Raw genomic sequence first — 133,764 nt, 5'->3', positions numbered from 1 at the left:
GTTTGTAAGGTGCCGATAATTGCTGTGATCTTTTCAGGGGGGTTTGTTCCAAGTTGGTATACCAACTTTCTAATGTAAGCCGTTATCTATAGTCAGAACTGTAAGTAATGCATTTTGCCGAGTCCAAGTCAATGTTGTGCTTTGTGATTTGGTGATGTTCGGCAATGAGATTAGTTTTGTCTTGTTTCTTAGTAGCTCGTTTGTGTTCAGTAAGTCTTATGTTTTAATTCCTGCCAGTTTTCCTGATATAGGAGGCGTGGCAGTCGGAGTAGTTTATTTTGTAAACTGCACCTTGTCGTTCGTTGGGTTGTTCTTTGTCCTTTATGTTCGTTAGTACTTGTCGTAACGTTGTGATTGGTTTCTGTGCGACACGTATGTTGTATGGTCGTAAGATACGCGAGATAGTCTCAAACGTACCTTTCATTTAAGGTATCTTTGCTGTTGTCACTGAGTCGTACGTTTCGTTGGGTTCGTTTGGTTTGTAAGTGTTGCGTTTGATAAAGTCAGAGTTATAGTTGTTTCTGTCAAAAACATGTTTGAGATAGTTGTTTTCGTTGTGTAAAACGTCCGGTGAATCACAAATGATTTGTGCAGGTCTTGTTAATGTTCTGATTGTGGTGGCTTTGTGTGATGTAGGGTTGTAAGATGATTGGTCTAGTAGTCGGTCAGTATTTGTTGGCTTGCGATAAACTGTTGTTCGTAGTTTTTGATAGTCATGTTTTACCAAACAGTCGAGAAAAGGAAGAGTTCCGTTTGCTTTGATATCTTCGTCAAAAGACACAAGTATATAGTTGTCCAATATTTGTATAGTGCTCAGTTTTATAATGAAAGTTTCAGTGGATTGTAGCTTGTGTTTTGATTTGTTTGTAAGTGGTTGCAGTATGTCAGTCAAGTATTTTAAGAGTTCGCAAGTAGGCGAACCACAGAAAGATACAATTGGTCGCATGGGTATTTGTGGTTTGTGAAGTTTTGGTAGTCCGAATAGTCTGGGTGGTCGTGGTACTACAAATCTGAGTCAATAGTAATACGTTCATATATAATGTTAGATTTTCTCATAGAGAAGATCTTACTGTTAAGTTTGCGTACTAGTGATGGTGTTGGGTTGTTCGTACGTTTGTGAGTCGTTAACAAGGGTGACAAGCTACAATCTACCAGACAACTATCTTGGCTTCTGTGCCATAACTACCTTTTGGCTTCTGTGCCTTTAATCTATTGGAAAACTATTGTGAGTCATTGTTGGACTCACGAACGCTCAAGAATAAAGACTCGCGGTTGTACTCAGACAGAGGAGATATGTTTTACTCATACTTATTGATATTATTATTAAGACACTTATCTACTTTAATATTTACGCATTAATTAATAAATTGTTGAGAAATATAACTGGTTCACACTATCTTTGTTGCATGTGGAAATAGAACCAAAATTAATAGTTATTCTTTCGGGACCACGCACGTAACAATCATAAGAAATTTCCTAATACAAAATGTGATTCTAAGTGTTTCTGGTTATTGGATGATTTTCGTTGGAGGAGAAATATTGTTCATTGGTTACAAAATCGGAAAGAAATAACTCAACGCAATCAACTGTTATTATGCAAAGTTCTGGTTATATGATGTCAAAAAACTGTTAAATACATCAAGAAACAATTTATATGCAAGAAATTATAGCAATTCACTCTACATGGTTAACTATTCTAAAGCTCATATTAGGAAATTTCGTGGAGCAAAATGTGATTGTATAGATGTTTGGTTGTATGATGATTTTTGTTGGAGGGGAGACATTGTTAATTGGTTGCAAAACTGGTAAAAAATAACTCAACGCAATCAACTGTTATTACGCAAAATGGATTATTTTCCTATTAGTATTCATTGAGGTGGTAATAAATTTCATAAGGGTAAACTCAATTTTCTTCCTTCTTATTATAGCATATTTTAGAAGTGAACTTTGGACATTAGCAATGAAGTATTGTGTATTATATACTAAATATACCCTTTTCCTCAAATATATTCGTTTTATATATATATCTTATTTTTTATTACATTTGTTTTTAAATAAATATATGTATATCATCACAGGCTCAGCCTCTTTTTTTATGTTTATAACCAATGACTGCCTTAAAAACGATCCCCTCGGTATTTTTATTATAGATTGTATTATGACTATTTTTAGATATAATACAATTTATAATAAAAAAAATGAGCCTACGATGATATATATATATATATAGATATATATAAACCGTACGTCCTGTGTCCCAAGTGCAGGAGTCACCATTTTACTATGGTGAGATCACATTGTAATACACTTTGTGTGTATATATATATATATAATTGAGAATAAAATAAACCACAAATTACTTCATCGAAATTTATTCCCTACAGAACTGTTTCGTATGGCAGTTGTTTAACTTGCCACACTCGTGAGGAGAATAAATATAGCACTATAGCACAACGGAACTTATACACAAAGATGAATAATTAATTGTTTAGGTGATATAGTATTACATAAATGACGTTAGTATGTGTTTATTACGATGGCAGCATGCGGAAATGAGTTCGTTTCGCTTATTGAGCGAGCTGAGTTCTGGGTGGAAGATGATGAAGAATTTCTCCGAGAGGCATAAATTACAGCGTTTGGTTTTGTTTGAGTAAGGTTGTGATTTCTTAACAATTTTCCAGTTGATGGTGTATGGCGTGTTAGAGTCTTTTAGTTTCCATATGTGTTTGCTGAGTTCTGTGGTTCAAGTAGCGTGTTTTAAAAGTGTTCTCCGTTAGACCAATGTAGGTTTCTTTGTGTTTGGCTAGTGTGTTGGTGACTGTGGTTTGGTAGACAACCCCTTTGGTTTGGCATTCTCCTTTTAGTGGGCATTCCTCTTTCTTCCGGCAGTTGCATTTTCTGTCTGTGGTGGCGTTTTTCATCGTTCCTTCTTTGGTTAAAACGGTCTTATTGTGTGTAGAAATTATTGTATCGATGTTTGGCATGCAACTGTAACTTATCTTAAGTGTGTTTCTGTTGAAGATTTTGCTGAGTGGATGGTTTTTGGAAAGGACCTGTTGATTATACTAAGGAACTTGTGTCCGATGTCTGTGTGGAAATTGGAGTTGTATGGTGGGTTGTACCAGGTGATGTTTCTATTTCTGTTTTGTGACTTTCGTGTGGCTTGTGGGTTGTATTGTAATTTGTAGTTAAAGCCGCTTTTTGTTAGTGCTTCTTAGTATTGGTGTATGCTTGAGTCGAATGATTGTTTGTTGGATGAGATTCTTGAGAGCCGCTGCTTGATGGTTTCAAGGATTCTGCGTAGGATAGATGGGGGGTGGTTGCTGTGAATGTTTATGTATTGAGGAATGTTTCCAGATTTGTTGTATGGAGTCGGATCGTAAATCAAAGGTGATATCAAGGAAGTTCATGGATTTCTTATTTGCTTCAATGGTTAATTTCAGGTGGTTTTCGTTGAATATTCGGCACAGTACTTTCTTGATTTTTTCAATCGTCTTGGGGGGAGCATTGAATGTACCGAGACCATCGTCGCGATACAAACCAATGTTGTTTCTGTAGTCGGTGGGAAGTTGTGAGAGTAGAAATGAGCCTACCAACTGGCATGTTTCTGCTCCGTCAAAGCTACCCATTGTTACGTCGAAATTTGAGCTCCTGCCTTTCTTGCGCCATGCTTCAGATCTGTTGAATAATAGGGAAGTCTTAGCTTGTATGATTATGCGCTTGTCTTTCTCTGTGATTTCTACAAATTCGGAAGAAAATTCCAGGGCTTTGTGTAGAAGGTCGTGTGATATTGAGGGGTAGAAATCAACGACGTCAAAGCTAATGAATGATTGCGGGCGCTTGTGGGTGATGCTTTTGAACCATTCAATCACTGAGTCGCTGCTTTGCCATTGTTTTACGCCGGTGTGTGCTATTAATTTGTTATTGATCCTTTCGAGAATCTTTTTACTGATGATGCCAATCTCGGATTTTGTTGGATTGATGAGTCGCGATGTCGGGTTCTTGTTGAAGTTTGGTTTGTGGTCTTTTAGTGTGATAAAGCAATCTTTCTCGGCTAGAGCGTCGATACTGCTTTCGAGCTTGAGGTCTTTCGCTATTGATCTCTTTTCCTTAATGATTTCGGTTTTTGCGTCTAGTGGAGCTTTCTTGTAGTTTTTGGAAAAGTTAAACTTTATCAACAAAGTATTAAACAAAATACACAACAAACCACAAACTGAAAAAACTAACGAAGATACAGACGAACCAGTAAAAATAGTGACATTACCATATATAAACGGAACATCAGAAATAACATCAAGACTACTCCGACCATTCAAAATAAGCATCGCACATAAACCAACACACAAACTCAAATCATACTTCACTAAACATAAAGACCGAACAACGACATTTGACACAACCAACGCGATCTACATGATACCATGTAAAGATTGCCCCAAACAGTACATAGGGACAAACATCCAAGAAAATTGAAACAAGACTTACTGAACACAAGAATGCCATCAAACGATGCGACCCGAAATCACTACCAGCAGAACATACGTAATTAAATGAAGATATGATCTTCGCACTTTGCTGGACAATTTAAGCAATCGTCTCAGGAACCTGAAAAAATCAGGTGACTCAACGGGATATGAACCCATGTCCTCTGCGGTGCCGGTGCAGTGCTCTGACCAACTGAGCTATGAAGTCACACAGTGGTGAGCTGTTCAATATTGTTGGGCTCATGTTTTCTTGTGAAAGGAATGTCGTATGAATGCTTTAAGCAGTGCGGTGTTTGAAATTAAATGAAGATATGATCTTCGCACTTTGTTGAACAATTTCAGCAATCGTCTCAGGAAACTGAAAAAATCAGGTGACCCAACGTGATTCGAACCCATGACCTCTGCGGTGCCGGTGCTGAGACGATCGCTTAAATTGTCCAGCAAAGTGCGAAGATCATATCTTCATTTAATTTCAAACACCGCACTGCATAAAACATTTATACGACATTCCTTTCACGAGAAAACATGAGCCCAACAATATTGACCTGCTCACCACTGTGTGACTTCATAGCTCAGTTGTTCAGAATACAAGACTTATATTTCCACTTAGACCGGTTCTTGCGAATATTTTTGTTGGCTATCATGAATGCAAAATGCTTGCATCTTCAGATTGTCCGGATGTGCTGTGGTATAAGCGTTATGTGGATGACACCTTTTCTTTGTTTCATAACGATAAAAATCGTGAACTTTTTCTTAATAAACTTTGCTCTCTTCACCCTGCACTAAATTACACCTCTAAACTAGAGTCAAACAATCAATTAGCCTTTTTAGATGTTCTTGTACACAAACGCAATGGTCAGTTCTTAACAAGCATTCATCGCAAAGCAACTTTCCCTGGTTTGTACACACGCTTTGACTCTTTCTCTTCGCATAGAGAAAAGATTTCTTTAGTGAAGTGTTTGATAAAGCGAACGTATAGATTGTCCTCAAAAGAGTTTATTGATAGTGATCTTATCTCACTGAAGAATATTTTTGTGTTAAATGGATATCCGGAGAAGTTGCTAGACAAACTTTTCTTATCCACTAACAATGAACGGAATGAACTTTTCGGGCCGGCCAAGTGCCCTGTTTTCCTTAAACTTCCCTGGATTGGTAAGGCCTCTAATGACATCGAGAGGGAAACTAAAAATCTCACCGAAAGTTTGTTTTTTGCATGCAATGTGGTCTTTATATTCTCAAAAAGAACTATTCTTCCACCCACTCCCAAAGAGTCTCTCCCTGCTCAAATATCAAGCAATGTAGTCTGCGAGTTTAAATGTGAGTGTGATGCTCGCTATGTAGGTAGGACTTCTCAAAGGTTTAGTGAAAGAATAAAACAGCATGTACCAGCTTCTGTCAGGAATAAAACTGTTCCTTTACGACAACTACCAAAACGTGTGTGTAAAAGTGAAAATCCGATTCTATGTGATTCAGCGATTGGAAAACATGTTTTGAGCAACACTCACTGTGCCAATGCTTATTCTGATGAAAACTTTAGAATTATTAAAAAATGTCGCTCGTTATTCCAGCTACGCGTCATGGAGTCGGTATTAATTAAATTGACTAATCCTGTCCTTTGCCGACAAAAGGATTACGTGTTTAATCTGTCTCTGTTTTAAGTGTCATCTCTAAAAATAGGGATGACATTGACCTTTTCTAACGTTATAAATATAGCATGGTTTGGAGGTTCTCATTTAGCAGACGTTGACACCTGATGAGTAATCTGCCGAAATGCATAGTGTCTCTTTCTAACTGTAAATAACGGTTTCTTTGAATTGTTTGGTTAGTATTTTGGTTAAAACAGTTCTTTTAAGAACTATTACATTTTTATTATCACCATTCACCATGGCATTTGCTATTTTGAAATCTATCTTTAAGTTTGTCACCACGACAAAGTCTCTGTTTCAGAATCCTTATTATTATCATATATGTATATATGAGTTTGAGCACTGTCGGATTGTGTAGAGAGTCTCACATGGAGACGTTCACCGTGTTCGCGATATGCAAAGCTCATCTTTATAGGTTTGAGCACTGTGGTGACTCTACAATACAATCCATACAATATGTAACCGTACGTCCTTTGTCCCAAGTGCAGGAGTCACTTACATTCTGACGAAGGCTCGAAGCACCGAGTTGAAAGCTTAATAAAAATTTGCAAAATAAAAATCCAGAGAATCCTTAATATTATCATATATATAAGTTTGAAAATTTGTAGTCCAGGCTTTTAATATATCATTCTGATGAAGGCTCGAAGCAACGAGTCGAAAACTCAATAAAAATCACTTAAAATCCGGAGAAACTTTTATCTTTTATATATCATATATATATATATATATAGTTTATAATTTATGATTTTCCGTATAAAGCAGTGCTCGATGCCCGAGAGCAGAGAGTAAATATTGATAAGAAGAAGAAAATACACAAAAACTACAATTTCATCCCGACAAGCCTGTTTCGTGATTGCTCACTCTTCAGGGGATTAATATCAATATATATATATATATATATATACAAAGTGTATAACAATGTGCCCTCCCAGCTACCACCATAGTAAAATGGTGATTAACTAATATATATATATTTATTAGTTAACTACTTATATGTCTGGCTCGAAGCATGCTGGATTACTTTTCGTTTCGAGATTTTTTCAACGGACCTTTTTTTTAGTAAAGTCCAGGCTATCCTGTTCCACGCACTTTATTTACCAAATTCTTAGCTTCAGTGTTTAGAGCGTGTAGCGTGGATTCATGCAAATACAAAGGGCATGGTTTTTCATCAGAGCAGCTACGTTTGCAGCAAAGAGGGGTTTTTCTGATGCCCAAATACGTGCAATGGGTCGTTGGCGATCGGATGCATTTCAAAAATACATTAGAGCTCCATGTTTAAATCTTTATTATTTGTAATGGCTGGGACTTACGGTGGTTGCATTCTTGTTTGGAAAGACGAATGGCTATAGTTCTAATTGCTATAGTTGTAGTTGTGGTTGGCGAAGTGTTCTTACTCGTTGTCATTTACTTGATGAAGGGCTAGGCTAGCGGCTGTATGATTTCTTTAGCATCGTGTTCATTCTGTGTTCGGATGCAGGGGCTACGTTTACAGTTGACTGCAAAGCATGCGGAATTGATATATCTGCATCTCACTCATATATTAACAGTTGTGGTACGTTCATGCTTATTAGGTCTCATCTTTTCTTAACTTTTTGTCTTGCTCTTTTTAATATCAGTTTAGTAATCTTATATGTTATTCTGCAGGCGTTTCTGCGGCTGATGGGGATGGGGCGGCCTCCTTAATTCAGGAGGCTAATGGCGTTTTTATTACCCCACCTTTTCTGTGCTATACGGAAAAACTTTATTCGTAAAGATTTTAGTTTAAATTGTGTAAAATAATTACTTTAAATTATTTTTTAATTTGTTATTTCTATTTTATTAAAGTGCCATGAGCTTTGACACATTACCCAATTTCTATCCAAAAGAGAGTACGTATTCATATTCTTTAATGTCGTGCGCACAGAAAACAGAGGTCATCTGACTCAGAGTCTCCTTTAGAACTTGATTTTCTATGATTAAGCGGAAGTGTTTAAAGAATATCAGCCACCCAATTAGCGCTGTTCCGGCGTTCCAGAGAACTACTGTACCAAAGTGTTTCATGCCATTTTAATACCTTGCAGGTCATCTAAACTGAAAATCTGATAATCCTTAATCCATGTTTCCCCCATTCCTTAAACTCACAATGTATGTATCTTTTTTTATAGTTTAAGTACACTTTATTTAATAAAGTAAAGTTTTAGTACATGTTTATTTCTGCTTTCATTTTTTTCTACGTTTTTTTCTACAATTGTGAATTATGTTATTCAGCTTCTATAGTTTGGATAAAAGTATGCCACAAATGTTTGTACCTGAAACAGAACTGCATGTTTGATACTTTTGATCTCCTTATTGTTTTTTACCTAAGTGAATGTTGAATAAAGGGGTCATGACTTGTAAATTTAAATTTCCTTTTTCAGTGTTGATAAACATGCAATCTTCAAAATGTTCTGCACTATTTTAAAATTACTTTGAAGATAGCCTTCAAGTTTTTTAGTCATATCGCGGCGCCTGCAATTACTTACCCACTCTTTTTATCGCTTCTGCTTAATCATAACAAATCGAAAATCAAGGAGGTTCTTGGGCTGATGAGCTCTGTTTTCAGTGCGCATGACATTAAAGAGTACTCTCTTTTGGGTAAAAATTGGCAATGTGTGAAAGCACATGCCGATTTATTAAAATAGAAATAACAAGTATAACGTAATATAAATTAATTATTTTACACAATTTAAACAAAAATCTTTACGAATAAAGTTTTTCTGTATAGCACAGAAAAGGTGGGGTGATAAAAACGCCACCTCGGAAACAAGTCTAAATAGTACCTGCAAAATCAACAGAGAGAAAGGGAGGAAGGGAAGGGTGGATTTTTCGATAAATTTCACCTTGCAACGGCCACCTGCTGAATGATATGTGATTTGTTTGTGCATTACCTATAAGACCTATAATACCTGTGCACGTGAATCACACTACGTGCATGTGAACAAAATGCAAATAACTGTAGCCATCATCCTGTTTGCTCTTGTAGCGTCCGCAATGAACCTTGGACTCCATGATCTTAGCACGCGGACTGCTTTGAGTAAATGGTAACAAACTTTCCCAGTACTTTTTTATATGTTAAGAGTGTGTCCCACCCTCTCTTTGTTTCCCCCTGATTAACATAACTCTTATTTACAATTTAAACTACAAAATAACCCGGGGAAGCAATAAAATTATTATTCGCTTATGCAAATAACTCCTTTATGTAAAAATAAGTTAAATGTTTTGATTGTAATTGGGTACTGACAGTAACTTGCTTTGTATTATCAGCAAAAACATTGTTGATGGGTCAAGTTCATTAAGTACTCATGTAATGATGTTGTTACAACACATTACTATTCCTGAAATAGTATACTTGATGTTACCTTTGCGAACCTGTTGGAAAACGAAAGAAACTCAAATGTGGTAGCGATTTTTTGCTGCCACTGCACTTGATTGCTGATAAATTGGACAATATCTGGTATAAAATTCACCAACTATAGAAGTGAACTAAACAAAAAGTGTGGATCTCAACAAGTACATACTTATATGTTTGTACGAACGTTCATTGTGCAATAGAAAAGCAGTTTGCAAAAAAAAGCATACCAAAAATAAAGGTTTCTTTTGTCAGTCAACCAGATTTTTACCCTATTTTAACATATTTCTAAGAGTGTAATAAGGAAATAGACTGCGTGCGATTACACTGCGCGTTCACTGGGTGTGATTACACATCTTGATTTAGTCGAAAAGGCACATTTCGTCCATTTAAACTTCTTGAAGGAGATAAAATTGCGCTCGAGGCCTTTGTGTCGTTGAGAACAAACACGTAAATACTAAAAGAAACTATTGTATCATTAAGAACGTTTGTTTGTGCAATGTATGGAAAGAAGAAACAATCCTCTGTCTGTGACATTGCATGCCTAATTATATTTATATGCTGTAATGACGTAGGTAATTCCTTATTTATTAAGCATGAGTAATGTATATAAGAGTTTGGAGAATTAAATACAAGACTTATTACATGGTGGTAGCGATTAGGAAAGGTTGGCTCTTATCGAATGGCAGAAGGATTTTCTAGGCCAACACGACTCTCGTTTGAAGGCAACGTTGCTGAGAATTGGCGTCGCCTCAAACAGAACTATGAAATATACATTGTTGCTGCAGGACATAGTCGGAAATCAAAGAAAGAAAAGTCATGCATCCTCTTAAATCTAGCTGGCGAAGATGCGGTTGAAAGATATAATTCTTTTACCTACAACAAAGAGGAAGACAAAGACGATCCAGAAGTTCTAGTGAAGAAATTTGAAGAAGTTTGTATGCCGATTAAGAATTTAATATTCGAAAGACATTTCATACAAGGAAGCAAAGTCCGTCAGAGTCGATTAGCTCCTTTGTTACAGATTTGAAAAACATTGCTCGAAAGTGCGAGTTTGGTGACCTCGAGAGCGAACTTATTAAAGATCGTATTGTGTGTGGGATTAACAGTGATGCAGTAAGAAAGATTCTCCTTCGGGAAACAAGTTTAACTTTAGACAAGGCTCTAAACATATGCAGTGCAAACGAATTGTCGGAACAACAAGTAAAAGATCTTACTAATTATCAAGATGTCGATGAACTGAAGGCTAGGAAGAATTTGAAACCCTCAAGAGGAAGTTACACAAACTTAAGTCAAACAAAAGAAGATAAACATCGAGGACAAAGATTCGTATTAAAGAAAAATTGCAGAAACTGTGGAGGAAAACATCTTCCAAAGCCATGCCCAACTTTTGGAAAAATTTGCCACAAATGTCATAAGAAAAACCACTTTGCTCGGGTGTGTCTAACGTCTACACAAAAGTCACAAAGAACAGTTCATGAAGTTAGTGATGAAGAATTGTTTATTGGTGCTGTTAATGCAATCACACCTACGCAACAACGCACAAGCTCGAAAGTCGAGAATCGAATGAATATTGAAGCTGTTGAAAAAAGCAATGACGAGTGGTATTCTGAACTCAAATTTGGCAGACATTTGGTGAACGTGAAGGTGGATACAGGCGCAAAATGTAATGTTCTTTCTAAAAAAATGTTCGACAAAGTCACAGAAGCTGAGCAACAAGTTACCAAAACAAATACAAAGCTAATGTCGTATAGTGGAGATTCAGTTCAAACCTTAGGACAAGCAGTTATGAGGTGTTCTTACAAAGACAAACGATACAATCTTCTTTTCTATATAGCGACACACGATGTAAAGCCTATTCTTGGTTTACCTGATTGCGAGCGTTTGGGTATGGTGAAAAGAATCATAGATGTCAAACCTATTTTCACTAGCGACGATATTCTCAATGAATATGCAGATCTCTTCGATGGCAAACTAGGATGTTTACCCATTAAACATCATATCAGTGTCAATCCAAATGTAAAACCTACAATTCATCCTCATCAACGCGTTCCAGTAGCTATGAGAACGAAAATTAAAGAAGAGTTAGAACGAATGCAACAGATGGGTGACATCGATCCTGTAGAAAAACCAACGGTATGGGTTTCGTCAATGGTAACAGTGGAAAAACCAAACAAGTTACGAATATGTATTGATCCTAGACATCTTAATGAAGCCATTCAGCGAGAACATTACCCTCTCTTAACAATAGAAGAAGTCGTATCAAGACTACCTGGAGCTAAAATTTTCTCCGTATTCGATGCAGCCTCTGGATTTTGGCAGATACCTCTAGATGAAGATTCCAGTTATCTTACAACATTCAATACGCCTTTTGGCAGATGCAAATTCAATCGTCTCCCATTTGGTATATCCTCAGCACCTGAAGTGTTCCAAAAAGCTATGCACCAGCTGTTTGACAGAATAGACGGTTGTGAAATTATAATGGATGATATCTTAGTATGGGGAACAACACAGAAAGAGCTTGATGAAAGAATTATCAATGTGCTGAATAGAGCTCGTGAAATCAATCTCAAATTAAAGAAAGAAAAAACAAAAGTTAAAGTAACAAATGTAGATTACATGGGACACAAAATAACGTCAGATGGTCTTCAATCCGATCCTGAAAACATTAAAGCAATATTAAACATGCCAATTCCTAAAGATAAGAAAGATCTTCAAAGATTTCTTGGAATGGTTCAATATTTGACCAAGTTTATTCCTTATCTTTCAGAAATGGCAAGTCCCCTTAGAGATATGTTAAAGAAGGAAAATGATTGGTGCTGGTTAGATCAACATCAAATAGTGTATGACAGAATCAAGAAATCCTGTGGAGAGCATCCTGTATTGCAATTCTACGATGTATCAAAAGATGTGACATTGTCCGTAGATGCAAGTATGTCAGGCTTATGAGCAGTTTGTCTTCAAAATGGCAAACCAGTTGCTTATGCATCGAGAGCTTTAACTGAATTTCAAAAGAAATATGCACAAATTGAAAAAGAGTTACTTGCAATTGTATTTGGATGTGAAAAATTTCATGATAACATCTATGGCAGAGATGTCAATGTTGAAACAGATCATAAGCCCTTACAGCAGATTTTCAAGAAGCCCCTTCATCAATCTCCATTGAGACTCCAGAAAATGTTGCTGAAACTTCAGAAGTACAGTTTGAAAGTCTCGTTTAAGAAAGGAGCAGAACTTTATCTCGCGGACCAATTAAGTCAAGCGTATATCCAAGAAGAATCAGATGATCACTTAGAAGATTTTGAGATAAATGTTGTCTTGCCAGTAAGTGAAGAAAAAATGAACCAGTTGAAGGAAGAGACAAAGAAAGATAAAGTAATGAAAATGCTACGACAGTACGTAGAAAATGGATGGCCAGATCTACGCAGTAAAGTCGATTTGGATGTTTTGAATTACTGGGACTTTAGAGAGAATTTTTCAGTACAAGATGACCTACTGTTTAAAGGAGATCGAGTAATAATTCCTGAGTCATTAAGAACTGATATGTTGAAAGCTATACATCAAGGACATTTTGGATCTGAATCATGCAAACGTAGGGCTCGAGAGTGTTTATATTGGCCAAAGATGAGCTTAGAAATAGAAGCAGAAGTTAGAAAGTGTGAAGTCTGCAATGCCCATAAGAGTCATCAACAAAAGGAGCCTCTACAATCACATACTGTACCACATCGACCGTGGAGTAAAGTTGGAGCAGACCTGTTTGAATTAAATAGTAGAAGCTATCTTCTTATGGTAGATTACTACAGTGAATTCTTTGAAATTGTTTACTTGTTAAATACAACATCAAAAACAGTTATCACAAAGATGCAATCTCAAATTGCGAGATACGGAATTTTCGAAGATCTTATAACAGATAATGCTCCACAATTCAGGAGTAAAGAATTTCGTGCATTCTCGTTACAGTATGGATTTAAACATACAACAAGTTCACCTGGATATCCAAAAAGTAAAAGCATGTCAGAACGTGCTGTGCAGACAGCAAAAGCAATCATAAGGAAAGCAAAATATGATAACACCGATTCTTATTCAGGACTCCTTAATTATAGAAATACACCTAGACACACAGTGAACAACTCACTCCATGCAATAGAGACTTGGTTGACTTTGTTTCCCCTATTTTTACAATACCAAAGATGGAAAATTAGGCTGATTATAAATCATAAAAAATTGAATGAATCTGTACAATATTACCATTTCAAAAAGGACAATATAAATACTGCTCTAAAGTTCATCTCAAAATACTGTTGGATGGCATCATTAGACTTAAATGATTCTTATTATAGCGTCCTGATCCATTCTAATTTCCAAAAATTTCTAAAATTTTCTTATAAAGGTAATCTATACAAATTTACTGCTTTCCCCAATGGACTCATTTCTTGCCCTAGAATGTTCACTAAACTGTTCAAACCCGTAGTAACTTCGCTACGGATGAATGGACACATTGTTTAAGTTTATATTGATTACTTATTTCTAATGGGTCGCACGTATGACCGCTGTATTGATAATGTAGTTGAAACATTAATATTATTAGAGAAACTTGGTTTTGTCATTCAACCTAGTAAGTCGGAATTTATTCCAACCCAAGAAATAGTTTTTCTTGGCTTTCTAATCAATTCACTAAAAATGATAGTACGACTTACAACTGAGAAAAAAGGCAAACTTATGTTCCTTATTACAACATTGCTGGCCTCTGAGGCAATTGACATAAGATCTGTTGCCCAAGTGATAGGCCATATGGTATCGAGTTTTCCTGCTGTAGAATATGGACCACTTTACTATCGCAAACTTGAAAAAGATAAAACCATAGCATTATCGAAATATAAGGGGAACTACTAAGCCTCCATGATTATTTCTAAGGAAGCTAAGACTGAATTCCGTTGGTGGCTTAAAATTTACAGGGTTGTTTTGAAAATATTTTGATACCCTCAGTTGACTTGGTACTATACTCTGACGCCTCTATGACTGGCTGGGGGGCAGCTCTTGAACACCAATCAACTAGAGGAAACTGGTGCAAACAGGAGACAATCGATCATAATAACATCCTTGAGATGAAAGCCGCCTTGTTGGCACTTAAATGTTTTATTTCAACTATAGCAGAGAAACATGTCAAAATAATGATTGACAACAGCACAACGATGTTTTTCATAAACAATATGGGTACTAGCCACAATGACAAGTTACATGCTTTGGTGGTAGATATTTTGGAATTTTGAATGTTAAATAAGATTAAACTTACAGCTGCCCATTTACTAGGGTCAACCAATATTGTCGCAGATAAAGAATCCAGAAAAATATACCGTGAAGGTGAATGGATGTTAAACCCATGCCATATTCAAAAAGCTCTGCAAATTCTTAATATAAATATCAAAGCCCAGCAAAGTGCTTTTAAAAGAGCCATTTAATACAAAAATAGCATAAAAAAAGAAATATTTATTTAGAAGCCTAACGTTTCGTCTTGACTCTCAAGACATCATCAGATAGTGTTGAATTACAAGTATAGAGGGATATATATATGTAATAGCTATTTACATAATAATAAATTACATGGTGGGATGAAAACGTGAGAGTAAATATGGGATAAGAGGGTATGACGTGGGATAGGTAGAAACACGAAAGAAAAAAAAAACTCACAAACAATCGTAAAGTATACAGACATGAGGACGGACGAAATCAGATTATAGCAATTGAAGAACAATAGAGCTTCCTTGGACGTTAAGAGATAATTTCATTTTGTTGATTAAGAGGCTTTCGTGAATAAGAAGAATAAGAAACGTAGCATCACTAATCTCTCTAATATTGCATTATTTTTCATGATGTATGGATTGACAAAAGAGATGGATGCGAATGCATTTCATTATAAATCAAATTCTTAGTAAATATTTTGTTCCTTATTCTGCACAGAAAATGGCATAGTATGCCAAAACGTGTATGCATTTCAAAAATTAAAAAACATAGTCGTTTAAACTAAATCTATTATCATAATTGTGCTGCTCCGAAATTATGAAAATATTATTATCTTCTAGTTCATTTAAATTGTAACAAGGCACGATCCAAGCCTGCACACGGGTTGCTCAAGAGCAGTATTTGGTTGCATTTGCTATGTATAAAAACGCGTATCAAATAACGAAATTAACGGTAAAGCAATCTCCATGTTGTAATATATTATGTAAGTAAATCATGTTTCTTAACACGTGTCACTAGTTATAATGCACCTAACCCTGACTCCAACTCTTACCCTAACCCTAACAGGTTTAACCATCAAAGAAAGATATTGATTGGTTGATAGGTTTCATGTTAGTCACGCGTTATTCATGCAATCTCGCAACAAAACAGAAAAAATACGATCTATAAGCACGAAAATTCAGTCACTCGAAAGTTGCATAAAAAAGTTTTGTAGTCAAGGAAAAATTACAGCACATATAGGATGGGTTCAATATTCGAATAATCAGCTTTTACCTGCTGTTTATTTTAAAAATAAAATCTTTTCTAAAACAAAGCAGTCCTCTAATTAGCATACTAGTCTCTCTCCTGAACCTTTGTTACATGATTGCATTATTAATAAACTTGAGCTAGCAACGTTTTTGTCAACACGAGCGTCATGAGAATGAGGATCCAAGACGACGGTTCTGATGTAAAGATATTTATTAGGCTGACTTAATGTTAACTTTGTTCACTTTGAAAATAAAAATAGAAATATTCAATAACATCTACATGAAAACTCGCAAAAATAATGTAAACATTTAAGGTATGATTTGCTTTTAACTCCACCTTTTAGCATAAACCATAATTATAAGGTTTTTACCTAGCTAACATGTTTTACCATTGAACTCCTTGAGTACTTTCAGATGCCATCACTGTCTGTAGCTAAACTTTCCTTTGCCTTATATTGAATTCGGTTTTTAATAATATGTGAATATAACACATTTTTATAAAAATAAATTACGTTTACCTGTCAAGTTTCTGTTAAAAAACAAAAACGCCAAGACAACTAAGTTGTCACCTTTAAATTAGCTAATGAATAGATATCGTAACAGAATGTCCACTCGTATCGTAAGCTTTCATGTTCGTGTCCCCCCTTTTCTGAAACAAATTCTAAAGCAGACACGCCTTCCAGCAAGATACTTCCCCTAGATTGCAATAGAAAATATAGAAGTTTTTACAAATATAACTTTTTGCACTAAAAAAGCTTGGAACCTTTTCGTCTTTGCACAATGATAACCCTTCTCGAAATAGCATTCTCGTGCAATACTATTCAATATTGATTTTGTGAGGGTATCTTGCTATAAAGTCACGCATGCGTAGTGAAAAACTGCGCCACGATTTAAGGCGAGTAGGCCTTCTGTTCAAGGGGAATGGCAACCAATTTTTTTATTACCAACAAGTATTCAAGATATTTAATAGAAAATGAATTTTACATGACATCGTAATTCTCTATAGATCTCTCCTTAAAGGACTTTAAATATAAATAAATTGAAGAAAGGAGCCATCTTTAATTTAAAAGAAAGCTATTATGGAAGTATGCATGACGTCACAACAGGGATTTAATTGTTTTACGAACCTAGAAAAAGTGAATTTTTTTCTCAGGATTTTTATCAGTACTGCTATTAAAGCAATAAACAATTCATGCCTATATGTTACCATATTAACACAAAACTTTTAATTGCCGAAGAACGCTTACCTTGTGGTGACGTCAGTTTGCAAAAACATGAAGATATTAGCATAATAAAAATCTTTACAAAATGGCGACGAACACGCAACGATTTAAATCAATAAAGAGAGGATTATTTCAATCAATAAATCTTTCTACACAAAAGACAGCGATGGCAAATTTTTGGTGTTTTTTTTTTCAAATTTATGGGTAATTTACTGTAATAATTATAAAAAAAATATATTGCCATTTCCCTTTAATTATCTATTCTGTGACTTCGCCTCAAAGATAGCTACGTCATCAAAATCGTCGAATTTACTTCCGCTTAACACTTTATATTTTAAAACAACGCCAGCTTAAGCTCTGTATTATAAGTAAACGCACATGCTTTCAGTAATATTAAGGGTAAAATGTCCGGCACACGAGGATGGTTTAGTCAAAAACCGAGAGCGCAGCCTAAGGTAGTTTTACTAAACCTCTTGAGGCTTAAAGGAGCATTTAAACACTCATATCTCTTAAAGCACGGATTTACTTTGTAATAAACATGGTTGCGGAGGGAATAATCAGTGCATTGGACAGTAACTATTAAATTTTGAGCTCACTTACTTTAATATTGACAACCATTTATGTTGCTTGAAGCGGACATTGTTCATCGTCAGTGATGGACTAGAAAAATTCATCTAGCTATTTAATGGTGAATTCTGTTTTTAAATTGGTTCATGGAACCTGTGAATGAATTGCTTGGCAAATATATATTGTAGTTTAATTATTGCTGAAATTATTGATGGTTCATTACTGGTTTTCCCAAGTAAGTGACAGGAAAGTTTGTGACGTGAGGGAAAGACGATTTCTGTTACCACTCAACAACATAAATTGTGAGGCACTAAGGAAAATACGTCAGTAAACGTCCCGGTGATAACAAAAGATCGCGAGGCAACCATGTTATTAGCTACTGAAATAAAAGAGGTGGAGACACCTTCACTCTAGTTGTGTTGCTAATTGAAACAAATTAATGATTGCAAACATATATCAATTACGTCGACTTAGCAAACTATCATACATGGATTAAAATTTACCCATGCTGACTACCATGCATCGTAAGAAAATTACTTATACTTGTGCTAAGCGTCCACTTCTAAGCAAATGTAGCCAATGTTAACTCTCCATGGAATCCATTGACAAGAAAATTATAAAGAATCGTTGAAACAGCAAAAATTGCCAGATTAAACAAAAAAAACAGTAAAAAAATTCCTTAAGAATACGTCAGAACTTTGGTGGCACTCAAAAGTTGTAAAACGCTATTGAAGAACTTAAATGAAGTGTCGCGGACTTTTGTAATGGATGATCTGGAAGCACCATCTAGCACCATGTGATACAAGTCTGCATGAAGCTATATAAAAAGAAATTACACAAAATATGCTCAAACTTCAAGCTTTCTTGCACAAAGTCATGAAAGTGCAAAAGTACTTAAATTTTATTTACTACATTTAAAGCAATAGAGAGGTCAGCCCAATACTTCAGTACTGCGTTGACCTCTTACACTATATACATCAGTCATTGGGCTGACCCTTTAAAGGCTTGACTAACACCTTCTTACTTTCTTCAAATATGAAATCTAGATGTTAATCGTGTGAACAATATTTCGGTAGCATTACACAATTAAAACTTTACAAAATATAAAACAAAAATATATTTTTTAGTTTAATAGAACACCACATGATATTGCAGTATTGCTTTACACCAGACTTCCCCGTCATCGAATGGTGCTTAGTACAAGCTAAATGATTTTACATAGGAAGATATATTTTTTTCCCTTTATGAACAGTAAGGGAACTCGATAAAGAATACTAAAACAGAAATCTTATGCATACAAAACGAGTCATATTGAATAAATCAAGTGAAAGTTTTTGTTTTAATCCTATTTTAACACTTCATAGAATTACATCGGTGGTAACTGATAATTTGACGACAAATATTTTAAGAGCAGTAGAGATTAGTGGCCAAAGTAGTGCAAGTTGCTCATATTAATTTACTTTTATTATGACTTATTGAAAATGGTAGTAAAGGTTTCAAATACCCTATACGAATTGGTCAATTAAGTTGTCCTGGGCAGACTTCGACATTTCCTATTTCTTACCAAATATTAATTAATTAGCTATTTCAACCTTTCAATGAAACTTGGTTATAATTTTATTCGGTCGAAATAACAATTTAAAATGCTTGCAACTGTTTCTTTTGGCCATTTTAAAGTGTGATGTTCATGTTGATAATAATACCTAGTTCACACGAGCAACTTTTATTTGACAATTTTTATGTGAAAATTATTAATCGGTCGGGTATATGAGCAAAATTGGGCAATTTTTATGGCAATGGAGATTGTCCAAAAGCTAGCGTGTTAGCAACAAATTTTACATATTGAAAATTGTAGGTATACATGAAACGTGAATAAATGGGACAAAAATTTGCAAAATTGCGAATTTGAACTCCAGCAGTGAGACATGAAATGATAGAGTTAGTTTGCTTGATAGCGTTGCTTCGTTGCTGCTAGAAACAGTCTATGAAAAGTCTTTGGAACACTAAAGAGCGATGAATACAAAAACAGAAACATAAAAAAATCGCAATATGCAGAAGTGCTAAAGGAGGTAAAAGACGAAATGCCAAATCTTCATCTAGCTAGCATAAAAGGTACGCTGCATTGTCGCTTTGTGAACGTAAATTAATTTAATGTTATTATTAGCCAAAATACAGAGTATAAGAACGTTTTAGTGGAAGGAATTAAGAATATAAAACTAATGGCTTCTATCTAAAAAGTATATTTGCCAAATCAAAAAGGCATTGTCATTTTACATTGATTCACAGTCTTTAAAGTTGTGCTATTGGATTATAAAAACTTTCACTTTATTGAACTAACTAAAAATAATCTATATAGACAATGCAACAGGTTATTTTTTGATTATAAACATTATACAAAATATATACAAAATATTAGTGTGATAAAATGAAGTTCCTGTTTGTTTTGTTCCATGTATTTCTAAGGGATATGAGATAACACTGTTCCGAAAAGTTAAACTCAAAAGTTTTGAATATATATTACAAAATTTAGGGGTCTTCGTAATTTGTGCAAAATTCTAGTTGCTCATTGCACACTGAAAATCAACAGCACCTTCTTCAGAAAAAAGTTTTTTAAATCATCCCTCACATCTTTTGCTTGTAACGTATACCAATGTGTCCTAGGACATAGCTGTAGGACAGAAACCTCATCATTGTTGGTACTTTCATTCTTCCATAATCCAGGAATAAAATTACCAAACTCTCATTCTGTATCCATTGAGCCAAGTGGTAAGTAGCACTTGTCAATCTTCACAATGAAAAAAATGTGTCATGCAATGCAAGCTCTGACTACTTCCACGGCATTGTCAACATTGAGTTCAAGGGTTCCAAGAAGCAATTGAAACTTGGTACATAGCAAACCAAAAGCGTTCTCCACAATGGGTCGAGCCGTTAAAAGGGGATAGTTAAATATTTACTCATCCCCTATCTCTGAATTATGAGGAAATGGTTTTATCAAATTAATTTGCACAGCAAAGGCTTCGTCATCAAAAAGTTAGAAAGGAAAAGGACTTGTTCTCCCTTCGAGGTTCGCTGGTTAAGGAAAGTCACTGGATTTACACAATTTCTTTAAGCCACTCTCTTTAAAAAATTCCACCATCTGACTGGCTTTCAGGAGAGCAAAGGTCAAATGCAAGAAAGTTTGCATTTGCATCAGCAATGACTGACAAGTCAATGCCGACTTGCTTCTTGTAGTTAAAATACTCTGACCCAGAGTGTGGAGGAGCACACATGTTAATTGTTTCCCATCTATGGCGCAAACAACATGTGGAAATCGCCATCTTGATCGAAACTCGTGTGCAATTTTTTCCAATTGTTGAGCAGAGCTTGGTGGGTGTAAATACTTATCTTTAAAGAAGACTTCACAGACTTTAGGTATGATAGTCGAAATGGAAGAAACTGACACTTGGAAGCTATACATGATATCTATGTACGAACAACTAGATGCTAAGAATCGTATTGTGATGTATAAACGGTCATGGACAGATACGTCGTCGCTCATGTTTGTATTTTTCTTCTGAATTATATGCTGTAATTTCACACAAATTTCATCAAACTGACGGGAATCCATACTAGAATAATTTGAAATTATGAAATTAAGCTAAATGAAAACTTAAATAACAGACATTGACAATTTTAGTTCTTTTAAAAATTACATACCAAAAAAGTTCTAAAATTTGTAGTCACCGTCAACACGTATTGAGCAGGTATTATAAATTACTTGACAGTTAAGTGATAATAGATAAAAATTGAAAGGTAGGAAGAGAGTTAATGATGAAATGGGATTAAAGAGATAAAGAGGGGTTGGAGGAGTTAAGGCCGTAGTTGATAAAGGCTAACTGCCCAGAACGCTAAGTGTGTGATTGACCTTGGAGGAAGATAACAGAATTTTTAAGTCAGTAGCAGGATCACTGGCGGTTTTTAAATAAAGAATACAATGGATTGATTGGGCTTAAAGATAGCTTTTCTATAAAAGGAAAGATCCAAATATTACAAATACTCCGGTGTGCGAATGACAGACACTTTTTAAACACCAATCTCAGAAACTTTGGTTTTAATAAGAATAAAAAACGGAGTGCATGTTAATGATCGAAGGAAAAATGAAATGTTAAAATGAAATTCTCGTGACAGTATTAAGATATTGTAATATTTCCACATTTTTTAAGAAGCAGCAGCATCATATTATCTCCAGTTTGTTTCAAAGCAATGATGGTCGACCATGTACCATCTCAATTTTCTGGCATTATAAAGCCAAGAAGACAAACTTGTTAAGATGAAATATCGTTGCCAGTCGTCCTGCCCCTTTGATAAACTTTCCATCGAATCAAAGGTATGTAAAACGAATAAAAACGCAAAATGTGAGATTTTGTAATACAAAAGTATAGTAAAACGGGACCAATACCCCCTACGAAGGTCGTAAGCAAATGAACCAACGTTCGTACTATATTTTATACATGGATGCGTTATCCAGTGTAATATACATATCACTGGCGAAGAAGACGCAAAATTGAAAATCGACGTCCAAGCAAGAACGAAAGTATTGTGGCAAAATTTTGCCATTATCTATTACTTTTGTGATTGTGTTTACTTTGATAGGCATATGTTTTGTTGTTATTACTGCAGAAAGCTTGGGAGAAAAAGCAACTGCAGCAAAAGAAAAAACGATATCTACAAAGTCATTAGTAAAAATTATATTCTATAAAACTACATTTTATGATGGAATGTTAATGTCGAATTTTAATGCATTTACCATAATGTGGAATAATATATGTGTTGTGGTATTATGTATCATGCAGTAGCCTTTACTCATGCCTTCTGCTACCTATTTATAGCATACAATCTAACTGTAAAGACCCCAGTTTGGGAGGCTTAGTTCTGAATAGATCACCTCATTCCAAATTTCTCAAAGAATAATTACTTCTTCCTTTATATCAAGTTGCAATACTGTATGATATTTTTCTAGTAGAATGTCTTGGACACCTTCAAAAGATATCATACTTTGCCATGAAATACTCACTGAAAACTCATAAAGTGAAAAGAAAAAATCAACTCAGAGAAGTGCCATTTGAGAAAAAATCGCAGAAAAATTGAATGAATGTGACGAGTATGACTTTAATGTCGACAAAAGCCGTTTTAATAAAACGTAGAAAAAGGAAAATAAGAGCAGAAGAAAAAGCTTCTTTTATCAACCCAGATCCATCAGAGCTAGAACTAGCTCTTGATGAGATCATGTCACTAGAAGAGAAAGCCGGTGAAGAGTTGGCGGAAGTCAGTCAAAGGAAGAGGGAACAAAGAAACAAGGAAAAATTTATAGCGACAGACATAAGAAAAAAAGCTAAGAAAAAGCTAGATGAAAGCAGAAACGCCAAAGGGACGTAACAACAAAAAAGACGCGACGAAGTGGTAAGGATGCATTGGATATTTTTTATAAAAAGATGACAAAGATACACAACAGAAAAAGGAAGAGCTCAAGCTTAAGAAATCTCGGCAAGATCTGGAAAAACAAAAAGTCGATCCTTGCCCGCTGTGCAAAAACAAATCACAACAACAAGAATCTCAAATAGCGCAGCATGAATAGCAAAGGCAATTCATGAAAATGCAAATAAATTGTCATAATTTAAAGGTGTTCATGGAAAAGCTGTTTCAGAAGTAGGTATTTCAGGACTTGGAACAAGCTTTTACAAGTTAAAATTATTATTGTTACTATTATAGTTTCTGTTTTGTAAATTTGTTAAAATCAATGATACGATAAGGTACTTGTGTTAAAGAAAAGTTTTGTAATTTTTACGCGATGAATATACTAATCATTCTAAGTATTCATCGAGTTTTCGTGGCTGTAAATCAAAAAAATTTCGAGGTGGTATTTCTATGTATACACGTTAAGAAATTTCTTATGATGAACCATGCAACATACATCTTTCCTATTAACTAGAAGCAATTTCTAAATAATTTTTTAATGTCAGAAAACTGAAAATAGTTTTTGACATCTCCAAATAACCACTCAACTGGTGTCGTGAAATGTTCTCATTCAGGGGCGGATCTAGGATTTTTCAAACATCAGTCATAAAACGTCCGAGGCGCTCCGCACCTGGGGGGGTCTGAGGCATTCTCCCCTGAGAAATTTTGAATTTCAGAGCCTTGAAAATGCCATTTTCAGCGTTTTAGAGCAATACAAAATGTATTTTGTGGGCATCGTTTTTGCGTAAAAACAACACATTTTGCTTACGTGTTTTTCAAAAAAAAATGGAGTGAACAATACTTGAATGTTTTGCCAAATATTTAGGCTCATTATCATGCCAAATATATGGCTCATTAGCATGTCTAGGAACGTAAAATTTATTTTACAATAATGCTATTCAAAAAACAGATACAGTCTTTAAAAATTTCTACCAAGTTGTCAGGCATAGACCCCCCTAGAGACCCCCGTTGAAACCTCTATGATATGAGTTAAGTTGGAAATTTGGTACAACAAGTGACAGTTAATAGATATAGAAAAGCTCAGACTTCAAGCCATGCAAGTTTATTGTAACCCGTTACCCATCTCCACATCAGTGCCAGTTTGATATCATGCATAGCTCAGCCACAGGTTTTCTAACCATGGGGATCATGTCAGAATACCGACATGGGTAGGAAAATCTTTTTGAAAATATGCACATGCCATTCATTCAGTCGCAAGAAGTCTCCTGCGTATACGTAAATACTGGGGGCATGCTTAGTGCCTGACGCAGCATTGGTAAATCGTCTTTCTCCACACGAAAATCAGCAACACAGTCATATTTATCTTTGGTTTCGAATGAAAACTTATAATAAGCTTTGTCGGAGAAGGCAAATTGTTGAATGTGTAAGCATCGTACATTATGATACCATTACCATAGCCAAGCATTAATGCACCTCGTATATTTTTGAAAGAAGCCATTATCAAAACAGCAATATTGAACACGCACGTAATGTAAACAGTGAACTCCATTTCCTTAACACTTAATAGCACGCCAACGCAAACGGTTTTCCGGATGCGTAACGTCCACATTGTACATTCTTAACACATTATTAGTTCCCATATAATGTCAATAAATATGATCTTAAGTATCCATAATGCATTGCTTCGTCTAAAAGGTCTAATGATACAACAATTTTGAAAAAAATGTCTCGATCTAGTCTACTGTGAACTTTGCACCAAAATGAGCTACACATTCAACACCACCATATATTATTGAAAATGATAACTTAAAAAGTCGTCTTTTATTCGCATTTTTTTTTACAAACAAATAAAAGAAAAACAATCTTAACTGTGACAGGACGGCAATTTTATGCAGACATTTACCCGCACAGTGTGCGCCATGTTTGGTTTATAAAACGTTTAGTTAATAAAACATTACAAAGCAATCAAAAACGCAGTAAAAGGTTTAAGAAGTATGCGAGTTACCTTAGTATTTTCAGCCACATCATCGGTGAACATTTCATCATACTCATTTAATTTTAGTTTACAGCAGTTTTCAGTTTTTGCCATGTAGATAGACCAGTCATCCTAAAGACAAACCACACAACATGGTGGAATACGACTGCAAACTGTATTCTCACTTTATGGACGCAAGAACAACGCAAAGTTTGTAATGTTTTTCAACATGCCAAATAAAAAGCGCTTCAAGAATGATTTATATCCAGCGATTACTTTGTCAAGCTGATTGGTTTTCGGAGGTGTTGTAATTGGATTTATAACATAAACCAATGCCTACTAAATCGTAGTTAACAAAGTTACCAAACCGTCCATAACCTTACCAGGAATAAGGCATGCATTTGTTTCGGTAAAGCTCATCAATGTTTTCACATGAAAGAACAAAATACTAGCTATATTGCTTGTTTCACAGACGTTAGTTCTCTACTAAAGAATCTGTCCATTTCTAGGAAGAAAAGTAGCTTCCGTTAAATGAGCATTTATTTCATAAGCGCACTTTCAAAGGGTTGTCACATAAAATCGACGTTTCACACTGTCATACAATCGAAAGTCACAGTGAAAAAAAAAGATTCCGTGTTCTAAAATAAAGCAAAACTGATTCCTAACCATAACAATAACTTAAACTCTTAATTTTTGAGTGCTAGGTTGTGGCCAATGAATTGCATCAAAATTATTTGTGGATATTGCCTCGTAGAATATGAAAACATAACCTCTGAAGCTACTTTTCATTAATAAAATAATCTGCTTGCTTACGTCCAAGGGCTGCTTGTTTGTTTCTTGTTCTACGGCTTGTACAATAATCCTTTCTGTACCACTAACTGTGTTCCAGCGACTCCAACAATAAGAAAATGCGGAGGCTGTCAGGGACATTTGCTCGTACAAGTTTTTTTCTAACACCAAATTCTTTAAAGTAAAAAAATCAAATAGAAACAAATTAAGAAAAATTTGGAGAGATTTGGAGAGTGATTGTTGCTCTGTCGGATAAAGAATCAGCTATTAAGGGATGCTGAAGGAGTATATATTATAAAAAAAAATCTTTCGCTTGTAGGCATTCGCTTGTTGACATGTTGTAGTTAATGGGAAATACCTCTTAAACAATTGAAATGAGTTTTGAATCTGCCTCAATAGGTCATCAATCTTAATTCTCATATGGAGCCACAAGATTTATTTACCTTGACATTTACACTAACGTACTTTTCCGCATCTACAGCTGGAAATACGTTTACTCCTGCACACTTCAAATTCTGAAGAAATAGAAAGACGTACATGAGACTAAATTTAGAAAAAAAAAACAAACAACAGAAGTGGAAAAAGCGTAAAAGTGTATGAAAAGAAATAGCATCTTTTCCGTCGACTGTGCAAGGTCGGTTGATCTCGGTAAGACTTTGTAAAATTCTTTGTTTTACATCGTCTTATATCAATATAACGATGTGATAATTTGGCATGTCAACCGAAAATATTCCTGCTTATTTCCTAGCAAAACAATAAAAATAGCAAATGATTTGAACATCCATTTTATATTACGACTGTTTTAAATGATTCATTTGTTGTTGTAAAGAAAACTATTCGAATTTAATATGCAAGTAATTAAGCAGGTATTATAAATTACTTGACAGTTAAGTGATAATAGATAAAAATTGAAAGGTAGGAAGAGAGTTAATGATGAAATGGGATTAAAGAGATAAAGAGGGGTTGGAGGAGTTAAGGCCGTAGTTGATAAAGGCTAACTGCCCAGAACGCTAAGTGTGTGATTGACCTTGGAGGAAGATAACAGAATTTTTAAGTCAGTAGCAGGATCACTGGCGGTTTTTAAATAAAGAATACAATGGATTGATTGGGCTTAAAGATAGCTTTTCTATAAAAGGAAAGATCCAAATATTACAAATACTCCGGTGTGCGAATGACAGACACTTTTTAAACACCAATCTCAGAAACTTTGGTTTTAATAAGAATAAAAAACGGAGTGCATGTTAATGATCGAAGGAAAAATGAAATGTTAAAGTAATGATGGAGGGAGGGGTGGATGCTCTTTTTTTGTCTAAAAATAAATGAAAAACAACATCAAATGTTTGGAAGAGAAAGCTTTGACGAATAAAGTATAAATAATGAGAAAATTTGTATGTTAGTAGTGTACAGATATGAGAAGAAAAAATCGTCGATTTCCAGTCTAGACAAGCTCAAAATGCACCAATTAGAGCTATTATTAATAAAAAATAATTTAGCGTTAATAAAATATATTTTATCATCATTCTCGATTACAGAATTGAAACAAAAGTTCAAGCATTATTGTTTAAATTTCGAGAGAAAACACGAGATTTAAAAATGAGAAACTGATATCAGCAGAAAATTTAACAAAAAACATGCAGTGCTTATTTCTAAAGAAATTAATAACAATATTAATAAAACAATTAATAATAAAAGTGTGACACTTAAAAGATTACTGAGAATAGTTCTCTCACTACATTACTTCTAAAGAAGAAAGCAAGATTCATTAAATTAGTAAAAATATATAAGATATTTGAATAAAATATTTGAATTATATTAAATGCGCATTAGTGATAGTGCTTCTACGAAATTATGATAAAACTTGATGAAAGTTATTTGAAAATTTTCCACAATAAACGTCGTCATTAACAGATTAAACCTTTTTACCACATATATAGTAACTCAAAATCGATTAAACGTTTTAAAGTAATGAAGTTCTCAAATACAATACAAGAAGACACGTTTTTCTGCTTAAGGATAAGGAAAGAGAAAAGTGAAGCCTTTGTCCTCAGCTTGTTTCCTTTAGTAAGTACAATGCATAGCTCCATGTCGTTTTATAATCGATTTGTAATCTATCAATGGAAATTGTTTTAAGCTGAGCTAACACTCTGTTGCAATATGTATAGCAGTTGCAGTTTCTACCTAATTAGTTCTATTACTCGAGGTTTCGTAATCAAGAAAAGACTCATGAGTGTAAGAATATGAATAGTGGTCATAATTTCTTTTCTAATAATTTATGTAATTACTGTACTGTAGTATATTGCACAGAGCAGAATAATGCCTTTTATAGCTACAGTGTGGCTTATGCAGTAACCTTGTGCTTTTTTTGCTAAAGAATCTTACAAAGAAATTGAAATCGGACTTTTTATGAAATACACTTATAGCACATGGTGAAATCTATAGCTATTTGGTTATGAGGCCTATTTCACATACTTCTTTGATATTTTTACAAATATTTCCTCAAAGTTTCAATTAAAATGCCCAGTTCATATATAAACAGCTGTTGTAAAAAATGGAAGAAACAATATCCTTAATTTGTAAGGATTGGCTGGGGTTTTTTTGTGAAAGGTTTTCTGTTTTTTTTGACGCATAATTGAGAATAAAAAATTGGCATTCGAAAGTATTATAGTGAATGTCAAAATGAATGTTCTTGTGAGAAAGGATAACGCATGTGCAAAAGTGCAAAAGGTATATAAAAGTACAAAAAAAGCAATCTAACAACTCAACGCTTACGAAGAAAATAATAAACTGTTTACAAAAATGTAAAAGATGACATGTGCACGTAAAACAAGTGGTGTCTCCTTTCATTTTTATTGATGATTTATTTCTCAAGCACTATGACAAGAAAATAACTCACCTTTATCAGCTCTTTAGGAGTCAACCAAATTCCTTGAAGATGTCGTAAGCGCTGGATGTTATCTTTAGCTTGTGCTACACAGCAAACTCCTTCCTACAAAGCCGTGAGGTATTTTTATTAACAACAAACATAAACAATACATTAATAGAAGAAAGGCACCGATAGTGTACACATTGAATTGGCATTTATCACCAATGTATTAACTCCTTTCACGGGAAAACATTAGCCCAACAATTTGACCTGCTCTCCACTGTGTGACTTCAAAGCTCAGTTGGTTAGAGCACTGCACCGGCACCGCAGAGGTCATGGGTTCGAATCCCGTTGAGTTACCTGAATTTTTCAGGTTCATGAGACAATTGCTTAAATTGTCCAGCAGAGTGTGAAGATCATATCTACATTTAATTTCAAACACCGCACTGCATATAACAATCTTTCATATGACATTCCTTTCACGGGAAAACATTAGCCAAACAAATTGACCTGCTCTCCACTGTGTGACTTCATAGCTCAGTTGGTCAGAGAACTGCACCGGCACCGCAGAAGTCATGGGTTCGTATCACGTTGAGTCACCTGAATTTTTCAGGTTGATGAGACAATTGCTTAAATTGCGAAGATCATATCTACATTGCTTAAAGCAACTTTGATCATAAATTTTGGACGGCAGTATACACCAAAATTTTTAAAATTTTGTGTCAAAAATCTATTAGACTAAAAAGGTCTCTTCCTTTTACGAGATCAGACTATTGCTATAAGAAATATAAATTGGTATACAAACCTTTACTTCAATTTCAAGATCAATAGCAGCTGCAACAATCGTGAAGATACAGCTGTTAAGACCATGTGGGCGGATTTCCCACGATTGAAATGGCATGTTCACGTATACATCCTAAAAAAAGCCAGGTGTGAAATCTCAGTTGAATTTTTTTTAGAAATGTTGCGGCAAGTTTTGTCTTCAACGCAAACTGCGAAAAAGATTGCAAGTTAGAATGGAAAGTACAAACAGGGGTGACCATCCGAAAAAGTGGGAGGTATTCCACTTACTAAAAAAACCTTTGCAGTGTATGTAATTGATTAAAAAGCTATTAATTCGGGCCTAAATTAACACATAAAAGAAAGAAATATTTAACTGTTCTTTCTATCACTTGTAAAATGAACTCTTCTCTAAAAAAATTACTTATTGCTGTGAAATTGACATTGTCAAATTGTAACAAGTGCACTTGCTATCTCCCCCACCCCACTCTGAAATACACCCAGTAAATTTAAGACTTTACTAGTAACAGTTGAAACAAAAGCATTTTCTTTACTTTCAGTGTGTTCATTATTTTGTTACTAGAGGTTTTACCTACGGTAATTTGGTTAAAACTCGATTGACACAGAGAGATGCTTGATAACCAAGTGAAAGCACAATTTACATCTTCTTAGTCAAAAACAAATCAAGTTTCAAAAAAAAAATAACACGCTCTTTCATCTATTTGATTCTCTCTCTTTCTCTGAGACTTCGAAGTCTACTATTCTAATAATACGTAATGTATTTCCAAGCCTTATCTTTTTTTTTTAATGATAAAAATGGTACAACTTTTATAACTACAGCATACAAATATAAAAATGTTAACTAAAATCAATGTTTAAAATATCCATGATAGTTTTCAAATTACTAGCTTGAAAAAGAAAAAGAAAGAAAAAAAAAGAAAAGAAAAGGGAAAGTCAGGTGTAAAGACAACTTTCCCAATAACCTAGGTCAAGCCTTATCTACCTATACAATTTTTTTATTATAATGAAGTTTATCTCATGGGGTGGCGGAAAAGAGAACGAAACATCATAGACTAATGTGGTAGGCAAATCTCGTCCAGCCAAACGTGGTTAATCATACCAACAGTTGCAGTAGTTTTAGGTCACATAGCAGCTAATTCGATAGCTAATGTCTAAAAAGTGCCACATCTGAAAATTAATGTTGACCTACAGTGCTGGCAGGTAGACAAACTGCGTTGTGGTGGATGTACGAATAGATATTGCAAATAATTTGCTTCAAACTTAGTGACTGAGATCAAAGAATATGAAGACATCAAATAGCATCTTGTTTTTACTTCAGAGAATCCCTGAAACAGACTTGAACATAAGTGGAGGAAACGCTAGAGATGGTGGTGTAGACCTTACATAGCAGAAGACACAGATCAGAGGCTACCAAAAATATTTCTTCTATCTGGCGCTCGCATTAAGCCGATTTTCCACTTGCGAATTTATTCGCGCGAAGCGATAATTTTGGAATTTAAGCATACGCAAATGTTAAACGATGTCACATATATATGGCGATAAAATTCGCAAACCGTTCGCCGCGACGAAATTTTGAGTTCGAATGATTTCGACTTTTTCGCTGCAAAAAATTTCGCTAGCCAATCAGATTTCAGTGTTTATGATTTGTTGCACGTTTCACGTTTATCAATCGTTTGTTAAAGAAATTCCTATCATTTATCGATTATACACATTGAGTTCTACAATAGCTGGAGCGGCTAATCATCTGAAAAATTATGAAGTGAGCATAAAAATTTCTTGGCTGTTTTGCCAAATGTAACGGTTCAATAGCAAGCCTAGGAACACATTTTTAACTTACAGAAAATATTCTTCCTACATGAACAGCTCTTAAGAATATTTAGCAAGCAATCTTGTTTAAGCCGCGCATCAACACATCTCTACATGAAGTAATCAATTAAAAAAAAGGGGACAACGAGCAACATTTCATGGATGTGAAGTAGCTCAGATTTGACACTAACCCAGTCAAATTGTTAAAATTAAAAGCTTCAAATATCAGACAGATTTAGAACCACTGGTTATAATACGCAACTTCCCAATTTTAAACGAATGTATTGAGTAAGGTTATCACAAACGATTGAATGATAATTATCCAAAAGCTCCAAACATTTGTTTAAATAAGCTATATAATAGCATGGTGCCAGATGGCCACAGATTATTTGCCCCTTAATAAACATTTAAAAGAATGTAGGATTTTGCTGCTACATTACCGCTCAGATTTCCCAATCAATACAATTTTAGAAGCTTCAATCAGCTTTCCATACGCAATATTAAATAAATCGTATCACATACTCGCATAAATTGACTTTAATATTTTACAGCCGTGAATACAGTTCAGTTGTCCTTTTTACGATTTTGAATGTAAATTACTGCTGACAAATCTCTACATAACAATGAATTGCTTTTTAACGTCAATGACTAATCAGCGTCATCGTCTTTTTACTATCGTCTTTGCCCTTCGCACAATTCCTACATAGAGTTCTCACTCTCTTGAAAAAATTGCAGTCTGGACGGTAGCATACATGTCATTATTTGAATTTAAAAAAGATTTTCCAAAATTCATTGGTCGCACTGATTGTAGTTTTCAAAAGACTTTTGTAAATCACTATGAACGAACAAACATTCATTTAAGACAGTGAGCTTGACTATTGTAGCTCAGTTGGTTGTTAGTCGAAACCCGTCAAACCAATCACAACAAGACAAAAATTTAAACAAAACAATAACCCGACAGAAATCGGACTTTATTATCAGTCCGATCGCCCCACTCTCTACCAGATCAGTGAAAACCATCTACTGATCTTGCTATTGACAAATGAACTGACTCATATGAGCTTTCATGGACTCCCTTATCAGCCAAAGAAGTCAAGTCATTGCGTTTGTCAGCCATTCAGTTAAAATCATTACAGATGAGATAAAAATCTACCGATCTGTTTACAAAAAAATATTAACAATAATATTCCGTTGAAAACAGAATTGTGACAATGGATTTCGAGTGATAGTATAATCAAGAATTTCATGACCACAAAAAAATTACGATCAATAAATCTGATAAGTAATTTTAGGACTATAAACGTCAGTCACGTGGATCCGCCCTTCGATAAACGAACTGCGTCCAGTAAATTGGATTTATAAAGTGTATGCTGGAAGAATGTACCTGAAATATTGCAATTGGCGCAAATCGATCCACTCTAAAGGACAACATATTTGTTTCTGGAAAAAATATGCAAAATCAATAAACTAGAAGGATTTTTATATTACATAAAATTAACAAAATACTTCAACATAGACAAAAGTGAAATATTTGCAATTTAATACGACAATTGCTAACATTGCTAAGAGTAGTGCGACATTCTCGATATATCAAAATAGCTCTTGACAAAATAACCTGTCTGATGCAACTTACGTTCATCATAATGTATATCACTAAGACCATCCAATCTCCAGTGATTCTTAGACGCCTCCCATCTTGCTACTTGCGGTTGCTCAAAGTACGATACATCTGCTGGTAATCTTAAAAAAATTTAAAGTGTACAGAAATGGACTAAAAAACAAATGTATTTCCTACACAATTTAAGGATTCAAAACTGCATGAGATACATGTGGCGCCGTGTACTATAATTTGAAAACCGAACATTTGCACATACAATAGCCAAATTTCTCAAAAGTTAAACAGCCGGAACAACATGTGCCGCACCCTGTTAAGTGAACAACCAATTACGATAAGTTGGAAAGACAAAATTCTGATAACATAGCAGTCGCAGGTTGGGGAAGATTGTGGTGAAATCCTAGTTGAATTTGGTTGTTTTAAGTCCTTAGCGTCTCAACTAAACTCCTTTTATCTCTCTTCTGCGGTTTATCCGAAGCCAAACGATGCAACTGCTGGACTTGACCATCGATCTCGAAATAAGACTGGATCAAGCATCTAGCACGAAAGTTGAAGACAAAAAATAAAGAGCGCCGCCATTACTAAGGGACCAACTTTCGAAAATAAGGAACAAGTATATTGTGGATTTATACGAGAATAATGAAGAATTTTCAACATGCAACTACATGAAAACTAAGAGATAAATCAGTTTATAGAAGAGCTAAAAATACGATGAAAAATGATGAAATATGATCAAAATGCAGCGATTTTTGTCATCGGTAACTCTATTGTAGTATTGAAAAACTACGGAAAACAGCCCACAGCTGCATGAAAATACCCAGAGTTGTTGGAATCGTAGTTGAGAAGTACAAACTGATTACATAATCATAATTACGATCACAAACTGACGTAACAGGTCGTAATCAGCGGATTGCTTTCCTATGCCATGATCGTGAGTGATAAGAAAAAATAAAACTGGACTAGTGCATTTATTCGTTTCTTTTGTTGATATATATTTATATTATAGTATATCCAAGGATAAGCACTGTTATTGTTAATCATAAGAGAACAGTGGTTAAATGTCACAAGATTAAAACGTATGTCGAACGATCATATCATCATAGTTATTATTGTATTTTTTTACCACCAAGTTATATTGTCACTTATTTACAATGAACTTTCTTTCTTCGATAAACGCAACCAATCCATTAAAAGTTAACAGGTTATGGGGCCCAGAATATTGAAGATGAACAGTCAAACAATTAAATGGCTTAGTTTCAGTGGAAATGCTGAAGAATATCCAGCATGGAGCACAAAATTTACAGCGTTTATGCAAACGAAAGGGTTTTTCAAATCGCTACTAGGCAAGGAATTTATACCACAAGAAATCACTCCTTTAAGTGCCGAAGCAACAGCTGAGCAAATTAACGAATGGCACGCGAAAGAAGAAGAACGAAAGAAAGAAATTGAAGCAATTAACGAGTGAAATAACAGCGTTTGGTGTCATATCACGTTGGCGCTAGACAAAACAAGTTGATGCATATTCGACATGATTGTTTATCACCTAACGGAACTAGAGATGGCGTGAAAGCATGGCGTTTATTACAGCAACGGCACTCAATTGTTGAAAAGCCAACCGCGGTAAGTCTAGTAAGACAATTGTTTGAGCAAAACAGCAAATTGTTGTCATAAATGTGCGCCAGTATTTCGCCAGCGCTAAAGTTCATGCGCAGCTACAAGGTATAATAAAATTGGCAATTTTACAAGGGCGCGCAGCGCCCGCCGTTAAGTTGAGATTATATGAAAACACAGAAGTTTCGATATAACAATGCTTTATTTCTCATTACTCGCAAAACACAGCTGATGAAGACTAAGTTCTAAAATAAAACGTCATAGTCTAATCACCTAGCGACTTTAAATCAGTTCGTAATCAGCGACCAAATTACTATAAAGTTAATGAGAATAAACATGATAAAAGTAATATATAGCTAAACTAAAAAAAGACTACAATAGATGGGCCAAAATAATGATCTGTAAAAAAGGAGCATCAAACAAATGTTCTTCCAGACCACCATATGTTCACGACAGAGACTGCTGTGAGTAGAACCACAACTGAAAAATAACTATTGCTGAAGTTGTCTAAACATCAGCCAAAATAAACATCAATTGTCCTTCTCTGGAATCTACTCATCTGAACGATTTAAATCTACAAACATATAACGATACTCGCAGGTTCAACCATTTACTTAAAAAGAAAACATAACGTAACGTAATGGGAGGGTGGGAGGGATTGTTATATCTCACTTCTGTGTTTTCATATTATCTCAACTTTACTGCGAGGGCTGCGCGCCCTTGCAAAATTTCCAATTATATATCAAACACAGAAGTTTCGATTTAACAATGCTTGTTCAAAGCAATCTGCTCAAACTAGATGCGATGATTACAATGCTCGGGACAACACTGCTCTAGCCTTTGAACGGTCAAAGTTTGGTCGATAGTAGAAACGAGTGAATGTAGAGGTACCCGACCAGTTCACCATTTTCCTGATCTCTTCCAGTGACACACCAACTACTCTAACCTTGGAGGTGGACGCCGACCTCTTTGAATGACCTTTAAATATAGCCATCTATGCCAGCGCATTTCAAAACCGATTTAATCCATCTGGCAATCAGCTAGGGCTGATTATCCAGTAGGCTAAGTAGTCTTAAGCCCACAGGACTGGGCTTTCAAGAGGCCCGTTGCATCGAGTGAAAATTGGGATTTGGACGTTTTTGCTATTTCTTGCTAGCTAAATGTGTTTAACTTAGATCATTTATGCTGTTAAAAATCTAACAATCAATTGAATGCAGAGAAAAATGGCTTTCGTACTATCAATACGGTTCAAATGCACGAGGAAATGCAAAAGCAAAGAAAAACTAACGTTAGTGGGAGAAATAGAGCCCGCAACTTTGCCTTAGCCTACACGCCCCGTAATTAGTAATCCGTTACTGCTGGCAATCGAACATGACCGGACAGGACGGTGAGGTATGTGATGGCTAATCAAAAGTTTATTAGGAATGTCATCGTTGTGGCCTGTTCTAAAAGAGCTTTCTCGCACAATACAGTACAGGTAACATTGAAGCACCTAAAGTTTCTGACACTCTGCAAGTTCCACCTGGAAGTTAAAATTCTGATCCTTAGGCAGGGAGCCCTGAAAAACGAAGGCGAAGATGTTTCATCTCCGAAGAACGCTTTGGTACTGTGGTAGCCAGTAAAACAGATAACTCATAAGTCAGTAATCAAAGACACAGACAAGAGCAACCAGCGCAGTATCATAGTTCCGAGATTGCCATTAGCAACGCAGAGTTGGGTGCAAATTTAAGACGCCTTTAATTAACAAACGACTAACGAAGGGATGTTTACCAACTAGAAAAACCATAAAGTGGTGATGTGGAGGCATGCCATAGACAACAAAGAACAATAAGTATTAAATGATCTACACATACAACTTTCATCAAACGAGCCTGCAAGGAAGCTGATTAGATATGCGCCCAAGTGGGGCGAAATGAATCAACCTTCCTTGTGAAACACCAACCATGCCAATTTTCCGGACGGAAGTGTTCACTGCAGCTGTATTGGATGCCAAAACTACCAAGGTGAGTTTAGATTACTTGTGACTGCAAGGATCGTTAAATATGTGCAATAGACTAGTCCCGTGACCCCCAATAGGAGGTTGTTGCTCCTGGTAAAAGAGCTGGATACGAAAATCAACTATTTTCCAAATCGAATCCCGTATTTTCGCTTAATTTTGCATACCTAGGCAAAAAGGAGAAAAGGCATAGTTTTTCCCAATAGATCAGTTCTACCACGCAGCAGCCACCGCTAGAGGTAAAGGATCTAGTGTCCAAATGCAAAAAAGACGCAACTGAGAATGAGCATTGGATTTAAAGCCCAATGTCATATGGCTAATCCTAGTTCAGGAAAACAAGCGGTCTATACAAGCCCTCACTGAAGTTTTGTCCATGATGTCGATGTGATCAATCCAATGGATCAATCATACAGAGGAACTGCAAGTACGACCTGAATGGACGCGGTCAACTTCCAAATCAGCTGAGATAATTTCCTTACTGACACTTACTGTTTTGGGCTGACATACAGAAGCATTTGGTTTTTGGACATACAGAAGCATTTGGTTTTTGGTTTTTGACATACAGAAGCATTTGGACTCCACCTGGAGTCATGGTCAGATTGTCCCATAAATCCGACGAATTCCAGTTGCTGAGCTGGACTGAGGCATGACTTCTCGAGATAAATGACAAAGCTGGAACTTTCCTACAGATACATGCAGTTAATTCCATGTCATTCAGCAGACCTTAGCTGAATGATTCATACAAATTAATTAGTAAATAATCAACTAAATTCCGCGGTTTGACGAAGAGGAGCCACAACAGTTTTTATTGACATTGGTACTCCGGAAGGGAGGCAAGCAAATTCTAAAAGCTTGTCCTTCCAGTGAAAGCGAAAGAACTTCTGGTGATTCCTTGAACTAAAGAAACGTAATCGGGGCTGGAGTAAATCAAAAGTATATCCCTTCTAATTTGAAATGCTGGTACTGAATGGGGTCAATAACCAGTTGCAATTTCCCGTGGCGTTTTGGGAGCAAAAAAAATTGCTCACAAACTTGTCTAAAACCGGACTGACCACGTTTAGGTTCACCGTTTTAATCAGCGATGAAGTAGAGTTTTTGCGTTTTATTTGTGTTTGTTTTGTTCATGTTTTATTTTGAGCGTGAAAGTTCAACGTTATGGAAGGCTTGTTTGAGCTGAAAGATGAATGAAATTTAGCTTTTAACCCTCGATAATTTCCAGGTTAATAGAATCTGCCGTAATTAGGCATGCAGGGTTTGTTACAAGCATGAAATCGACTTTGAAATGACTCAAAATTGAAAACTACAGTAATGGGCATGATATACTTTGTTTAAAACCATTTGCTTCATTGTTAGCGTTTTTGATAAAACATCTCATACCTAATAATTTCGTTTGACTTGAAATGGAGAAGACCGATAACTAACTCGTGCTACATTGAAAGAAACTGCCCCGAAACTGATTTCGTAATGAGATTGACAGATACCAGGCCAATGCCTTTGTTCCCATGACCGGGAAAAGCAGCCTGAACCATTTGCCGGTTGTTTACGCAAAGGCAGTAATTATTTGTTTAAAAAGTTGCCATAGCAACTGGCGCCAACAACACTGTCAATTTCTTTGAAAAATTTTTTTGTCATATGAAAGAATTGTTATATGCGATGCCGCACTGCACCGCAATGCAATTGCAATCACCGCACTGCAATTTTTATTTTGGCCCAAACACCGCACTGCAATTTTTATTTTGCTTCAAAAACAGACTTGTTGAAATTTATTTATTTATATATATATATATATATATTTGCTTTAATTCGGAATACCAGGAACAAACAACTTCGTTTAGACGAGGACGAAGCATTCCGCAAAACATTCGATAAAACCTTTACGGCAATCTACTATAGGCACAATTTGCGATGCATTGCCGACTAAAACAGCAGCTGGATGCAAGCCAGTTACTAAGCTATTAAAGCCAAATGCCATAGTTTGAGTTAAAAAGCAAGAAAGTCAAACTCACGGCCAGGAACTTTAAGCTGGCGACGGTTAAGAGCTGCTTTAAGCTTGCGGCATTGCACCTCAAGAATTTTTTGTAAAACGAGTCATTTTTTTGCACTCATACTCGCATGAAGCGCTACAGCTACCTCTTTAGTCACAGCTTTTCTTTCGGTTTTAAAGAAACTCTGAAAAGCAGTCCTACCCGCTAAATTGACCATGCCCACGGACACCTTATCTGCATTTTTAGATGGCTCAGGGCATTCGACTGAGCGACGAGCCAAGGAGGTCTCACTAGCTTGCCCGACCGAAAAACTTCGAGTCGTCACTCGAAATAGAGATCAATATAATACGAGAACTCGAGGAAAATCTGAAAGGTTTCGAGCAGCAGAGCTCTCGCCTTTTAGCTTGCTTATTACATAGTTCAACAAATGTTCTCTATTTTGTTTGCTGAACTGCCGAGCAGTTGTCAGGTAGTTATTTCCTCAGTCGCTTTTTCATCGGAGTATTTCCTTGTAAACAAACTATTTGCGGCGCAAGATTAAGGGCTAGCGTTTCCCCCTTTTTAGGATGACCTAGTTCCGAAGTCATTAAATCAATAGAAAAAACTTAGCAAAAGCCGGCAATCAGAAAAATAACATAACCGTGTAAGGCGAGTTGATAAAGGACTGATGTTAAGTTGCTAGGTGATTAGAGTATGACGTTGTATTTTAGAACTTAGTCTTCATTAGCTGTGATTGCGAGTTATGAGGAATAAAGCATTGTTATATCGAAACTTCTGTGTTTGATATATAACGTCTTTTTAATCAGCAAGAAATCTATTGATGCTTTTTATTAACTTTGTAAACTTTATAAGAGTTACATTTTGTCCACCCGTAGTTTAGGGGTTTTTGTTGGTTAAGCTTAGTAAATATCAAAATAAAGATAACGGTTGCAAGTAACCACCATACACAACTATATTAAATTATACCTCAGTCTCACGCCAATTGTTTCAATTTCTGTAGTATTCTTGTGAGTTTGTGCCTCTGATTCATTAGCATTGAGGAGTTCATTCTCAATTGCTTTAGTAACTTCAGCTTTATTTGACTTGTAACAAAATGGGACGGCAACCAATTCAGAAGGAACAACTAAATTACGAAGTTATAGAGTCTCAAAACAAAAGAAATAGATATATTGTTTATATAGAAATAGATATGTGTTGCAGCTAGTGCACTAAGCATCATCATTTTCTTATTTACGAAACGTTTTGTTTTCACAAATTTGTGACCACAGAAAAATCTAAATAGAAGAACTAATGAAAGAGCTGGGCAGCTAACTGCCTTATTAGAAATATATTCTCGTAAGTGCGTAATGCTGCGCAAGTATCTGGAAACAATTCTGTTTCTATTTTTAAAAATAATATAACGCAATAGTTGATCAACTGAGAACTAATATATTAGGCGACTTTTCGGCTGCTAAACCATGGTATTCAACAACTACAAGTCAATGAGAAAAGCAAACATTTATAAACTAAAATTAAAGTATTGGAACCTCAATTACCGTCGATGAGGTGAATGAGGTAATATTCAGGTTCAGAGTGTTGTTTAGTCATTGTTTAAAATTGAGTGTATCGCAACGGCGAGGTTCATCGGTCGAGAGTAAATAACGAGAGTCAAGAGTAGAAGTCGAGAATTATGAGTAGAAGTCGATGGTCTAACTTACAAAATTGACTGACGAAATTTAAAAGTCGAGAATAGAGATTAAAGGTCGAGGGTAAAAAATCGTAAAATTAGATTTTAACACAAAACAAAATCGTTCAGCAATATCTTTTGCTAGAAAATATATAAACATGTTTCTGAAAGTCTACTTGGCTTAAACTTGGTGGAATACAATAAAATATCAAAAAGTGGTGTGCATATATCTATTGCATGGCACAAGAGGACGTTACATTAAATAAAAAACGAAACCTGTAATCGGTTGAAAATATTTGTCTGAAATGAACAGGCTCACGCAAAATAATATAGTGTGAATTGTGCATATTAAGTTGCTTGACAATGATTTCTTGCTTTGTTTTTATTGTGTCAAAAATTGCGTTGTATACCTAGAAAGTCAAATACGCTCAAAAAAAGAGTATTAATTGAAGCAACATTTCAAATTGACATTGGACACGCAAAAAGGTTGACTTGCAAAACAGAAGCAAAAATGCAATTTAATTCTGGACCTGTAAATTGACATTCATTATGTCAAGCTCTTGATGTCAAAAGCACAAACTGGAAATAGAAGCTCATGTCTTGTTTTCTTTGTTTGATAGGGGCAAAGTTTGGATGCAAACAGCACAATAGCTTAGCGGACTTTTAAGTTACCGTAAATTCTAAGCAATGGGAAGGATACAACAGTATTTCGTAAACAAATGGAATGATTGACTGAGTCAAGTAATTAGTTATTTAGTTTATGAAAAAGTATCACAAAGGCGTTTTGCCTTCAATTTTTTATTTTGCAGTTTAACACTTTATTCGGCATATATTATACTTTGTACCTCAGTACCTTTAAATTTTGACTCTCGACTTTTTACTTCTATTCTCGACTCTTGATATTTACTCTCGATTTTCACCCTTGACTCTTAAACTTAACTTTCCACTTTAGACCCTTGCCAAATAAAAATCAATTTTAGACTGTTACAAAAACAATAAATCAAAATTGCAAGAAAATGCTGTACCAGCTAACAACCACTTGACTTCATCAGCAGTCAATTAAACTCCGATATAAAAATGTGATTTAGTACTACCTTAATTTTGTTATTTACATGAGTTTGGTATACTGTATAGAAGAACATACATTCAAGTGGTTGTAGCAATAAAATATTGTCTGGTTGCTGAAAAACTGCACGAATTGAACTAAAAGCATTAAGTTAATCAAAAAAAAATAATAAATGTAAAATCTTAATTTAAAATCAAGCAATATATCCTGAAAAAAAAATTTTAAAAATACGTGTACGGCTTTTCATTCAATCTAGAATAACCAGTAAAAAATATCTACGATAATAAAAAAACAAAACATATTCTTCTTACTTTTAGATAAAATTGTTTATAAATGCTTAATTGTTAATGACACGTATATTGTTAAAACTTTCCTTAGTTTGGAAATGCAACATTCAAGAAAGCCACCTATTTTATCTTTAAGGTAATAGTGGCTAATACAGTTTAATTTTTATGACCGCAAACTGTCTGTTGCGGACAAATTATTAAATACAGGCAGAGCATTGGTATGACTTTCATTGTAATACGTTATAGGTGTTCTAGTATATCTTAGTTTCTAATTATTGAAATGATTGTAGTTCATCTCAAAAACTGTAAAATGCAGAAGCTGAAAATTGCTGGAGTATTTGCTTAGCTAAAGAGCCACTTGGCTATTCACGAACATTGGAGAAAGACCATTAGCTTTCCCAACGTTTTTTTCAAAACTTAATGCATTAATTCTTCTTTAGAAATTGTACATCGATTTATCACTTCATTTAATCTCCTTGTTGATTCTGCACCCATATTCTATGCGGGTTAGGATAAAATTCGGATACGGATGGCGGATGAGCCTGCAGATACGGATGGCGGATAGGGAGGGGATAAAATGCGGAGAAAGGGATAAAATGCGGAGAAAGGGATAAAATGCGGAGAAAGGGATAAAATGCGGAGAAAGGGATAAAATGCGGAGAAAGGGATAAAATGCGGAGAAAGGGATAAAACGCGGATTAGGGGATAAAACGCGTTCGAGGGGATAAAACGCGGTTAAGGCGATAAAAAGCGGATGAGGAGATAAAACGCCGATGAGGGGATAAAATGTGGAGGAGAAGATAAAAAGTTAATGAGGGGATAAAATGCGGTGTGTTGAGTGTGGTTGGAGTGTCGAACACAGCCTGTCAACCTTGAGTAAAACAAATATTATAAGTTTATGAAATTATTTATTCTACGTTCATCATCATTATAATACAAATAAACTTCATATGCTTGACTGTTTTCTTTCTCGACGATCGTTGAATAATTGGCAAATACAATTAATATATCCATATATTCAACTATATTGTACTGCGTATATATATACACACAGACCTTCGCTGTATTCGGCAGGTGAAGCCAATTGAAAGAAAACAAACAATAGGTGAAATCAGAGCATTTGATGGTCATGAGAAAACAATCGTCCCTTACACAAACTTATTTAATTAGACTCACAATTTTGAAACAAAATTTTCGGTATGTGCTAAAACCTAGACTGGACAATGGACTATAGACTGTGGACAAAAATTTAATTGCGTGTAAAAAAGTTTCACGATAAACCGTGGGAGTAGATCCTTGTTTAAAGCTTGACCTTTTAGTGGCTTCCATTCAGACGAATGAATCAGACGACATTTTTGATCGGACAAATTTTACCACGACAGTCTTTGACGGATGCAAACTTATTAATCCTAAGCATGTCAAGTAAAAGTAATGTTAAGATATGCTCTCACATTTTCCCGTCATAAGTAAATAAATAACTCAAGTGTAAGCAGTTAAATAGTATTTTTGAGAGGTACTTATGTGTAATCATGACAATACTACTACTACTTCTTCCTAGTAGTTTTCCGTCATTGTAAATCAACCATATTTCGTAAAGAAACAAATATAACCTATTAACCTGATGTATAATACTTAGATGTAAATATAGAAGTAGTTAAACCATTGTAAAATAGACGTTGAACATTAAATGTGATCGTATAGTTATCTAGCTGTGATATCTCTATTTGCTGGTGTACGTCAAATTATACTAAGGGATGCAGATGGCTACATAACAAAACCTAACAGGTAACACAAAAGAAAAATGCCTGTGCAATGCCATACAGTTTGCACAGCACTTTGCGATCGAAATTGTAATAACTTTTACTCCAATATGGCTATCTGTAAAACAAGAAATGGGGAAACGGGGAATGGAATGGAGGAATGGGAAAATCTGGAATGAGAAAAGCCGGTATCTGTAAAACCCGAAATAAGAAAAGCCGAGATCTGTAAAACCCGGAATGAGAAAAGCCGAAATCTGTAAAACCAGGAATGAGAAAAGCCGGAATCTATAAAACCCGGAATGAGAGAAACTTTATGTCATTTATGATAACTGAAGTATATATACAACAACGATAACTCCAAATTATGTTAGCCTTTTGATTCTACGTTTTGACATAGAATAAAGCGATACATTATTTGGAGTCACCGTATACAAATTTATTATGGCTAAGACTAACAGACCACTTCAAAAAACAAAAAATAAAACAAATTAGAGTCCCAAGTAATGGCTTCTAATTGAGTTTTTTCATTTTGTTCATTGGATATTGTAATTAGAGAATTGACATTTATTTGTAAACTTACATGTTACCAAGATTACTCGTGGCATTTTCTCTCATTCCGGGTTTTACAGATTCCGGCTTTTCTCATTCCAGGTTTTACTGATTGAACTATCAGGGTTGACTCGTAATAAGCATGGTGGTGTTGACTAGACTGTGGATTATGGACTGTTGACTGTAGACTATTTACTTTTAACTATTGACTATTGACATTAGTTAAAAATGACAAGACTGAAATAACATGAACTATCAGGGTTGTCCACTAGGTAATTCAAGATTAAAAAGTAATCTTGAATGTCCTTTTTCCCTTTAGCTCTGCTAAAAGCAGTGGGCAGGCTCCTAATTTGTTTAGCAACACTCATGCCAAAATGATCGTACTCATCAGGAGGTTTGGCAGCCATCTTCGAAGTGCTATTCTTGAATGTCTCCAAACAACCTATCAATTTTTTTTAGTAAAAAGAAAGGTCTTTTCCTGCCTTTCGTTTTCTTGTAGCAGTGTTTGACCATGTTGGGTCTGCAAGGCTGGGTGAAGGGCTCCCATAGCTTCCATATTCACTGAAAGTTTCAAGTGGAGGGTTTTCAGCAGTTAGTCCATCTGGGTCATCTTCAACATGGTGAGAAGTGGAGGTACCTCGTTGAATTTCAAGGCACCTAATAGAAACATTGCTAACAGTTCGAACCACTAAACAACGTAAAATTAAGATTTAAAGGAGTTGTTTGAAACTATAACCTAAACTACACTGATAAAACTCACTGTTGTCTTCGCGCAAAGTCATCTAACCAAGTCATAATGCTCCAGAACTCCCAATTCGGTGTTGTAGTTACTGGGGCACCAGACTTAATACCTGCATCTTTTTTCTTTTTGAAGCGCCTGTATGTATCTCTCAGGTTTTTCCTTTTTGCTTTCAACTCACTAACTAAAGAACAAAACAGCTCACATTCTTTACGAAGAAAATTGAAAATTCAATATGTAGTCAGTCAATTTACCTGTGTAGTCAATCTTTTCCCACACATTGGATTTCAACTCTTTATTCTTGTAATCTTTTAAAGACATATCACAGAGTACTGGGTAATTCGAAAAATATTAATTAATGATTCTTCGAAAGACGCCATGTTTAAAATTTTCGACAGCGACGCAGCAATTTCATGTGCTCAAGCGAATTCGCTGGCAAGGCTAAAACGACTTAGCGACATGTCTTTGTAACCTAGCTAACAGGTCGCTACAAGGTAGCAAGAAAGCGACAGCGATAATGTGTCTCGGCCATTAATAATAATTGTTTTGGATGAAAATACATTTACAAAACTGATAATTTTCTAGTGTTTTATGCGCGTTTTTATGCTACTTTGAAAAAAACACACATCTCTAGAGAAATCTTTTCTCTGTGCGAGGGGAAAGAGTCAAAGCGTGTGTACAAACCAAAGAAAGTTGTTTTCCAATGAATGCTTGTTAAGAATTGGGCATTGCGTTAGTACCCTTTCTGGCAGCTAACATCAGCCCTCTTAGCTGCCACAAAGGGTGTGGAGTTTAGATTTAGTGACACCATGTATGAACAAACAGTGGGGTGGCTATGGGTTAACAACTTGGACCGGTTCTTATATTTTCTAAGGCTATTATGAATGTACAATGCTTGCCTCTTTAAAAACTCCAGATGTGCTTTGGTATAAACGTTACGTGGATGATACTTTTTCTTTCTTTCGTAACAATAAATATCGCAAATTATTTCTACAAAAACGTGGCTCTTTTCACCCTGCATTAAATTACACCTCTGAACGAAAGTTAAACAAGCAATTAGCTTTTTCAGATGTTCTTTTTTAGAATTTTTGGGTCAGTGTTCTGATTTTACTCGATTCTTTTAAGAACTATTATGTTACTATTTTGACCATTCATCATGGTATTTGCTCTTTTTAAATTGATTTCTCTGTTTATCACCACGACAAAATCTTCATTTTACTGTTTCATGTTTTAATCTGACAGAAATGACTGAAGTCAAATGTTATGCTTGGCAAGAATATTTGTTATTTGGATGAAATCCAATCCTGTTTTCTATCATGCCCTCTGAAAGCTAGTTGTTGTCTTGCTAGATGTGCTTGCAACACCTAAAAGGATTTAACGGCTTCTTGGTTAGCAAATTGCTTTCTTCTTCTTGTATTCAGACAACTCGTAACTTTTTTTCCAACATCACATCAACGCATTTCAACTTGCAGGCTAAATAATCCAGATCATTTAAAGCAATTTTGTGGGATTCAAAAGTAATATGGTTCCATTTTTCCTTTCTTATATCTTCACTCACACATCTTATCCTATCCCATGAACGAAACCTAGTTACCCAGGCATCCGACGCTTTCTTTTTTCCAGGTCTACTCAAGAAATGGCACAAACTAAACAGGATGCATACCTTTCTTTATAATGTACTCTAAGCGACGATATTCTTTGTTCCAAAGTGATGGAAACATACTTTAATTGCTTTGTGAAATGTTACTGTGTTACTGTTTTAGGGACATAATTTAGTATTGGTTGGTATAAACCGTTCACAAGTATTGCTTTCTTTTGAAGATGAGTTAACAGCTTCGCACAGTTGGCAAGATCAAGCAGCTGCACAAGTTTATTTTCTTCTTCCACAGTGCCAATTAGAGATTTTTAACGCAAATAGCTTCGAGAGCGTCTTCACAATTACTTTTTAAACGTCTGGCCATGTTGTTGATCTTCTTTACGTATTACAGTTTCAACTCTTCCTGATAGGTTTGAACACTATTAATAACTCCACAAAACAGTTAAAACCACGTGTAACCTCACATCCCGTGTCCAAAATGCAGGAGTCATCATTTGCACTATGGTGATAGCCTTAGCCGCGAGGGCACATGGTTACATACGTTACATAAGCTTGAATATATATAATCCAGGCATATTTTCTGCTAATAAGAGTTTCTGCGGGTTTTTATAAATGATTTATTGAGTTTTCGACTCAGTGCTTCGAGCCTTCTTCAGAATATGGGAAGTTATTAGCTATTTATAATTGCTTTGGCTTTGTGAACGTTTAGAGTATCTAATTGGATTAATGGATTGATTAAGATGATTGGGTGATGTGGAATGCAATGGTATAGGTCCGTGTGTATTGTGAATAGGTTGGTGTTAGTATTATTGGAGTGTGCTTTTATAGTCTTGGTCTCGTTAATAGTTTTTTTATCCTTTTTCTTTAGTTGTGAAATAATGATCAATAGGTTAATACATGTCTGTTCATTAGGTTGATGCATTTACTGCATGAACAGCGGGTGAATTTTTGTTTGTGCGCATCCGAGTCCTGTAGTTTTTGTCAATTCGAATGTGGGGTTATTTACGTAAGTATGTTCTGCTGGTAGTGAGTTTGGGTATCGTCGTTCAATTTCGTTTGTATGTTCTGTAAGTCTTGTTTCGATTTTTTGATGTTGGTACAGTGTATTGTTTTGAGAAATCCTAACATGGTATTAGAGTGATATAGCAAACACGACGTTTTGTCTAAGATGTCGTGAAATTTTTGCGAGAGATCTGGGTCTAGGACGCCACCACGTTGTAAAGTATTTGTGATTTTGCAGACCTATTGTAGGAATAGTATGAAACAAGTTTCATATTCATTTCGACATTTTTCTGCTGGATCGTTTTTCTATCATTTTAAACAAATTTTTTAGTAGAAAAATTTCCAGCAGCAAATTTGTTTCAAAAATAAATATATATATATATACATGCAAAATTTAAAAATTAAACGGAGCTTACCTCTTAGCCTCCTTAGTTCCCGACCAATGGTTTCGTAGAATCCACATCAAACTTCAACTTAAGATAAGTTTCGTTCAGAATTGTTCACTGGTATCTGAACAATTCTGCCAAAAAATTCACTCCACTCTCTACAGCTACTGAAATTCGATGAAATTGCTTTTTACCACAGTATAGGAGCCATCGTTTGATATACGAGTCGTATTGCTTTTGTGTACTTTCTCTCCAAGACTGCAGGACCAATTTGGCTGCCAGGCCTGAAAGTTCACGGTCATGGGGAATTCCCCTAGAGAATTAACATAGAAGTAGAACCAGCTTTGGATATAGTAGATGAACACAGCTTGGTTGGCTAGGTTGAGTCAACAAACGCTTTGCCACTGGCTGCTGAATTGGCTCTTGGAGTAACATTCTCATCACTTTGGGCTCCCAAGACTGAGTCCGCCATTTTGGAATCACTAGTAGTCCTGCCGTCTTGTCTGTTTGGATTTTTTGCAAAACATTTGGAAGGATACTAATTACTAACAGGTGGAAATGCATAAAATGAATACTATGACCACGATATACTGAATACATTAATGTCACAAGTTTCCGAATCTGGATTAAAAGCCACAAAAAGCTTGAATTTATAGTTGAGCCTTGAGGTAAATTGCTCAATATCAGGTGTAAACTGAGCACAATGTATTGCCTGTGACAGGATAGCAGAGTTGAGGGCCCACCCACTGGAGCCTGGAGCCTTACGCGACTCTTTATCAGCCAGGGTATTTGCTAACCCGGGAATATGCGAAACGGAAAGCCATACCTTATTATTTACACACCAATCCATACTGATCTACAAGCGATATTGCATTCTCTAGAGTGGCTTGTACCCATATGATTCAAGGAAGCTACAGCTCTCGTATTCTCAATAAGCACATGAACAAAATTACTATTCACCTCAATGCAAATTGCTTTTAGTGTCATAAGCACTGCTATTATTTCAGGATAGTTTATGTGGAAGAAAGTTTCTGTAGGAGTCCACTGCCCCCTGTGCTTGTGTCTTCCAACAACCCACCCCAACCAGTGGTTGAGGTATCGGTTTATATAACCGTATTATACTTGCTGTGGGATACTACATTATATGTACTGGAGATAGAAGCCACTCACCATTGTAGATCATCAATACTAGATTGGGATAAGGTCATAAAATACGAGTCATCTATGTACCCTGATGACTCATGACCTTGTTGTCTCAAAGAAGCGTAGACCGGTTTAAGCAATTTAGTAAACATACGAAAGCAACATACAAGCCCATTTGGAAAGTAAACAAAAGTGTATCAACGTCCTTGCCAACGAAACTTGAGGTACTTTTGGTGATCTGGGGAGATAAGTACCGAGCAATAGGCATCTTTTAAAACAACTGAAGCCATATAACAATGCGGTTTCATCATGCTAATGGCAGGTTGCAAAGTATGCATTTTGAAATGGTGGTAAGTGACATGCTCATTACACAACTTTAGGTTTAGAATCATACGATACGATCCATCTTTCTTAGAAGTAAGGAAGATGAGTGAAATAAACTCCCCAGACTCAGAAATAGAAGGGACAATAACACGTTTAGCAAGTAGATTGTTGATTTCAGAATTGATGAGAATTTTATCATTGCAACTAAATAGATTCTCTCCAGGCAATTTTGTTTGCACAGGGGGTCAAGAGAATTCTATATGTGCTCCTGACACCAAGTGACTGGTCCCTGTGTTGAGCATAGAAATGAGAATTCCTTGTTTAAAAAGGTTTTATAGCTTGTCTCCAATGCATAGACAATTGATGGGTAGCATGACCAAGCAATGCCAGAGCATCAGTATTTATAACTAGCAGATTACCTGTATTCAAATCACTTGTACCTGAATTAGGTTTGAGCAATAACTCAGCTGAATTTGCGAGGGCTGTGCTTGCTTTAACAAGAGCCTTTTGTATGCTAACTATCTGAAGGTCTTGCCTAGAGGCCGTTCGATATTTTAGGATTGACCTTTGGCACTGCGAGCTTAGCACAATTTTCTTGGCGCGGATAGATCCAAAGCTTTTCTTTTAGTTTTTTTACGATTTCAGTTAGCATATCATTAATGGCGGTTGAGGTATCCTCTGGGTTACTGAAATCAGCAACGATTTCACTGGGCAAGTCTGAGTGTGGATTCCCAGTTGTCTTTTTAGACTTCGCTGCTGGCGCCATAACTTCACGAAGGACTGCCAATTCACTTAAAAATATCACTTTCTTCGCTACAAAATCCATTGCGACAAGCTGTCGAAACTTATGGGAAAAACAATGCGATTATAAAGTTTTTACGAAAAAAGTAAAAACTGCTTTGCAAAACCCCACATTTTGTGTGCAATTTGTAGTTGTTGTCATACATTAAAATTTTGTAGCAAGAAGCGGGTGCGCATATTACTACAGCTATTCTTATTGTACTATTTTCTAACATCTGACGTGTTTTTTAAGTCTTTAACTCTAAAATATGAATAATTTTTTCGTAAAATTTTACCACACGGACGGATCTGCTTTAAGAAGAGCACCATTCAATTTCATCTAAAAATCGTACAAATTGTAACTGCAAAATATTCATTGACACTTACTTCGTTGTATATGCCAGTTTTTGACAAGTCTGGGTTGTGGCGGTAGCTCATACAAATCCAAATAAATGACTTTATCTGACGTACTAAACGCTCTCAAGTCCACAACATCGTCGTCATCATCTTCATCAAACTCGACGTCACACTTAATTTCTTTAACCGAATCATCTTTTCTATTTGGATCAGTAACGCTGACACCGTTTCGCTCCTCTAAAATAAGCAACACACCTTAAATTAAACACAAAAGCTGAAGAAAAGACAACGCATGGAACCCTGAAGTAGGATTACATGTTTGCTGATGTAAATCGATGAAGTTAGTGGAGTCCACGTCAGTCAATATAAGCTAAACAAGATTCCACTATATCTACATAAATAAACATTGAAGATGAAATTATTAGCCAGTCTGTAGGTTCTGAAAAAACATGCTCGATGGACATTTATAATAGAAGCACGAAACAGAGCTTATAATACCGACCTGTGATCCTTTGTACGAATATGATATGTAATTTTTAAATATAATTTTAAAACATGTTAAGGAAGCTTTGATTGTGGCATTTCGTTTCTTCAACTTGATAACGCGACTGAGTTAAAAAACGTTTTATAGCCTGGAAAAACATTTTCGGGCTGTGTAAATGCAATTATAGCTATTCAAAGTATGAAAGTATTTATATCTGCGAAATAAGAAATACAGATTTTTCACTTTGTTTGGAAGATTGATCACGTGGCTAGTACATAAAATTGCTCGATACTTCCTTTATTTTGCCAATTTTCACGTTCTGAAAGGAATTCTTAAATTAAAATAATGCTCTATTACTCAAAAAAAGTTCAAATTTACAAGAATAAATGTGTACGTATTTAGACTTTTTTTGTAATGGAGCTAAATTGCAAATGCAAAATAAAATGAATTTGCAACAGAGGCATCTGTCTGTCGTCGTAAAGGAGTTATTTGCATAAGCGAATAATAATTTTATTGTATCCGCGAGTTATTTTGTAGTTTTAAATGTAAATAGGAAATATGTTAATCATGGAGGAACAGAAAGAGGGTAGAACAACTCTGTTAACATATAGAAAAGTACTGGGGAAGTTCGTTACTATTCAGCTTATTTACTCAAAACAGTCGGCGTGCTAAGTTCATTTAGTTCAAGGTTAATTGCATTGTATTCTGTTCACATGCACATAATGTGATTCACGTGCACAGGGGATAGCATAATAGTTACTGCACAAACAAATCATTTAGCAGGTGGCCATCGCAAGACGAAGTTTCAGAACAAATTCAGATATTATATTATAAGATATTACGTACATTTTATTATTCTGCAATCATAATTCTTAATAAAGTAAATGGTTTGAACCCGAGAGTATCGTTACATGTTTGTAAATGATGATCGTCCAGGTTAATAAAGTCCTGAGAAGGACTGTTTTTGTTGTTGTTGACTGACGTTTCGACAACCTTAGCGGTAGTCGTTTTCAGAGTCAAATGACTCACCATTTTCAGAGAACAATGGAATTCTCGCCATGTTGGGTGAAATTTGCACTGTAAATAAGGAAAATCTTTTGTTAAAATCATCCAACATAGCGACTATGACGTAACTTGCAACCCAAGAATACAGAAAAACTTTAATCGTAAAGAAATTAATTTAAATTGTGTAAAATAATTCTTGTAAATTATTTTGTAATTTGTTATTTTTTTACGAAGCCGGGATATGCTTTAACATATTGCCAATTCTTATCTTAAAAACATTAATGCATTTTTGTTCTGCCCATCGTTTTATTGGTAGCAAGTCGAGGTGAGGCAAAGCTCCGGAAGCTCAATAATATCTTCTGTCACAAGTGCGGATGCGTCCGTGGTGATTATAATTAGAGTTTTTATTCATTACAAATGCATTACTTACAGCACTGAATACAGACAACGGACAGTTTACGTTAGACATTTCGTAGACATCTAAGTTTCTTTACGAAGGCATTTTCAGCTACACAATAGCTGTAAGAATATATGTGCAGTTTACAACGACAGACAGCTGCCACTGTTGCAAATCAATTTTGTTTTGCATAGAAGCAACTTAGTTCCGTTACTAAAAAAGTCTAAATACGAACTTGTTAATTCTTCTACATTTGAACTTTTTGTGAGTAATATAACATTATTTCAAACTAGCAGTTGCTTTTAGAACTGAAAATTGGCAAAGTAAAGCAAGTATCGAGCAATTTTTTTTAATAGTCATGTGATCATCTTCAAATAAAACTATGTACATACTTTCATACTCTGAGTAGTTATTAATGCATTTACACAGCCCGAAAACTTTCTTTCCAGACTTTTAAAACGTTCTTCTAAATCAGCCTCGTTATCACGTTAAACAAATGACAAGCCAGAATCAAAGCCTTCTTAACACGTTTAGAGATTACGTTTGAAGCTGAAAATAATGATATTCTTAAAAGGATCACACGACGGTAAGTTTAAGCTCTGTCGCCTGCTTCTACTATAAATGCCCAACGAACGTGCAAAACTCAAGATTATAAATAAAGCCTTTGTAGTACCTACTCCATATTTGTATACATATAGACTGAAAAACGTACGTTTGTTATGAAAAACATACGTGTCCATGCAATGTTGAAAACAAAAGTATTTCCATGTAGGTAGGAAACGCGAAGAAGCTTTTCTTGTTTTTATTTATCTATTACACTACCACTTGCGTGTGAAACATAAAATGGCTAGTTTGATTCACAAAAAAAAACACAGCAAATTGAATAATTTCACACAAACACGATTCACGAAGGCCTTACTGTTCTTTATAAACAGGCATGACCACACGATAGCATAATATTAAAGCCATCAAGTTTATGCAAACCTATCATTGGCGTAAATCTAATACGCGCTAAACTTAATCGATTATCTGATGGTCCTAACTATTTTGCGTATTGTGACGTTAAGATAAAGCCAGCTTATTAATTAGCTTTATAATGCTCACTCATTGTCATTATATAGTTACTATCTAATTTTAGAAACATTACGTCATTTATTGTAAATAGCATTATGCCATAATTATAAAAAGGACATTACGTCATACTTTATAATTAGCTTCCAGACAATATATAAGCAGTTGACAGCTAGAGCGAAGAGGATTATTGAAGAGCATCGTGTAATACGAACGCAAACGAACACTCGTAATATTCGGCTATTTGTTGTTGGACGTATCGTCGTAAGTTATGCGGACGGAGAGGAGTTAAAGATATTGTTTAAGAAGCAAAGCTATTTATTGTTGTCGTAGACAGATAAGTTTATACTATCCTGTTATTTCTTTCTAATAGCTTTCTTAAACTTAATAATAATATAAAAATAGTTGAAGTCTTCTGTTCTTTAATCTTTCTTGATATGGTGAACGTAACAGTATACATAGGATTTAGGAAATTTTATAGTTAAGATTTTATGTAATAACAGTGCTCAATGCATGTAAGCAGAGCATAAATATAGAGGTAGCGGAAAAATTCACAGAGCACAATTTTATAATGTTGTCAAATGTTCTCAATATGTGTTTGTTATTATTTTTGATTATTTGTTTGCGATGTTGTTCATAAAGCTCAACCTGAGTTTGCTTGTGTTATGGTTAAATACTTTTTTAAGTTTGTGGTCTGTGGGAAATGCTTGTCGATTAATGAAAGGAACTTGTAACCAATGTTTGTGTAGGCGTTGTTGTTGACATGGTTGTACCAAAGTATATCGTGTTGAAGCCTCTTTTCCCGTTTGATATAGTAGCAATTTTACTAATTATTTACATACCAAAATCAGAGTTTAAAGTTTTCTCCATCTTTACAGATTCCAAGACAGCTTCAATGGGGACAGGTATTTTCCCAGAACTACTATTAATATTTTTGCTCCTAGTTGTAAAGATTGCACCAGAGAGTTGAGACGCGCTACGTGCCTTGAAGCTCTAAATTTATACACAAAAAAAATTAGGTTTTACCAACGACTTTACCAATTTTGCTAGATTTTTAAGAAATATTTAACCGTGTTGGGTTTTTGAATTTCGGTGTGAAAACTTTAGAGCTACGTGCATGAAAAAGACATTTGTTTGATTGTTTCTCAATATGTGAAGAAAATAGAGAAAACTTTTCTTCACAACAAGATTTTTCACGAAAGGAAAATATTTGTAACATAAAACAATTGTAGTACAAAATAAAACAAATTCTGAAAAGGGACATCTCGTTTTCTTGATATTCAAGATAGTACAAGAGTTTGAAACAAAAGATGGTGTAATATTTCGTCTTTATTCAAAAGACATCATCAGACATAAAAGTTTGTACTTTTGTACTTATAAGTCTGATGATGTCTTTGGAATCAGATCATAAGTCGGATGATGTCTTTGGAATAAAGACGAAATATTACACCATCTTTTGTTTCAAACTCTTGTACTATCAAGAATATCAAGAAAACGAGATGTCCCTCTTTCTGAATTTGTTTTATTTTGAATTACTTGAAACAACTGTAGCAACATGCAAAAAATGAGACACACAAAACGTACTACAAATGGCAACGCAAAAAAGTGACGCACCGTGCATCATTCAACGGCAATTAAGTAGTTTTAAAATAACCAAAAACTGCTAAAAAGGTGTAGCTCTATCTCTTAGTGAAGTAGTAAACAAGGTACCGATATCTCCATAGCGTTGACTGTTTAAATACACATTTCACTCTTTCACAATAAGACGGTGTTCTCAATATTAAATAAGTTTTAGATTACACAAAAGTCAAACAGCCGGTAACAAACCCTAAAATACATGTACTACTTGTTTTAGACACAGCATTTACGGTAAAAACAGTGTGGGATTTTTTTGACAAAGAATACTAAAACATCAGCGTTCTCTTTTAGTACCCTTGATGGAGTTCCATCACAGACGCGCGCGTTTCTTGAGTTAAGCGTTAACAGGTTTGTAAAAGCAACTACAATAACATACATTTTAAATAAATGAGAAAATTTTCCTGTTTTATAATTTTATTTGTGTAAAACTGAAAACTACTGTCGTTTCTTTAAATATATAATAAGCATCGTGCTAATAAGGTCATATAGTGACTTCAGAATGACCAAAACAGAAGGATATTTAGATAAACCACGTAACACGTAACAACAGGTCTTACTCGAAAGTACTTCAAGATAAGAGGAGTGAACTCCGACATTGAAAAGAGACAAGAATCATTCATCTCTCTTGCAAAATCTACTTTCATTGTTTGTGTAAGATGTTTTTCAATCCTTACAGTTTTATGAAAGTCTTCGCTTTTCTGCTGATAGATTTACCTCCAATAAGCTTCCTAACCTCCTTCCGCCATGAGTATGATTTAATAATTTGTGCCTTGTGATTGAAGGTTTGTGCCATTTTAAATTATATTTTGCAAGGTCAAAGACATCGTATTTAAGCGCTTGATGCATGTCAGACTTTGTGCAATGAATGTGATGAAGTACATGCAAGGCGTGAATTGTTCTTCCGCACACAAAGGTCAAAGTTATTTGCATTTTTCACGGAACATCGGTTCGGTTAGAGTGGTGGAAGCAAGGGGTCTGGGAGTTGCTGTCAACAAAAAGAATGCATTGACATATTCTGGCGGTCAAAAATTCTACTTTGAAAATTATATTTAATCTTCATTACCTCTTGATTTCTATAAAAGGTTTAAAAAAACACAAACAAGAAAAAGAGCCACGTTAATTGATTAAGATATAAAGTTTTCGATTGAAAGAAAATCTATCGCGACTTATCAAATACATATTTCTTAATAACTATAAAGAAAATCATAAATCTTTACTCAAGTGTAAAGAAATTTTTCTTATATTTGAAAATTGATTTGAATGGATTTACTAAATTATACCAATCTAATTAAAAAACATTTTCCTTGACGCAGAAAAGACCATGCTCTTTTTATTCAGTGTATCTACGTTAGTATAAAGAAACGACTGTATAAAGAAACCGTAAGGTTTTGTTTTAAAAAACATATTTGAGGTATTTACCAATTAGACCACAGAATGGGCATTAGCCATTTTCTTTATTTCCTGCTTTTTTAAAAAAATAGAAAACTTTTCAAAGGGTTGCTACAATTTTTTGCTTCTTATCTCTTTTCATGAAATGAATTAGATACCGGTTGTGCAATTTAATAACTTTATAATTTCTGAAAAGCTGTTAAGTTAGCTTTAGAATGAAAGAGCACAAAATGTTCTAGACTCATTTGGTTTTATTGCCAAATTTCTAAGAGGCAAGCATATGGCAATGGTTGAAATCACCGAGAGCAACAGCTCGGAAGCGGAGATTGAGCTGAGGACATTTAATGAATACACACAGGAGCCTGTGGTGAACAATGCCTCCAATGAATTTCCAAACTCAAGTGAACATTTTTCTCCATCTATTCATTCCATCGCACTTCCATGTTGGTCTGTTAAGCAACAAAATTACTTTAATTTTGCATACCCATGGATTATATTTTCCAGTGGAAAACTTGGTTGTCGTTTTGTAGAAACGTTACCAATCTTGGATTGCATTTTTCCATTCAAAACGATACATTAGTTCATACAATACGTTGCTTCGAAAATGGAAATACCTTGTTTTTGAGGACATTAACATTTGTCAAAGTAATCGCTTGAATAAAATAAGAATTACACTACAAGTTTTAAATTTTAAGTTCAATTCAGTAATAAATTCCAATGCCTAAGGCTCAAAAATCTTCGCGGCTGTCTTGGTTTTTCAAAAAAATTTTTCATCAATTTTTTCATCTTATAAAGTAAACTAGGTTATGTTCCCCGTTTTAGACTTGGCTTTTGAAAATGAAAGGGGTATCTTTCGAGCCAGTGGTACATTCTTCTGAGGCAAAATGCCTGCTGAACACATAACAATAATTCAAAGGTTCAAAGCTGTCCATACGAATTCGTATCTTCCACGCTTCGGCCTGCACATTGTGTGACAGGAATCCGTGAAAAGACCGGTCTCAAAAAAAAGAAAGGTAGGGTTTTTGTCGGACTTGTTATAACAACAAAAATATTACAAAACCGTGCCATAACTCAACTTCTGAAATTTTTATGCAAGAAAACTATAGAGAAAACTATCAGATAAAACGATACACAATTTTGTAATACTGCATTTTCCAACATGAGATAGATTCTTATGAGCATTTTTGCATTTATTTTTTGTGCTGTGGCGACGTTGTTTATGAACTGGCGTTGGTAAATTTGGTAAATTATTGAGGGCAAAGACAAAGGTAAACGCTTGATGACAAACGGAAATATGTCGTTCTTTGCATCTAAAATGCAGCATGTGTTTTGAATTTATGGCAGAAAATAAATAACGCAGTATTGTAATCCACACATATTATGGCAAAACTTACTGGCTTATTCACTCAAAAGTTTGCTTCATTTATTTTCAAAATGACGTTCAATTTTATTTTTAAGGTATGCTACATTGCTGACACAGTTATCCATCGCTAGAGGGATGAAAATAAAAAGTAAAGGAAAGGCAAAAGGATATTGCGTGAGACCTGGGAGAACATCTCTGTGGTAGAAAAAATTCTTATCCGGTCCTGTAGTAGGTCATGAATGGAGAGAAGACTTCAAGATGTCACAATACAATTTCATGCAACTGTGCAACAAAATCAGAATCCCACTTCAAAAGAAAGTCACAAATATGCGTGTTCCTACATCTGTTGAGAAGCAAGTTGCTATGACTTTATACTATCTTGCTGATGAAGGAAGATTACGAAAAGTTGCAAATGCATTTGGCGTTTCCAGATCAACTGTATTGTTGGCTATTACAAGAGTATGTTTTGTAATTTCCACTGTATTAGGTCATGAGTACATCAGATTACCTTAAACAGAACATGATGTATTTAAAGCTGTCTCAAATTTTTATGAAAAACACGGCTTTCCACAATGTATTGGTGCTGTAGATGGCACTCATACCTTCATTAAACAACCAGCCAACAATGCAACTGATTTTATCAATAGGAAGGATAGATATTCTCTGAATGTGCAAGCTATTGCAGACTACAAGTATTGTTTTCTAGATGTTGTGGTCAAATGGCCAGGGAGTGTGCATGATTCAAGGACACTTTGTAACTCAAAAGTAAATGAGATGTTAAAAGAAGGTGCAATTCCCAGTTTGCAAAGAGCCTTGTTGCCAGGCACTGAACCTGTTGGAATTTGCATTCTTGGAGATCCAGCATATCCTATATTCCCTTATTTGATGAAGGAATTCCCTGGTGGGGGCAAGACTGCATAGGAATAATTTCTTGGGTGGCGACTTTGTTCAGCCAGAATGATTATTGAATGTGCCTTTGGACGCCTGAAGAGTAGATTTGGGTGTCTGAAGCGCGAAATGGACATAAACCCTGCTGATTTGCCAAATGTTATTTAAAGCTGTTTTGTCTTGCACAGTTATTGTGAAATGAATGTTGAGATAATAGCTAATGAAAGAGTGGACAATGCAATAGCTTATGACAGAGAACTTCAACCTGCAGCTTCAAGTGTACGGAACCAAGGATGTGAGGCTTCAGCAAAGGCAGTAAGAAACATTTTTGTGCATGCAGTATTTCGATTAGAGATTGTATCTAGAAACATTTTATACATTGAACAGACGTTAATGATACTAATATACTTGTACAAAGATGATTTAATTGTTTTCGTACATACAATAATCCCTTACTTTGGAATAAAACGACAAAAAAAAGGCAATTTAAAACTGTTTAAAATTATATAAGTACTTTGTATAAAAAGTATATTTATAACAATAGTTTTTGTGCAATATTTAAGCAATTACATTAGATTAAACAATGGCAACCCAAAACTAACAGATGTATGTTGAACTATACCTTTTAAAAGAATAGAAATCCTGGTTCTATGACTTTGAAAACGGTATAAAATTATCATTGGCATTACCATGGCTAGACTCGCCATTGTTATTAGTTGACATAGCAGCTTGTTGGTATCTCCATTGTTGAAAGTTTGGAAAGTTAAATTGATTTGGTTGCTGTTGAAGGGCTGCAAGCAATGCAAACCCATGACTTAGTGTATCATTAGGTGATGGAACTCCTTTGGCAAAAGCAGTCATGCTTTCTTGGTGCTTCTGTTCAGCTTTTTCCATTTGTTCCACAATCCTGTTCTTAAGACTTAAATCTTCCCTTGCCATGGCTATCATCTGTTTCTCAGCAGGTATTTTCTTATATAACTTTGAATTTTTCTTCTGTTGTACTTTCGAGATGAGATTCCTTCTAGCTTCACTTACTCTCCTTATTGCATCAGCATTTAAAATCTCTTGTTGAGCAGGATTGTCGAGTGTTTCACTGCTTACATCAGAAAACTGAAAATACAATGTATTTGATACTCCAGAAAGGGAGTCTTCGGAATCACGGACAGTTTCGGATGTGCTTGGTACGCTTTCTCGAGCATTCGAAATCGTTTTACTGCTGGGCTCCCACACCAAATACTAGCACATTCATCGTATAAAAAAGCTACAACTCTACCGCCTCCGCTGCGTCCTCCAGAATCAATTGCTTTTCGAAAACAAAGTTTAAATCTTTTGATTTTAGCTATTATTCGACTTTTGGTAAGAACGCTTGAAATCGTATCATTAACATGTGGAAATTCTCCTGAATTTTCTATGGGATAACGCTCAAAGAATCTCTCGCAAATTTCATCGTATTTCGATTTAACAGACTCCCAGTCTACACCTTCATTTTCTTTATTCACATTATACGCAGCAATCACATCAAGAAGAAGAGACATCTCCTCGTCCGACCAAGTAAAATTCTTTTCTTCTGAATCGGACGATTTTTTCCTTTTAGCAACGGTAGCCATTTTACTTTCATGCTATAAATGCACATGCGCGGTACTCGAAACTTTTATTTCTCTCATAAATGTACCAGTTCTGCGTACACAGAACGGATCCTTCACAAATTTAATCCGGAATAAAACTTATCCGGTACCTTGTAAACGCAGCCTAAGATCAAAGTTTCGGGTTGCTGTAATTTTAAATGTCGTGACAAGAATAGCATTGGCGTTCTAGAATTTTACCAAGTGAATATATTTGCACTTTACTCACTAAGTTTGAAAGTTGGTAGAGACTTTTCTTTTAGCTGGTGGACTAAAAACTTTGAGTTAAACTTATCAGTTAATTGCTCGAACTTAAAAATTTGATTATGGGAGAAGATTGTGTCAAAGGAGAAATTGCATTTAAACTAAAGCTGAATGTAGAGCCTGTTGTACACATGCAGCAAGGAAAACTCCAGTAAGCACAGAAGAAAAAAGTTAATACTGAAATAATTGCAATATATTAATCCTTTTATTATATATATATAATTGCAATGTATACGATTGACCATATTCTAGAGTATGGAAACTAGTTAATATTAGTACAAATATAAGGCCTTCAGAAAACTTCAGAGTACTTTGATAAGAAAGGCTATTATGAAATATATTTTATTTTTCAATCTATAGGAATCAAAATTTTGTTCAAGAAGTAATGAGATGTAACTCTACTAAATGGGTATGTGAGCACATGCCTAGATTGGCGACAAATATTAATAATACTCATAGAAGAGTTCAATTAGAAAAAACAATCAAAAATACGTGGAAAAAAACGACTTAAACAGCATCAAAACGTGTGACTGTTTGCGAGATCCTGAAGCACTTAGGTTAACATGAAAACGATGGTTCTCTGGCTTTGAATTGTAAGCTGACAGAAAAGGGTTGATCATTGCTGGAGATAAAACAGAGAAGACGAGCGTTATTACTACATTTGGCAAGAACAGGTGTACACGACAAATTTTTACGATTAGGCGAAGTCCAAAGAAATGCAGGTCGAAAGATCACTTTGAAAGAAATGTAAGGCTAGAAAAAAGGAAGTAGCCAAGAAACAACTGAAGATATCAACAAGTATAAAGAGCTGTGAACGCGGTCAATCCGCAAGAAGATTATCCAGTTTATGCATTTTTGTTGGAACAACCAAACCAGAAGAAATAAATATTACGAATGATGGATGTCAATTAAATATTATCAACGTCATCTCAGTTAAGGAAAACACTTTACGCGTATGTCTCACAAACACCACTGGAAATAATTAGAACACTTGAACGTCATATTTCTACCGGGCATCAGACAACTGAAGCCGAAGCTTGTGTTGATTCTGAGAAAGGAGAATCATTTCTTAGTCCACTGCAAAGATACAGCTATAAAGCTGTGATTTCTCAAAATGGGTATTGACGTTGCTTTAGTCAAGCTGGAATCGAAGGATGTAGGTGAAAGGATGCAGTTGAAACATCCAAAGGTCTTCAAAGGTGTTGGTAAGTTGAAAGATTATACAATACAACTTCATATTGACTCGGGGGTAAAACCAGTGGCTCAGCCAAACAGAAGAATACCATTTAGTCTGAGATCGAAAGTGGAAGAGAAAATTAAACAGCATACGGACTTAGATATTATTGCACCAGTGAAAGGTCCAACTTCGTGGGTTAACCCTATAATAATAGTTCCTAAATCGTGAAGGCAAATAAAACTGCGTGTTAATTGATATGCGCAGAGGAAATAAAGCTATTTGCGGGAAAGACAACCGATTCCCACCATTGATAAAATTATACAGAGTATGAGTGATAGTAGTGTATTTAGTAAGCTTATTTGAAATGGGGTTATCTCAGTTGGAGCTAAATACTGAATCAAGAGAAACTACGCCATTTTTCACCGACTGCGGCTTACACAGGTATATAAAGTACTATTTTTTGGTGTTAATTATGCATCACAACAATATCAACATATAATAGAGCGAGTGCTAGCGGGATTAGAACGTCAGGAAAAAAATATCTGATCATATTATAATACACGGGCGAAACAAAGAACATAATACGCGATTAGAAAATGGCGTAATAAGATAAAGAGATGGTAGTCTAACCCTTAACATCGAAAAATGTTAATACAGCACGAGTCGTTTGATCTTTGTGGGTATCATTTTATCTGGGAAAGGGTGTCAGCTTCTAAGTCGTCCAGACTGTGCAGAACCTATTAGAACAACTAGCCTCCCTAGAGGCACATGGAGAGATCTAGCCATTGACTTGCTAGGACCGTTACCCACAAGGGAATCTTTACTCGTCGAGGTTAGTTATTATAGTTGTTACTAGAAATTTACTGTTGTAAATTCAGCTATCACTAAGAATGTACTCTAAGCATGGTCTATCAGAAAGTCTTACATTGGATAATGGACCACAATTTATATCAACAGAACTTAAAGCTTACATAGAGTTTCAAAAAATTCGATATCAAAGAGCTACAGCAAAATGGTCCTAAGCAAACGGCGAAGTAGAGCAACAGAACCAAACACTGTCGAAGAGAATCCAGATAGCACAAGAAAAAAAAAACGAAAGAAGGAGCTGAATGTATATAAGGCATCTTATCGCAGTCTATCACATCCAACCACAGATATGAGCCCTGCAGAGTTATTGTTCAAATAAAAATGCTAACTCGTTTGCCAGGACTTTGGGAAATACATCATAGACAGGAGGTATAGTGATTACGAGTAAAAAAATAAAGGTAAAATTTACGCTGATAAAAGATGAAAGGCGAGTCATTCAGACATTTGTTTATGAGATAAAGTTTTTAGTACAGCAAGAAAAACGCAATAAATTTGCGACTAGATTTAATCCCATTCCTTTCACCGTTGTGAAGAAACATGGGAATAATTCAGTTTTTCAATCAGATGAAGGAGGACATTACACACATAATACATCACATAGTAAGAAATTCATAGAGAGCATACGCAATAGCGATGAACAAGAAACAGAGATTGAAAAAGAATAAATGGAAATACCTATTAGGACTAAAGCCATCGATATTCACTCAGCACATAAGACAAGATTCATAGAGAGTGATATCCCAGAACAAGAAGAAAAGGTAAGTAAAGAAATGTCGTCGGGAGGTGGGAAGAAAGTTCGTGGTGAGGGGAAACGTATGGTAGAACTGGCGAGTGACAGTCCTGATGAAAATGTGCCATTAAGACGTTCACAAGAATTAAAAGACAACCAGACCGTCTGAACTATGCATAATCATAGTAACAATAATTTCACAATAATTTTAAATTTCAATGGTAATATTTTTGTTCAAAGAATAATTAATCCATTAGAAGTTTATTAGATACTATTTACGCTTATTTTGTTAGAAAACATAGTTATAGCTAAGGATTATTTATTTGAAAAAGGAAGGGATGTAATGTATATGATCGACTACATTCTGGAGTATGGTAATTCGTTTATATTAGTATAAACATGCACAGTAAAATTCAAGGGGCAAAAATCACCCCAAATTGTGGTAATTTTTACTCTGTCAATAGGGTAAAGGAATGTGGGATAATAATTACCCCTATTTCTAGAGTAATTCAAAATCAAGGTATAACAATTCACCCCATACGGTATTAAAAAAGGCTAAAATAATTGCCCGGTTTTTGGTGTTCTGGGGTAATAATTACACCAAAAAATGGGAGAATTTCTTTACCTTGAAGATGGAGTAAACAGAATATGAGGTAAATCAAATTAGGGGGTAAAAATTACTACCAACCTCTGTGGCAATTTTTACCCCAGACGTCTTGGGTAAAACTACAATTGATAAAAAAAAATATGGCGGATTTTCAAGGAGTGAGCGTAGCGATGCATTCTTATAAATGAGTTAAAATTATCATTTTCAAGGTGCAGGTGTATAATATGCTACGATGAACTTTATAAGATAAAAACTAATTTTATGGAGAAGAAGAGGAACATATGTTCATGTCAAGTGGGAATAATACGCAGGCTTTCAGGTGAGCTTACACCGGAATTTTCATTAACTTGTATTAATACAACAATGACATAAAAAATTATGCACCGTTACACTAACAATGCACTTTGTACATGCTACATGCGTTATATATCTGTAGATGTCCACCGTTAAATATCTGTAGATATCCACGTTGACATTCATCATTAAAACTCAGGTATTCTGAACGGGAAACAGAAACAATACTCTCACGTAAATTGCTAACCGTTGATGGTTCAAGGAAAAGTTGTCACAGAAACTAAATACAAAGGCTAATTATTAAGTGCCGGCAATGAGATGATAACTATATGCAAATGTATTTTACTACAGAAATGTTCCTCCTCATTATGATCAACCTACAACACACAACCAGTTTTACATAAATTCCATGGTAGATATCCATTTTGATCTAAGAATTAGAGTTTCACATAAAATGTTATTCAGCTAGTTTACTTCATTGTACGTATATTTTTTTACTTTTTGCATATGAATATGTTGATTGAGTCATTACGTCCTTGGTAATTAATGCCGTTGGATGCACTTTTTTTGTTTTCATAATAGATCATGATGCACAAACTCAACAGCATTACATTTTGAACATAGCGTCTTGTCACAACAATAGTAATTTATGTATCAAGTTCATCAAAGTACATGGATTGTTTTTTGTTACATGTTTCAATTGTATACCATTTGTACTTATATAACTTATAATTTGGTATTTCAATTTGATATTTTTCGTATAAACTAAAAGCACACTTAGAATTAAAGGACACAAAAATGTTTCTAAACTCTGTTTATATAATAATTCTAATGGCTACGTTATTTAGGATGTGATGGTTGCTAATCTCCTCAGGCCCTGTTCACACGATACCGGATTCGTCTTGTACCGGATTCGCAGAGCAATCCGATACGAAAAATGCACTCTGTTCACACGATGCCGGATTCGTAAGACGATACATAAGTTTTTATATCGCCCCAGTACTTGTACGTGCAAGCGATAACGACGATGGTTACTAATTCAAATATTTCGTAAGAAAATGAGAATTTTTTTTGACAGATAGCTAAGTAGAGTTTTTTCTTAGGCGTATTAAGGTTTTTTACGAATGGGCGCAAGGACTGGAAGAATGTAAAGTCCATATACGACCGAATATATGTTGCCATTACAATAATACTAGAAAGAAGCTTTTCACACTGCGATAATATATTGTTAAAAGCTTAAACATGCCATGTTGAAGATATATTATATTTGCTGGCGGATTGTTGATTTAAAACATAGTTTGTATCGCAATGTTTGCTTTCATTTTTGAAAAATCGCACGGACTTCTTAGTTGCCAAAGTGGAACGTATCGGATTCGAGCGTTCACACGACAACGGAACGTATCGGATTGGTTTTCATACCACTTCCACAGCGGAGTCAAATCGCTCCGGAAAACGATACAAAGCGTATCGGATAGCAGCGGAGCCGTGTGAACGCAAGGCCTATCCGGTACGAAAAGTAATCCGGTATCAAACGAATCCGGTATCGTGTGAACAGGGCCTCAATGTTATTGTTGTCATATGGAACATAAATTCACTTCTTGGACCTTGGGATGATAAAACATCAACTGCTATTTCTTAACATTTTACTAACAAAATCCCGTGTCAGCTGTACAACATCTACATATCACAAACCAACATACACAGGACTTCTGATGAACTATTTTAGTTTCACATCACTTTCATACAAAACCGGACTTATACGCACACTAATCGACAGAGCATACAAACCTAAAGGGAACTCCACCCTGTATTGAAAGGGTTTTCTTATTATTCATCTTCAGATTAAAAAATACGATGAATTTACATTGATTTTCTATATATTTATCATACTATACTAAGAATTACATGTTAACTTTATTATATATACATTAACAAGATTTAGCAATAAAAGATTGTTTATGACGTTTGGTCCGGGATAAAATACTATAAGTTTTGCTTTACGAAACTCGTGCGAATTTTCTTTGGGACAAAGTACTAAAAATTTGCATGGATTATCAGGTTCCTCTATAATCCTTTTGATCTCTTGGGTACTTGCTAATTCACGCCTGCTTTTCAAAGAGGGCAAGTAGTTTTTATCTAGTTGTAAAATTTTTAAACTTCTTCTTTGTACACGTTTAATTTCTTGCTGTAAAAATGTGGAATTCATGCCCAGACTGCCGATGCATACTCTAATACTTGTCTTATTTTTGATTTATATGTTAATAATCCAACATCTGAAGGTAATTGAGACTTTCTACAAAGTCGAAGATGATATAGTCTTTTATTTGCCTTGCATGTAATTTGGTGTACATGCTCATTACATTTAAGATAATTTTGACATGTTACGCCGAGAAGTTTGAAATTATTAACTCTTTCTATTTCTTCTTCACCAATAAATATGAGTGGTGGTTCTTGTATTGAGTCCGTAAAGCATATCCACATATCCTTTGTTTTTTCAGATGCAGAGCCATTCTGTTATTATCAGCCCATTTTCGTAATTCGTCGATTACTTTTTGCATGGAACTGCATTCACCTCTTTCGAAAATGTGATCCTGAGTGCAATCATCCGCATATTTACATGTATTAGCATCTATTTCTTTAACACCCTCACATAATGTTGGTGTTAAATGTTCTATTTTTATGCAAAGGTTACTATATTTTGAAATTTTGACATCAGCTATTTTATTTTTGACAAAATCGCGTCTTTAAGTGCGCTATTTGAACTGTTTTGAGGTTTAGGAGCGTGGGCACAGAATGCGACAGCGGAAATTATTTTGACGTCATTACGTCAAACCCATTGAGTTCTATAATTACTCGAGCGGCTAAGTGGACTGGTACCTGACGCCAAAAAATGGCGGTCAACGGACCTATTTCCGCTGAAATGATCGCATTGCAGAAAAATTAGATTCTTGACCTCCCCCTGATGTCTATAGCTAATTATACAGCTTTTTTCAACAACAAAACGATATCTTTTTTTGGCATTTCTTTTAAAAAGCCAACACTTCAATCATTCAACTGTTGGATATCGTAGTGTCCACAAAATGGAACATGTCGCTTTCACAGGTGAGATATTTGTTTCGTTTGTTCATCAAAAATTGATAAGCAATTGAGCTTGAAGCTTGAGCGATAAAATCCGACTGATGTTTTTGCTGTTTTTGTTTTTAAATATCAACATACTTTTCCACTTATTTGTTAATGTGTGAAACCGTAAATCTGTTTGAAAAATAGTTTCTGCGCGAAAAAAAGATTCTGCTCTTTTTACTCAGTGGGCAGATACTATGACGAAACGATCACCCCCAAATAGAACCCATGAAGTAGAGCAGAGTTTGTTGTGATTAATTTGCTGACAACATGAGGAGATGATCGGAAAGCAAAATGCTTCTGGAATGTGCTGCAGTATCACTATTTCTTAGATCACTATATTAAGACAATTGGAAGATGCTATTGACCAGACAGAGTCTAACTGCAAAATGCTACGGCTGAATACAAACAAAGGTAAATGATTTATAGACTTCCCTGTCCAACAGTTATATGAACTTAGACTAATTCTATGGATGGAGATAATGGATTTAATAAAGATGCCTTGAATGCTTTGAAAGTAAAGATCAAGTACCAAATAAAGATAACAAAGTTATGTGTGTCTTGATGCTTAATACAATGTCATGAAAAAAGGTCATAAGTGTGCTGGTGTAAATATTGATACTGAGATTGATGATGACTTACTGCAACTGTACAATCCATGCAGTGTGTTTTGTATAACTAAATTGTAAAATCATGTCACATCTTTATCAAATTATTTTAGCAAAATGTTGTTTGAAAGTATTTTGAGCTCATTTACCTATAAAGTACAGAACGGACATTTGCTATTTGCTTTATTTTCTCCTTGATAATCCAGGGAAATGTTTTGACTTTTCAAACTTTTTCTTCAATTTTTTAATTCTTAGTTCATTTCATAAAATGAATGAAATACAGGCAGTGCAGTGTAATAACTCTATAATTTCTGAAAAGCTGTTAAGTTTCTAGCATTAAAGAACACAAAATGTGTTTAATTCATTTCGTTTTATTGCCTTATTTTTACATGTGTACATGCACTTCATCATTCTTGTATAAACAACACCAGATGTTGCATACTTAGAGGGAAAAATCCCATAGCAACTGGTATTAAATATGGGTGTAAAATTTATTATTGAGGTGAAAGCTGTCAATCAAATTCTGAACTCACATGGCTAATAGGAAACACATAAAAAAGAGAAAAAGAAGAGATTGAATACACAATTGTGTATTCATGTAATCAAATATTATGAACACTATTGTAATTTAAGTGTTTTAATTATTTGCATTTTGCCATTTCACAATCATTACAACGAAATCAAACATGGTACAACTTGACAAGTATTTGATGCAGTTCTTGTTCAGAAGACCACAAAAATCTCGAAGGCTTTCATGATTTTTATACAATATTTTTTTTATTATTCATTTTCAAAACGCGAGATGCATGTACAAAAACAAATCCTACAATTGTTGGGAAAAAGGTCATCACATGAAAGAAAGCAAAAAACTAATGAGAATAAATGAGCTAACCTATCTGTCGTGATATGCTGAGATAAAATATGATATATTTTCAATGATTTGCTCGATATCAAAGCGTGTACACTTTGATATCGAGCAAATCATTGAACGGCAGTTACGACACGCACATCTGCAGTCATATGTGGCCAACAAAGAGCTCGTTCGTCAATAGTTAAAAAAAGGCATCCGTCGTAGAAGCCGACAACTGGCAACCACAGTAGACTGGCTTTTATATAATTTATGTTTTTACAGTAATTTTTATCATAAAATGCTTGCAAAATATGCGAAAAACAAAGACACTTTTTCCTCACTCTTTCTCAAGAGGGGAGAGAGAAATTGTGAGATTTTCGAAAAAGCAGTCCATTTCTGTAAATCTCAGCGGTAATGGAACAAATGCTCCATTCTTTGGCGTCAGTCGTTAATTAAATCCGTGTTAGAGATAGCCCCTCCAGTTATTATAGAACTCAATGGTCAAACCGATTTGGAGTTGAGATTACAACAAAGTAAAATAATAACGCACAGCTTAGTACAAAAAACAAAACAATCGCTTATAATGGCTTTTTTGGAAGAACTTCGACCTAATTCACCAATCGATAGTGAAATGGAAGACAATCCAACAAACAATATTCAGCGATATCAGTTTGAGCCCGAATGGCCGGCTGATGAACACGAAGAAGCTCACCAGTTAGAAGACAACGAAGAACTAGAATTTGTGTATATTGAGGAGAAAACTCGACGCGACAATCTTGAAGGTGAGTAATAATTCATTCTAGACCATTGTTTCGATCTCGAATGAACGTTTTAAGGTTTCTGAAGTGACCACGTCCACACCAACATAATATTTCAGATTATAAAGTTTTTATTGTAAGATACAATCTTTATTGAAATTTAGGCATTTACTTTTTAAGATCTTTCCTTTTAACATATTCAGGTGTCAATGTGGTAACTGCCAAATAATTGAAAATAACGAGCAATGTTTATGCTGCAAAGAGATTTTCAATATTTGTGACGAAAATGTAAAGGCAGTAGAAACGAATGAGACCACCGAAGTCCCTTTGTGCATTACACAACATCCTGGTTTTGAGCCTGTTTGTCTTAACAGGTGGGTTTTACAAACAGTTTAGTACCAGTACAAGCAGCAATATGAGGTAGCATATGACGGGTCCGAAGACAAACTGTACCGCCATATTGCATATAGACAGTTGGCAAGATGGTGCTGGGGTATCTTGGGTAGAGAAGTAACAGTCGTCTTGCCCTCATGTGCAGTTACTCGCATCAGAGAAACATTTTTTCCACCTAGCCCTGCAGAGGAATTTCAATTTGAAGGCTTCCACTATGCTGATAAATGAAGTATTTTATTATGATATAGGTATATCTATTACAATTACTTTGTATGTCAATATTAAAGTAGCATAGCCAACCCATTTATAGGTCATGCTATGCACTTTATTAATATTAATTTATTACAAAAAAAAACAGATTTACAAAGAAACGAATAATTATGTTTTAAAATATATATGTGGCTTGGCTATTACACTTGTTATAATATAACTATAATTAATTGATGAACAGTTTGTGTAATGCAGTGGTGAAACTAGCTATAGAAAAAGTTTTTTGCTATGTTAATATTTAAGAATGAACATTTTTTAAGTAGTACAAAATTTGTCTTCACTGATTCAACTTCATATTATATGGCATGGCAAAACCTACTGCCATAGCTAACTTCACCACTGACATTTTATGCAAATCTTGAATGATGTTTCTTTACAAGTACGTCTTTCCAGGGTGGACATGATTTAGAAATGTTCTTTGGAAGATTCTCGCCATGATGTACAAGTTCAATCTCCTCAGTTTTGCATGCATTCACAACCTCGGCAAGGAGTTTATCAACGTACTGGTACTCTTTCTTTTCTTTTATTGCTTTTACAACCCATTGCTTCTTTGTTTTAGCAAAAATCATTTTGTAACTGTCTTGCCCTTTTTTTGTCCCTGACTTAATGACTGCTTTATCACGGTCAATATTATTGTTTCGATCTAATGCTGCTGAGTGCGGTCTACCATTCCAGGAAATGAAAAATGCTCTCGATTTGGGCAGTATTTCAGTAAAAGGGACTGGTAAACCTCCAACTCTCTTGTGTGACAAAAGTCAGATAGCTTCCGAAGGTCTTTTAGAAGCTTCTTGTCACATATCACCTTCTCTGCAGCAATGTATGCTTGTGATGTAGGAAATAACCACTTCTTCTGCTTTGTTTCTCTTTCTGTTAATTGTTGGTAGTCAACATTGATGGAAATATGTGTTCCTCCTCCAGAAATGCTAGTTGGAAATGTTTCCACCAATTCGTCTGTACTCTTGTTACAACTTGCAGAGCACCACCAAAGATGATTAGAAATTGACTTAATCCAATGGGTCAAGTCATCATTTTCTTTAATGATAGCCTTCTTAATTAGTTTTCTTGTGACAGATTTAGAAAAATGCCACACATCGTATTGGTGATCAATATGAGGGTGTTTGTTTTTCATAGCACTGGCAATCGAAATATGTCTATCTGTTGTTATTCGCTTAACAGGAACTATCTTTTCAACTTCAGACAGACATCTTTCGAATGCTTCTTTCTCCATAGCATTAGAAGAATTGACTTCAGTACTTTGCACAACATTAAAAGTTACTATCTTACCAGAGTCAGCCATCATTGTATAAGTACCATACTTGGCATTATGTCCTGGGCTATCGCATCGACCATCAACATTCACATTAAGACTACCAGACTTCTTAGATTCAGCAATAACAGCTGATTTCTCCTCTTTCCAAGCCTTGTCAACAACAGGAAAAGGATGCTGTTGAGACTGCTTTTGAAAGCTGCAAAAACTGGTTTTTCCAATAAATTCGAGATTCATGAAAGATGCAAATTGGCTGATCCTTTCATAAGTGTTTTCACTAAATAAAGTGGATGCAGCCAAAAGCAAATTTCCAACTGGGACATTCCTTATAAGTGGTTGAGATCTCCATGTTTTGTGATGACCATTTATATAAAAAAGATTAAATGATAGCAAACTACCTACAGTGTTTTCTTCACATTCAATTACTGTCTCTCCACAAGAAAGACACTTTGAAAGAAGACTAATAAGACAGGACTTGAAAACAAGAGGAAGAGTTTGCCACAGTGTGTACAAACGAAGCTGTCGTAAAAACAGCTATCGTCGTGTACACACATGGCATTGGACCTATGCCTGAGAGTGAAGAAAACGAGTGAGAGTCTGATCCATTGTAGCTATTGCTCATCGTCGACGTGCTTTCTGTATCAGACCATACAGTGCTATCCTTAAAATGTTCAATTTCACATGACGTCGTCTGTGTGCTATGATTTTTTGTTGAAATGAACTCAACCTTTAAACAAAGTTATCGTATTGCTAGATTTTTCACAAAAATCAAAACGACCGAAATGGAAAGTCCATACCTCTACTTATCATATTTGACACTTTTGTTTGAGTGATTCTTGACCTTACGTGTTTTTGCGGACGGATTATTATGGCTGCTTGGAATTTCACATTGCGCTTCTAAGGTACGTTAAGAAATTTTCTACAAAGAAAAGATCAAACGACATTAGTCTGAATTAGTTACCACTGTATATGTTTGTGTTTCGCTGTTTACATACGTTTTGAAATCTTTATCTTAGAAAAAATTTCCTTTGAGGTAAAACGCACAAACATTTCGAGCCGATGTCGACACATCGTGGTCGTCGCCTACAAGAAAGTCGTCATGTTCTGCAAGAACGTCGTCAATAATCTAAAATTATAAAATTGTCTTCAATTTGGAAATGCTATATAGCTTAGTTTTTGGTAAATGTAAACAAATATTGCTAACTATAGCTATAATATTCACCTCTTGCCTTCGTCTCTTCTCAAATGCAGTTCTAACATTTGTTGGCTGCTTCCTTTTAGATGCTACACTTGTGGGTTCCACAGAGTATTCAAAAATCGTGGGAACAGCATCCTTCTTAAGGCGAAGCCGTCTTGCTGTTCATCCTACTGATTGCATCGCCTCAAAATTTTGCACGAAGCACGAACTCTCGAAATGTTGCGAGCACAATTTTGAGCTCTTTGTTGGCTTCAAATTTTTGCGTCGGATTTTTTCAATCCAAATATCTCGCATGCGCTTGTTTTCGGGAAACGAAAAAAAGAAACCTTTTGCTGCGTTTGGTGGTTTTTGAAGAACCGTTTTTACAATTAAATGCGGCACAATAAACCATATTTTCAATGCTAAATTTTCGTGTTGTTAAAAAGTTACCAATATATTTTGAACGAAGCGCGCAATTGACCGCGTTTAGTTGATGTCAACTATTACGTCACAACGACCTTTTTCCAATCGGTAGCCGTCGTTAGCTCGTCGGGCATTTTCAATACGTTATCAGTAAAGCATCAACTTCAAACCTCCATATCTTCAAAAATATTTATCCTTTGAGTCTCAAACTTTGGTGAACTATTAGTTAGAGCTACACCTTTAAGTAAAGTACAAAAATAACAATCCGAATTTTATGTCGCATGTGTCCTTTAATAATGTTTTACACGATGTATTGTATTAAGATTACCAAAAAATGAAAAGCCAAAAAGTGCATGATTACACTAAATTAATCATTCTAATATAAAATATCAGTATCGATATTCTATTGACTCTGATGTAGGACATTGCATTAATCTTCTTTAAAAAATTGTGTAGCACATTTTTAGTAATCTGTAGAAATGTCATTAAATATGCCATAGGATATTCTATAATATGCTATAGAAGACTCCCCAATTTTTTTTAATTAAATAGAGGGTAAAAATTGCCGAGTTTGGTGGGTACCAGGGTGGCCTATTAGTTTCAAAATAATAAAATATACAGTATGTACATAGCAGACATAAAATGATCAAATTTAATTTGTACACACTTAAAATTTACAATTTGTATATGAAAAACGTAGGAACAAAACTTGTAAATAATGCACAAAACAGACTGGCGGTATATTTTGGAAGTCGTTAACTAACAACTAACTCTTGTATAAACTACAAATGTTCCTGAATCGTGATTTAGGCCTGTTTCAACGTCATCTATTACATGACCTGGGTGCATTGTAAACTAAAGAAAATTAGACAAAAATCCTCATCATCTTTTGCTTTCAATGCATTTGTGTCATGTAAAGTGTGACATATGAAACATTTGTAAAGGAAAGTTATTGTTTTTAGAAGAATTAGTTTTTAGTTGATTATTCACAAAATATACCTTCTTTAATTACACGTTTTGTTCATACATGTTTCATGTATAAAACAACAATGATGTTATGGTTGCTTAGTTGGCCACTTACTTTATATACAATGTACAATATATTGAGGGCAAGAATGTCTAGCTTTCTTGACATGACTTAAATAGCCCTTTTCTTTTTATTGTGCAGGGACAAAGGAAATTGGATAAGAAAGAATATTATGATCGAATAGCGCATTCTTTGAATGTAAGTGAAAATGTTCGATCAATAGCAGAATAAATAAAAAATCATTAGTTTCATTTGAAGCATTTAAATGATTAAGGAGCTTTAGCAAAGACTACGATTACGACTACGAGTACGAATTACGTCATTTTGGCGCGAAAACATTGTTGTGACAACTAAAACAGGTAGCCGTCATCAATCTGAGTACGATGTTTTGTAAAAAATTCGTTGTCGCTCCTACGATGTCTTTTTAAGCAAAGAAAGTAGGTATATTTCCTCATTCTGTAAGAAATTCGTTGACAGTACTATTTTCGAGCATCCAGGCTTTAATTTAGAACCTTTTTTGAGCGCAGATGTACATTAAAAAGGAAAATGTGACCTGCAAAACATTCATGTATTTCGTACGCAAAGTGAAAGGTAAACAAACAATAAAATAATATGTTCTGTTGTTTACAACTAAAACAAAATTTTGACGAAGCGACAACGACAACAAACTTCCTCGTGCCATTCTCTAACACGCTCAAACTTCGTACTCGTTGTCGTAGTCGTGCTCTTGCTAAAGCTCTCTATTGTCTTAGTTAAAGTGATTTAGAGTTAAAGGAAAATTAAATCTTAATATAATTGATAAAGCTGTAAAAAATCTGATAAAAATCGTAAAACATAAAAAGAGCACTGTTTCAAGACATCGAACATCCCTTGGAAAGTTTACATTATTAATGACTGACTGACTCGTGTGAATTTTAGCCACTACACTGCAAAATTTCCATAGAAACATTGCACTAAAAAGCGAACAAACGGTATGATTTGCTCTCACTGTAAGCCTCATACTAATGAAATTAGGTCTCGCTTACTCTATTACCAAGTCGTTTTCTTGAATTTTACTTTTGTTGTCCCTAACCAAGTAGCTAATTACAGAAAAACCACAAAAAATTTAGCCGTTGCAAACGAATGTGCAATGTTTAAAACAATTGTTGCAACAAGAAATGCACTTTTTAACATTGAAAAATATGTTCAATCAGAATGTAGATACGACATTTTTCATTAGTGAAAACAATTGTCTGTGTAATGCTCGTAAATTTTAGGTATATGATTTATCGTTTGGTTGCACATTAATTTCAATACTCGTATAATAAAATAGCATACCTCATCGATAGTAACTTCTACAACATGTTGATGGTCAACTGAAGTTTCAGGGATCTTTGGTGGTGGATTAAACAGGCGGGACCTCTCAGAAAAATAATCATAGTTGGTAAAGATACAACGAATAACGATATTTCCAATGGAAAGACACTTGGGAATCTCTAAAAGCAGGCCTTTTTTTTCAAACGACACCGTCTTTATCCTATTAGCAAAAAAATGCAAATGGTAAAAGTGGCTGTCCATATTACTTAATTTCGAAAGTTATAGCCCTCTTTCGATCCTGAAATTCCACAGTGCGACCACTTAAAATTATAAAATTTTTTATTAGCTATTTCCGACAATTTTACTGTAATGGCAATCAATGGAAATCGTAGTCACTACGGCACTAAATTAAAAAGAATACAAATTTGTCATCCTATTAGAAACTATGTGTTGAAAGCTATTACCTTGCAATTGGCCACGAAGTAACAAAATTGAGAACCAACTACGGTTTTTATTATTTAGCAGCCGATGTATCTAATGTGCTAATGTACTTTACAGAAAAGCTTGATAAACGGTCTGCAACCGTTTTAATTAAACTTTTGTGTTTGGTTCTCGGTAAAAAATTTACTACATATAAACTTTGCAAAAGAGTGTCCCTATCAGCAAATAATTTTATTAGAAACAATAAGTGCGCATGTTTTGCAGAAAGTTTTAAGGGAAATAGGAGGTTGAAATGGTTTCCGTGACAGTAAAGTTGTTGAAAATAAGGAAAAAATTCTAATAAATTAAGAATAGTGTGAAGTGTTTGATAGTGTGAAGTACTTGGAAATTAGCCTGCAAACAAGATTAAAACAGCTAACAAGGAACTGGAACATATAGGTTAAAATATGGCATACAATGCGCTCAAGCTAACAAGGCTTTAGAAAATTTGGCCAAGCGTACGTAAATGACGCATGGGCATCCAATCTGCACTGTTATTCCGTTCGGTACTTCTTTAAACCTTGTAATTTTGTGAAAGAAATTTTCAGTTTGCTCAAATCATTCCATTTTAATGGAAGTTCAAGCAAGGTGTCAGGAAGTCGTTTATTTGGTCCAAATATGTAGCAGCATGACCTTGCAAATTTAAGTTATCAGAATTATTAAAATTGATCAAAAGGCCGGTGCAAACAAACGAACGGAACAAAGAGACATTGGTTAAAGAACATAAATTAGGCTTTCAAAATGACACAGACTTACTCAAATCAAACGAGGATCGACATGCACAGTTAACAGCGATTATGACACAAAACATATCACAAATAAGCCTGCCTACATCCGAGCCCTTTTTATGGCAAACCGTAGTATTATTTTTCTAGATTTTCTGTCATTTTTATCGGTACTCTGATTATTGCGGCTGGAATGACGAGAAACGATTAAGAACTTTTTCCCTATTACTAGAAGACAACGCGGGTTTTTTGTCTTCAAAACAAGACACAACAAAATGTAAACATATAATGACTTTAGTGAAAGCACTTAAGACCATTTATACTACAATAAATCCTTTGCGACCTTCTTTAAACTCAATATTATTCATTACATTCGAGCTGGTGCAACCCTCGACCTTCGGTCTCGGGCTTGCACTGATCTGCTCTCGAGTTCTCCCAAAGTTGCCTCGGTTTGCATAAGCCTGTGCAAACACAGTAAACATCTTTTATTTCTTAAATAACACAATGATAATGCAAACAGTTCTCAATGTCTTGCCATGCATTAAATGTGACCAAATAAACAGAAAAAAAGTATATCAGCGAAATCTTGTTTAAGACTTGCAAGCGTTTCACAAACTGATTTGACTTGATTTGGCAGAGTTTGTTAAAAACTCTCCTGGTTTAATGCAAGGACATTTTCATATTTTTTTTGTGTCATGAGAATTTCTAGCTAGTAATTACCGGAAAAAGACGTGGCTAGGCCTCTGTTTTCTGTCAAAGCATAGAAAACGTTTTGGCTTCAACACAAATTAATATAGAAGCTTCTGCATTTATATTGCACAGTAAAAATTTATAGAATTTGATTTTGCAAAAAATATCAAGAAATTTTTACCATAAAGCAAAATTAAGTTAGTCAAAAACCTACCGAGGATTTCTTGATATATTTCCCCAGATGTTGAAACAAATAAAACGAGATGCTATTTCCAAGTGTATGTTTTGAGTATCAACGTCGATGTAATCATCCCCTGACTTGAAATAAGTAAAAATGACAAATACGTCGAATGAAAGTTTCTCCTGTAGGCTCCAAATGTTTTTTGATTACAAAACTTTTTAGGCTATAGTGCCGTGATACAAAACTGATAACCCTTACCTTAAGGACATGCATCGTTGCCTCATCTAGTTTGACGCCAATCAATAATTGAAGCTGCGTAATAGACTACCAAATTATACAGATAAAGTTAAATGAATCTGAAAGTGGATTTTGTATAAGTTTTCAATGCTTTAATTCAGTTGTTATAAATATGAATAAGCATAGCAAAAAGCATTGTTTCTGTTGAACACAGCTATGAATGGTAATCATTTCATTGGACTTCAGGCTTGGTTAATAAAGAAAGTGTTTCAACACGATTCAACGCAAATTTTGTAGGGTGACAAAATATTTACGAAAACTCAAAAAATTAAATATCCTATATAATGCAAGTCCAACCAACAAAAATTTTTAAGACAATGAAATCATAACAAGGTTAGAATGCAATCTTGATAAACTTCATACTTCACAAAAATACGAAACCACGCTGCCGAAGGTTTAAGGAAGTTAATAGAATAAATTTATATACTCACTTCTTTATGCCTCTGTATTTCACCATAAGCTAAACATGGCTCCTCGTCAAGATAATGCTGCAGTTCATTAATCAGCTAAAAAAGGATTTGTCTGGTTTACAAAAACAGCAAAGAAGTACCAAGGCGTTTAATAATTTTTTGCTACTTATGATGCAAAGTTTTATGAAATTGGCAGAAAACATGCAAATCTGAGGTTAATATAAAAGATAAGAATTAAGAATAGCCACTTTGAACTTATCAAAAATACTTTCCCAGGAATGACTGTCAATTAAATAACAACTATAACTATCAAATATTTTAAATTCTTCGTTTTCAACAACGAGGTCGAATTTTGTGCGTCCGCCATGATGGCGGACATGATTCACAAAATGAAAAGAATATTCTACTAAAATAAGGAGTTAAGAAAACATGCAGAGCAATCGTATATTAATTTTCTAGTATTTATGAATTACGCGTACCATTATTGCATTTTGACAATCCTGAATTGTTTTATGCACAGGTTTGCTCTCAGTATTTTCACGCCATAGATTGATATACGTGTTAATCTCTTTGGAATCTCTGGGATTAGGACTGCCGTCACACATCATGTACCTTGACCACTTTGGAAAATGCAAATAATTTTGGCACAACACTTTGCTAGACATAACTCAATTTAATAGCATACATTTTTTACACAAGTTCATCTTTTCAAATCATAAAGAAATTGAACTTTAAAATAAAATAAGTAAACAAAAAATTCACTAGAAATAACGCTTATCCTTGGGTATCGTTTTGCCAGACGTAATTCCCGATACATTGGCGAAACATCACGGCATTTGTCTAACAAAATCAGGGAACACAAATATCGACAACTTTTATAACTACCTTCATTCAAAACTATAATCATTCACCTTCTTGTTTTTAAATCTTTGAAACTGCAAGCACTACATATTCATTTAAATTGAAGGAAGTCCTTTACGTTAACACAACTAACTATATAAACACAACGTTCAATTTTTACGTTTTAACACCATTATGGCTGTATTTAGTTATTTGTGAAACGAAATTTTATTACAGTTTTTTTATTGTATTGGAAAGAACAAATAACATGACTTGACGACCTCTTCAGTAGAATCGACTTATTGAACTTTTTTCAAAAGATGTTGGTCTTTTTTTATTTATTCAAATGACATTGTTATGACATCACATAGCACAATGACGTTTAAGTAATCATCAATTCTCCACATTGGTAGAGAATTTCATCAACCAATACTACGGTTTTACAAACATATGTGTCGACGAATATTTGTAAAGATACAAAGTTAGATATTTTAATGTTAATTAAAGAGAGAAAATTTTAATTTTTCGTGATATAATTATTAATAAGGTGACATAATGATGTCATTCATTTGCACATTAAAAAAAAGTTACACATCTCCAAAAAGAAATAATACGACAGAATTCTATTAAAGAAGTTATTAATCACTTAAAATGTAATCAAAAAACACTACGGTTAAATTTTGTCTCATAAACATTTTAAATAGACACATCATTATCTGAAGCCAATATTTCATTACGTACAATTGACGCATATTTGTCAAAATTATCGCTGTATCATAAAATACAACTACATACATTGTATCATACTTAATATTGTTGTCAGTGAGGTGCCAGGCGGGAAACGTATTCTCAATATAAATATCAAATTACTCTTGAAAAGTTTGACTAGCTTTTCAGCTTTGAGTTTTCTCCTCAAGGAAGCAACAGAAGAGCATCAGGAGAGGCTTTAGGCCTTTGTCGATATTTAGAAGCAGTGGAGGCAAATGAAGTCAAAAGCAATTTGTTGGATTTAACAACTGATGGAGAAAGTGAAATCATGATTTCACTATCTGATGTTTTGAAGTTCATCACTGGCAGTTTTATTGTTCCTGCAACTGGATTCGTTGACCAGCAACTTATACAGTTTCAGCACCTTGAACCTAATCGAAAGCTTCACGTCAACACTTGCTCGAATTCTCTTACTTTACCAGTTACTAACACCATGATAGAGTTTGAGTCATTTAAGGAGGAGTTCACTTCTTGTTTGGTGATGTCTCCAGGGTTTGGAAATGTTTGACTATGCACAGCAGGCACACAACACATTTTAAATGTTTTATGCATCCTTATTTAATAAATTCATGATGGATTTTAATTTAAACATCAATATTCAAATTGTAGTTATGTTTATTGTAGTTATGTTATGGTTATTTAGATAATTGTTAAATTCTAATTTAAAGTTTTCTGTTTTGTGTTTTCATTAATGATTTTCTGTATTTCAGATTGAAGCTCAGTTACACTTATTGAAGTAGGCCTCAAATTATTCTTTTGTGACCTTGTTTTACAATTGAAATTGAGTTGGGGAGTGGCTAATGTTGAATGGACATGCCATATCAAAAGTCCTTTGTATGATGTTTTGTTCATCTTTTGTTTTTGCTGAATTCTTGAAAAAAATATGTGAATAAAAAGTTGTTAAATCGCACTTGACATTTTATCCCTAACACTGTGTTCTATACTTAGACTAGCTTTGCTAACTCATTAGCTGGTGGTGTGTTAAGGTCCAAGCTATATGCTTACTATCCATTAAATTACAAATCTACTTTTGGCAATTATATAATTCTTGTTTCAAAACAATCATAAAATATCTTTCCTGGTATCAGTGTTATAATCTACTCGTTATAAAGTAGTAGATTTTGAAAGAGTTGCAGAGATTTCTGCCAAGTGTTTTGCTTTCCAAGCTCCTGGACTTTAACAACACGAGTAAAATAATCTTGATAAACATTTTCTACATTTATTTCTTCACAATGGTATGCTAATTCTTGCATTTGTGCATCTGTAATAGGTTGCACTGATTTTCACCCACAAAGCGTTCAGGCAGGAAAAAAAGCTCCTCAAGCATACCCGCAACTGTCTCATGTCCAGACTGGCGAATACAATGAGTATTCCAATGAACTCAAAAAAAACCCAGGTCTTTCTGTGAAATTTCATTGAAGCAAAAGCTGATGCACTCATCATGATAAACGTTCCCACAGATGTACACAACCCTATCACACAAATCCTTAAAAAAGCGAATCCACCATGACGTTCGATAGCGTTTTAGACTTGACCTTTCGCATTCAGTGCGGTGGTTACCAGTAGAACGAACGTAAGAACGTAACGGTGTGACTTGTTACCAGAAACTTAACTGTTCTACTAGTTCTCAGAAAACATTGAAGATTTGCTATATCAACGTTTTCCGTGCCTGGGTCTGTTGCTAAGATCTTTGGACAACCACCTAGATCTGTAATACAATCATAATAATATTTTGCAATGACAGATTGCTTGCTAATTGTGCGCGTTACTTTTAACCAATGTATTCTGCGACTGTAACCATCTATGACACCGTGTAAAGGAAATTTAAATGGTTTTAACTTGTCGTAACCATCAACATGCCAGAATCGATTGGAGCTAGAAGATGTGTACATTCTTCTTTTCAATGCATGGGGTTTTCGCACTTACGTACCGACAGGATCAACCATATTTTAAAATCTTCCCTCACGAATTCTTAGAATACTACTTTCTATTTTAGACGAAGGGTATGACACAACATTCTGTATCCCGAGACAACACTCGGTCCATTAATCTCTTTTCTGATAACTCTGGTAACTTCAATATAACTCACCGCTTCACCAGTTTTTCGTCGCAAATTGTATTGCTTATGTCGTCTTTTTAAAGTGGACATAGACATATTTACAGCATGATGTTTTTGAAGAAAACAAAATATTGTTTCATAATCATAACAAGCACAGAAGTAACTCTCAACAATATCCTTCTCATCAGTTTCACCAATTGTAGTTGCTTGACGTACAGATAAAAGACCGTGACTTCCAGTCCTTGTACCACAATCTGGGCAAAATTATATGTTTCTTCCAATAAGCATTCGCATGATGAGCAGAAAAGGTGAGCCGCCATATTGACACAAACAAAGTTCTAAGCGAGAGCATGTTTTTTTAATTTTAAAACAGGTTTCGAAATTATTTTAATACTCTATATTATATTTACAATGTGACACTTATGGACCACCGTATATTAGTGATTAATCTTTAATATCAAAAAACAGTTAAATACTTTCCAACACATGGCAGAGTATTTAATTGTATTCCTTCTCTAAATTTGGCCGTTGACACGTATTTTGTTTCATTGTTTTTTATTGTAATCAGCACAAACAATATTTGTACTTCGTACAAGATTAAAACGCGGTTTTTTAAATATTCATTTGCTGTCTGCGTTACACTTAAACTCGCTAACAGTTTAATGTGATCAGAGTAAACCAATTACAAACATTGCAAATAAGTACTCAACTGGACAACGTTCTCACGAACGAGATATAATTGATGTTTGTGATCGTCTGTAAAGCCTGCATTTGTGCATCTTGACTTTTTAGTCATAACTCTTTTTATATCACGATTGCAAAGTTTTATGAAGAATACGATTATTCGTTTGCACAACCGATAAATGAAACTCGTGTGTTTCTACGCATGCATGCAAAGAAGACAAGCAATGTCATATTTGTGTTTATACATTTTGGCAGTGTTGTTTTCTAGTTACGTAATATTTCTTAACAGCATTTAGATACATAACTATGTCTCAAAATGATTGAACGTTGATTGCTTCTGACTACTGATTCATCTTTGGACGCTTCACACATAACAAGAATAATATTGTATGATTGCACACGTTTTTAGAAAATATCATCAGCTGCTGGAACACATTGGTACATAAATAAATCATCGCAAACGACCAAATTGTATCTAATGCGGAGACACTTGTGTGGCTCGATTAAAATGGCTATATGTAAAACAACGATGGGGGATCGGGAAATGGAATAGAGGAATGGGTAACCGGAATGAGAAAAGCCGGAATCTGTAAAACCCGGAATGAGAAAAGCTGGAATCTGTAAAACCCGGAATGAGAAAAGCTGGAATCTGTAAAACCCAGAATGAGAAAAGCTGGAATCTGTAAAACCAGGAATTAGAGAAACTCTATGTCATATGTATAGAACAACGATAACTCCAAATAATGTTAGCCTTTTGATTCTACGTTTTGACGTATAATAAAGTGTTATATTATTTAGAGTCACCACATACGTATTTATTATGATCAAGACTAGCAGACCACTTCAAAAAACAGATAATAAAACGAATTAGAGTCCCGAGTAAGAGGTTCTAATCAGACTTTTTTTATTTTGCTCTTTCGATATTGTACGTAGAGATTTGACAGTTGACATGCATAATTGGCGTATCTTATAATGTAACACAATATTAACAGATTATAATTGATACGGATATTCAAACTTCTTATAAAAGTGTAATGGAATAAACCATGTTTAAAGATACTTGAAGAAATATCGTATGACTAATGCCTTCTGCAATCGTATTTAAACAATCGGATATAGAATAATAAGGTGTGTGAAAGCTGCTTTTCTCTCAAGACTTCCGCTTAATACCCAAGGCATGTCTACTTAAACTCCACAAGTAATCGAGTTATTGTTATTGTCAAAATACTTAACACGATAAGCCTTGTTTAGTAACTGGAAATTAACTGACAGAAAGCATCGTCTTTCATAAACTGTAGAAACTGATTATATAATCGGAGGGCTACCTTTGCGTAAACACTGCACTTCTTGCATGAACTCAGTTACCCAAATTTTATCTCAAGTCACACAAGTGTCGCTTGTGTTTAACCACATTATCAGAGTGCTATTTGTTTTTTTTTGGCCAATGTTGAAATTATTGGTACTAGTTGAATCGCCTGAGTTTGAATAAGTACAGTGGGCAAGTTAAGGATACTTGCACAGGTACGTTTTGCAGAGTTATATAGCGCGCATTTTGCCATATTTTTGCTTTAAATACCTCGAGGCTTAACATTTCTTAAATATAAATCGTTCACTTTATTTGAACGAATTTATATCACGACTTCATATCATTGCAGACACTGCAAACACAGCTTCTCTCATTCATTCCAGGTTTTACATGATTTAGGTGTTTCGCAAAATACTGCTCGCATTAAGTTTAGTCAGCTTAATTATCTCATATAGATTCCAGCTTTTTCTCTATCTGGGTTTTAAAGATTTCGGGTTTTCTTATTCCAAGTTTTAAAGATTCAGGCTTTTCTCATTCCGGGTTTTACAGAATCAGACTTTTCTCATTCCGGGTTTTGTTATTCCTCCATTCCTTTTCCCTGTTCCCCATTCCATGTTTTACAGATAGCCCCTTTACAATCCAAATACAAGTAACGTGATAATTAATCACGTGAGACTGGCGTCATTTCAATCGACGGGCAACTAAAAGTTTGGATCCTTTGCCACCTACACAAAATGCACTTTGTCTCCTTATTAAACTTGCACATTTACAAACGTTTTTATGGAAGAAGGCCTTGAAACCATGCGCTATTCTCTCGAAGCCAAAAGAAAAGGAATGGAATTTTAACAACGGCAACATAATGCCTACACTCATGACAGAAGAACCAGTATCAGCACCCTACGGTTGTTCCAGGGAACGTGCACTTGGAACACAAAGATGTACCTGTGTTAGCTAATTGAAAAAACCGTTTGACAAGAAGAAATTACCTAAGCTTTGAAAATATTTTACATTGATGTGTTTTAATGGTATTTTATTTCATCGAGACGAATAATAAAACAATTATTGAATTCGATTTTCACCTGATATCATGAGTTATTCAGACCTTGGTCAACGTTATCTTCGCTACGGCAAATAACCTTGACTTCGGTCTTAATAATTCTTGATAATATATGCTCAACCTCATCCATTAATTGTTTCTTAGATGTTGTGGAGTAAAAATGTGTACGTAAAAAAAGCGCAAGACTATAATAGATTTGTTTTAACTCATATTCCTAATCACTTACTTTAAAGTTTTCCTTGTTAGTTATCTCTGCACTTTTTATTTCATTGAATTTCTCACGCAGCAACTCATTGAGTTCATCGACTTCAACTTCATGGGCCTCACGTTCCTAAACGTTTGCAACATCAGGTTTTTTATAAAATGGCATTGTTGCTTAGAAACAGCGATGTATAAAATGAATAGACGTTTTCCACATCCAATTCAGCAACATACAGATGGGTTTCAGATCGATCTCAACTACTCTTAATTCAAACACATACTAATGATAATCGGAATGGTCATGCAACTTTCAGATGCCTTCAATTATCTAATAATCGGGAGTGAGTATCCCAGAATTGGGTATCAAAAATGTCCAAAGAAATTTCAGACATTTGCAAACGATAATCAGACGAAAAAAACACCACGTAGATATTAAAAAATGATGATCAAAAATTTTACAAGAGTTGTTCACTTTCAAAAAAACGAATTAAAACATGTGCTGATAACGCAAAAGAGAATTAAAATAAAGCAAAGGGATTGTTGGTGAGGAAAAATTCAAGATCCTGCAAAACAGTGAAAAACATGGAATGACAATAGGGCAATCAAAGTTTTTCTTAAATAACTTGTCAAGTTGATTTGAAGCTTCATGCCACTATTAAGCCTGCTGCCCAATGGCTCAGCATTTATTTCACCGTGTGCGCTTGGTTTAACTGAGTTTTTTACCTCAGGTCACAAAAAGTTGGATATCCAACATGTTTCATACTTTTCGCCAATAGAGAGAGTAATTTCACCGTGTTCAGGTAGTTGTGAGCTACATACGGACCGAACTAAAATCAAACATGCAATAAGATGACGCTTTTATATCACATGATGAAATAAAGATGGCCAAGCAACTATAGAGATTATCCGGTTTACTATTAAAGATGATATTGATAACATTACATAATTGTAGATTATGCAAGTCTGCGTAGCAGATGATGTATAATATTAATTATACGAGAAATATTAGACGAGATTTAACAATGCATTGTCTTTATTTCACTCTTTAACAATGTAATTACAACAATGCAGGGCAAAGTAAAGTAACAAATAACATAACATAACGCTTCACGGCCTCAACCTTTAACCGCTGACCAGTGGCTTGCTCTTCGTCTTTTTGTTTCACTCTGCAAGCATGGGGGATGAAGAGAATTTATCAGATTTGGAAATGATTGAGCATCTTGACGCATCTGTGACGAAAAGTAGTAACGAAGGTAGGCAAACAACCCCTACCCGTCTCGCTCAGGCTATTGTGGCAGATCGGGAGTTCGTTGCCAAGATTCCAGCAACAATTTGTGCTAATAGTGCACCAAATCTTAACAAGACTTTTTCAGGTTCATGAGACAATTGCTTAAATTGTCCAGCAAAGTGCGAAGGTCATATCTATATTTAATGTTGGTGACGTTGGAAACGGAGGGCGACCTATGCATAGGTGTAGTAAAAGAGGATACCAAGATTGTGCTGGCTACACTGGAGCAACTAGAACTAGAAATAGTACTTTCTGTGTTCTGAGCAACTGAAGGCATCGTCCTATTAAAGCGCAGAGAGGAAACGCATAGCCTCGAAGGCTTGCCTAATCTAAAGCAAACGCATCTCGATGTATTGCTATGGGATCCGGTTTCCAGCTGACAAACTTGGGAGTTGATGAGTTAGGCGAGGGCAAATAAGTCTCCATCGAGCCCCATATTTTCATTAATGCCTATAACATTGATGGGTCCAGTTTCCAATCGCTCGAATCGACTAAATTCCTCGATGCCCAATCCGCTCTGACATTCCGGTGTCCTAGCCAATGTTGAGCAGATGCTTCCATTCTGTTCTGGATGAACCAGTCCCACAGTTGTAGTGCTAGATTCAATAAAGCCTGCGAGTGAGTACCTCCCATCTTGTTTATGTACGCTACTGCGGCAGTGTTGTCCATTAATAGTTTTAAGTGTACACAAACCTTGTTTTTTGTAAACGTCTTGATGGCCAGTGATCCTACCAGCAATTCCAAGCAACTGATAAAAAAAACTTTATCTCCCTGAAATCCCAGGACCACTTCCCCCCCCCGTACTCACACCTAAACAGTGCACCCCATCTCTTTCGTGAGACATCTGTCTCGATAATGAGATCTATAGGTTTCTGGAACAAGGCTTTTCTGTTCCAAGCATGGAGGTGATCCCTCCACCAAGCCACCTCTTCTATGGCCGCTTGGTCTAATGAAACCATTGCTTCGTAAGAATTTTGTGTCCTTATAGCATAGTTTTTTACTCTTTGCAGATATCTGAAATGCAAGGGGACTGGGAAAACGGCCTGAATAGATGAGGTCTGGAGCCCCGGGAATTTTGATAACTCTCGAATGAATAATTCTGGTTGTTCGAGTACACTCTTGCAACGTTTCCGAATTTTCCTTTATTCGTCCCTTGGTAGAAGGAGCGAAAGGTCCACGGAGTTTATTACAAACCGTACAAACACACCTGAGCCGGTATTAATTGGGACTTTTTGTAGTTTATTATAAATCTCAGACTCTCGAGAAGATTCAGAGCTGACGCTGCCTAATGAAGCGCCATATCTGCGGACTCTGCCATAATAAGGATATTATGGAAGATTCTTTGTAAAGATTCTTGGCGCTGAAGCTAAGCCAAAGGGAAGGCAAACAAATTAGAGCATGCTGTCTTTCCATAGAAAGCGAAGGTACTTCTGATGGCCTACCCAAATTGGTACGATTAAATAGGCATCCTTGAGATTTATTTTTATCAACCAATCCCCTTGCTTTAAAAGTTCTTTTAGCATGTAAGCACACTCCATTTTGAAGTACTTGTACTCTAGGTATTGGTTTAGAGGTTTTAGGTTGACCACTGGTCGGTTCCCCTCGTCCGGTTTTAGGACTACAAATACTAAACTTATAAAGCTCTCAGAATGAGCTTGGGGTTCCACAATGTGTACTACCTACTTGGTTAGAAGGTCCTGAACCTCTTGCTCCAAAACTGCTTGCACATTTCGGGTGTTAATGACAGGTTTCTGGCCGGGACCTGCTGCACTGGACGTTGATGAAATTTGACTTGATAGCCCTGCACTACTTGCAAAACCCACGGGTCTAGAGTAATTTTTTCCCATACCGGTACAAAATGTTTTAGACGAACAGCGTGTGGCATCTTCAAACTGTGTTGTAAATAGGGAAAATCTAAAAACATACCTGGAAGAAGTTCCAATGGTCTGATCAAATCTGCTTGGGGTTGAACGACGTTGGGTTTTGAAATGGAGGGGAATGGTTTCTGCCTCGGAATCCTTTTCCCTGACTGAACCAGTACGTCCTTGTTTGCATTTGGCGGTAGTTTTAGCATGAAGGCCACGCACGGCCCCACACGATCGTGGGATACCACGAGAGGCCGCCCCACGAAAAAAGGGTTTACCAATCTTCGAAGCCTTTTTGACCGTTTCCGCTGTTTCTGAGCGCAATTTGAGGCGTTGTTCAAAACCGGAGCCAAATAGCTTCCTTTTTGCCTCAGAGAAGGGGTTGATTCTTTTCAATACTAACTCTCTGCGATCTGTTGCAACACGAGTGGACACATCTCCTACTAACAGCAAACTGTGTCTAATACAAGTTTAGAAGGCGACGACACTGTCCTTCTCTAGTTAAATAGAAGTCTCCTCAGTACTGTTAGAATTCAACATGGATAGGACGTACACCGTTGCTAAAGGACCCACGATGTCCAAAATGTTATGCTGTAGCTCCCTTAAAGGTTTGTCTGGTGCACTTACCCCTTGGACAAACGGTTTTAGATACTCGTCTAGGGATGGGGTATAAATAGAATCCACATTAGGGCGGGGATACATCTTTATCAAAGTCCTCCGTTCATAGACGTTTTGATACTGTTCCTAGGAAATCAGACAACTCCTCACTGGCTTCCCAGCGGGAGTTTGGAGATAGTAATTCATCATCCCCTGTTCCACGTTCCAATCGTCTTGAGCGGTTAGCTCCAAATTTTGAGGTAAACATGTACGCGGTCTTTCAGCTGGCAAATCGAGCTCGAGATCTTGTTCCGAAGCTCGTTTCTCTGCACCCACTTGATCCACTGATACAACGGGTTTATCTGCCGCAGTGTTCTCAAGTATACCCGTTTGATCCAATGATACTCTGGTATTATGTTTTTCTGCCTGACCTTCGGTCACTGCAGTTTTATTTCGATTTGTAACTAGCCCGTACGAGTCAGGTTAGACTTGTTAAGATTTGGTGCACTATTAGCACAAATTGTTGCTGGAATCTTGGCAACGAACTCCCGATCTGCCACAATAGCATGAGCGAGACGGGTAGGGGTTGTTTGCCTCCCTTCGTTACTACTTTTCGTCACAGATGCGTCAAGATGCTCAATCATTTCCAAACCTGATAAATTCTCTTCATCCCCCATGCTTGCAGAGTGAAACAAAAAGACGAAGAGCAAGCCACTGGTCAGCGGTTAAAGGTTGAGACAGTGAAGCGTAATGTTATGTTAATTGTTAATTTACTTTGAATTGCATTGTTGTAGTTACATTATTAGAGTGAAATAAAGACAATGAATTGTTAAATTGAAGTCGAGTATACCGAAATGTAATATGACTCATAAAATTAGTATTATTTATTATCTCAATGCATGCAACACTGTGAAATTAGTTAATCCATATGCGAAGAATTAACTATTGAATGAAAAAATTGGTATTTAATCAACAGTTTATGACAACGTCACAGAAGTCTCACTCTTGTAGGAACCTTTGAAGTTTTTGTGCTCGCTCATGTCGCTCCGGGCATCTTAGCCGCCATGTTGAAAGAAAGCCTCCTTCGCCAAATCAATATACGCTAGTATGTTAAAAGTGAGAATAGAAAACCTTATACAGCCTTTAATGTCAATTTTTGGTCTCCAACACAATTTTTATTGTCAGAAAATGCAATATAATGATAGCTGAGATATTTATATGCTCTGAAATGCAATCTATGATAATTAAGATTGGATCTATGATAATTAAGATTGGATCTATGATAATTAAGATTGGATCTGAGGTGCGTTTTCATACGCTCTACAGAAGCTCATGTTTGTTGTGTTTGATGGTTTCGTGTCGGAATTGTATGTTAGGCTTAAACTGCGCACCACCACAGATGGTTGGCTACTGACTGCACCCATTTGAGTATCGGTTCATGTTTCTGAGCTTTTTTTAACAACTTTCTGGTGACCCATTTTGACAAATGCAACATTTCGAACTGGTGGATTATTGAAGGAGATTTCTTCTTTAACTCAGATATGATTTCAACATGACGATCAGTTATCAATGACCTTATCTTCACATCTTGTTTGATGAGTTTGTTGAAAGACCTTTGACAACCTTCATAACTTATCTGCATCATTTATATATACTATATGAACTAGCCAGGTGGGTACTACAGTAATGGCCGCCCTCGCAAAAACGCACTGACTTCCGACTTCAACTTTTATTAGGGGCTAGTATTACAATGCGTTATCCAGTAGTATTTATATATCAGTAGTATTTATATTAGGAATATCCCCCTTACAGGCAACCAAGTTTTCCACCCTGCGTTATCAAGCATCTTTGCTCACATTAACGCAACTGGACACACCCCCAACTTAGACGGCTTTAAAATAATCTCCTCTTCTAGCGATTCTTATGAACTCTCCATTCATGAGAGCCTTCTAATCAATAAATACAAGCCTTCACTTAACGTGCAAGGAAACTCCATTCCACTTAACATCTTTTAATTTTTCTTTATTTTACTTCCTAACTTCCTTATCATATAATCCATTCGACACCGCCTCCTTTAGTAGTAATTTAACACATTTTTGCAAATATAATATCTTGTCTTAATATCCTATTTATTATTTGTCTGAAGATGTCTTGAGTAAAGACGAAACGTTAAAATAAATGCAATTTTCCAATTTTTTTGGTCTATTTCTATGGCTCTAATCAAAACTATATGTTGGGCATTAATTTTTATTACACGAATTCGATTTCTGCCCGGCAAGTCTCTCGCTACTATTTATATATCAATGCCAGTAACCAGTGATTTGGCACACATATCTATTCTGTAACAACCTATGCCTTACAATGGCAACGTCAGCGTCGTTTCAAAATGAAAAAAACAAAAGGATATCTTCCAATTTATCTATGTCCATTATTTCTTTTCAGTGACTAATATTTTCGATCTGCATAACTTCTAACCCAGTGTTAACATTTTTTCTTAGACTCAAGAGCACGGTCTAATTGGTTGTTTAGCTTTCATTAGGTTTTCAATTACTGCTCACGTGCGAGTTTTTCCTCGAAAGGCGAAAAAAAATCTAGGCCAAGTACACAAGAGTGTTCGTACAAGCAAGTACACAAGTGTGTACAAGCTGTGAACGTATTGAAGAAAAGTGTTGGGCTTTCTTACAACAGCACTAGTAAAACATGCAATCTTTGCGTCAAAGAAAAATTCCTTATCCTCTACCAACCATACAAATCATCACTCAATAAACGCAACGAACTTCTTTCCTCTTGTCGCCATAGATCCAAAACTCTCCTATGTAATTTGTAACTATACACCTTAATTACTACACTAACTTTCGTCATCTAACTTGTAACTATACACCTTAATATACTAACTTCCGTCATCTTGTATATATATTTTAAGCATTTAAGTATTTAGTCATTAAATCCCCTGAAGAGTGAGCAATCACGAAACAGGCTTGTCGGGATGATTCTGTAGTTTTTGTGATTTTTTTCAACATCACTACTATTGGTGTTTATTTAAAGTAGCATTCGTATTAAATATACTAACCGCTGACCATATACCAAATATGGTGTTATGAACAAAACGTGCTATATACGTTTTTCTAGTGAGGTTATCATTGTTGAGCTATCTTATGTAAAACTCGTATTTTCTTTAATAAAATAAATCGTTCTGAACTATTCGCGATCCACCGACATATTCAACAACTACAAACATATATTTACGCTCTGCTCTTGGGCATCGAGCACTGTTTTATACGGAGAATCATCACTTATAAACTTCCTAATTGTATATATATATATATATATACAATTAATACACCACCACCTACGAACTTCTCCACACAGACCCCAGCAAAACGACCACCAACCGCATCAACCAGAAACTGAAACAACTAAAAGACAAAAAGAAACTAAACGAAAACGACTACAGAAGAATCCGACCCAATGACGCATCCACCGCGTAATTCTACGGACTACCAAAAATCCACAAAGAAAACAACCCACTTCGACCTATCGTATCGCTTCGAGGATCACCTACGTATGAACTTTCAAAATATCTTTATAACATTCTGTACCCATTAGTCAAAAATTCAACTCACACCATCACCACTTTCCTCGCCAGTATTGAAAACATTAAACTACGACCAGACGAAATCATGATATCCTACGACGTGACATCACTCTTCACATCCATACCACTAGACATTGCCAAACAATTTACAAACGAACTACTCACAAACGACAAAACTTGGCAAGCTACAATACAACTAGACAAAAATGACATCCTAGACTTACTCAACCTTTGCCTCTCCACTGAATTCGCCTTCCAAAACACATACTACAGACAAATTTCAGGCACACCAATGGGATCACCACTATCCACCTTCCTCGCAGAAGCTGTCATGCAACACCTCGAAACACAATCAGTCACAAACAACACAAACATCAGACTATGGAAAAGATGTGTCGACGACATCTTTGCCATAGTCAAGAAAGACAAAACTGAACAAATCCTACACACCATAAACAATACCACAAAGAACATTACCTTTACTAAAGACGAAGAACACGACAAACAACTTACCTTCCTCGACATCCTACTAACCAGAACAGATGACGGTACACTAAACACACAAGTATACAGCAAAACCACCCACACAGACCAAATACTCGATTTCAACAGCAATCATCCAACACAACACAAAATAAGCTGCATTCGAACACTTTTCAACAGGATAAACACTCATTGTAATACGGAAGAAGCCAAAAAAACAGAACGCAACTACTTATACTCCACATTTATTAAAAACAATTACTCTAGAAACTTCATAAACAAAACTATATACAAAATACAAAACAAAACACAAACCGACAAAAACAACAAAAAACCGGACGAAACAGTAAAAATCGTCACATTACCACACATAAACGGAACATCAGAAATGACTGCCAGACTTCTTCGACCATTTAATATTAACGTCGCCCACAAACCTACACAAAAACTCAAATCATGTTTCACCAAACATAAAGACAAAACAACAATTCATGATACAACTGACGCGATCTACATGATACCATGTAAAGACTGTTCAAAGCAATACATAGGACAAACATCTAAGAAAATTGAAACAAGACTCACAGAGCACAAAAACGCCATAAAACGACGAGATCCGAACTCACTACCGGCAGAACATACCCACGGAAACAACCACACATTCGACTGGACAGAAACTAAAGTACTCGGACGCGCACAGACTAAACACGCACGCGAATTTAAAGAAGCTTGGTACAGTAAAGACAACGACACAATAAACAGACATATCGACATACCCATCATATACTCACAACTAAAGAAAAAGGACAAAAAAACTACAAACAACACCAAAACTAAAACACTACACTCTAATATTATTAACACCAATCATATTCACAATACACCAAAACCCATGGCAACGCATTTCACCCCATCCAATCACATTAGTCCACCCACTCATCCAGTTAGACGCTCTAAACGTCTCCAAGCTAAATGCATGTGTAAATAAATATCCTCATTCTGATGAAGGCTCGAAGCAACGAGTCGAAAGCTCAATAAAAATCACTTAAAATCCGGAGAAACTTTTATCTTTTATGTATATATATAACCGTACGTCCTGTGTCCCAAGTGCAGGAGTCACCATTGCACTGTGGTGATAGCCGGGAGGGCACATTGTATATACACTTTGTATATATATATATAACTACAAATTACAATACAACCCACAAGCCACACGAAAGTCACAAAACAGAAATAGCAACATCAGCTGGTACAACCCACCATACAACTCCAATGTCCACACAGACATCGGACACAAGTTCCTTAGTATAATCAACAGGTCCATTCCAAAAAACCATACACTCAGCAAAATCTTCAACAGAAACACACTTAAGCTAAGTTACAGTTGCATGCTAAACATCGATACAATAATTGCTACACACAATAAGACAGTTTTAACCAAAGAAGAAACGATTAAAAACGCCACCACAGACAGAAAATGCAACTGCCGGATGAAAGAGGAATGCCCACTAAAAGGAGAATGCCAAACACACTAACCAAACACAAAGAAACTTACATCGGCCTAACGGAGAACACTTTTAAAACACGCTACTTGAACCACACCAGCTCATTCCGAAATAAATCAAAACAACACTCCACAGAACTCAGCAAACACATATGGAAACTAAAAGACTCTAACACACCATACACCATCAACTGGAAAATTGTAAAGAAACCACAACCTTACTCAAACAAAACCAAACGCTGTAATTTATGCCTCTCGGAGAAATTTTTCATCATCTTCCACCCAGAACTCAGCTCGCTCAATAAACGAAACGAACTCATTTCCGCATGGTGCCATCGTAATAAACACTTACTAACGTCATTAATGTAATACTATATCACCTAAACACTTAATTATTCATCTTTGTGTATAAGTTCCGTTGTGCTATAGTGCTATATTTATTTCCTTATCCCTTTCCATTGAGGTTTTTTCCTTCTCTGGAGTTTTGTCTTATGGCGTTGCCATAAAAAAATTTTTGTTGCTAGAAGAATGTCCGTGTTTGTAAGAAGGCATTGTTTTTTTTGTCAATAGAGTACGTTCTGTGATTTCCACTTCTCATGGAGGAGTTGATGTGACTTGCCTCTTTATCATTTAGTCATTTCCAAACAGTAATTTGCTGTCTGCTTAGTCCTCATATTGCTGTCTGCTTCATCCTCAGTGCACATATTGCTGCATATTCCTGTTTAATTGCAGGTTTGATCTGCTCTTTTCGCAGCAATGGTATATATTATAGTGTGCATGGGCCGTCAATGCTATAGCAACAACTACGTTTGAAAATACCTGAGAGTTTTCTCTGCTACAGCCTGTAACGACCAAGGAGTGCGTTGTTTGTAAAATTGCCAACATGGCTTTGAGTACTGCCTGATGTATGTTGAACATTTGTACATCTGCCTTCTTTTTCTTTGAATTTGACAGTTGCCATAACTCTGGGTTAACCTTCTTGCACCATATTCCTGGACAGTTTTCCGGACGTCTGTATTTCTCTAGGATTAGCTTTAGTTTTTGGGGCTCATTTGTTTGCCCCATTATTTTAACACTATTTCGGCCAACTTTTGTGTTAAATTAGGGCCTGTGCTTTCCTCATCTGACAAACCTTTAGCGAGGTCGTCTAGGAAATTTTGCTCTTGCGCGTTGGGTTCATTTCCCCGCATTTTTGTTATCTCACCGTCTGTATTCTTGCCAGCAGTGCCCACTAGTTTTGCTAACTCGTCTTCGCTATCGCGTGCAAAAATGCTTATAGCATCAGGAAACTTTTCGCAACGTTGTCACTTGCCTCTACTCCTCTCAGAGAATGTTTCAGACTCTAGCTCGCTATCAGAGTCATTGTCATGCTCTGGCTTCCACCTTGTGAAGACTTTTTGACGTTGCCCATCGCAACTCCAATGATGGCTATAGACTTATGAATGTCTAACTTAGCGTCTTTAGGCTGTATATTTGGCGGTTCAAATGTCTCTGCAAGCTGAATGACCGCTTCGTCCGCCACATGTTCGTATTCCATGTTGGCAGAAATACAATAAAATTTTGTGAAATATCAACCCAATTTCGGTCCTAAATAAAAATAATCTTACAATTTATGATACTTACTTTTCCGTTTTGCTTTTATTTCCCTTTATACACTCTATCTAAATGGATGTATTGGATTTAAAAGGATTTTCTACTCGATAAACTTATCCGTTGTAACTTTTCAGCAAGCTGCTACCAGTGATCAGCAAATGCGCATGCGCATCTCATGGGACTTTTTCATGACAGGGACTGATGACAAGATAGAATATTGTAAAGCGCTTAAAAAGGACTCATTAAAGTGAATAATTGCCTCGCAATTTTCCCTCTTTATTGCGCACATTCATTTCCTTCTTCTTTCTTCATTTCTAGCCCGAGATGGTATGCAATACATCATGTATCCTTCCTATGATCTATTACTGCATCCATATACGCAACAAAACACCATAATTCTACGAAATCTCTCCACAAGTGCAATTATTGTAATCTGATCTATGTCAGTCCTATCGTGTAAATAGCTTTTTGAATTTAATTAGGAACAAACAAGGCGGGTTTTTATTATGTGACTCGATTTGACCAATCAATGCTCAGTATTTCTAGAACATTACATGTCCCAACTCTTACAAATAGCTCGGCTCTTGGCCAGCCCTGCTAAACCAAGCTGAATGTGATAAGACTGCCCATGCTGATATTCAAACATTCACTTCAACATGGCAGCCAAACAACAAACAAAGACATATTTTTGCTGGTCACCAGAAATGAATACTTAAAAGATTGTTTGTCATCTTAAAAAAGCATAGTGAAATCTAAAAGTTTAAATTTCCATGCTGACAAACCGGCACAGTATAAACATTTCAGAAAAGAAATGGCAAAGATATACCCAGATGAGGATGAAACTTTGTTCGCACATGTAAGTCAAAACATGGCACTATCAGACACTAAGCTTGAGGACATGAACGATGAAAAAAAGGCACGAATAAAGGGAGAGGATGCTCGTGAGGAATCTTCTATCACCAAGGGACAAAATTGTACTATTGAAAAAATAAAGGAACTAAAACAATGTTTCTCAAAAGAAAAAGTGCCTGGCTTCCGCAGAAATGTTGTAGGATAGTCTGTGAATTTTACGAGAACATTATTGTCAATTTATCGTACAGAGTGGCTCCGCTAACACCGAGCCATTAGCGTTTGGAGCAAGTTTCGAAATGGTGAATATTCAAGTAAATCAACATGACAGGCTACAAGTTGAATAAAATGAAAATGAGGACTTTGTTGATATACAGTATCATGATATTCAAGCCCCAAAACGAAAGTCTTCAGAAAATGTTATCAGAATAGTTGTACACAATAAATGTAAACATTTGGAGAAGAACCTGTCAGCCGCTGAGTGAGACAAAATTCTGATTAACGAAGCCAAGGTAGATAAAGAGGCTGGTACAATGTTCAGTGCAGGAGTAAAGGAGTCAAATGCAAGCTATACCTTGTAGGTATAAATCAGTAAGTGAGGTTGAACCAATTAACTGTAATACAACTGGAAGGCTAACTCAAAATATAAATGCCTAGACTGTTTGACGCCACTTACTTGAATTGCCGCTTCGCGAGTATCTCGCGTGGAATGTTATATTTGCGTGACGGATTGTCTTGCAAAAACTGCTATTTGGAATTAGAATGCTAGCTTAAATGTTGTATTTATTTCAAAACCGCTAGCAAAATTTGGTTATTAATCTGTTAAGATGCTTTCTTGACGTGCCAAGACATGTTTTGTATACGTAACTTGCTTCGAAATATGAAATTCTTATTTGTCGTCGAAAGACCAAAAATTTAAGATAAAACTGATAGCAGGTAGTCTCTATCTTTGAATGCTGTGCAAAATACACACAACCCACTTAACATAACATGTTTCATAACTATTTTATTGCTTTTAAAGTTAGACTTGCTTTGTAAGAATTTCACATGCTTTTTGTAATGTGTGATAGTGATGATTTGAAATTTTGAACTGTGGGTGATTGTTGGTTCTTGTCATTTACTTCTCCCACTTCTTCAGAACTAGAAGAATATTTGACATGCATCCATATTTGTGTATTGAGCATTTTATCAGCAAGTTCATGCTTATAAATGAATAGCCAAGCATCACAAGTATTGCTAAGATGAACTGTTCTACATAAATGCAAAAAGCAACCCTTATCCTCAGTTGTTTGAACCAGGGTTATAAAATGATTATAAAGCAAGCAAAGCTTTATCATATATCAAAATTTTACAGTAAAGTATATCATATTTATTGTAAAATTAATGTTTTCTTGTAATACAAATGATGATAAATGTATATGCAATAATTCTATTTTAGGATGTGTGTTTAAAGTGTTTGGTCATATTTGTTAAAATATATGATTATCTATAATATTAGACTAATAATCTTTTTCATACTTGTATTACATTACAATTTTTGCTTAAGCATTTCAAAAATTATGAATGTGGAGTGTAATTTGTGTTTTGTCTTTTTTTTAAGTTGGTATTGACCCTTTTTTAATATTGTCTCTTTAATGGTGCATCTAACAATCACACAATAATATGGCTCAACAGTTTTTTTAAAAACAAACTCGAAATATTTTTTTGCCAACTTTTTGAAATATTTTGCAATGTGTTTTTCTTTTTGTTTACGCTCTGAAGTTTCAAATGAGACTGGGGCGAGCTAATTTTGCTCGGAAACACAAAAATTACCAAAAACCAGCGTTTTTTGCCCTGACAGCTTTATTTTCAAAGATTCAAACAATAATATAAGGATACATAAGTGTATTTTACATCATTTTAATGAGAAAAACGAGGGTGTCAGTTTTGTATTCAAGTTATAAGGCATGTTTTCACGTTCCAAAACAAAGTTCGCTTTTCGTCCTTCTGAAAAGACGCTAAAACATGTACAAATGTCGTTCAGACTTGTTTTATATTAAAGTCCAAACATTTTTTAAGGTTTTTAGACATTAAGCTGGCTCAAAGACCACTGTTTTTTGCAAAAAATCCGGAAATATCGAAGTGATGTATTTTGCCTCCGTACCCTCAATGGCGGCGATCATACAGGCCTTATAGATGGCGATCAAGTTTGCCTTCCAGTTGTTTTAGAGTTCACTGGGTTGAACCTGGAATAGGTCGTTAATCAGAAATGCTCGCACATGCTACAACGGCAAAATATCATCCTGTCTACCAAAATACATTTCACAGTCGCTATCCAACAAATCAAACTACAGGGAATAGACGAAGAGCAATTTCTTAAAGAATCACTACAGATTGATGAAAGGTATATCATCATGTATAAATAATTCCACAATTTGGCATGATTATGTCCTCACATTTATAGCTGGGCACATTGCGAAGAAGATTGCTAGCTGTACCAAGTGTTCTGAATGTGCAAGTTCTTAAGCAACACCAAATTATCACCATACTTTTTCTGACCATACATACTTCCGGACGTCCACATTGATAAATTTGATAAGCTTCAAGGAAAGCTTACAATCTATCATCATCTGCTTCACAAATAATCGTAGAAGCAGACCGATGTCTTCGTATTTTACTTCTTAAATGAAATCATTTAGGCGAAAAGGAAATTCTAACGCTAAAACGCGATGTTCTTTCCAAAATGAAGCAAACATATTTTCATCGGTACAGCAACACTCTAAAGAAACTCATGTTCTAAACCCGGATCTTCGTGATGACCATGTGAAAATTTTGATAAAAATACTGATCTCTTTGCAAAATCTTTGTTTAAAGATTTTCTAAACTTTACACTGAGTGATTTGTTCGCCAGGATGAATCTTCCAAGTAACAGAAACTAAACATTGAAGTAAATGGTTTGAACCCGGGAGTATCGTTGCATGTTTGTAAATGTAGATCGTCCAGGTTGGTATAGTCCTGAGAAAAACCGTGTTTGTTTTTGTTGACTGACGTTTCGACAACCTTAGCGGTAGTCCTCTTCAGTGCCAAATGAGGAGTAAACGTCAGGTAAGCCGTATTTGTTATCTGGTTCTTACGTCATTGTATTGTGTGTACAGGACATGTGTATTGTCATTGTGAATTAGTGTGAAGTGAAATATTTTTAGTTGTGATGTGTGATTTAGGTGTGATGTTTTTAGTTGTAATGTGTGAGTGGCAATTGTGTATTGTGATTGTGAATTAGTGTGAAATGTAATGTTTTTATTTCATCGACCGCCTGACGTTTGCGACTCAAAGTCATCCGATCCGAGCAAGTGACTATTTCATACGCGACGTTTTATCTAGAATTGAACGTGGCGAAGCCGGGAGGCCTGTAAAATCTTGGAAATATGTAAATATTTTAAAAAATCGTCGATACAACACGATTTAGAACGGCTATCTACATGTCTTTTGCGCGTTTAGCCGCCATCTTTGATTTGCTCTTAGTGGCTTCATTTCTATAGCATAATATATGAGTCAGCAATCTAGATCTCGCATATCTATGAGCTGCACAGTATCTACTTATGCTTTACGTGTAGTACAAATAAATAGCGAAAAACGTCGGTGGTCCTGTTGTGTCAATCCTGGTGTGTCAATCAGACGTAGCCCGTGGCATTGCCCGCTCGATAAGTGAGGGGGGCAGTATCCATACATTCATGTTTTAATCCCTAAGAAACACTTGATTTTAAAGAAACTTAACACGCAAAAACATGCATACATTAATAAAATCCCCATCATTTATCGAGCTGTTGACGCTTTTGGACGCAGCTATTATTTCTACATTTCTCGCCATAAGTTATTATACATAACGACAATAACTCCTCCAAAAAACATTAAACAGCCTAACTTTTAAAGCCCAGACTTTGAAACACTTAAATGTCATCAAATTCTTGCACTCTAATTTTAAGGAAGACATCAAGAAATACAATCATTGATCAGACCAACTCACGACAATGCAGAATGAAGGATTCTCTAAGAAAAACCGTTTACATACAAGGCCTCTTAAACATTTTACCTGCTGCGCAAGTCTCTCTTTTTCTTGTTTTTCCAATCTCTCGCGTTCTTCCTTTTCTTTACGTTCTTGTTGAAGTTTTAACATTCTTTCCTCTTTAAAAAAAATGAACGTCGGTCAAAAGAATTAATTTGTTTGAAAAGGCCAAATTTAAAATGGACAACGAATTGCTCCTTTTATTACGCAGTGCGCAAAGTATTAGTGCTGAAACTCATAAAGCCAAATACACCATTTGCCTGTAAATAAATAAAATTCAAATTTCGCAAAAACAATGTAACACATTGAAACATAAGCAAAAATTTCAAACGACAGTGATATGCAAAACAATAAGCGAAAAGCGATAATTAGTACCATCAATAAGACCGATCGTATACTAAAACTGAAATTTCATAATCAAGTATGGAAATGCAGTAGGCGAGTTAGGAAATGATAGTCTGGTAACCATTTGAATTCGCACTTTGCAATGTTGTAAATTTAAGGGGACGCCATTTTGAACTTAATTTTAGAGCGCTGGCATAGTGCAAAAAATCACTGTAAACTAGAATGACTAAAAGGCAGTAAGTGCTGCCTGTGGCATTAAGTGCTGCCGGGGAGAATGTGAAGTACATGAGAGTCACTAGCTTGACAAAGGAAGAATTGTTTCAAACTTAAATTTTGATAGCCTTTGAAAAACTCTCTCGGGTGTTTTTTTTTCCCAAATTGAACACGAAACCATGCTATTACCTATAACAATAATTGTCTGCAATACATTCACAAGATTTTTCAAGAGAGTATGTGCCGATTATACTCTTAAAGTCTCGCCTTAGGTTTAATCTTTGAACGCAAACCGACATCGTGCAACCATGATCTTGTAACATTTTGCATGATGAAGACTATTCAATGAAAATTTGCAGGATAATGGCATGAACTTAAGCTCGATTTCCATATTATCGTTCATGTCGTAAGGAACCTCTTTGTCGCTTCAAATTTGTATAAAGAAGCAACTTCAGATATCCCATGATAGTTCCGTAATTCTATGCGCGTAATTGGCGTAATTCCGTATTCAAAGATGGCGGCAAACAACTTCAATTCTACCTCTTCATTTATGGAAGAAATACTGAGGTATGATTGCTTATATAACAAATTTTAAAACATTATAAAACAGATGGACAACAGAGGGAAAAGATCGTCGAAAAATTAAGACTAGTTTCGTTAGATGCCAAGAAGTATAAGAACATACGAACAAGCTATGTTCGTTGTCTTAAAAAAAAATAAAAAAGTTCCATCTGGCTATGGAAGAGACGCTGAGCCCAAACCTAGGAAGTTTGTCCATTTGGAGTGGCTAAATCAGTATATCAGTCACAGGAATAGCTCATCAAACCTGCCCAACAACGAAAGCGACGAAGCAGAGAAGGTAATTGATACTGAACATATGAGCACTAGCTATTGTTCGATGGCCAGAATAAATTATAATAATTCACTAATAGGTACATAATACTGATTCTCCGGAATCTTACATTGCAGCAACGCCGGGACTAACGAGCAATGGAGATCTACAAGAGATACTTTCAAAAAAGACATCATTCTTCGTCGAAGAAGCGACCATGGGTGCTTGATATTTGGCTTTTTTTTTTCTTACACTGGAATACACACTATATTCGCCAGTCAAGACATGAAACAATAGTTGGAACCTTTGTCAGAAAATAGTATTCAAATGCATTCAACATAAAATATTGTAGAAGGTTAGAAAATGATTTGATGAAGTATGAAAAGTGACCATGGGTGTATAAAACATCAATCACACACAATTTTGGTCAGAGTGGCAAATACTGTTTCCGGATCGAAATTTGCTGCCAAGAAAATTATGCAGAACTTGTACTAACTATAGTGAAGGAAAATTATTTTTGTAGTTGAATTAAGTTGAACAGAATTTTTTAAAAAAAGTCATTAAATTCAGTGTCCAAATTCTGTAACAATCTGCACAATCCTTTTTGTGTTCATAACACAAGGAATAACTAGAAGAAAACCGAGAGTTTGTCATAGTAAAAAATTTGAATATTGCCTTAAAATATGCAATTGCCATTGTGAATCATTGAACTATAATAGATGGAAGGCTACATGTATAGGAAAAGCCAAGTAATTTTTTGAAGCCAAATTTTACACGCGTGTCAGGAGGTCAATTTACGAGACGCGCGAGGCTACACGATATGCGAGAATTTTTAATAAAACATGTTTTTACCGAAGTCTTTTTTTGATTTTGTTCAAATAATTAACATAAAAAGGTATTGTGGCAGTAAAGACAGAGGCGTAACTAGAACGGTTATTTGGGAAGGGGGGGGTGCAAATTCATATATTCCGTTGTGCCCAACTGATTTATTTTGAAAGTGAATTGAATTTCAAAAGAAATCAGTAGGGCACAACTGAATATATGAATATACACCACAACTGTGTGGGATATTGCATTCTTTTGAGCTTAGCAATAAAATTGTCGTAACTATGTTAGTTTCCCTTCAACATTTCTTTGTTTTAAGTACGTTTTGTAAGTTCTTTGTTTGTTTAGTTAGTTCTTCTTTTTTGTAGCAACGCGTGAAAACTTGAAACGCAATGAAAGAGTGAGTACTGCTAATGACGTAAAGGAATGCTCGACTTATGTAATTACCGATAGTATAAATATCATGTAAATAATTAACTCTAATAGATAGCGTAAGAATACTCCAGTGATGTACTTGTAGCTTGTTTAGCTTGTAAAATAAAAGGTTTAAAACGAAGAGTGTTAGTGAACCAGCTGAGGAGCGGATTCCTCGACAGCCACCCCCAATTAACGTTCTAGTTACGCCTCCGAGTAAAGGTGATGGAGCTTTATCTATATGCGGTCGATAAGAAATCCTTACTATTGAATACGTATTTTGAAATAAAAATAACAACGGTGGAAATGGTGATAAACAATGACATCGTTCATTTTATACACATCGGAAACATTGCATCAAGTATTATAGTTTATTTCGAAAAAATTCAAATAGATGTATCATATAATTTACATGAGTTTATCCTTAGAATATTTCGGGATTTGTATCCCAACCTATTACCAGAAACCATTGATGTTCGAAATTAGGTAACATTTATATATGTTTTTCACAAAGCTAAAGTAACTGAAGTTATAAAATGCGAAAATTTATAAGATATAAAATGAAACGGTTTGTGAAGATTTTCTTCGCTGGTGCATAAATTCATCTAACATGGGATGGACATCATTTAATTTATCTTTTAAAAAGAATCTCGTGTAAGTTGTACTAAATGTTGTGTTTTTCTCTAAATTTGTATGTCGAACTAATGTTGGTTAGGGTAAAAATAAATTTCCAAAACTGATGTTTGTTTAAAATTAATTTGGTTTTTTATGTTTTATGATATTCGTAAGTATCTTGCGAACAATAGTGGCTATTTTGGAACAAAAGCGTTGTAGTTTTTAACTTTTAACTTTTTCTCTTGTAAAACAAACAACTATAGGAAAATGCCTTCTAGTTATGGTTAGCTATGACTTATTTACAAGAATTTAGTTGTCGAAAAATTGTGTATACTTGATAGAAAGTATCATTTGAAAAGTTTAAAAAAAAAACAAAAAAGGATTTGTGCTTTGTTTTCGGAGCTTTGTAGTTCGTACAAGTTATTTTTTTCGTTCGCAACTGTTGGCCATATGTTGATATTGCGTGGAAAGACTGGACGCTACTGCCTTCAAAATATCGACTGAGGTAGCCTTCCATCTATTTAGTTCAATGTGGTGAATGGCCTGAAATCTAAGAGAAACTAAGAAACCTATGAGAAAACCCCGTAAACCTCAAAAGAAAACCAAGATAAACCCAATGGTTCTAAAAGGTACAATTTTGAGTTAGAGCACCAACCCAAAAGTTCTGATACACATATGCTAAAGCCTAAAGTTTGTATCGTACACAAATGTAAGTCTGCTTTTTTAAAACCTATGGAGGTGCAATTTATCAAGCTTGATAATTCGATCCTTTCTCAGCAGAAGCAGTTTATTTTTGAATTGTCTATATTTTGATGAAGACTCTTCCTCACATGGTAGATGAGTCATCATCAAAACAACTGATACAAAAAAAATTGATTAACCCTTAACAGATAGAAAACATCGTGCATGATAAGTTGTTTGTCAGAATGTAAAGTGTCCAAAAATTTCTAGAACAGTTCTTTTCAAAACTTTCAGTTGAATGCTTTAATCCTAAATTGACTTTTTTCAGAACTATTGGGTTTCTCTTGGTTTTCTTTTAACTTTTTCACTGTTTTTTTCTAGAGTTTCTTCGTTTTTTTTGGATTTCAAACCATTAGCAATGGCATTTGCGCTTTTTAAGATATAAAAAAATGTTTTCAATACATATAGGCCTTGTGCAGCATGGAGAATTTATGAAGTACCCCGCTAAATTTCTAATTACCTTCATGCTTGACCTGAACCCTAACTTTTTTCTCATTATAAGCTAGCCTGACTGTTGTTGCAAGTCTTTGTGCCACTACATTCAATAAGTTTGTAGTGCAGCACATGTTGATGGCAGAAAATTCCATTGATTTAAAATTATTGAGGGAATTAGTGCAAATATTTTGCAATTTTAATGACTGTCACACATGGAATAAACCGTATGTAAACTTTCATTATTCAAACAGAACTCAAGTTAAAGAAAATAACCTTCTTTCTCCAACAGTTCGGCGTCGTCCTTTCTCAGTTTTTCTTTTTCAGCTTTACTTTGCTTTGGAGACTTCACCTTACCACTTTTCTTGGAAGGCTGTGAAAGAAATGTATAATTTCACATATCCACATAAAATGACTGATTCCCTTCACTTAATTCCTAATTCATTAATTTCTGCATTATGTGAAGCTAGTACATAATAGTTTCCGGCAACATTTAACCAATTCTAACCAAATAGCATAGAAAGGACGAAATCCTTTGCACATATTTCAAACATAAATTACTGCTCCTACGTACATATACATACCATATTTGCTAATTTTGTAATCCAAAGCTGTTCCAAATATATTAAGGATGTTTTATTTCAAACTTTATAAAAAATCTATAAAACATAAACTACAAACTCGCTAAACACAAAATATTGTCCCTGCAAATAACTGTTACTATAGAAACGGACACGTGAGAACTCGCGCTAACATATAAGTTGCTAAACATTGCTGGCTCATCGTTGCTTTTTAACCAAGGGGGGACGCATATTGTGAGTTTATTGTCTCGTACAACATTTACACCTTGTTTGTACGACAGATTCTATATGTCTGGCGTATTATTTGAGGACATTTTTGATGTAAAGGATATAAATCCAGAAGGGAAAAAGTTCGACAGAGGTTAGTTAGTTTTTTTAGCTCTTGATTTTGAAAATTAAATTTAACATGTGCTACCGCCGATATTATTTTTCCATAAAACTACTGTGAAATTGGCACCATATTAAACACAACATTCAACACAACATTCACAGCACAACATTCAACACCACATTTGACTAAAATTTATCATTCAAAATGACAACTCTAAAAGTTGTTTTTGATTCACCTTTTCTATGAAACAAAACAATAAAAACATTTCTTAACTGTGTACGATAATATTTTTGTCCTTAAGCATCATACATAAAGAATGGAAGTCATGAAATTCATAAATAAACTAAGCTTTAATGCATCACCTTGCTTTAATGCCCTTTATTTGGCCTATAATTTAAAAACTACATAGTAGAATTTTTTAAACTTTCGTTGAGTATAGAGTTTGATATTTTCTCAAATATATCCGAAATATGTAGATGGCATGAATTTTCGATACTTTAGAAATTTGTGCCACCTCCAGATTTTGGATGTATCATAGAATATAAAACATCTATAATATATTAAAGTTTAAAAATTCTTCAGTGTAGTTTTTTAGTTATCGACACTTTTACGTGAAAGAACCGGAAATTGCTCTTTATGCATATATAATTCTATTATGACTATTAGATTCAGCCTAGTTTGATGATGATTCTCTTTAGTTTTAAAATTTCTGCCTCCAGATTTTGGATATGTTTGAGAAAATATGAAAGTCTACAACATATTGGAATTTAAAAAAATTCTTACTTGTAGTTTTTAGTTATAATCGTTTTAGTTGAATGTGGTGCCAACTTCACAGTTTGTAATCACTCTACTTTAATGATGATTTCTGATACTTTTGAAATTTTTGCCACCTCCAGATTTTGGATATATTATAGACAATAAAAATATCTATAACATATCAAAGTTTAAAAAAATTCTTCTATGTAGTTTTTTAGTAATAGAGCTTTATATGTGAAAGGCCGGAAATCGTTCTTTATGCATAATTAATTTTATTATGACTATTAGAGTCTTACTATTTCAAAGATGATTTTCAATAGTTTTAAAATTTATGCCATCTACATATTTCGATTTATTTGAAAAAACATCAAACTCTATACAAAAGTTTAAAAAATTTCCACCTTGTAGTTTTTAAATTATAGGCCAAATAAAGGGCATTAAGGCAAGGTGATACATTAAAGCTTACTTTATTTATCAATTTCGTGGCTTCCATTCTTTATATGTGATGTTTAAGGACAAAAATATTGTTGTACACAGTTACGAAATGTTTTTGTTGTTTTTTGTTTCGTAGAAAAGGTGAATTAAAAACAACTTTTAGAGTTGTCAAGTGTGGTGTTAAATGTTGTGCTGAAAATTGTTTTGAATGTTGTTTCCCAATGTGGCGCCAATTTCACCGTAGTTACTATAAACAGAGGATCTGGCATGATACATTTCGAAAATTTCTAAAGAATTCACTAGGGTGGTATATATCAAACTATAAGGATTGCTTCTGACTTCTCAATCTTACAATCTTAAAACGTAAATTATTTTTTGGGGATTTATTTAATTCACTTATTTCCATGTTTAATAACATTAATGGAAAGTGGCATTTAATCTATTCATGGATTTAGAATAATGATTTATAAAAATCATTATGGACTTTTAAAAACCCATTGCGGATATTATATAACACATTAATGTATTATAGGAAAATATGCTTGTGTTAGTTTGCATATTGAATTTTATTATTTATTTTTCTTATTTATCTATCTATTCCAAGTCTCCAGATTATATTGTGAAAGTGAAAGTTTCAAAATGGATCTCATTCTTGATGTCAACATTCAAATATATCCTGTTGATCTTGGGGATAAGTTTCGCTTACTTCTTGCATCAACACTACAAGAAGATGGTGCACCAGATGATGGAGAATATCAACCTATGGAAAACATGCCTTCAAGAGCTGATCAGTTTGAATATGTGATGTATGGAAAGACATATCGTATCGATGAGGAAGGCAGTTCTTCTGAAGCTCCAACTAGATTGTAAGTGTGTCTTTACAGCATTTAGTCATGTATAAGAATGTTTTGTTTTTAAATTTTGTTTCATCATTGCTGCAGACAAATTAGATTGTCTTTTCTATTGGTCACAGTTTCTAGTTTTTCAGGAAATGTAGTCTCTGCACTTGCAGCAAAATTAAATGTGATGTTTCAGATTTATTTGTACCCATAATTTTAAGATAAACTCAGTACAGTTGCACATCATGAAACTTAAGGAAAACAATTAACCTTTTTGTTCTTTATCAAGACTTTGTTGATTCCTTATCTTATTTTTTATCTATTCAAAGATAGGCTTCACAAATTTGATAACTGGTGTTGTATACTTACCTTGGTAAAAATCATGTGTAGAATCCTACCTTAGTTGCTCACACAACCTAAGTTAGGATACTATAAAATCTTGTAGTTGTACAATCTTGCAAGATCCTTGACAGAAATCCTACTCTTGTCCTACACATAACTTGTTGAACGTTGCACAGGATCCTACTGATATCTTTTAATTATGCTGCAAAGAATTCCCAGTTGTGTTCAAATTTTGCCCAAAATCCTGTCCAGATTTTGTGCAGGATCCTATCGGAGTATCAGGGCCTTGCCTAAGATCATATATACATTAGTTGTATATTCTGTACTAAGGGTCATTACAACGTAGTGCCTATGATTGTATATGCATATTGACGTTCTGTTGGCTAAATTCATTTCGACTCATCAATTTTTTGGCAAAATGCCAACTCTAACCTTTCAATTTCAAAACTACTAGCTTAATCATTTATTTGAAATCAACGGAAAGAGAATGGGTCTCAATTCAACAGGTCGTCTCGCTCTATTTTAGGCCCCGTCCACACGTATGCGGATATATTTGAATCCGAAAATTTTTCTTTTCGGATACAGCTATCGTCCACACGCACACGTCGAATTCGCATGCAAATCCGGATATTTTTGAATCCGCTCTCCAGAGTGGAAATTTTTGAATCCGATAACATTTCAGATACGTGTGGACGGTCGAATCCGGATATTTTCTAATACGATGACGTCAAAAATTGGCGTCAGTGTTCACCGCAAAATTTAAACATGACGGACGATCGAAGGCAAATAACTTCTGTGATCATTTGGCTTATTTCCTCTATTTTAGCATATATGGAGCTGAATGTCGCTTTACTAAACGCTAAAATAAGTTATTCCAGAAGGCGGCTTGATATTTTCAAGCTATTTTGTTCGTTATCTACTGGGCAAAACGTCCGGCAGAAACAACTTAAACGAGCAGGAAAACAACACCGTCCTCGACGATTTTGGGTTAGACCTGGACGAACCAGTGCCTGGTGGGATAATTTTGTCAATCAGATCGTGATTGCAGAGGAATGGCGAGAAAATTTCCGTATGAGCAGAGGCTCCCTATATGAATTAGCTAATGAGCTACGACCTTATATCGAAGGCAAGACAACAGTCATGCGTGCTCCAGTAGATGTAGTAAAACAAGTAGCAGTGACACTTTACTACTTGAGCGACGAAGGTCGAATTCGAAAAACGGCAAATGCTTTTGGGTTGTCACGTCAAGTTGTGTCTAACATCATCCGTAAAGTATGCAAAGCCATTACTTTTCACCTTGGTCCTCGGTATATCAAGCTTCCTTTTACAGAATCCGAAGTAAAATGTCTCGTGAAAAACTTTAACCGAGCACATGGTTTCCCTCAATGCATTGGAGCTATTGATGGAACTCATATCGAAATCAAACAGCCAAATGTCAATTCCACTGATTATGTCAATAGGAAAGGGCGACATACCTTGAATGTGCAAGCAGTTTGTGACTATAAATACACTGTGACTACAAATGTTTTTTGGATGTAGTTGTAAAATGGCCAGGGAGTATACACGATGCAAGAGTATTTTCCAACTCAAAGTTAAATGATTTCTTAAAGAGTGGGAAAATACCATATTGCAAGGCTCATATAATGCCAGATACCATTGATGCTGTTGGAGTGTTCTTATCGAATCATTTTAAGTTTTGAAGTGAGAATTCCCTGAAAATCTATTCCTCAGTATGCGGGAAATCTTTCTGGATTGCGGCAGCATTTTCTGGGGTTGGATATTGTTTTACAAAGCGATCTAGAATATCGCCATATTTACTCTGGCAAGACTCCCAGTCAGTGTTCTCCATGGATTTTGCGGCTTTGTATTCAATTGTCACCTTCAATAACAACTCGACTTCATCGTCGCTCCATATAAATGATTCAGATTTGCTGCCCTTGTTTTTTATGGCTTTTCTACCCGAATATGACATGTTTCAACAGTTTCAAATCGAGAATAATAAGAGAAAGCTGGAATTCCCGCGAGCGCAAACAGGCGTAGCGCATGCTCAGTAACAAATATTGCAAGATTTCCGGAATGAATCCGAATACGTGTGGACGGGCGAAATCAATACGAATACTATGTAGTCTCAACGTGTGGACGGAGATATTTTTGTATCCGGAAAAAAATTTTTACGGATTCAAAGGAATCCGCATACGTGTGGACGGGGTCTTAGACAAATTGCGCAAAATTTGAAAAATTAGTGTTCAGTATTTGATTTTTGTTCTGTGAAGAGTATAATTATCTCGACAAGGTTACATAGAAGGTTACATATATGTAGCCATACTTCTAAAGTTCTTTTAACATTTATAAAATGCAAAGCATCCTCTTGCTCGATTTGAGAACAGCGAGTTTCTGTTTTAGTTAGAGTTTTGCTGAAAAGTAATATTATGTCTTCTTAATCTACCCAAAAGATTTTCTAAATTCTTACTGTGGTCTTTCCCATCCCTTCCTCCTACCCTGATATTATACCGATTATTAAGGACATGCGGATTCCCGTTATAATCGTAGATATTTCTTCGTTAAGAAGATCTTTGCTCTTTACTCCACCAAAACCAGGCGTTTGTAACGATAGTTCCCCCCATGGCGTTGAAAATGGCATAACCCTTCTTGATTCTTTGTCCAGAGCAAACAAGTGGTATCCATAATTAAGATCGACTTTGCTAAGTACTGTGCATTCTTTAAATGCAAAAAGTCTTCGGTTATCGTTTCCTGGATCTGCTTTGTTCTCCACATTAATTGGTTCAAGATGCGTAAGTCAAGGCTAACTCTAATATCTTTGGGATTCTTTGCCTTTGGCTGCACTACGAGTGGGGAGCACCATTTAATTGTTTTGTGTGTTTGAACTTACTCGATTATGTTGTTTTAGCAAATTCAGCAATTCTTTTAATGGTCCTACTAAATGGTAGGGTACTTGTTTTTGGGCAATCGATATTGTATTCTCTTTCGTTGGAAGATGTATCTCGATGTCTTTGCCGTCTCTTTGTGCTCGTCCAATTCCATGGAATCTATCATGGTATTTCTGAAGGGTTTCCTCCATGTGGTGATTAGTGATGCTGGTCCTGTTAATTTTTGTTTTAGTTTACCGATCTGTTTTGATAATCGTCTGGTTTCATCAATGATCACCATGTGCAGATTGGATAATGTACGTCTGCCTTTAAACAGTAGCGAGTCTATCTTTCCTTTGATTACAATGATTTGTGTGCGAGTTTGTTGTTTCTGATTTTCTATCGTTACTGTGCATTGTCTGATTACTGGAATTACCTCAAAAAGCGATTTCAATTTAGTTTTCGATTTCTGTAATTGAATTTCGGGTTTCTGCAATTTAAAATGTCTGAACTGTTGTTCGTCCGTTATATTAGCTTCCGATCCATTATCTGGTTCGATGTTCATTAGAATTCTATTGATTTTCACCATGCATGATTTGGCGATTTCCTGTGATTTTGATCGAGTTGTGTGTCGGATACGAAGGTGCTGGATGAAGTCTTTATCGCTTGAATTGCTGCTTGTGCTAGTATTGTTTCAATGTGTTGAATACTAGGTTTCCCTGCTTTAATTTTTCTTTTTTTGATACTGTCCTTGTATTCATCGATCTGCCTTTTTGGCGTGATTTCTGTTGTTCGTGTTGTGAAACCACGATGGATTTCTTCTTTTATTTCTGTCTGAGAATCCGGCAACCGTTGATTTGCAAACGACTGCGAAATGATTTTGTTTTCCACATTTTTGACATCTCATACCATATGCGGGAAGTTCTCCTTTATTATGTTTTCGACCACACCATCCATACCCTTTGTGCTTCGTAAATTTTACTCCTGTGTTTTCTCCAGCTGTCGCTTTATCCTTCCTGCTTGTCTCTGAGCTTGTTCAGCTACAGCTCTTTCATTAAGTATTTCTTGTAGTGTCCAGTTGTCTTGTATCGCTTTAACTAGAATCGTATTGTTCTTCATTGTCTTGAATCTGGCGTAGTCTCTATTCTTTTTCGGCAGAAAGTGCTAATCGATCTTACAAATGAGTCGGGTGTAAACGTTTTGCTCGCCCTCGACTATCGGATCAGGTATAGAATCATATAAGTCAGCAAGTTTTTATCCTCCATAGTTCATGAGACTATTTTTCTTTGATTGAGGGTTTTCTATACCAAAGAATCCGAATTGTCGTACGATATTTCGTTTCCATTTATCCCAACGTTGCTGTCATTTGATAGCTTAAAAGTCAGGATGTTAAAGTGCATTTAAACCTTACGGGGATTTTAGTATTGTTTGAAAGAACAACTCTTGAAATTAACAAATTTAAAAAAATAAATTGATTTGCATTAAATCTATCTTGGCAAATTGCTGTTAAAAATCCAAATTTACCGTATATAATTTTCACTAAGGGGTCTGGTATCAAGCTCATGTCGTGACGTCATGTAAAGAACACAGTTAGCACGGTTCTATTAAATTCAAAACAAACTGTCTGCTGTAATTTATCCATAGCGTTATGCGTTATGCGCGGCTAACCACTATGCTACACTGAAAAAGTGTCCGTCCTTCGGTCTGTCTGTCTGTCTGTCTGTCTGTCTGTCTGTCCGTCGGAATCCTCGGAGATAGTCGTATATGCGAACGATGGCGAACAATACCGTTTTGTGTATTCGTCGCTACCCCCGGAAAATACCGCAAGGTGTAAATTTCCTATTTCATGCAATTTCACGTTGTCGAAGCGTAGCGAATTTTCACACTTTGATGATCAAGGTAAACTAATATAAAGTTTTCTTTCATTTTTAATAATAGTTTGTACTTGAATCGCTCATTTGTTCACTCTGGTCGAGAAATTTTGATCACAATTATTAGTCGAACGTATACACATTATATACACGAGTCAAACTTGCTTGCACTGACTTTTTGTCAGGCGCTCTACGTGTCGGTAGTGCACGTATCAAACAGCACAAATAAAACCAGAGCCATTGTTGCTCGCACAGGTCGTCAAAAATCAGGGCATCATTTACGTGAAAGGCCACGTACCAAAACTGAACCTTGCCATTGTTCTGGAGTTAAAATTCAACTTAGCCATTGTGCAGGTATCAAAACTAAACCTTGCCATTGTGCAGGTATCAAAACTATACTTTGCCATTATGCAGGTATCAAAACTAAACCTTGTCACTGTGCAGGAGTACAAAACAATAGCCGTTGTGCTGATATATATTTAAACCAAACAATCCAACTTGCTTGTACATTACTAAAAAAATTACTAAAAAAACAATTTAAGTCAACAATTGACTACTCTTTTCTGTTCTGAGGTTTTTATTTCTAGAAACATGGGTGTAAAGGCGGATCTCCACTAGACGATTTTTATGACGATCGTCTTAAAAATTCGTTGCGCCACATGCGCAGTAGGAAATAAAAATCGTCAACAAAATCGTCAAGCGCTCGACGAAAAGTAGAAACGGTTTCTACTTTTCGTCGAGCGCTTGACGGTCGTCGTAAATTGAACCAATGAAATTTCATTTTGTGAAACTAATTACCATTTCTCTAAGGTCAAAATGGCTGCCACCAGTGAAAAAACGAATTCCAACTGAACGGTACAAATTCTGTAGAAAATATGCCGTCAGAGATTCAAATACTTGAATCTCCGAGGAGTATCTCAGTGGTGCAACATTTTGTTGATCAAAATGTGGTACAAGGTGTTGGAGAGCTCGATAAGGAAATGTTTTTGCAAGCTCTCGGAGACTATAGTTGCTTGCGGGATACAAGCAATATAAACTACAAAAATAGGACCATGAAACTTAATGCATGGAAATCTTTGTCTCGAATGTTCAAGCGAAAAGGTAAGTGTTCTAAATTAAAGGAAGACTTCAAGAAACTTGAGAATTTCAGTTATGTGTTGTTTTGTTATTGTGATGTAGCATGTTAAACATGCTAAAGTGGACAGGAAAACATCTCGACGTATCTGCGTAAGGGTGTCCGTCTCACCATTTCGTTTGACTGTGCTCCTTGACTATATGTGTTATTTCGTATTTTATGTCAACTCTGACAAAATTTGTTTCTTGCCCTTTTTTCAGTTCCATACCTTCAGAAAATTTTTAAGAACCTTAAAGATTCTCTAAAAAATGCCTTGATAAGAGGCGAGCATTGTCTAAATCTGGGGCAGCTGTTTCGACACTTAAAACATGCAAATATTTTGAGGTTATGAGATTTCTTCATGAGAAAACAAGCAATTTGGAAACTCACAGCAATGTGGATCTTGAAATCCAAACAATACCAGAGAGCATATTGGACATATCCTCATCACAATGTCCAGGACCTGGTCAGCCTTCTTCAAGCTGTTCAAGCGTATCAGATGAGGCAAAATATGGTAAAAGAAAACGTCCTAATTCTAAAGATCAACTAGACCCATTTCTTGACCATGTGAAGAGTATGGACCAGAAAATCTTAAATTATTTAGAAGGAATGTCAGGTAAAAGTGAAAATGAAGATAAGGATGAAGCAGACTTATTTTGTATGAGTCTTGTTCCAGTTTAAAGAGATATGGAAAAAAAGCAACTCAGACAAGCTAAATTAAAATTTCAACAGCTTTTGTATGATTTACAATATACAGATAAATAAAAAAAATTGTTGTAGAACTTCACAGATCGCATTAAAAAATTAATAACATACTCTCACTTATACAAGATACGTTCCATCCAACGAATACAGATATATAGCTAGTGAAATCATTTATTTTTAGAATTATAGCTTATACATGTATTGCTAACTACATAAGTGAAAAACCCCTTTCGTATGAAAACCCATCACATCACTAATGCTCATATTGAATATAAATAGCTTTAAATTTGTTTTTTATTTTGAACACCTTACTATATGTCACTGCCAGTCAACTGCTCCTTCATTATTAAACTAATCAGCAAATTGTTCACAAACCCACTTAGCTTCTGCACCATAGTTATTTGATGCACCAACATCTGTAATGTCACCCAATCCATTCATACAATTTGCATCTTGTCGCCACTCACCAGGGTTAAACTCATTACCCATTTGCCCATCTTGATCAGCAAATGATGGTAGGCAGTATAGATTTGAATCGTCATCTTCATTTATGCTCATAAGGAAGTTAGGCAATGCCACAACAGCTTTAGTTATGGCAATCACATTATCAACTTTGGCAACTATAGGCCTATGAAACACACAAAACCGATTAGCACATATACCAAAAGCATTTTCAATGTCACGTCTGGCTCTGCTTCGCCTGTAATTGAAAATTAGTTTCCTCTCAGACAGGTTTGAAAAAGGATAGGGCTTCATCATGTGTCATTTTAGGCCAAATGCATCATCCCTACAAATACGTGGGTAGTACTTTCGTTGAATGGGTAATCTTGCCATCTGTGGGCATGTTGAGAAGCTTGTTTTCAATAGCATAGCCAAGATTGCTGTTGGCTTACACGCTGCCATCACTTTGCCGCCCACTATCACCAATATCAACCAGTGTGAATTTATAATTTGCATCACTAAGTCCCAACAAAACAATGCTATGAGTCTTTTTGTAATTAAAAAACTCGATGCCTGTTCAGCTGGAGCAAACATCTGCACATGCTTTTCATCAATTGCTCCCAGCATATTAGGAAAGTTCCACCGATCTTCAAAATCTAGATACTTTATCCAGTCACTTTCAGTGCAAGGAGTTTTCATGAAACCCATTTCCTTTAGTTTGTCCCAAAGTGCGTTGCATGTTTCGTAGATAATTCGACCAACAGTCGTTGAGCTCATTCTATAATTGGCAGCGATAGTTGTATGAGCATCCCCAGTTGCCAAATATCGCAGAGTGACTAAAAGTCTTTGATCTACACTTATTGGTTCTCGCATTTTCGTTTCTTTCTTATCATCGGGGCAATATACCCCAACAAGGTCTCAAAAGTGTCAGGTAACATCCTGAAATATCTGAAAAACATTTCATGATCGTATAATCGCAAGTCTTTAACCAGCAAATTGTACTCTCCTTTCTCATTTCTTTCCTCGTACAGTATACGCATCCAAAATCTTGGTCGTTTTCGCTTTGTTTTCATAGATCTTACTCTACATGCATGCAATAAAATCAAATGCCTTCGAAGAAGTAAATAATGCATTAAAGTTTGATTCACATCGGCCATTTTCTCAATTTCACATTGCAAGTTGCAATCGTCTTTGACGATTTTGTTGACGATTTTATTTCGTACTGCGCATGTGGCGCAGCGAATTTTTAAGACGATCGTCATAAAAATCGTCTAGTGGAGATCCGCCTTAACTATTGAAGTTTATCGCTGAAGATTTGGTTCAAACCACAATTTTACTGACCGTTACAACAGTCTGAGTCGACTTAAAGGGGACCTTTGGAATCAAATACTGTTAATGTTTTACCTAAATGTATTCTGCCTGCCTTATCTAAAAGGCCAATTGATTAAGAGTAAAAAGAACAGTGATTTTTTGAATTATTTTCTTTCATTTTAATATAAGACCTTATTTGGTACGGGATACCAAACATCCCCTCTTCTCTAAAGTTATTAACGTCATTATACTATAAAGTCATAATCAGAGTTTAAACATAACTAAATTAACTATTTCAGATATTGTAACCTGTCCGGAGGTTTCCTTATACGAGTGAATTTTCTGTGCTCTGGAGACTCATCCGATTGTGTTACCTTGTTAATTGACGAAACTGGAGCATTGTTTTCAGCTGTAGCGGGTTGTACATCATTTGTTCTAGCATTCTGGGCACCATCCCCAGCGTCATTACTCGGCTCTGGGATAGGACGAATGTGGCGACGATTACGTTTCAAAGTACTAGCACTAAATAAATCGACACTATACGATTTTGGCGTCTGTCCTTTATTTTGAACTACACCGGAATCCCATTGGTGACTAAAAGGGTTAAATACTCTAACGTCATGACCAGGGTATATTTCTGAAAGTCCTCTTGATGTTTTATCATAATGGAACTTTTGTTGATCTTGGCGGCCTGCAGCTTAGCATTAATGTCTTGATTTTCCACAAATAAGGCAGGTTTCGTCACACCAGGTAGATTATATTGATATGTTCTCGAATTCAATAATTCTGCAGGTGAAGAAAGATTGTGGTTGATAGGTGTTGTTCGGGGGCACAACATTGCCAAGTGTGGATCAGAACCGAATTCTTTACACTTCTGTAGAAGATACTTTACAGTCTGTATATTTCTTTCAATAAACCCATTAGATTGAAGGTAGTGCGGGCTTGTTGTTATATGATTAAAGCCATATAACTTACTGAACTCTTGAAAACTTGATGAGGTGAACTGAATGTCATGACCAGTTACCAATTTGTTAGGGATTCCATGCTCTTCAAATATGCATTTCATGTGCTCTATAACAGTGTTGGACTGAATTTCTTACAATTTTGAACAATTGGAAACTTACTGTAATAATCGGACACAAGAAGGTATGAGTTATTGTTCCAAAAGAACATATCTGAACCAAGAGTGTGCCATGCTCTGGGTGGTATATCATAAGGTGTTAAGGGCTCCTTTTCATTCATTCTTTGATTGTGTTGACACGGATTACAATTTCTTACCATATTCTCAATATCAACATTAATACCTGCCCAGAAGACGGAACTTTTCGCTCGTAATTTACATTTTTCTCCGCCTTGATGTGCATAGTGAAGCTGCTCCAAAACTTCTGATTGTAATTTCTTTGGAATCACTAGGTTCCTTTAAGGATTAAGCCATTAACTACTGTTAATTCCTCACGATAGTTCCAATAACTGTGTAAGTGGAAAAGACAATCTGCTCTTTTTGTCTGGCCATCCATTACTTATGAAAGATTTAAGTACATTTAAAATAGGATCCTTGTCGGTTTCAGGTTTCTGAATTTGTTGGATTCTCGTTGGACTTGCATTAAGGTGCATATTTAACTCATTTATCGACATATCAAGTCCTGATATTGCTTCTTCTTCGCACGGGCTTAATCTCGATAGTGCATCCGCCAATGGTATATCTTTTCCTGGGACATATTTAATTTCAACATCATACTTTCGAATGCGAAGCATCATCCTAGCAATGCAAGGTGGTGCACTCGAAAGATATTTCTTGAAAATTGATTGCAACGGTTTACGATCTGTTTCTACGATTACATGACGGCGATATGCGTAGTAGTGAAATTTTCTAAGGCGTACACGATGCCAAGCATTTCTCTGTAAATGTTGGAGTAACGACACTCTGTTTCAGTAAGGAGTTTACTGCGGTATTCCACAGGACCTTTGTCTTGATACAGTGTTTCTCCTAGACCACGCATTGACGTATCTACTTGTATGATCACGGGTTTACCTTCGTCAAAATACTTGGGTGATTTCGGAGGGATTTGCTCTGCAAACCACTGGGACTCATTGGAACTCTTTATAAGGTCCCATAATACTTCTGAAACTTTAGCTAGATTGGAAATAAATCTACTAAGAACTTGAAACATTCCTAAAAATGTTCTAATGTCTGCGCGACTGGTTGATGGGTGCATATTTTTGATGGCTTTTACCTTTCCTCGATCGGGTTTAAGACCGTCAGCGCCAATAACGTAACCAAAGAAGGATATCTCCTTGCATGCAATTTTGCACCCTTCTGGGTTAAATGAAATACCTGTCTGTCTAGCACGCTCCCTAACTGCTTTCAAGTTCTGGTCGTTCTCATCGAGCGTTTTTCCCAAAACGATAATGTCATCAGCGATCTCAATCACACCAGGAAGATCTCCAAATGTCTTGTCAACTTATTTCTGAAATATTTTTATCTTTGTTAAATCCTTAGGCGGTTTCTTTTCCTCTGATGTACAAACTCTTTCCAATGATGCAACTCGTGATGCTGGGCACAGTGAATATGCTGGGCACAGTGAACGTTTAGTTTGATCATGTTTCGTGCCACAATTGCTGCATGCTTTAAGAGATTTGCCAAAATGTTGTTTGTTATTGTCACAATTTTTTAAAGTGTTTATAATTGTAGTATGAAGTTCATTACTTCTTATATCTGCCAATTGTGATGTAGTGTCTTCTACAGTTCGAGCAATGTCAATAGCTTTATTCAATGTGAGGGAATCATCGTGTTTAAGTAATTATGCCTGTACCCGAGAATCACTTGAACCAAAAATCAAAGCATCAATTATATGTTCCTCAATATTTGTGTACTTACATTCTTCAGCATAAATTCTGACCTTTTCTATAAACGAGTCAACATATTCACCTTTTTCGACGAATTTAGACAAATTATGAATTTTCCAAGGACAACTCAACTAATGAACTAACGGGAAAGTTTTGCTTTGACATGTCAAACTCATTTGATCATCACTCTGTTGACTCTGTTCATTTACAGAAGAAAATTTCGTTCGATTTTTCCGTGAACGACGATTTTACTCTTCACAAAGCGTTTGGATGACAAATGACAATAAAGTATTTATCTAAAAAACAGTTTTCATTCAAAATGGCTATGAATTTTATGTTAAATTTGCGAGGACGTCTCTATAATCGTCGCAAGTAAAGCACCTATAGCGGATATACTTATGCTCACTCGAGCTTGCCGTCGGCTTTCCGAGCGCGTGACACTTATATAGCAGTGCATTTTAATATTTTAAGGAAGAAACATTACAGTTTGTGAAAGACATGGACCAATAGGTCCAATAAGTCCCATTCCCCTTTGTTAAAGTAATGTGTAATCAGTCCTATACAACAAATCAATTCCATCCTCATGATCACTGTATGTATAATGTATGTAAATAGAATGCTAATGTTCATGAATAATGACCGCAACATGGAATGTACCATTAAAGTTTATTTGTGTATAAAAGTGATTCCTTGCTGAAAATTACTGAGTAACATGAATCCAGATAAAATCAGATAATATAGTTACACCATATAATTGTTGGTGTTAATGGATGTGTTGATCTTGTGCTGGTTGGCAACAAATTGAACAAAATACAGAAATTATCCTTTAGGCTCCAGTTGACATGATTTAATTGGTTATTGGCTGAGTTCACACTTTCATGTCCAATGCAACATATACATGTAAAGATCAATAATTTTAATGAAGCAATTGCTTTGCTACCGCTTGCCTTTAGCATGCAAATTTTGTAAAATGAACTTTGGAAAACTGCTCGTCCAATTATTCCCAATTTAATATTTGTATATTATACATACCACAGTGTTACTTCTTGCATGTTCTTCTATAAATTGACTTAGTTATATGAGAATTTGAAAATAAAAGGTGATACAGTTACTTTGTCTATATTAAGTTACAAAATATACAAGATATTGCAGTTTGTTGCTCATCATATCAATTGTATGTTTTAAAAAATGCCTCTGTCCATTTGGTATTGTGTCGCTCATAACAGATGATAAATGATGGAAAACACCCAAAAGCAATTTGCAAAGGGCACTTTGCCCTACTCGGTGCGAGAGGCAGCAAATGCCTGGCAGTAGTAACTCCTAGTATAATAATATGCTAATTATTTTCTTTCATTTTAATATAAGACCTTATTTGGTAAGGGATACCACAACACTAAAACTTTCAAATGATGTAGAGGAAAATTCAGGCCCTAGGACTATAAATGATATAGTTGATTCTGCCCATACAGTACATGCTAATTTTAATCAAGGTATTGATTTGATGTTTTGTATAAATGTTGGTAAGCAATGTGTTGCCATGTCATTATATGCAATCATTTATGAAGAAATTAAATCGATCAGTCTTTGGGATCAGTCAATTTTAAACACAATTTTAGTTTATGGAAACAATTTATATGGTGTGATAATCCAAAGTATAAATAAGGATTATTTATTACTAACTGATGTCCCTGAGTATGTAGACTTGGATAATCATACATTTTATATGCAATAAAGCAGTTCTTATTCAGGAGCATTATATTTAAGTGAAAATAGTCTCCCATATGTGACTCTTGAGCATGCTCTGAATGAAGTATTTCATTCATTAAACTATAAAAGTTGTTTAGTCACAATTGGTTTGAATACTGTAGCAATAATGATGCCTTTTCCCAATGTGTTTAAAGTGTTTGATTCACATTTACGGGATTTATATGGTAGACCGTGTGCATTGGGTTATTGTATTTTAATATCACTGGAAGGAATTGAAAATCTTGCAGAGTATTTGCGATTAATATCAAAGTCAAGTGAGACAAATATTTTAGTACCATTTAAATTAAAGGGAGTAAAGTGCATTATTAATGAGGATATGGACACAGGGCTTGATTCAAAAGGTACTGAAAATTAAAGTATTGCAGACCTGCTGAGCAATTTGAACAATCAAACATAAACTCAGAAAAAGTGGACAGCATTAGAAATATTCAAACATCTAGAAAAAGGTGGAGAACTAATGAATCAACCAAACAAAGTGACGCTAGAGTTGCAAAAATGATTGAATACAATAGTTTAAAAAAGCTAAATGAGACCAGTGAGCTAACAGAAACTAGGCTTGCCAAAGATAATAATTGCAAAAAAGTAAGAAGACAAAATGAGATGGCAGAGCAACGACAATGTACACTTGCCATTGACAGTAATGCTAAAAAAGCTAGAAGACAAAATGAGACTGTTGAGCAAAGGGAAAGTAGACTTGCCATTGACAGTAATGCTAAAAAAGCTAGAAAACAAAATGAGACTACTGAGCAAAGAGAAAGTTGTCTTATTGACAGTAATGCTAAAAAAGCTAGAAGATAAAGTAAGATTGCTGAACAAAGGAAAAGTACACTTGCCATTGACAGTAATGCTAAAAAAGCTAGAAGAAGAAATGAGACCGATGAGCAAAGAGAAGCTAGACTTGCAAAAGACAGAGAAAGAAAGAGCTTCTAGAAAATATGCACAATCTACAAAGCATCATAAACATAAAGGTAATGAAATGCATTCAGTTGGAACTACAAATGCAATAAATTGTTGCTTGCCACGAAAAGATTTTGGCATATGTACACATATTACCAAGTTTCATAACTCTATATCCACAGGACCTCTATATGTTTTCATTTGCTGTGATCAATTGTGGTATAAACATTCTGTCTCTCCTGCAGACAAATTAAGATTGTTCGATCGTGACATAACTCAGGATCTGCAGAATATAAAACGTTTTGGTAATATCGAATGGATTTGTTTAACCTGTAACAGTCACTTGAAAGGGAAACTCCCACCTTCTGCAATTGCTAATGTTATGAAATTTCCTGAAAAACCATCTTTCTTTGATTTAAATGAACTTGAATGTCGACTTATTGCCCCTAGATTGGCATTTCAAAAATTATTTCAGGCCCCCCGAGGTGGCCAACTCAAGATTACTGGTAATGTCGTTAATGTTCCTGCAGATGTCAACAGCACAGTAAATATGCTGCCTAGATTATCAGATGAGACAGGTACTGTTAAAGTACAACTTAAACGAAGATTACAATACAAAAGTTCTGCACTTTCAATGAACATAAGACCACACCAAGTGATGCAAGCAGATTCTTGGTTGATTAATACAAGTCCTTTTTATCACGATTAAGGAATCATTATCAACAGTAATTGGTTGAGAAGCTTTCAAGACTCGATGAATAAAACCTCTGATAACATGGAATTATTGCACACTAATGTAGATGATAATACAACAACAACAACTTGTCAGTCTCTTGAAGATGAATGGAGGGAAGATAAAGCCGAGATAACAGCTGGAGTGACTTATAGTATGTTGACTTCTTCAGATTTTGTTAATGATAGTGAAAGACAGCAAATTTATAATGTTGCACTCGGTGAAGGTAATATACCATTGAGTATATATAGAGATCTGTATTCGGAAGAAATGACATATCCAGGTACATTTCATGGACAAAAAAGACCAGGTGATAAACAAAGCTAAGAATTTGCAAGTGAAATTCTTGCTTGGTCAAGCCCAAAATGCCCTCCGAAAAAACAAAATGGCCACAGAACACTAACTGCTGGAGACCTAAAAACTACCGAAGGTATTTAAAGTCTAATCAACCACGATGATGATTTTAGATTTCTCAAAACCCTCAGGGGCTCACCACCTTACTTTGAAAGAGCAAAAAAGGATTTGTTTGCTATGATTTGACAGTTTTTCATCTGCAGAAACGAAATGGAATCATTTATTAAGATTTCTTTGAAAACTTATTGATCACAAGGATTATAGTGATGAAAAATGGAATAACCTCAATTTGGAGGAAATGTGTCGACTTATTCAAAGTGACCCAGTAACGTGGGCAAGACATTTTGATTATTATTTCAATACGTTGTTAAATCATTCAACGCTTTGATGTCTGTCTTTAAGTATAAAAGTTTGGTGGATTATAACTGCGAAGACCGGATTGTGCGATGTCTTTTATCCGAGTCCTTATGAATTCCGGGTAGAATCCAGAAGGCTCATAAATGGGTTCTTGCTTAATCTTGGAGTATAACATTTCAAAAGCGTGAGAAGGTCTATTTATATCAGATCTAAGGTCTATAACCGATCTTTGTGAGAGTACGATTCGCATTGATCTTAAAGTTGTAGAAGAAATGCATTTGCTAAGAAATGACTGTAAAGTAGATCTTTGTTTTACTCCTTTGTACATGCTAAATCACACTGATTTGAAAATTTCTTTTCTCAATGCAAGCTCTTTGCACAAACATATTGAAGAGGTTAGAAAAGATATAAATTATTCGTCAGGCGACATCCTAATTTTTACTGAAACAACATTTAGTGCACAGGATCCTGATGAAATGTATGCGATTAGGGGGCTATGAGTTATACAGAAATGACGACATTTCGAATAATAATCGTCGATATCACGGAGCAGCTGTATATTTCAGACTTTCCATGATGACAGGATATCCATGTGTAAGAAACTATCATGGAATCGAGCTAACTTTGATGAAGACATATGAACACCCAGACTTAATTGTAATTGCTATATACAGATCTCCAACACTTGCACTGTCCTTCTTCACAGATTTTAATCATTGGCGACTTTAATGTCAATTGGCGTGATGAAGCAGTACGAAGGTCACTGTACAATCTCATGATCAATGAATAAGGTCTCGAGCAACTTATATCTAGTTCTATTACAGATAATGGAACATTGATTGATCACGTCTATACAAATTTGATGGAAGAAGATATCCAAACAAGTACTCTTGAAACTTACTTTAGTGATCACAAAGCAGTTTGGGATTCTGTTAAGGTAAGGAGGTGACGATATCGAAAGTTTGAAACATAGTGTGTTGACATGTTAGAAGAACAACACTAATGAGTTATCGAAAGTAATAAAACACCATCGCGTTGACTTGGTCAATTGATGGGTGGCCAATATTTATTGGCCTGCTTCCAACTAACGAAAAAGTTAAGCACTTTTTGTTCTTTTTCTTTTACGTTTTCTTTTGAGCTGAACCTTTTTATTTAAGGTTCCGGTGGCATATTTTCAAAATTAATCACGTGATCTCCATGCTGAAGCACTAAATATATAAACGTAAATAATCTTGTATACGTTTATTGATAGTAGATATCCGTGTTAAACCAGCAGATATTTTTTGTAACCTTATTTTTCTTTTTACAGGTCAGCTGCAATCTTAAAGATAAATAAACTCTCGTGAAGACGCAAGAAAAATACTGATATCATCGTCTCATTTTGCTGTTGTTAGGTATCTACATGTTATGCTATAATCTCGTCATTGAAGCCTTCAATTTCAGACCTAAAGCGAGTTCTTTCACTTAACGCAGCCTGGAACTACTTGATTCATGATAACAATGTCTACTTATTGCCAATCAATGTCGTAAACAAGTTGTGTAATGTTGCTAGCAGATGTATGAAATTGTTCAATTTCTGGCAAAGTGAGATATAATCGATGGATGTTGCCAACACACCTTGCATTCTTCTGGATCACGGTTAAAAATATCGATTCCGACTAACCGTTCCTAGACAAAAAAAGTCTCGTTTCCACAATTACATTTAGAAAATGTATAAAATCCGAGGTCTCGTTCATCTCCCGTTTCGGGAGTCAATCCATCCCGGCTCTCATATAAACAAGCGCTTTTTGTGTCGCATATACGTAAGAGAAGATTCGGCCAGCAATGACTGGGAACAAAGCTTCTAAACAAGCTTGCTTGTTTTGCAAATTAAAATATATCGCTTAGTCAAGTTCTTTGATTTAAATGTATTATGCAAATACTACACATAGCTGATATTTGGGCATTTTACTCGCTTTAACGCAACAAAGTCGAGCCACTTATTTCAACAAGATTGGCGGACCCATTATAAGGAATGAGTGAAGGCCTTTGCCTTATGGGCAGAAAACGTTAAACCTGTCGGTTATAGTGGACTGAGTTGGCCTTATATGACAACATTTTGCTATACTTTTCATGTATCTTTACGATAGTTCAGACCCGTGTTACTTACATGACGTCAGCTGGATGCGCAGTCCCTGTCTTATAGCGGTAAAACCGAGCTCTTAAAATGGTATAATTTTGCAACTTTGACGGGGTTTGCAGCGCAAACTATTTGTCCGATTACAGCAAAACTTTGGAAAATGGCGTTTGACACCACGTACATGGGATAGTTTAAAAACCACGTAAGGTTTAGATGCACTTTAATTAAGATGTCTGTTGATGATTGTTACCGGTGCTTCTGTCGTTTCATTGTCCAGCATTGCATGTATCGTCTAGGTTTATCTTCGTCGCCAGAAATTGTTATATAAAGAGTTGTGCTCTGTCATTTATATTCTTAAGTTCTATGTCATTTATTATGTAACTTTATACCATTGATATCGCGCGTTGCGAGGAAACGTCAATGAATTTTTTTCATTAATACATTATTAGATTTACAATAGCAATTCATATTATTGCAATAATCTGGGCTCTAATATTCATTATAAGATTACGTCTTCCGCCTGGAAAATCTATGGCTGCAATAGGCAAGACCGGTGCAAAACAATATCAACAACCGTTCCTGTAGCTTCATTACAGAGCCCTGCAGTTGACCAAAAATTTATGGTTAGCATAACTCTGTCGCCTTTGCTAAAAAAATTGCTTGTAAGACTAATGTCATCAGAAAGTATCTTTTTTTCCCATTTCTAACAAATGGCGAGCATTTATTCGTCAGTTGGATGTTCAAGCTTACTTGCTAATTCGTGTCTTTTTAACCTTGACGAGACAGAAGTAATTTCCAATCATCATTTGTTGATTGGCATTTGTGGAGGTTTAACGATAACTTTTTAAAATTTGTTTGTTCAGGTGTCATAGCTTGCACTCGTAAATTTGTTAGCTCTATCAAACATTTCTTATGCTTTAAAACGCCATGCTCTGCTCACCAATAGTGCTTGATGGTTTTGCATAAGGAAAAACATGGTTTGCTACTAGTGGTAACTTACCTGGATCACCAGTGAAAATTAACGACACCAGATCTGAGAGACTTGGGAATTTTATCCTTAGAGGGAAGAAATGAAGAGATTCGTGTGGGGGTGCGAAAGACGAATCTGACATTGAGATGAGGGAAAGCAGCGTTGTAGAGACGATTGATTTGTGTGCGGGTTAGCAAGAAGTGACAGCCGGTGAATGGGAGACAGAAATACACTATTTTCTTTGGGACACAATGTGGTCGAACATATTTGTTGGATAGCAATTGAGTTTGAGTAGTTTTCTAGTGGTTTCAAATTTGTGCATGAAAAGTCTCATAACTGGAGCAGAGGTTGGAAAAGCGGTGTAATAGGCCAAAGATTAAGATGCGTTTATAAGAAAGTGGATATAGCTGAGAAAGTTTGTGAAAAGACCGGTGAACGTGGGTTTACGATATACAGAGGTGGTGAATTTGTCGTTTGAGCGGTAAATGTCAATGTCTAAAAATGGCAGTCGTCCATTATTTTTCGTCTCAGAGGTGAAAGTGATGTTGGGATATTTGTGCTTGACGTTATGCCTCTTTTCTGGCTAAGGGGTACAGTTGTCGGTGCGGTGATCACGCCGTCCTAGGTTCAAATTCTTGTCGTTTTAGTCTCAACACCTCACCTTAACTATACATCACAGTCTCAACACCTCACCTTATCTATACAGTACCGCTCGCGTATATCTTAACATAGAAGTCCAACTACCTATTACTGTTTATGGTACGCGTAGGATACAAATATAATGTGCGCATATACGCGTACCATGCCCGTAGGATACAAATACATATAATGTGCGTATGACACGCGTGTGATACGCGTAGCAGATACATGGTTATGTACGTATGCGCATGTATCATTCAAACTATTTATACCTGAAGTAGTTACCAGAGTTCTCACTCATAACTGGATATATATGTCAGATAAAAGGCTTTCATCTTACGTTAAGTAACAAATTATTGTTCTGTGGAAGAAAGGGAGAATTTAATCTTACGCAAAAGAGTGTTAAGATATACGTGAGCGGTACTGTACATCACATTACACTTACACATCCATAGTAATCGGATACCTCTAATTATGTAAATAACTGTATATAAATAAATATATATAATAGTAAGTTTGTATGTGATGATTTTCCGTATAAAACAGTGCTCGACGCCCGAAAGCTGATCGTAAATATATGTAATGATGATGAAAATAATTAACCAAAACTACAGATTCATTCCGACAGGCCTGTTTCGTGATTGCTCGCTCTTCAGGAGACTTAATGAACTTAAATGTTTAAAATATACATACAAGATGACGGAAGTGAGCATATTAATTAAGGTGTATAGTTACAAATTACATAAGAATGTTTTGAATCCGTGGCGACAAGAGGAAACAAGTTCGTCACTTTTATTGGGAGATGATTTAAATGGTTGTTAGAGGGTGAATAGTTTTTCTTTGAGGCAAAGATTGCATCTTTCACTGGTGCTGTGTTGTATGGTTTGCCATATGTGATGATATTCCATGAAATGTCGTGGTCAATGCTGCTGTCTTTAAGGGTCCAAATGTGCTTACTGAGTTCGGTCGAGTTTTGTAGTTTTTTGTGGCGGAAAGAGGCAGTGTGACTTTTATGTCTAGTCTTAAGTTCGTTTTCTGTAAGTCCAATGTACGTCTCAGTTGTGTTATTGTCCTTGCGTTTCACAGTTGCTTGGTAGATAACGGATGATTGTCGGCAGTTGCATGTTTTGTTTGTGTCTTTTGTTCGTTGTGTTGTCGTTGGTTTTGTCTGAGTTTTTTAATATATGTTTGTTGTGATTGCTGATTATTTGTTCGATATTATTAATGCAGATGTAGCTGAGTTTGATGGTGTTACGGTAGAATATTTTCCTAAGTTTGTGGTCTATGGGAAAGTGCTTATCGATTATTGAAAGAAATTTGTGGCCAATGTTTGTGTGGACGTTTTTGCTGTATGGAGGGTTGTACCAAAGTATATTTTGTCCAAGTCTGTTCTTTCCGTTTTGTAGTGGCGTCCGAGTCAAATTTTAGTGTTTTCGGTATCCGTTTTCGTCAAGTGCTTCTGGCACCTCGCTGGCAACAAAATTGATGAAGAATTTAAAAAAAGCCTTTGAATAGGAAAAATGCAACATAATTTACGATTTTAACGTCTAGCATTCGCGTACATATTGGCCAAATTTCTTGGAATTTTGTTATCTGAAACAACATATGCCATAATTTAACTCAACGTGTTGTGATAGCTTTGTCATTTTGTGCTCGAGCTATTTTAAAACTGCTTCTTGGTAACACAATTCTCGCTCTGAAAATGGTTACTATATGGCGACCGTTTTAAAGTTATATGAAGCAATAGAAGTCCAACTACCTGTTACTGTTTTTATTATGTGTTTTATACATCCTGGATAGCAAGGTGGACTGTTTCCTAAGTTACATCGCCAAATCTAATTGACTTTAACCCGTCATTTTGTTTTCGTCCGTTGATTTAACACGCCTGCGCTTTGTCTAGTTGCTGTAAGCTTGATCCTTAACTTTCAGTCCACAAACAGAGGAAAATATGAAACATTCTGAATATAAGTGCTACAAGTCACACACGGCAGAGGAAAAGGACAGAGGCATAAGTCAAAATACCATCTCAACAAAACTGTTGTTCAGAAATATCTAAAAAAAGATATTAAAGCCAAAATTTTACTATTATGATTTTTTTCGCGGAGTTTGAATTATTAAACATTCAAACTTACCTTAGAACCACCACCGTTTAAAGCTCGCTGCCACGAATAACATTTTGCAAAGCAGCAATCTCTGGTGTACTTTAGGCTTAAATCCACTAAGTTTAGATTTTTCAAAAGTTTCTCTTTTGTATGTTTTAGATCGGCTTACGTTTCGTTTGGTGGTCTCCTTATGCGATTACAGGGTGATGCCAACAATTTACACGGAATGGAAGTCGACCAATACATTTATTTGCTGATGAAAAAATTAGCATTTTGATTTTTTTGATTAGTAGTGTTTTGTACGTGATGAATACTCGGAGGCAAAACATCCCACGACCTCTTATGTTAATTATCCAAGGCTAAGGGGCATTGATGTTTTTCTCGTCATGCATTTTTGAGGTATTATGCAAAAAATATTTTATCAATGCTATTTTGGGTTCCAAACGTAGTGTGGGTGAATATTAATTATTTTATAAAATCACACCAGATTGGTTGCAAACCAAGACAAGCAATTAATTCTGTAAAATTGTATCTTTGTTTGAATCATAATCCCATTATCTTTTCTTATTGACATTGCTATACTTTTGATGTTTTTCAGGTCATGCCTGCATAAGCCACTGCTTATGGGCGACCACTGCAGAGATTATTCTTATTTCGTATAATAGTAATGGAATTTGTAACCAGGCTGTCTTTTTTATATAGTCTAAAATTTTTAATTAAGTAAAATGCTTTTACCGGACCCCATCGGCATGCGGTAAACACATCAATAGTAAACAAATGACCCAAAGGGCTGTTTTCATTATTTGCAACCTTTTATTTTTTTGGACATTACCCTGTTTGAAGGCATCGGTTGTGTGTTAATATGTGGTTGTAGTACATCTCCGCAAATCATGATTCCCATTCTGTCATCCAATGGTATGACTTAATCACACACCTTCTCTATCTGTGTGAAAAACATTTTCTTGATTTTCTTTACAAGAAATGTATGAAGAAAAGGTTTGTTCTTGTACCTGATCAAAAGTGTCAGCGAAATGTATGTTCCTAATTCTTTCACAATATCTTTAATCATCCCCACATTTAACAAATAGATAAGATTTAACCGTACTCTGTACAGTTATAGATACAAACAGTTTGCTTGCTTTGTCCTCCAACACTTAAAAAAAACATTGAAAAGTCTTGATTTTGCAAATATCACGCTTACGTGATCTATTGGGTTGAAGAAATGCTATTGGCTAGCTTAATCGCGTGATAAAATGTGATTGGCTAGCTAATAAACAAGCAATGGCTGATCAATTTTGTTGAAATTTTGTTATCGAACACGAAGTACCAATCAATGTTTGAAAACCGGGTTTTTTCTTTTCTATTTGCTCAAATACGTCCACTGCTTCGAATGGGCATTCGTAATTTCTTTATTTGCCCATTCAGAGATAAATTCATTTAAATATTCACACAAATTCGCCGCTCGTTTCTCATTTAAAAAGAAAAAATTTTTATTCACGTCAATTCCGTGCATCTGGCCTCTTATACATCATAGCTCTCAAACAATGAAATTGCTCAATTTCTTCGTGTTATTTTATAATATCACAGGGGGTACTTGAACAAGCAGCTGGGTGGGATGATGAGTCATTAAGTAAAGTAAGTGGCTTACTGCATTATCTCAATAGCTCTCTCTTGTTTTCTTGTGTGTGTTTTTACAAGATTTTAGAACAGGCAATAATTTTGTATTCTATTCTTCAAAATAGGAAAACCCATTTCAATTATGGCATAAGCAAGATTGACAATTTCAAGCAGTTTGTTGTATCACTTCACACAGATCAAGCTTTCGCCGAGTTTTACCAAACTGCACTAGAAAAAGTAGCCCCACCAGCAATCAGAGCAGATAGTAGATACAATTACAAACAGCTTTATTTCGAGATTAATGATTCCATTAAAGCAGGGGTCTCCAAACTTTACAGCCAGAGGGCCACATGAACTTTCATCCTGCGTGTTGAGGGCCGTCGAACCGTATACCGCTGGTCAAAGAGCGAATATTTTAACAAAACGAAGTACATATCACAAGCTTCAGTAGTTAAGAAGGTTAAATTTCAACCAAGAGTAATATCATGACAAAATCTCAATTAGTCTGTTCAGTTTTCTCAATGTGAATGGTGAAATTGGCTTTTTGATGACAAAATTTTGAAAAAGTTTGGCTTTAGGTTTGATGTCCCAAGCATTAGAAGATCCCTTAGATTTTCATCTGACATGTTTGTTCTTTAACTGTTTTTTTAACATACTTCATTACTACATTTTCACATACTAGAAAAAGTTTTTCCACACAGGAATGTGGTGCCAAACATAGATAGCAGTCCTGCAGCAAAATGCCTCAAATTTTGATAGTTCTCTTTGGGTAAAAATTAGTTAAATTGAACAAGCCCTTCTTTAAAGTGTTTACATTACGAATTTTAGCACCCTTTTTTATTAGCTAAATTGAAAGACCTTGTTTCAGTGATTTTAAATCTGCAATTATAATTGAAATTGGATTGGTGAAAGTGATTTTACGGACGTTCAAAGTCACGTTTTTTAGCATTTTTTTTGCGAACTTTTTGATCGGTATGCTGATGACTTGTGACGTAAAAGTTGAACACATATATCAACATGGCGTATTCTACTAGTAATCTTAAAGGCTGAAACACACTAGGCAGTCGCTTTAGTCGCGCGTCTAAAACTACCGCTTTGCGTGGTTACTAAGCTAGTAGCGTAGTCGCGTCAGCTAGTCGCTTTGAAAGTTCAACATGTTGAACTTTTGACATTGGTCGCTTCAGTCGCCTTACACTGATTGGCCAATAGATACATTTTAACTTCCTAAATGCATATCATATTTCCTGTCATAAGCATCATAAGAAATTTATAGATTATACCTTGGAAAACGAAGGCAATATATACTGAATTCACACTGGAATCTTTCAGTTTTTATATGACTTATCAAATAGGGACAATAGGAGCTACAAACTGGAACCCTAATGCACAACCTAAGTGCGCAGAATAAGATTATCCACAATATACGCGTAATGGCGTATGGACTATGATCATATTGGCGTGTTTTAACTGGCTTGTTCTCTTTTCTCCACATAGTAGTTTGTACTGAGTAAATATTCATATATTCGTAGCTATAATAAAGGCCAAAATAAAAAGTCTAAGTGATATCTGTGTCTGTAACAAACTAAAATCACTGCCATGTGCAATAGACGCCACGGTAAAAGTAGTGAGATGGTCGCAGCATGTGTGTTTCTAGCGTTCAAGCGACTGACGCGTGCGCATCAATTCGCTTTGGACGCGCGACTGAAGCGACTGCCCAGTGTGTTTCAGCCTTAAGAAGCGCGGAGGAAAACGCTGTATTGCTGGCGGACCTAATCAAATAACATTTATCTTTATCACCTACCAACCACAACTATCATCACTCAACAAACGTAACGAACTTATCTCCTCTTGTCGCCATAGACACAAAGCACTTTTATGTAATTTGTAATCGTACACTCAATATATTATGTAATTCTATCTCAATTTTTACCCTAACTTCCTCTTGTATATATAATCTAGCACATGCTTTTGTATTCATTTAATATTATCCCCTGAAGAGTGAGAAATCACGAAACAGTCTTGTCGGGATGAAATTGTAGTTTTTGTGTATTTTCTTCTCATCAATATATATATATAGTACGGATAATATTCCTGGATAAAAGAGCGCATATATAGTACGGATAATATTCCTGGATAAAAGAGCGCTCAATATTCTATATATTAGAAGAGCGTAAGATTAAATGAACTATAATAAAATGGACAATTGTTTGCTGTCGCTACTGGAGTTTCACGCCGTTGGGCGATCTTCAGGCAACTGCTTATACTCTACATTCATAAACAACAATTACCCACGAAACTTTATCAACAAAGTATTAAACAAAATACACAACAAACCACAAACTGAAAACCTAACGAAGATACAGACGAACCAGTAAAAATAGTGACATTACCATATATAAACGGAACATCAGAAATGACATCAAGACTACTCCGACCATTAAAAATAAACATCGCACATAAACCATCGCACATAAACCAACACACAAACTCAAATCATACTTTTGCCTGAAGATCGCCCTACGGCGTG

At 35.4% G+C, this 133,764-nt stretch overlaps 3 protein-coding genes and 2 long non-coding RNA genes across 8 annotated transcripts; 4 read left to right on the top strand and 1 right to left on the bottom strand.

The window, feature by feature from the left end:
* Positions 1 to 18,189: 18,189 nt before the first annotated feature.
* LOC124435410 (dynein axonemal intermediate chain 7-like) lies at positions 18,190 to 106,008 on the bottom strand. Of its 3 annotated transcripts, none has more exons than XM_046985346.1 (20): positions 105,827 to 106,007; positions 105,519 to 105,615; positions 100,853 to 100,944; positions 85,035 to 85,139; positions 78,574 to 78,714; positions 78,116 to 78,190; positions 77,646 to 77,711; positions 77,421 to 77,524; positions 75,333 to 75,531; positions 54,126 to 54,276; positions 50,357 to 50,563; positions 39,637 to 39,793; positions 33,097 to 33,203; positions 32,848 to 32,903; positions 29,662 to 29,772; positions 28,887 to 28,979; positions 26,437 to 26,508; positions 26,018 to 26,167; positions 25,235 to 25,336; positions 18,190 to 18,592 (listed from the first exon to the last, which is right to left on the bottom strand). In XM_046985346.1, exons 1-20 carry the CDS (start codon positions 105,827 to 105,829, stop codon positions 18,455 to 18,457), a joined length of 2,226 nt encoding a protein of 741 aa, XP_046841302.1. In that variant the 5' UTR covers positions 105,830 to 106,007; the 3' UTR covers positions 18,190 to 18,454. The 3 variants fall into 3 exon arrangements, with proteins under 3 accessions (XP_046841302.1, XP_046841304.1, XP_046841303.1); XM_046985347.1 differs by lacking the exon at positions 18,190 to 18,592 and adding an exon at positions 21,056 to 21,383 and having other exon boundaries at positions 105,827 to 106,008; XM_046985348.1 differs by lacking the exons at positions 105,519 to 105,615; positions 105,827 to 106,007 and adding an exon at positions 85,733 to 85,836 and having other exon boundaries at positions 100,853 to 100,910.
* Positions 53,472 to 61,280, top strand: LOC124435414. 2 transcript variants are annotated; one of them, XR_006945028.1, is made up of 5 exons: positions 53,472 to 54,188; positions 55,213 to 55,269; positions 57,133 to 57,323; positions 57,769 to 58,132; positions 60,808 to 61,280. It is a non-coding gene; the product is annotated as an uncharacterized LOC124435414 (long non-coding RNA). The 2 variants fall into 2 exon arrangements; XR_006945027.1 differs by lacking the exon at positions 60,808 to 61,280 and having other exon boundaries at positions 53,488 to 54,188; positions 57,769 to 59,158.
* On the top strand, positions 101,953 to 102,801 carry LOC124435416. The gene is made up of 2 exons (XR_006945030.1): positions 101,953 to 102,242; positions 102,353 to 102,801. It is a non-coding gene; the product is annotated as an uncharacterized LOC124435416 (long non-coding RNA).
* Positions 106,009 to 106,031: 23 nt separating the features above from the next.
* Positions 106,032 to 130,359, top strand: LOC124435413 (DNA-directed RNA polymerases I, II, and III subunit RPABC3-like). The gene is made up of 3 exons (XM_046985352.1): positions 106,032 to 106,184; positions 107,950 to 108,211; positions 129,780 to 130,359. Exons 1-3 carry the CDS (start codon positions 106,112 to 106,114, stop codon positions 129,895 to 129,897), a joined length of 453 nt encoding a protein of 150 aa, XP_046841308.1. The 5' UTR covers positions 106,032 to 106,111; the 3' UTR covers positions 129,898 to 130,359.
* On the top strand, positions 121,524 to 125,681 carry LOC124435412. Its single transcript, XM_046985351.1, has 2 exons — positions 121,524 to 124,727; positions 125,100 to 125,681. Exon 1 carries the CDS (start codon positions 122,045 to 122,047, stop codon positions 123,053 to 123,055), a length of 1,011 nt encoding a protein of 336 aa, XP_046841307.1. The 5' UTR covers positions 121,524 to 122,044; the 3' UTR covers positions 123,056 to 124,727; positions 125,100 to 125,681.
* Positions 130,360 to 133,764: the final 3,405 nt, after the last annotated feature.

Source organism: Xenia sp. Carnegie-2017, unplaced genomic scaffold (genome assembly GCF_021976095.1).
Source record: "Xenia sp. Carnegie-2017 unplaced genomic scaffold, XeniaSp_v1 HiC_scaffold_14, whole genome shotgun sequence".
Taxonomy (NCBI): domain Eukaryota; kingdom Metazoa; phylum Cnidaria; class Anthozoa; order Malacalcyonacea; family Xeniidae; genus Xenia; species Xenia sp. Carnegie-2017.
This window is presented reverse-complemented; position numbering and strand designations above follow the sequence as displayed.

Excerpts from the sequence above, each read along its gene's own strand:
- LOC124435413 (XM_046985352.1), top strand. The coding sequence starts at position 106,112 with ATGTCTGGCGTATTATTTGAGGACATTTTTGATGTAAAGGATATAAAT. Across the intron at positions 106,185-107,949 it reads AGGGAAAAAGTTCGACAGAG|TCTCCAGATTATATTGTGAA; the intron begins GTTAGTTAGTTT and ends ATCTATTCCAAG. Across the intron at positions 108,212-129,779 it reads TCTGAAGCTCCAACTAGATT|ATCGGCTTACGTTTCGTTTG; the intron begins GTAAGTGTGTCT and ends TGTATGTTTTAG.
- LOC124435410 (XM_046985346.1), bottom strand. Across the intron at positions 78,715-85,034 it reads CTAACAAGGAAAACTTTAAA|TGGTCAAGGTACATGATGTG; the intron begins GTAAGTGATTAG and ends CATTTTCCAAAG. Across the intron at positions 77,712-78,115 it reads AAATACAGAGGCATAAAGAA|TCTATTACGCAGCTTCAATT; the intron begins GTGAGTATATAA and ends ATAATTTGGTAG.
- LOC124435412 (XM_046985351.1), top strand. The coding sequence starts at position 122,045 with ATGAGATGGCAGAGCAACGACAATGTACACTTGCCATTGACAGTAATG.